The sequence below is a fragment of the Podarcis bocagei genome (genome assembly GCF_964188305.1).
Source record: "Podarcis bocagei genome assembly, chromosome: 6".
Classification (NCBI taxonomy): Eukaryota; Metazoa; Chordata; class Lepidosauria; order Squamata; family Lacertidae; genus Podarcis; species Podarcis bocagei.
Genome location: NC_138130.1, coordinates 83,537,423 through 83,681,601, shown reverse-complemented (window position 1 = coordinate 83,681,601; position 144,179 = coordinate 83,537,423). Strand labels below are relative to the sequence as shown.

Sequence of the window (144,179 nt, the reverse complement as noted above, 5' to 3'; positions counted from 1 at the left end):
AAAACCACATTGTGCTAGCACACTGAGTTAATTGAATTTGGCCCTCTGTTTTTACATTTGTATATGAAATTACTTTTGTTTCCTTAAAAAAAAAAAAGGCTTTGGTTTGGCCCATTGGGGGAAAACGTCAAGGAACAATGAGAGCTCCTTGTTTAATCCATTGTTGAGAAGACATTCTTTCCTCTTTCACTGTTATGACACCAAGCACTACACTTCCTTGTTAAACTTGATTGGATAGTTCCACTTTCAAGACAAGAGTCCTATTCACATGCTATTATGTGTAGACCATTATCATGGTGACTTGAATCAAGCCACACCTATAGCCCTATTGCCTAGGTCACATCTTCTCTTCTAACAACCATGCATTGCTCATGATTGTGTGAAGAGAAAGCCAATGTGCAAACTCCTTCTTTTGTTTAGGGTCTTCGTGTGATACTACAGACATTTTTCTCCTCAGACAGCCATGGACAACATACAGTTGTTTGAGAAAAGGCAGGGCTAAAAGCACAGCCACACTCCAAGCAACACCTTAGATGTGGTTAACACCTGACTAAAGCTAAGATCTTCACTACTTGGGATTGTGAAGCCGCTGTTGTGTGGGTTGTGTTATAGCAGTACAGTCAATTACAACATGCTTTATTTCCTAGAGTGGACAGAGACAGGGGAATATGTAACTTCCTGGTCCTCTTGCAAATGACTCAGCAGATGAGTGACTCTATAAAAGGCAGAGTGACACAGCCATTTTGCCTTCTGTTCGATTTCAGCTCTGTTCGATTCAGTTCAGTTAAGTCTCTGGCTCTCAGCCAGCAGCACAAAGGATGTGAGCCACGTTATATCTTTGTAACCTGAAGCTTAATGCCTGCCTTCTAGGATGTGTACTGTGAACAACTTGTGAGCAAACATTGTTGTTATGTACTGAGTTGAATAGTATCCAAACTGCAGCAGTCTGATTGGTCCTAGAACAATAGGATCCAAATTGCAGCAGTCTGACTGGTCCTAGAACAATAGGATTCAGAATGCAGCAGTCTGATTGGTCCTAGAACAATGCAGCAGTATGATTGGTTGGCAGGAACCACCCAATCATGCTCCAGATATAAGTGAATCCACAACCTGATTGGCTTACAGTAGAATTCCAGAATTAGCCAATCATGTGCAGCCCATCGTGTAAATAATGTATATAAAGCAGATACTTTGAGGGGACATTCATTCATTCCTCCTCACCACTATGAGCTGAATAAAGAGCATGAAATCACTTTGCGACTTTGAGTATATTTCAATTGTTATACTTTTAAAGACAGACTCTTGAGTCTTTATTGTATTTTAAGAGGGAGAAAAGGGGACACCAGGAGTAATCCATCTGGGCAAGCCAGATTGGATTGGTCATCTTGTAAAGATTCAAACGAATCTAATCAACTAGCTTCCGTGAATATAAAGGGGATTTGCTCTGCTACATCACTCACTAAAGTGAGTGAAGGAAGGGTAATACTTAACAAATATTTCCTTGCCTATTATCCTAAACATCCCCACATGTTGCAGTGCTATATAAATTGCAATTAGGTGTTCAGTAAGCCATTACATTCTTATTCTTACCATTGAGAATTACTGAATAGCAACCATCTTGACTGAGGGAAACATTCTGAATATATAGTGGATATTCTGAAGATACTGTGGACGCTCAAAACAAGAGGACTCTTGGTTGAGAGAGAGAAAATGAAATTAATGACTTTAGTTACCGTGGGCATATAAGGGAGGGGTGTGTGTGTTTTGATTTGATGGCAGTTCCTGTAACCCAAACTCTCTGAGTCTTTCCTGTCTATTGGTGCAAATAGTTCAATAACTGCTCAATCGTGGAATGTTTTCTCCTCAAGTTCTTCCCTCACAAAAGCTTCAGGTGTTTTTGCTCAGCACTCAAACCACAATGCTGCATTTGCACATAATGCTAAGCCAGACTTTCTGGCTTATTGTAGTTATATCTGTGAACAGAAAGCATACTTTTGCATGCTGTTTGATCACTCCTGCCTCACTCCTCAAGCAAACCAGAAAGCCTTCCAATGGTGGTTTGTTGCTCCTAACAAGCCATGGTTTGTTGACTAGCCAACCTTAAGTCATGATCTGTTGCCTAGGCAGTCCTAAGGCATAGATTGTTGTTGGCTTACTGATCATGGCTTGTGAAGGAGCAAGAAGCCATGATCCCTGGTTCAGACCTAAAGGGAAGTCAAGGCTTTCTTGTTTTGTTTTGTTTTGTTTTGTTTTGTTTTGTTTTGTTTTGATCCTGTCCACAGCAGAGGTAAAGTGTTGCAGTCACCAGTCAACATGCAGCAGCATGCTGGTCGTTCATTGTAAGCCAGAAAGTCTGACTTATCATTACTTGTGAACATCGTCATTGTTTTTAGGAAAAGTATATCCTAGAGAAGAACTTATTATGAGATATATTTCACTTGAAGAACGCCGGATTCCTTCACACATCCTGGCATTGCTGTCATCTTTAGTAAGAGATGTGAATGCAGAGACAGCAAGAAGACCCATCTGTAGCCATGAAAACAAAACAAATCTCCTCATAGAATGATTTACAGATATATAAATAACCCAGAAAGAGGTGCATTTAAATAAAACGTATTTTCCTTGACTCTGCAGCTGAACTTAAAAAACATATCATTCCTTTTTCCAAACCACATTTTAGTATTTTTCTCTTTCCAAAGTATTTGGAAAAACCCAAATGACATGTTGCTTCTGGATTTGAGATTGCTTTGGTAGGGAATTTTGTGTGTGCACGCGCCTGACATTCAGCGCTCAGAAACTCAAACCTGCTTGCTCCAATCAAAATCATAATGAAAATATAATGTGGTAATAAAAAATAGAATCTGAAAGCTCAGAGCAACGGCTGTCATTTTCAAAATGTAAAGAATGGTGGGGTGGGACGGGGGGCTCCCTTACCCCCAGTTCTGTGTTTTATAAAGGTTCCACCATGCATATGGTAGCAATATACACAATCCCACCCAGTTCAAAAGCCTTAAAGCAGAGACATCAGTGCATTTAGCGAGACGTCAGCTGGTTTCAGGTGCCCTCATATAGTTGCATAGAAAAATGAAACACGAAGAATGCCTTATTATTGATATAACATTTCATTTGCAATGTCATGGGCAGGCAGAAGAACCCTGGTCTCAGCCATCTCACAGTTTTAAGATATAGTATATTTCTATATATATATATTAATAATTACCTAAATTTGCATCTATAAATATACATTTATCAAATGCACATTTTAGGCAAATCTGTATCCTATTGTCTCTGTTTTATTTATTTTTGGTGATGCCTTTCCTTTCTTTTTGAAGGGTAAGCAGACACCATACTGGCATCACAGGAGTTCCATCATGGGACAGTGCTGTGTACCCTGGCTGGCAATGCTCCCCAGGGTTTCAAACAAACCCCATCTGGAGACATCAAGGACTGAATCTGGAACCTTCACTATTCAACACAGATGTTCTACCCCTGAGCCACAGCCTAAGGTGAAAGTGCTCCAACCCTTGGTGAGGTCGCAGTTCTCTAAAAGCAAAAACAAACAAACCTGTGGCTGCCAACAGAAATCTAGAATAGCAGGAAACAGATTCCCCCAGATTCTCTATGCCTGACAGTACTGGTTGTACTGGTTGTTTAGGGAAGTTTTTAATGTTTAGTAGACTATTGTATTTTAATATTTTGTTGGAAGCCGCCCAGAGTGGCTGGGGAAACCCAGCCAGATGGGCAGGGTATAAATAAATTGTTGTTGTTTATTTTGGAGGGCCTTGGGAAAGACCACCTTCTATGGACCTCACTCCATCAGCCAGTCTACTTCCTCACTCCACCTGTGGCCAATCCTCTTCCTCATCATTGATACCTCTTGCTTGCTTATTGGGCAGAGAGCCAATGACCAGACAGGTGCTCCTCCTCTTCACTGCCACTGTTTCCTGGGCCAGAGCAAGAGGTGGATGAACAAGCAAGTTGGTTGCAATGGTGGAGCAGGTCCTCAGGGTTTTTGTCAGTGGGTCCTGTGTCGCCAGCAGCCACGGTTCTTTTTCTGGATTTGAATGCAATGACCAAACCAATGAATGAAGGATGCCAGACAGAATAAGCAATGTTTGTGCCCCTCACTGGGACAAACATTGTAGACCAGGCTTCTTCATCCTCGGCCCTCCAGATGTTTTGTGGCCTACAACTCCCATGATCCCTAGCTAGCAGGACCAGGATGATGGGAATTGTAGTCTCAAAACATCTGGAGGGCCAGGGTTGAGGAAGCCTGTTGTAGACCAAGCATCATTTCCATTGCTAACTACTCCCAGAGCAGAATTTTTGAGCAAGCGAACTCTTGCCTTTCATCCTGTTGTTTTACAGTCCGTGTTCTATTTGGCAAAGCAACTTTTAAAAGGGTTTCAAGTTGTGGGGAGATGCAAAGATTTATTAACTTCTTTCAGCTTTAGATTTATACATTCTAGTGATGTGGGAGAACATATGTTTACAGCCAACAATCTGCACTAGGTGCAAATTTCTTTTTCGGTAGCCTCCAGCAAAATCAAGGTAATAAAAATATATAGCAAGTGGATATGATTTCATGGTATGTTTCCGTAAGTATATATATATATACATTGACATTGGTATTAAAGTAGAAATAATTTAAAATTGTTATCAAAGTTAACTGCAACTCTTAAGCTTGTTGGGGGAGTAATGATCTCATAATTCAACTTATAGGTAGTGGGTCAATAGCTGGCAAGAACTTTGCATGCCAATAGTCTCAGGGTCAACCACCAGCATCTCCAGGTAGGGATGGGAGAAGCTGCTATCTGAAGCCCTCATGCTGACTCAGTATAAGGCAGCTTCCTATGATCTTAAATTCCATTGAAATGAATGGTGCTCCAAACAATTTGAAAGATGTGCAGTGGGAAATAGTGATGCAAATCATAGTGACTCAGCAGATTCCAGCCAAAGAGTAGCAGCTGCAAACTCACTTCCAAAGGATGTTTGATTCCACCAGCATACCTAATCTAACAAAGTGAAAGAGGCAAAGGAGTGGTCCACACAGCCCTTCCTGGCTGCATTGAGAGGAAGGGCAGTGCTAATCGCACACATGAACAGTATCTTATGCAACTAAACAGCACAGGTAATTTATTGAGATAGTTTGCAAGATGCCACTATAGCTGCTGGTGAGGTTTCCTAAAGTCTTTGTCGCTAACCAATCTAGATGGGGTCTAAACTAGCAGCGATTAACTAGGAGAAGTATCTTGCAGAAGTATCTTGAATAGCTCACTGAGAACCTGAGATCAATGTGCAGCAGCTGTGAAAATTTCATGCAAGGGACAGAGGTGTATACAATTAACCATGGTGTGGCTAAAGGTGAGAACTCTGCTTTTAAATATTAAATAACACTTTGTGCTGAGACAGAAAAGTGCATATATGTGTCCTCTGCACTTGCTACTTTGCCTATCTTACACTTTTCTCCTTTTCAAAACAATAGCTTCACAAGTTCCTTTTCATTCTGAAAACCTTTGGAATTCTTCTTCTATATCTGCAAATGCGACTGCATCTATAAATTCCTCACTCCATTTTTCAAAAAATCCCTTTGACGTCTGACAAGGAGCTGGAAATATATCAATGTTAAGTTTTATGTATTTTCCCCCCATGTTACCCACATCTGCAGTTCCATTATAATCCGTCATCGGTGACATAAACAAAGGAAAATTGATCAGAAACATTGAGTCCAAGAAGCGGTTCCTTTTTACATGAACTTAGACTGTCTGGCTCAAAATGCGGATGCTACGAGCCTGTGTGTTGTGGTATTAATCTTGCATTTTATGATGATCAGCTTCAGCCTTAAATCACACTAGTCAGGTAACATCTGAAGTGATGGTGCTTCTAGCCCCTCAGCAGCAGATAAATGTGGGGAGCAGGGTGTTCATAAGAGCATGACTGCCTGTTATGCTCCTCTGATCCAATGCTCAGAGTACGCAGGCACTGCAAAATAATCTATCAATTACTGAGGAGATGAAATGGGGGAGGCAGGATTTAATCCCCTCCCTGCTCCCTCTCCCTTTAAGGCTACAGCTGGTAGAACTAAGGCAGCCAACCGTCTTACTTTAGAGGGGACCCGATTCAGAGTGGACAGTCTTCCAAAGAGCAGACTATAGAGGTCTATCAGAGGACAGCTCTCTGTTTGAAATGCTGAAGAGTCCAAGCTTTTTTAAAGATAAGAAACCCTAAGAAGGGAGCACAGAGGCCTTGAAGTTGCTCATTAACAGTCAGCATCTGAAGTATAGACTGAGCAGGTATACAAGTCACCTGGAGAGTCTTCCACACTGCTGTGAGATGTAGTTCTATTTTTTCAAAAAAAATAATAATAGTAATAATTTCTAAATTTGCTTCGGTTCATATACATTTTCATATGGAAATCTTATGCAAACCTGTGTCCTTTTTTTTATGTGTTGCATTTCCTTTTCATCAACAATGCATAGGTGGCCACCCTCAATGAGATAGACATTCATCTTTCAGATTATCTCAAGCTGCTAATCTGACATCTTCCTCTGCCGGGTCTCCTTTCATGGGGTTGTTCCTGTGAATTTGATATATAGAGGCTGTCTCTGTCCTGGAAGGGAAAAGGGAGGATTAAGAGAGCCCTTTAAACTTCCCAGGATGTCTCTGCCTGTAAGGACAGTTTGTATGACGAAGTCATCCACGTCCTGTAGATGCAGCGACCTTATGCTTGCCACGGAACAAAGCACAAATTCAATCCTATTGTTATATTCTTAAAACAGGCTGTGGCATTTGTACGGAGCCCCTGGTCGTCTCATGGACTATTGACCCGTACACCAGTAATCCGCTGTCACCAACCAGGTCCTCCCCGGTAAAATCACTTCAGGCTCTGTCTTCTTAATAAAGAAGAGTGTATTTTATTTCAGACACAAACAAACTTTTCCGGCATTCCAAACGTTGTTACTCTTTACTTTCTTAGTCTTATTTTCCTCTCTCTATCTCTTCTACCTCCCCTCACTCAAGAACCCACTGCCCTAACTGTCTTTCTATTTCCAACTGGCTGCCAACTTCCTTTCCCAACAAGCCAACCCACTAAAACCAACCAACTACCCACCAGCAACTCTAACAAACCTCGGGCTAAGCCCTTTTATACACATGTAGGCTCCACCTCCAGCTTTCCTATTGGTCTACATTTTTAACCCTTTCTTTTTCCCCTGTACAGACAGGCTCTAAACGAATAGGCAAACACCACACAGGCATGGGAAAAATATAGCCCTCCAGTTGTCACTGAACTAAAATGTCTGTCATGGACTGGTTGGACACAGAGAAGTGGTGGGAGGAACCGGCTGAGGAACCCCCAAAGAAAGAAGGCTCAAAGCTGAGGGAATGGTGGTGGGACATTGATGAGTGCTTAAGAGGAAGAAGGGAGAGAAGACTGAGAGGAGGGGGGGGCAGAAGCAGAACAGGTAACAGGGCTTAGTGAGCTGGGAGAGTCTGTGGCAGAGAGGCCGAATCGGAGGCAGAAGCCAAAGTTGGGGGAGCGAGGCCAAGAGGCAGAGATGAGTCAGGCTGGTGAAGAGTCGTGTCTCCCCCTCCAGCTGCCACAAGTTCCCCTCCCCGCTGGTCTCACTTCTGACAACGCCCACCATCCCTGGCCATTGGTCACCCCTGGTTTAAAGGACGAAACTTTCTCCATGAAAAAAGAACACAAATTACCGTATTTTTCCATGTATAAGACTAGGTTTTTTCCCCTTAAAAAATAACGTCAAAAATTAGGGGACGTCTTATACACAGGGCCATCTCCCCCCATTTTCTTAAATCTGAGTCCCCAAAATAGGGGTGTCTTATACATGGGGGCGTCTTATAGACGGAAAAACACGGTACTCAGTTCTGTGCAATGGTTTAAAGATGTCGCTTGAATGTGGCCGTGGCAGCCCTTTACTGTATACATCCAAAAATGAAATACAACGACATTGTAAAAGGCAGCTCCATTATTGTCTGTGACACAATGCAGAACTGCGGTGGGTAAATTTTACAGCATGCCATAAAATACATCTGACTGAAAACACATGCTGCTTTTTATCATTAAGGTGTATGTTTTTTTGGGGGGGGAGGAATCCCCTGTTGACTGGGCCAAACGCCACAGAATGTACTTTTGATTTCTATAACAAATCACTAATGTAATCCCAGAGGGCATGGACGTAACCAGAGGCGGGGGGGGGTAAAAATCAATAAAAATACATAGCAAACTGAGGATCTGCCCCACCCCCAACAAAAATCCTGGTTACACCCATGCCAGAGGATTCTGTAACGCAATAAAATATTGGGAGGCATGGTGGCTTAATGGCAGAGCAGGTTGCAGGCTCAAGTGACAAGAAGCCAATGTGTGTGATCGGGATTTTGCTGAACTACAATTTCCATCATCTGCAACTATTAGCCATGCTGGCTGCAGCTGATAGTACAGTGGTACCTCGGGTTACATACGCTTCAGGTTACAGACTCCGCTAACCCAGAAATAATACCTCCGGTTAAGAACTTTGCTTCAGGATGAGAACAGAAATCGTGCTCCGGCGGCGGCAGCAGGAGGCCTAATTAGCTAAAGTGGTGCCTCAGGTTAAGAACAGTTTCAGGTTAAGAACGGACCTCCAGAACGAATTAAGTACTTAACCCGAGGTACCACTGTACTCTGAAAACTTTTGGAAGGCACCATGTTGGTTGTCCCTGATCTACGACATGACCAATAGGCTTCACAAGCATAAGTATTCTGCATGAACTCAGCAAACCAGCTGCACACCTTCCCAGGCCATGTGCTAATGCAGCAGGTTGAGAAGCTAATCAAATTCTTCCATCAATGGAAGCTACTGAGAGATGCACTCCTGACAGCTGGGGATTTCACTCTGCCTCAGATTCCTAAGAAGTGTAAGATGCAAAATCATTTCCACACTTTATATATCTGCATCCGCTGAACATGTCATGTGCCCCATATATATCAATGGCATAGTGGTAATCTTTGAAGTGCAGGAGCTCATCATGACAACCTATATAGCCTGTGTGTTCCTTTAACTTCCTAGCTAGATTAAATGCAAAATTTCAAGTTTTACTATTGCTTATAGTGTGACGAAGAGTCAGACACGACTAAACGACTAAACAACAACAACATAGTGTGACTGCAATCCTTTGCATGGTTTCCTGGAAGTAAGCTTCATTAAACTCAATGGTGCTTACTCCTGACTGCATAGATTTACTTGGAAAACACATTGAGCTTTAACAAAAGACCTGCATCCAGCTGAAATGCAACTTGCACCTTTTAATAATAATAATATAAAAATGCAAACCATATTGCTGGGAAGTGTGAGCATTAAACTGGTAGCATGAAGTAGCAAACCCCATCAAGGGAAAGAAGAAGAAGAAGAAGAGTTTGGATTTGATATCCCGCTTTATCACTACCCAAAGGAGTCTCAAAGCGGCTAACACTCTCCTTTCCCTTCCTCCCCCACAACAAACACTCTGTGAGGTGAGTGGGGCTGAGAGACTTCAGAGAAGTGTGACTGGCCCAAGGTCACCCAGCAGCTGCATGTGGAGGAGCGGAGACGCAAACCCGGTTCCCCAGATTACGAGACTACCGCTCTTAACCACTACACCACACTGGCTTTGCTGGATTATTTTCCTCATTCTCTGACTTCATCTATGCTAAACGGCTACAAGCTGCAAAACTCAAAAGCCTCATTATCCCCTCATTCCCTTGCCAGAAGGTCCATCAGTCACTTTGATGGAGGAGGTCATTGCTCCTGCTCTGATGCTGCACTTCCCTGCATTTCTCTTCCACCGCACCACTGGAAAATATAAGAACATGCAACATGGGAACACAGGAAGCTGCCTTATACTGACCGTAGGTCCATCTAGCTCAGTGTTGTCTACACTGGCTGGCAGCAGCTTTCCAAGATTTCAGGAAGGGAGTCTTTCCCAGTCCTACCTGGAGAGGCCCAGGATTGAACCTGGGACCTTCTCCATGGAATGGAGATGCTCAACCACTGAGTTGCAGCCCTTCCCCAGAAGCTCATAAGCAAGGACACATACCTTCATAAATGAGCATTAATGTGAACTCAGCAAATCCTTTTAGATTGTTATTTGTGATCTATCTTGCCAACAAAGGTCCGTATAGTTAAAGCTATGGTTTTCCCAGTAGTGATGTATGGAAGTGAGAGCTGGACCATAAAGAAGGCTGATCGCCGAAGAATTGATGCTTTTGAATTATGGTGCTGGAGGAGACTCTTGAGAGTCCCATGGACTGCAAGAAGATCAAACCTATCCATTCTGAAGGAAATCAGCCCTGAGTGCTCACTGGAAGGACAGATCATGAAGCTGAGACTCCAATACTTTGGCCACCTCATGAGAAGACTCGACTCCCTGGAAAAGACCCTGATGTTGGGAAAGATGGAGGGCGCAAGGAGAAGGGGACGACAGAGGACGAAATGGTTGGACAGTGTTCTCGAAGCTACCAGCATGAGTTTGACCAAACTGTGGGAGGCAGTGGAAGATAGGAGTGCCTGGCGTGCTCTGGTCCATGGGGTCACGAAGAGTCGGACACGACTAAACGTCTAAACAACAACAACATTTGTGATCTCAGAAGTGGCAAGTACATGCATCAAGTATGTCAGAGCAGGATCAAATGCTTGGCACAGAGACCTATGCCAGCATTTCAAGCATATTATCCTATCCAAGGGCTGTGATGGTGCATACAGTTACACACATTAGTCTGCTGAGAATCCAGAAGATTTAAAACTTGCGTAAGTGTCGAGAGCATTTCAGCAAGAGCTTGGAAACATGGGTCTCTCTCTCTCTGAGATTTTAATTCTCTGCAGAATGCTTATAATTTGAATCAAATGACCCTCTCAAGAAGCTGGAAAAAGATAGAATAAGAATGCTATTACCTGGAAGGAATTACAAAGCAAGCTTTCCAAGCTCCTAAACCAAGCAAAACATGAAAAGAAGCCGACTTTCCATTGCCATCTACTACTGAATATTTATCACTACCCCTGGCTCAGTGCACTTGAAACCTGGCAACCCAGAGTTAGCAGAGAGGTCAGAAGAGTCCTTAACCTGAAAGAACCTTATGCTCAGCTGAAATTTCCATTCCATGTACTGGCAGGGGCAAGTATAGAAACACTGTGTTATGGGTGCATGAGATCCCAAGAGCTTTTGGCACTCAACCAGGGTCCATGTTCCATTTGGGAAAATGAGGCATGGCAGAGTCTGCAGTGTCTTTGAAATATGATTTATTTACCCATACTTACACCAGATGCTTTCAATGGAGGGAGATTTCACAGTGTTCACATCTCTGGAGGAGCCCAGCATTGGATTCTCAGACATCTCTGTGTCTCTCTCCCAGCCTGCCAAGATGGTTCTGGCCTTCACAGCAGCTCATGGGCTACTCCTCATTTACCTTTCTCCTTTCCAAGAGCCCCTGCTCAAAGCATCGCCTCCCCATCTGTCTGCTCACCACCACCACCCCTGTTATCCAGACCTCTGTTGTTGTTTTTTAAAAGGACAATGGTTTTCCCTGTGTGACATCATTTCCCTCATCACCTTGGCAACCTCCTCCCCTCACTGGCAGGACCATCCATACCTGTCAATAGAACTTCTCTGAGTATGGCTATCATTGGAGACAACCTGTTGACTTTGCTTACAAAATGGTAACTTGGGATCATGTCCCCTAGAAGCAGCCACTTTGAAGATGTCCCTGTTAGCATAATTAAGATTAAAATTGTGTGTGTGTGGAGGCAGAGGGGTGGGTCGCTAGGATTAGCCACAGTACTAAAATGGGATGTTTCAGTCTGCTGGCTGAAATTTATTAGCTTAGGATCTCTAACCCAGCTGCATTCCTATGCAAAATTCTTGGTAAGCTGCCAGACAGTCTTCGCACAGCAGAAAATATTTATCCTGGTCTATGACCACTGGCTGTGATATGTATCTTTGCTTGCAAACATCTTGCAGGAAGAGGTCATTGGAGGGCAACTATAAGAAAATGTCATTTTGAGTTAATTGTGTGCCTTTTGCTTCAAAATAATGAGGTGTCAGACGAATCTGACCACTTAACATGTGAAAACAAATGTGAGCAGCACCAATATGGCAAGTTAACATTAAACAGGGTGGGATTTCAGTCCTTTAGGGAGGCAGTGGGCAATCCCACCCTGTTACTGTATAAAATCCAAATAAACAGATGCATTAATGTTCATAAAATGTTATTGCAATCATTAAAGCAGTCATACACAAATAGTCTGCAAAATTATCAACTGGAACAGTACGCAAGCGACTTCTCTTGTGTAGCTCTCACAAATTTCAAGAAAGTTTGCATGGAGAAGGTCTCTATGGGTTGTACCTAACTGTTCTAAACAACTCAGTGGTAGAGCATCAGATTTGCATGCAGAAGGTCCCAGATTCAGTCCTTGGGTTCTTCAGGTAGGGCTGGGAATGACTCATTGCCTGAATCCCTGGAGAGCTGCTGCCAGTCAGTGCAGACTGTACTGAACTAGATGGACCATTGGTCTGGCTTGATCTAAGGCGGCTTCCCATGTTCGTAGAGAGGAGCCATGTGAATATATAAGCCGGGTTCTATGTTTGTATCTCTTGCTAGATAAGAGCCTCCAGATGCAAGCATAGAATCATAAGACTTTGAGGTGCTATTGGACGTCCCACCTTTCAATCCCCTACTCAGTGTAGGAGATCAAGACCTGGCATATCCTCAACCGATGCATGTCTGACCTCTGCTTGAAGACCTGGAGAGAGGAAGAGCGCAACACCCCACCATGTAATTGGTTCCATTATCAAACTGTTCTTACCATTGAGATGTTTTTTCTCATGCTCAGCCAAAAACTATCTTCCTGTAACTTAAGTCCATTAGATCTGGGGCAGCAGAGTCCTTGCCCTCTTCTCTGTTACAACCTTGCCTGTAAGCGACAAGGGCCCTCTGTTTTCTCTTCTTCAAGATGAACACTCTTAGTTCCTTCAGCCTTTCCTCATAGCACTTGCTTCCCCTTGACTCTCATCAGTGGCCTCCTCTGAACAAATTTCCCAACAACCTGCAGAAAATGTGGTGCCCAGAACTGGCCTAGTCCAGATGAGTTCTGACTAGTGTAGGATAATGGGGTTGGTTAGTTCTCACAACTTCAAAACTATGGTTCTATTAATCATGCAACCTAAAATCAATTCACATTTTCTGCAGCTGCACCACTTGTGTTCAGCTTAGGTTCAACTAATATTCCAAGATCAGTTTCAAAACCCATACTGTGCAGTTCAGCTCGTTTTCAGCTCATTTTCAATTTGAATAACATTCTGCATTACGGTACTCAAGGTGCTTTACTACTCAAATACACAACAGAAGTCACATTATCATCCTGTAAAACAACTCCAAATATAACAAAATCCAGGAATCCATTTCACATATAGTACTGCAGTACTAGATAATATCAACAACTTAACAGCAAAACAATAACAACGAAATGCAAGTTAAATAACTGCAAACAATTTGCAAATAGCCATGAGATTGTACAGAATACCCAGTGCATTCTTATTTTTAAGAAATTGCCTTCATCCATAACTTTGCATTTGCCTCTGATGAATTTCTTCTTTTTTTTTTTTTAGTTTCAATCAAGGTTACAGTTCTGTCAAGGTTATTTTGAATGTTTTCCTGTGTGTTAGCTATCCCTCCTAGTTTTGTGTCATTCACAGATTTGATAAAGATTCCCTCCCTATGTCCGTCTAAGTCTTTGATAAGAATTTGAAGAGTACCAGACCCAATACCAGAGCCCTGGGACACTCCACTTAAAACCTCCCCTCCAGTCTTATGAGAAGCCATTTATGAGCACTCTTGGAGTATGCTTTTCCACCCAGCTGTGAATCCACTGCCAGTATTATTATCTAGCCCATAATTAACCAGGGTGCTAACTAAAACATCATGGGAAACTCTGTCAGATGCTTTGCTGAAATCAAGATAAATTGTATAGCATTCCTACAGTCTACTAAGCTACTATATACTGTATGGATGAGAATGATTAATCTGGCAAGATTTGTTCGGGACAAATCTATGCCAGTTTGTACCACTCCCTGCATAATCCTGGGGTGTGGTCTGAGGGCACATAATGCAGCCAACTTGCTGAAGCTAAGCAGATCCCAGGGCTGGCCAGTGTCTGGCTGGGAGACCTGATATATTCCCCCTTGGATTGCAAAGATGGAAGAAAGGTGAGGATGAAATGCAGCGAAAAGATTCCTACAAATGGACTTACAATCTGTTCTATCAGTCTGTAAGCAGGTGTTGCATGTATGTTCTTACAAGCCAGCTTTCAGAGCTGTGTAATAGTAATATGATAATAGTAATATTATAATAATAATTGATTATGGGCGGCTTCCAACAGAAAATTAAAAGCACAATAAAACGTCAAACATTTAAAACTTCCCTAAACAAGACTGCCTTCATATGTCTTCTAAAAGTCAGATAGTTGTTTATTTGCTTGACTTCTGATGGGAGGGCATTCCACGGGGCAGGCACCGCTACCAAGAAGGCCCTCTGCCTGGTTCCCTGTAACCTCACTTCTCGCAGGGAGGGAACCGCCAGAAGGCCCTTGGCGCTGGACCTCAGCATCTGGAATGAACAATGGGAGTGGAGATGCTCCTTCAGGTATACTGGGCCGAGGCTGTATACATAGCCATGTGTACATAGCCATCACCATAAAATCTGTGTTTGAGCTAGATGGGGTCTGCACCGTTCCACCTGGAATACCAGTGCTATAACCAGATCAGGCATCTTCTGCTCCCAAACACCACTAATCTGACCCATCCATTCAAGGTTCTCCTAAACTCAAGGACACTAATCACCCTTATTATGTTTAAGTGATCTTGTCGGGCAGGGTGATGGTGAATGAAAGAGCCCCTTTACCTATGCTGATCTTTATTTTCTTGGGTCACTTAAGAGAATCACTTAATACATGTGCAAAATAAAAAAATTCCTTCCTGTAGCACCTTAAAGACCAACTAAGTTAGTTCTTGGTATAAGCTTTCGTGTGCATGCACACTTCTTCAGATGCACACGAAAGCTTATACCAAGAACTAACTTAGTTGGTCTTTAAGGTGCTACAGGAAGGAATTTTTTTATTTTGACTATGGCAGACCAACACGGCTACCTATCTGTAACTTAATACATGTGCTTTACTCCTAAATAGGAATAGGGACGTGTGTGGAATAGGAATGGAACATAGGGTGGGAACAACTTGAAGGGCTGACTCTATGAACAGCAGTAGATAAAACAAAAGGACTATGAATGGAAGGAGAACAGAATAAATAATAAAGGGAGATGGGACAAGCCAACAGAAGATGCAATAGAATGTCAAGGAAAGATAGGTTGGGAAGTTTATACAAAGACCATGATAGGATGAAAAATGTAGGGTATATGAAAAAATGCATAAATGAAATTTTAAAAGGAACGTATAATAGGAAGTTCCCTTATATCAAGTTAATGCCATTGGTCCCATGTAACTAAGCATTATCTACATTGACTCAGCCCTGCTCTCTATGTCTTCAGACATGGGATTTTCCCAGCCTTACCTGAAGATGACAGATATTGAACCTGAGACCTTCTGTAATATACAAAATACGCACTGAGCTACAGTTCTCCCATGATTTGTTGCTATGTCTGAACCAGGTCATTGTGTGACTTGGGACGGTTTTGTACCCTGCAAGAGCAGCAAGATGCAAATGTGTCCTCATGGCTCTGCTTTCCACCACCCAGTGCTTTTTTTCTAGGGGTACGCAGGGGTACGCATACCCCTAAGCATTTTGTGGATCCTTGTATTTTTGTCCATTTACTCTATTTATTTCCCCCGATTTGAAATATAAAATGGTGATTTTCTTGAGTCAAAATGAGAGTACCCCTAAACTTTTTTTTTTAGAAAAAAAGCACTGCCACCACCTGTTGTGTAACATGGAAAGGGAGGGAGGGGGGACTTGCAGAACTCCTTTGGCGTTAATGCACATCAGCTCCACATGAACCTGGAAGCCGTGTATCTTCCTGCTGTGTTGATGGTGAGATCTCTTTTTTTGCATATTACAGGAAGCAATGAAAAGCAGAAATGCAAATACATTTCTTCTCTCCGTACACTTGCTTCTGTGAAAGTGTGTTCCCATATGGCACTGTCCAGGGGCCATGGTGAAGCAAATGCTCTAAATCAGCCTTTCTCAACCTGTGGGTCCCCAGATGTTGTTGAACTACAACTCCCATCACCCCTAGCTAGCAAGGCCAGAGCTCAGGGATGATGGGAGTTGTAGTCCAACAACATCTGGGGACCCATAGGTTGAGAACCACTGCTCTAAATCATACATAGGTGGGAGGTACAATTTTCCCCACCCCATCATCCCCCTTTACACCATAATATTTAGTGAGCCTTTGTAGCATCCCCATCAGACTGTTTATTCAGCATCCAGTCTGGTTTGCTTCCTCAAAGCTTATGGGGTTGTTAGACTATGGGTTGGCGCCATTGAAATCATCCACCTGCACAACTGGACTTCCTCTCCCCTGTGGGCCCTAGGAGCTCCCAAATCTGCTCCAGAGGGTTGGAGAGAACCCAGAACAAATTGGGGGGGGGAGGGGGATGGGAAGAGGAAGCCCCATTGTGCAGGCGGATGTCAATGCGCCAACAGGACAACTTCACTGGACAGAGTCTTTCTGGAGCAGTCATTCCCCTTTTTTTGCAGGGTGGTTCTATGACCATGATCATTCATCCTGATTTGTTCATGGGGTGTTTATACACTTTCCAGTTATTCATCCATTCATCCCACACTTTTCAATGCATATTCCTGTTGATCTTTTTTTAAAAAGTGGACTTGTTGCACTTAGAGGGACAGAGTGCTTGAATCTGCTTTCATTGCACAAACCTGACGTGACGGTATGCACTAGAATCCCTCTCATGAGTACTGTCTGTCTGGAGGCATCCGAGCTGTTGCAACTTTTGGAATGACTTTCCTAATAACAATTAGTATCAACATTAGCATTTTTATATAGCAATAAAGTGGTCAAAGCATTTCGTGTGCACTTGCTTTCTGTAATCTGCACAGCAGCCCTGAAAGATACATCAATATTATTACGCACATATTGCAGCTAAGGCAATACGTATACATTACACACAAGTGTAACCCCTGGGGTGGTCTCCCACTGTCTTTCAGAAAGAAACACTACTTTGAGGGTGGTAAGAGCAAACAAACATTTCTTTTTTAAAAAAAACTACATAGAAACACACAAACATTTAAATACATATTTTTAAATGTGTTTTCTCTCGAAATATGCATTTAAAAATGTATTTTGATACATCTTTCAAGCTGCGAGCTGCATCAGAATATTGGGGAACCCTGAAAACCAACAGATGAACAAGGCCTGATCAGGACATCCAGATCTTGTCAGCTTGTACCATAATTCACGAAGTCTGAATTGCTCAAACCTCTCTCCCTCCCAGCTGAATGCTGTTGAAAGCGATTGGTCAATGGGTCAGAAAATCCAGCCATGCTGCGTGACTTGTAATCGCTGTCTCATATGATGTTGTGCTCGTTGAGCGATGAACACCCATGAATGTCTGGCCCCTCCCTACTTGCACAAGTCTTTGTTCCTGGTGACACAGAAATCCCCTCGCAGAACGCAAAGGAGGGGTGGGGACTCATGTAAAGGAGAGATCACTTTGAGGCTACAGTGAATGACATTCCTCAAAGTAAAGTGCTCTTGAGAGGCTTGCTTGTGCAAATAAATTCTCTTTCTTATTTGAACAAAGGCTAATCCTCCATCCCACTTTGGATGGGGGGGCGGGGTGTTAGGAGCAAGCACCTTGTTTCCTCAAAATTCCTCCAGGTTGCCATGGCCAGGACATCCCTGTCACAGAGGAAACAGCGGCCCTGGTGAAATGGTTAAGCAAACATATAGTTATTGTTGAGCTTTGGGGAAGGATATTAGATTACATACCATGAAAGCAAAACTTGTCTGTCTTCGGCCTTCAAGAACCTTTTGACTCTCTATTTTCCTGTAGTGCAGGGTTTAGTTTTGATTACAAAGCACCAAAACGTTCCGTTTATTTATCCAAGCATTATTCTAATATCAACTCAGCAGACCTACTTATGCCATCAATTACTCAAGCAGCTTCAACGGGAATTTTGCGGCTACAGCAGAGAATGCGGGTTTATTTTTCATCCCTTAAAAAACAAAAACAAAAAAGCAGGCAAGTAGAGTTCTTTACATGTGGAGTTTGGGGCTATTTAAATGCAGCTGATTAATAGATGAAATCATGTCGCGTGTTAGCAAAATCAGCAACAAACAGGCGAATAAAGACGGGTGGTTGTGAAGAACTGAAGGAAACAGAAGGGAAAGGATGTGACAAACATTAAGTGAAAGATTCAAGGCAGATCTGGCTCTATCGTTAGACAGAGTGAAGCAGCTGATTTGAGGCATCATGAACAGTCAAATGGATGGCTTTTTAATTTATTACTATTGGGTTTTGTGAGGCCCCATCTGGTGGCGGGACACCGAGGAGAGGTCAGAGGGAGAAGGGTGGGAGAAGGGGCTGGATGCTGAAGGGGCAACAGGCTTTTGTGAGCAAGAAGAGCTGGTGACAGGGAGCCATTCAGACTCAGAGACTGAGGCAGAGGAGGGGGCAGAGGCTGCAGAAGGGTCCCGGGAACCTGCCTCTCCTTCTGCGACAAGCTCCCTTTCCCCTTGTCTCCAAGGATACAAAGGGTCCATAGAGCGGAACAGAGGTGACAGATGCCCAGGCGAAGTTTGAGGCTGCTTGCAAAACATCTGGCAGAGGAGGAGCCTTAGAGGGGGTGGAAGGTGGAGACCGTCAGTCCTGACAACTGCTCTTCCGGGGCAAGTCCTGCTGGGAGGGTTGCAGAGTTGTACGCTGACCGTCTCTGCTTCTTGTGTGCTGACCAACATCTGAACCCAGCCCTAACACCATTGCTCCATCCTGCTCTCCAGGATTTCAGACCAGGGACTCTCCCAACCCTATTTGGAGGAACTTGGGATCTTCTACGTGCGAAGCAGGTGCTCTACCACTGAACAAGAGCCCTGGGGAAGAAGTTACTTCTTTTTGTCTGTCCTGAAATCTCCCATGATGCAGCTAGGCTTCATGGATCAATCAAGATAAGACAGCTTCACATCAATTCATCAGTGTATTGAAACCCACATGTCAAGGTCCATCCTTTGTTGTCACCAATAGTGTCTGCTCAAAAACCCTCCTGTGGTGAGCTGTTGCCTTCAAACTGCAGAAACAGCTGTGTGTCATAAAGCAATTACATTGCTTAGGTTGTGACCTAACACTTTGCACTTGACATTTAGTAGGGGAAAACACTGTTTATACATTTGTGATTCAGAAATACGATCGGCATTGCATTTGTGCAATCGGCAAAGCAATAAAATTATTATTCCAACATGACTTCTTGACTTGCTTCCTTTACTTATGGGCTATTTATTCAAAGAAATTATTATTATTATTATTATATTTGATATCATAATGTTTTACTTAATGCACTAGCAAATGAAAATGTCTCTCTTCCAGAACAGCCCCTTAGACCTCCAGACACTCAGAGTTCATACAGCTGGTAAGTGAAAGTAAACAAACACGGTTAAACTTTTGCACACTAAAATTTCTGAAGTGTACAGGAGTTTAAAACCAGCATTTAGAGACATAGTTCATATTATGAAGAAAGACAGAGATTTTATGGCAGGAGAAAATCCAAATCTAAGATTTTAGATTCTGTGGATGTATATTCTACATATTTCCTCTTAAAAGTTCTTCAGATGCCCAGCCCATCCTCAGTTAAACCAGGGCCTCATTGGAAAAATGTGTGTTTGGAAACTAATACATTAAATCGTTAATTCCTATGCTCAGTTTCCAGGGTGCAATAAAATACAAAAATCCACAGATTTTATCAGAAACCCATACTCTGCACTTGACCAAAACAAGTCTTATGTTTTCTATAAATTTGTGCTGGATTTTTGTTTTGCTCAATCGTACTTTTGTTAGCTGCCTTGTGCATGCTAATGGAAAGCTGGGGTACACATCTCACAAAACTGGCAGTTGCATAATTAATCAATAATCAATCCATAAACTTATACACATATAGAAAAAAATGTTCAGTATGTATTGACTTCAGGAGCTAATAGTGTTCAGGTAAGTGGAGCACATTGTGACCAGTGGTGACAAGCACAGCAGAATGGCTCACCTGACACACTGAGGATGCAGCTCACAATAGTTTTTAAAGCCCTAAATGACTCATTCCCCCAATGCACGTACTAACAGAAAAAGGAATCAGACCCCCGAGATTTAATTTGGAGAGTGGCAGACAGTTCTGACAAATTTCAGAATGTCACTGTTGTCCACATAGGTTTACTCTGAAGTTCTGTGGTTATAAAACTGGAAGATTTGGGGTTTGCTCAGAAATAGAAGGCATTCTCCAATTTGGGGGTGGAATAGTTGTTTTCCATGCGTTTCTTCTCAAAATTTGCTTTGGACCAGTTTCATACCACTCAGCCAAAATCTCTGACAAGATTTTGCATTCTCCAAATGTTGAGTGTGTGGATAGAGTTGCCATTAATGTAAGACATGAGGAATGTATAAATGAAAAACATTTTAACGGCTTTGCAGCAGAAAAAAAAGTATCAACAGCTGCAACTTTACCCATCTCTGTATCTCAGTGCCAGGAAAAGTTGGCACCTGTTGAATTTCTGTTAAAGTCACAGAGGCCCTGGCAGTGTGTGTGTGTGTGTGTGTGTGTGTGTGTGTGTGTGTGTGTGTGTGTGTGTGATAATCCTAGATTCTATTGCTCCATTTCCAGAAGGCAATCTGTCTGGAAGAATTAGCTCGACTTTGAAATGAAGGTTTGGAATGCAAGTGCCTTCACAGAACTGACAGAACTAAAAACTTCAATTTGTTATAAAAATATAGGGACATAGCCAACTAAACAGTTCCACCAGTACAAGGAGTTATAGCTATGCCCTGGTACTTCCCTAAACCTCTGTGACCCCAAAATCTGTTCCTGGGGTTCTCCCAAATCTCCAGAGCAGATTTACATTAGATGGTTCATGTTGCACTTGCTTAGTAATAATAATCCCTCTGGAATGCAATGGGGCTTACTTGTGGCAGGAGTGGGGACCATCAGACCCGTAGGCCAAATGTGGCCCTCTAGGCTTCCCTTTCTGGCCCTCAGGACTCTCACCAGGCCACACCTCTCACCAATCCCCTTCCACTCTCTCTTTGTGTGGTTTTGCTTGGCCTGAACTGTTATAATGCTTCTTGCTTGCCTGGATGAAGAGAGATATTTTTAAGAAACCTCTCTATGGTGTATGTAGCCTCCTCTCCAAAGGGAAGAGTCACATACACTGCACTTTTTGCCCCTAGACAGGTTCACCACTGGTATTCAGCCCCCATAAGAGAATGTGGCGCTTGTGCTGTCCTGGACTGCTCTCTGAGTCTGGCTATTCCTCTATGATACATAACACATTTCCCCTTTCGATGAATTTCTTTTAGGGCCATCAACAGTGGAACAGGCCCCTAAGGCCCAGCTTCCTATGCAGGCATCCGTGGCTGATTGTGTTTATCTCTACATGCTCAGGAAACCTTCACCCACCGATTTCTGCTCATCAAAGCCACTGCTAAAGGCAGACGGGCAAACTGGGCTGCTTTCCCCACGGTCACTTGGCAACCCTGGTTCCTGTGTCCGTGATGTAACTGGAATGATGACAGCAGGTGCTCAACCGCATATTGGATATGTTAGGCTTTTTCAAGCCCAATTGTTGCACAGGAGGGGGGGTAAATTACAGCAGAGAGGTTGCAACGCATAGGGAGGGAAGGGTTAGCAGTTGCCTCCCCAGTTACACCCCTCCCCTGGAAATATCACATGCCTGCATTAATCAGGCTTTTAAAAAGCTTCCATTGGCAGTAGTGGGAGCTTCTTCTCGTTCCAAGAATTGGCACACTGTTTTTGGTTTTTTCCTTTAAAAAACAAAAACAACAGCACCCAAGTTCCAAAAATCCTTACAATTTGAATTAATTTACAGCTAGTAAAGCATTTTCTGTAATGGTTCTCTCTCTCTCTCTCTCTCTCTCTCTCTCTCTCTCTCTCTCTCTCTCTCTCATTTCATCTTATTGCACATTCCATGCCCATAATTATTGAATATTTCCCTGTTCTGCGGCTGTTAATCATAAAAAGGGGCTTATTAACATTCTCTTTACTGCTTTATGGTTTACGCAGACTCTTACAGGGTTTGGGGGTGGCAAAGTTGGCATTGCTTAAAGGTCTTGCTTTTTTTCCTTTAATGAGCTGCACAGTGAAAGCAGAGGCGTTAAATGAATCAAGGGAGTGGTGATGAGAGTAAACGTCACAACTGAGTGGATAAGCTGAGAATGGGTGCTTGTACTGCCCTTTCCTGGTCTGACGTGAGACACACCCCTCTCTTTTCTCCCCGCCTCCCAAATTGAGTATCCCTAGAATAGAATCAAGATGGTGCTAATGAGGAGAAAAAATCGAGAGGCTGGAATGATGTTCCCTTCAGAAACATTATACCGCCTGGTACTTCAAATTCTCTAAGGACCTGAAGTCTGTTATTGTTCCTCCTGGGAGGTCCATTTATACTTAACACACATCTGGCTTAATTAGGCTGACAGCTGCTGCAGGTCCTTTTGGACAAGCTCCAGGCATCAGGGTGCATTAGCATTTGTCTAATGGTTTAACCTTTCATAATCTGATCTGCATGGCAGAAATGAATTAGAGAGAGAAGATTTATTGCTCGCTAATGTGTTACGCACACCCAACATGCATATTGCAGGGCACATGGACCCTTGAAATGCAAAAGAGGTGTCTTTTTCGACCTTTGCGGAACAATTTAAGACCTCGTCCTACGCAGACTTACTTGGGAGTAAGTCCCACTGATCTCGGCGGGGCTTGCATTTTGCGTAGACGTGTGTAGGATTGTATATACAACAATATAAAAGCTGCAAGCGGAAAAGAAAAGAAAGCTCAGCTACCAATTTCCTTATTATTATTTTTTAAATGTGTAATTTAAGAAATGCTCTTTGGTAAACAGGTTAGTTTTAGTTGCTGCAGTTTAAGCAGGGAGTAGCTAGCACAGAAGGTGGTCCAGTGTAGATTTATGGTAATAGTTCTCATAGATATCGTCCAGATGTGCAAGAGGTTTTCTATTCATTTATACAGCAATCTGCTAACTCCATTGAGAACAATCCTAAACCCACGTATTTTGAAGTAAAATCAACTATCAGCAAAGTCAAGTGTTGTTCTTAGACTATGCCACTTCAGACAGTACAGAGATGGCATGATCCCATCTTTGAATAAGCACCCCAAAAGAGAGAGAGAAGAGAAGAGAAGAAGAAGAAGAAGAAGAAGAAGAAGAAGAAGAAGAAGAAGAAGAAGAAGAAGAAGAAGAATCACAGCCCTCCGCCAATCTGATCCATGGCCCCAGATTGACCCCTACACAATCCAGGTTGACCTGAGAAACACACAACTCTAATCCAGACCCAAATCAATTTGGGGGTGGGGGTGGGGCCAGTGCCCCCTTTTGTACACTTTCTCAAAATAGGTGGCAAATTCCATGGCACTTTCTCAAAATTCCAAATGGTCCTGCCAGTCCAAAAGGTTTGCCAACTCCTGCAGTGGGCGGTAGAATCCAGAGGTAACTGAGTGGACTGTACCACTTCGGCTTGCCCTCCTGAAACCTTCCCCACCTCAAGGCCTCAAACCTCCTCCCCACAGCTGTTTGTCCACATGGTGCAGCACACACATGACCAAAACCTAAACTTGGAATAAAAGCAGCAAGCAGGACATTCCACTCCCACCTTCCGACTGTTGACTCTAACTGATTGACAGCAGCTTTCTGGGATTTCAGGCAGCAATCCTTTCCATCCCTACCTGAAGATGCTGAACCTAGCACCTTTGGCATGCAAAAATATGCGCTCTGCCACTGAGCTATGTCCTTTCACAAAGATCTGCCACTGGCTGTGTAGATCCAGTCTAATAATTCCACCCTAAGCATACTCACTGGAGATAAATCCCACCAAATTCAATGAGATTTGCTTCCAAGGAAGCGTGTCTAGGCTCTAGGTGCACTTGAATGCTAGCTGTAATATTGAGGAAACATAGGATTTAGCTTAATTAGATTGTAGATCAAATTCTACATGATCTAGCAAAGCACTTTTGTGAGGATTTTAATATTATGTGAAAATGCAACAGCACCGCAAAGGCATTTATAAACGTGTTAATGGCAACCACATGCAAGAGCTGGAAATGGGGAGTGCAGAGGCAAAGACAGAGTATATGATCTCTGTAACAATTTAGGCACATTAATCTTAGAAACAAAAGCAACAGGATCAACAACTTTTGAGTTCGCAAACACCGTGAGCTGAAAGCCTCCCAAATTCCTTCTCCAGATTCTGTTATGAAAGTATTTACTAGTTCAAACAAAGGACTAATTGTCAAGACACCTGATAGGTTAAGATTTTTTTTTTATTTTTTTAAAGTTTGGTATGTTGGTGGAGGAGGTTACTCTGGGCTGCATCCGTCATAACTTGTTCTGGTAAAGCACACACAGAAAAACAATCAATTGATTTATTCTATAAAAATGGAGGTGGCCAAGTTCCATATTTAAAAAGGGGGAACTCCCTCAACCACATGGTAGTGTGACACAATTTGGAGATTTTTATTATTTTATTTTATTTGCTGAAAATTGGTATAGGGGAGGGACCAAGGCACCAACCCAAAGAAAAAAATCAGAGGGAGATTCTTTTATTTTACCTTTCCTTTCCTTTCCTTTCCTTTCCTTTCTTTTCCTTTCCTTTCTTTTCTTTTCTTTTCTTTTCTTTTCTGGAGAGGAAGGTTGCATTTTAGACAAGTGTCTAATCACATTTCAGGTTTAAGGCAGCAATCGAATCAACAGGCTTTGAAATGAGCTCGTTCTGGTGCCTTGGTTTATTTTTAGTTCAAAATGGCTTTGATCGCTTACTAAGGATGGAGGAGAAATTCAATCCAGTTCTCATTTGGAGGTGAACCTGCTTCTTTCACACTTTCTGAAACAATACATAAGCTGAAACACACAGCTGCCATTCAAAATTCACACTTCTCTGAATTTTGCAGCTCTCCAACCAAGTAACGTATACCAAAAAAAGACCCTGATGTTGGGAAAGATGGAGGGCTCAAGGAGAAGGGGACGACAGAGGATGAGATGGTTGGACAGTGTTCTTGAAGCTATGAACATGAGTTTGACCAAACTGCGGGAGGCAGTGGAAGACAGGAGTGCCTGGCGTGCTCTGGTCCATGGTGTCACGAAGAGTCGGACACGACTAAATGACTAAACAACAACAACATTATAAAGGGAGATATTTGCACTGAAATGTCACGGATTGTCATGAGAAACAGAGAACTGTCATCCCTAGCTAGACCTATCCTCCATTAATTTGCATTATCCTTTAACAAATCTTTCCAAGCTAGCGGATTCATGAATTTGTACTTTACTTCAGTGATACTGTGAACATTCTCACCATGTAAAGAATGTTGGCATGGGATGTCAGTAAGGGTGGTGGTCTCCCCCCCCCCCCCCGACAGGAGGAAAATGCTGTACTCTGGCCAAGCACATTTTAGGAGTACCTGTAAGATCATCCTGATATGCAAATTGATGGATATCTATTGATGGAATAGAGCCATTATTCCAAATACTAGCAAGTCATAGTCATACCTCTGGAATGACGTTTGATTTGAGGTAGCCAAGCATTGAAATACCAGACAAAGTGTGGCTCTTTTTACCTGGCTGAACCAAAGGAAGACACATTTTTGTAAGCTGTGCTGTGCTGGGGTGACCCTGTCTAAGGTGTTGCTCCTTTGGAAGACAGAAAGTTCAAGCAGGTTCACCTCTTACCTCAAGACGTTCTCTCCTTCTTAACTTTCACATAGTGTTCTGAGCCCCCCCCCCCTCCTCCTTTCCTTTCCTTCCTTCCTTCCTTTGTAATCTCTTACAGAGATTCTTGCAGATACAAAATAGGAGGGAAGTTGTCAGGGCTTCTAAGGGGAATATGAAAAACATTGTGTCCTGGCCCAGGAATCTTGCGCACATAGCCTTCCCAACTGGCACCAGTTTGCTTCTTTAAAAGCATGATATTGGATGGGCGTAATTCAAAATCTCTAGTGTTGTTTTTAAAATGAAATAAAATTGGTGGTTTAACACGACTATCAATCGATCATGCCTTTAAGTGGCATGTCTCTGAGTAAAATTCCCAAGCTGTTTTTGGAACGTAAGTCATGTTCATACATTTAAAGCACTATCATTCTGCTTTAACAGCCATGGAGAATGCTGGGAACTGTAGTTTGCTCATTGTGCTGACCTTACAGAGCTGAAGTCCCCAGCGCCCATAGCAAACTACAATTCCCAGCATGCTCAACGAGAGCTAAAGCAGTATAATAGTGCTTTAAATGTATAGTGTGGCTGTGATGTCAGTTTAGGAGATTTTAATGTTGTCTACACCCCTGCTCCTACCTTTATTTACATTCTAAGCTCCTTGCAGCAGAGAGCTGGGCTTTGCACCTGTCTACACTCTGGTTTTATACAGAGGTTTAATTTTGCTTTGCTGTGCTGGTTTCCCTTTGATCCTTTTCAAACCACCTGCACTTTCTCATTTGAACCTCTTTCATTTTTTTTTAATTGTACATCACTTTGAATATTTTCAGAAGAAAAGTAATTAATATAGCAATTATAATATCCTATCATTGGCATTCACAAAATCCATTCTATGTGAGCAGTTTTTAAATTTCCCAACCGCTCAAATCCGTGTGTGCATCTGAACTGGTAATGAGTTTTGAGAGCCATTCCTGCCTCCAACAAAATGAGAATTCACCTCATCATAGCTTTCTTCTATGTCACCTTTGATTATCAACCCACAACACAATTATGAATTCTTTGCTTTATTGACAGCCTCAGTGCCCAAGCTGGATCTGTTATCTCCAAGTGTAGGCAGGAGATTGTCTTGGCTTCAACAAGACAGACGGTGCCATGACTATCACAGAGCCTTGTAATTACCACCTGCTACAAATTCTTTGCATCTCTTATCTTTGCCACAGATGTCGCACTTTCAATAGTCCATTCATTGAAGCAGGTGGAAAAAGAGATTAAGGTAAAGGATGCAACACGGGGGGGGGGGACGACCCAGTGGCATTATAAATATCACAACAGCTTGCTGTGTGACGCAGGAAAATTGTTGCCTCTGCATGAAAGGTGAGAAAACAACCTGAAATCGGTTTGCCTACAGGTGCTGGAAATTAGAATTCTACGATCATTCCCTCCATTGCAAATGCTTCATTCCCTCTTTTTCCATGCATAAAAGAAAGGCATCAGTTGACTTGGGAAAACTCCTGGTTTTGTATATGCACACCTTTAGTACATCTGTGTTTTTTTTTGTGGGGGAGACTCTAAGGAGGGGCAGAAACCTGCAATGACCCAATGAGGAATGGTAAAGGTAAAAAATGAGGAATGATCATGTTCCATAGTCACAGATTACTGGGAGGTATTACTCTAGCCAGGACTTATTGAAGTGTAGCAAGCATACGAAGACAATATGCAGCCATGTTCAGCATTCTCAGAATTTTCATTTGGTGCTTCCTCTGTCTTTCAACTGTTCACACAATTGGTGGCATGTGAACGACGCGGGTGGCGCTGTGGGTTAAACCAGAGAGCCTAGGGCTTGCCGATCTGAAGGTCGGCGGTTCGAATCCCCGTGACGGAGTGAGCTCCCATTGCTCGGTCCCTGCTCCTGCCAACCTAGCAGTTCGAAAGCACGTCAAAGTGCAAGTAGATAAATAGGTACCGCTCCGGTGGGAAGGTAAACGGCGTTTCCGTGCGCTGCTCTGGTTCGCCAGAAGCGGCTTAGTCATGCTGGCCACATGACCCGGAAGCTGTACGCCGGCTCCCTCGGCCAATAAAGCGAGATGAGCGCCACAACCCCAGAGTCGGCCACGACTGGACCTAATGGTCAGGGGTCCCTTTACTTTTAAGTAAATCTGTGTGTATTACTAAACGAAGTGTGAGATATTGGAACATACATACATATGGGCTATCTTGAATATTCCTTTTATTCCCTGTTACAATATCACACCAGAGTCAAAAAAAAATAACCTCTGAAAACAAACAAGTGTGTGTCCTTAACTTTTCAGGAGGTTTATTGGTTAAAGGAGCAGATGACTAAGCAGCTAATCCAAACTCTTGATTGCACTAGGACAAACATTCCCCAAAAATTTCAGTTATAATCCAGCCAGTCAGGCTGCTAAAAGCATTACAAAAGTTTAAACCAACTCTCTTCCAATTTAGGCACAGTTCCCAAAAGCCAACTCTTGTGCAACATGACCACATTCGGTCTTTGGATGAGTTTCCAAGTGTGGAAATTCCTTTGTTGCATCACCTTACCTTGCGCACTGCCTGGGTTGCTGTTTTCAAAATGTTGTTTTTAAAAGAGCCCTGCCACTTCCTGCTGTGAGTTTGCCTCACTTCCTTCAGTGTTGCCACATATGACAATATTTGAGGAGGGAGAACATGTCGTTTTGCCTCACCTTTTTTGTCCAGAGTAAGCGGAACAGAATAACAGCAGAAGTGAGAATGTGGCTGCTTGTATGTTGGTAGCACTGGTTGTTTCTGTTTTATCTCAGTGTTCTGGATCTGTTAGTAGTTATTACTTTGGGGGGTTTTTTTATAAGATATTTATTACAAGTTTTAAACAAAAAATCACCAAACATATAAAATACCATCACCAAGAAGTAACAAACAAAAGAAAACAGAAGTAAACAAAGAAATAAACATAGAATCAAAAAGATACAACAAAAACAACTATCCGTAAATCATATTTTCATAACTTTTGGACTTCCTCACATCTCCCTTTCCTGCGTTCTCCCTAATAATGTTATAAGCAGCAATTTGTTACCTTGTTTCAATTCTTACTTTGTAATGCTCAAATATTATGCCTCAAACTTTGAATATTTTTATCAAATACTTAACTGCTTGGTTTAAACATAATATCACTTCAAATTTCATCTTTTTCTTAAACATCACTTATTCTCATTTATCCTTCAACTAAATTGCTGATGCCATGTTATTTTCTATCGAGCATTTTCTTAACATTCATACAGCTTATAGCATTTTTGTAAGTAATCTTTAAACTTTTTCCAGTCCTCTTCCACAATCTCTTCTCCCAGGTCTCGAATTCTGCCAGTCATTTCAGCCAACTCCATATAGTCTATCAGTTGCGTCTGCCATTCTTCCAGCGTGGGCAAATCTTGGGTCTTCCTAGTAGTTATTACTTTGGTTGTTCTAAGGCAGGCATAGGCATCTGTCAGGGAACTGCCATTGGCTCAGAGGCGAGAAATAGAAGGGCAGTTGTGTTACAGGGAGCCTCCAAAAATCTTGTGAAGCAGTTCCTCTTCTGGGGAGGAGGAAAGCCCCACCTCCAGTGGGGGAGAGGTGCAAGGACCAGAGGATGCTAGAGAGAGCCTTAACACCACGCCTGAGCAAGCCGGAGAGGAGGGAAGCACGCCTTTGCCATCACCCATCCTGCGCAGTAGTCTGAGGCGCAGGGAGGGGCGGAAACGGTTGGAGGTAACGAAACTTTTATGTTGGGGGAGGTACAAAAATGACCACTCCCGGATTCTGCTAGCGATTGAGCCAGACATGAACTTTGGGGCTCTTCACTGTAAATAGAAAAGGTAAAGGGACACCTGACCATTAGGTCCAGTCGTGGCTGACTCTGGGGTTGCGGCGCTCATCTCGCTTTATTGGCCGAGGGAGCCGGCATACAGCTTCCGGGTCATGTGGCCAGCATGATGAAGCTGCTTCTGGTGAACCAGAGCAGCGCATGGAAACGCCATTTATACCTTCCCGGTACCTATTTATCTACCTGCACTTTGACATGCTTTCGAACTGCTAGGTTGGCAGGAGCTGGGACCGAGCAACGGGAGCTCACCCCGCCACGGGGAATCAAACCGCCGACCTTCTGCTTGGCAAGTCGTAGGCTATGTGGTTTAACCCACAGCGCCACCCGCGTCCCGCTTCACTGTAAATAGTCTGCACCAAAATAGAGCCTGTAAAACATAGGTTGGAGTCCTTCCTGGTTACTCTTGAGCAACCGCAACAACACCTGACAGCATCCTTAGGCCCACCAGATGTTTTGGACTACAATTCCCATCATCCCTGACCACTGGTCCTGTTAGCTAGGGATCATGGGAGTTGTAGGCCAAAACATCTGGAGGGCCGAAGGTTGCCTGTGCCTGTTCTATTCTAAGGGCCCTCCAGAATGGTGTTGGGTTTTTTTGCCAGCAAGTCATTGATGCGATATTAATGTGGGTTTGGATATGGCAGAGAGTTTTTGCAATGTTCCTGCTCTCGGTGGGCAGCTGGGTGACAGAGGATTGCCATCCCATCCCTGCAGACAATTTCCACAGGGTGCCGTGCCCTTATGGAAATACCGCCTGGGTGCAAATTAACCAGTATGCTCCCAGAAACACTTTGCATCAATGCCTTATGAAACTTACTTCATAGTTCTTGCAAGATTGTGAAAGTGTTTAAAATATCAAGCTGTGAAATCCCTGAGATCGAAGCACAGTGCTCTTAGATAAGGTTTGATTAATGTGAACAACAGGTTCATCTTCTAAGTCCCATGGCTTTAGCGAACAATTAGCAGCTTTCACATCCATTTGAACCAGGTCACATTTAATAGCAATGGGCTAGCACATAATCACAGTACACTTAAATAATTTCTCAGTGAGCAAGCTAGATATTTTCACCTTCCAAATGATTAAGAGGAGGGGAGATGAAGGGATAAGTGCAGAGGTTTATTTTTGCAGAGCTGGGTTCCTCTTCCCACATTCTCTGAGTTTCTATCTGTTATGTCAAATTGAAGTTTAATAAATGACCCCCGCTAATTAGCTATGTGTGTATTCTTTTGTGAGTCTATTCGAATTTTTTATATATAGAATGTACAGCCGCGTTTTGAAGAAAAACAGAGCTTGAAATAATTTTAGCTATCAAATGCTGGTAATTGACACAGAGACAGGCTACACTTTACACAAGGTTATAATTAATGCAGTTCAGTGACCTCAAAGACTGTTCTTCTGAGAAATAATCGGTGACTTGCATTCTGATGCTTTGTGAGCTACTTCAGCGGACATAAATTACAAATGAGGTACTAATGAAGTATTTCATCACCAGTTTACCTTTCGAGAAGAGCCTTTCTACTCCAATTTACAGGAGGCTGGCAGATTTTTTATTATTTTGGTTGGGAAAGGGGTTGGAAGCTCCTCTGAGCTGTTATAAATTAGCACATAGATAGCCAGGGGAACTCCTCTTTGAGCTTAACGAGGCTTTAAAATATCTGCATTCCAGAAAAGAATAAGTGCATGCCTCAAAAGCTAACAAGATGTTGCCTTGCTTTGGTCCAACTACTTCCCACTCAATATAAAGTAAACCATAAGCAATATAAGGTTTGGGGTTTTTTTTTTGTTTTTATTATGTGTTTTCTGCTTTTTTATATATATCGTGATGTTATGTTGTGAACCAGCCTGAGATCTACGAGTGTGGGGCAATATACAAATTTAATCAATAATAATACAGTCGTCCCTTGGTTTTCAAACAGCTTAGTTCTCGAACGTTTTGGCTCCCGAACATCGCAAACCTGGAGGTAACTGTTCCAGTTTGCAACCTATTTTTTGAAGCCGAACATCTGACGGAACAGATTCCGTTGTAACTTCCAAGGTACAACTATAATAATAACAATAATAAAGTAAACCATAAACAAATATGTGACAGAACATGATTCACAGAGAAAGTGAGAAGGTTCCTTGATTCAGAGCAGGCAATGTTTAAAATACTGGTTGCAGGATTATTTGAGACTAGCATCCACACTTTTAAACATTTGCTGGCCATGCTATAGAAAGTCAGAGGGGAAGGGCCCTCTCTCAGTGGGAGAACATCTGCTCTGCATGCAGAAAGTCCCAGATAGGACTGAGAAAGACCCTCATATGAAACCCTGGAGGGCTGCTGCCAGTCAGTGTAGACAATGCTAGTGAGATGGACCAGTGGTCTGAGTCACTCTAAGACAGCTCTCTATGTTCCTATCAGCACCCTTGTTCATCCACTTAGAGGGCTAGCAATGCAATTCCCATAATGCAGGAGTAGATGGATGCTCTGGAGACACAAATTATGGCTAAATTTGCATGATTTTCCCCACATTTTAAGACATGGAACATCCTGCAGTTCAGGTGCTCCTACATCCTCTGTGTCCCAATGCTATTTTTCTAGAAAAGGGGGTGCCAGAACTCATCATGAATGCTTCCCTTGTTCTTTTGTATTATTTTATTGTTGTTAGCCGCCCTTTGGCTGGGCAGGGCGGGATATAAATAATTTTTATTATTATTATTATTTTACATTGGCAATGGTGGCCACTTGAGAGGTGCCGGAACTAATTTCCAGTGAGTTCTTGCTGAAACAAAGCCATCTGTGCCCATATCAATCATAATCTCAGATGTGTGGTGACAGCGAGACATGGGCAGTTTTCCTCCATTACACAAATTGGATCAGCAGGCATGTAAGCCTCTCCAAATTACTAATATTCACTCATAGCAGTGATCCACCATCTTTCTTACTGGGAGAGGAAGAGGTTGGAGCTTGTCCATTCTCTGTCCAGAGAGGGAAATCCCACCATGAAGTTGCTGAACAATTAAGCTGAGCACTGAGTTTCTTAGGCCAGCCATCAAGCTAAGGCTCATCCATAGTTTCATGGCTAACGGTCAACCTCAGGAGGCTCATTCCAAGAAGCAGACTTTCCCGCCCAAACCACTCCTCCCATGCACACACCCCAAAAAGTTGGTTTTTATTTTTAAAAGGTTAGTGGCTCTCATAGTGCAGTGCTTCTATGCTTAACCAGGCTTTCAGTTCTGTTGACGTCACACGCTTTGGTCTTGCTCAAAAGACTTCCTTCACAGCTGCCTTGAGGGCAAAACACCTTGAAAGACAAATGCAAACCAGCATTAGGTACGGCAGCCTTAGAGCACGCTGGGTAAACATGCTGCAGTCTCTTAAGGAAACAAGCACATCCCAATTACGTTTCTCCTGTTGTTCTTTTTGAAAGACATGCAGCAGCCTGCATCACTAAATACACACTGAACACATTATTAAAACGATTTAATACCTTCCCACAAATTGATTTGGATTACGTCCCTTGCTTTATTTTACAGCGTTCTTCTCTGCTGAAGATTATACAAATGCTTTTCTGCTTTTTAAAAAAGAAATTAACAGGTGTGTTCTTCACACCAGTGCAATCACAAGATCACAGCTAAGACGTAATCAGGGAAAGAACATATCTCTGTGGTAGAACCCAGGCATCGCAAGCACAATGTCCCAGATTCAGTCCTGACCCCTCCAGCTAAAGTGATTTCCATTAATTGGTATCAGGAACTCCTGGGCTGCTTTTACACCAGAAATCTACAGCTTTACAGATGCCCCTGCTTCTGCCGGAGCCTCCAGAGCTGTGTAAGACCACAGCACCAGACCAAAATACACTCATTTTTTGGTCTTGCACTCTCACATGAATCAGCTGGCTCCCACAGGAACTTGGGACCAAAAAAACAAGCGTCCTGATTTTGATCAGCAGGATGTTGCAGGGTGAAATATACTCGGAGTCGAGAGTGGATTTCATGCTCTTTATTCAGCTCATAGTGGTGAGAAGGAATGGAAGTTCCTCCAGAATGTCTGCTTTATATACATTATTTACACAATGGGCCCCACATGATTAGCTAATTCCGGGATTCACCTGTAGTCCAATCAGGTTGTGGATTCACTTTCACCTGGAGCTGGATTGGGTGGCTCCTGTGGACCAATCAGACTGCTGCATTCTGGATCCTATTGTTCTAGGACCAATCAGACTGCTGCATTCTTAATCCTATTGTTCTAGGACCAATCAGACTGCTGCCTTTTGGACCCTATTCAACTCAGTACATAACAGAGGGTGTATGTATCGTATTGTGATTTCAGTAAGGCTTTTGACAAAGTCACCCAGGATATTCTGCTCATTAATGGCTCATCATCATCCGGGGGGGGGGGGAGTGACAAGTGGAGTGCCTTAGGGTTTTGTCCTGGACCAGTTGTTGTTCAACATCTTTATAAACAACTTGGCTAAAGGTACTGAGGGGATAAGCATCAAATTTGCAGATGATACCAAACTGGGAAGGTATTCAACTGACCTTAACAATGTTCTGAGAAGTGCCTTCCATGGTGGAGTTAATGGCTGAGGAGAGATGTGATTTAGAAATGGATGTTATAGCTATCCAGAAGTTGTGGTACTTAATCATAGACCTAAGTGTTTAGAAAGTGTCAGTCGCTTGAAAAAAAGTTTATTGGGCATGTCAGAGGCAATAGTTGTGAGACATCTCTGTAGGATACCATTTACCATTTCCAGACATGAGATTATGTTAGCTTGCTGTCATGGCAATCTTGGGGTCAGTCTTAAATTTAAAGAGCATTAGGTTAACAAAATCATAGCCAAAGGGGCTTCTCCATCACACTGAGCTGAAAAATTTATCTGTCTTTATAACCTGGGAGAAACAGACTGCATCTCTCATTTCAGATATGCTTGGAAAATTTGAATTGCTTCTACTGCAACATGTTCAGATTAAAACAATTAATATTCAAGTTTACTTCTGTAATGTAATTGTTTTAAATATGTTTTATTGTCCATTGCTTCCTGCCCTGTTGGGAGGAAGGGAAATATAAACAATAAATAAATAAAATAAAATTTGCAGTTTCTCCGAATTTTGCACTGCAAAAATGGCGTACAATAATGCATATACCAAGGGAAATTGTACATACAAATGCCCATGCCCATGAAAACAATATTTAAAAATACATTATATTATGGAAATTTGCTTGCAAAAATGTTTATAAGCTGCTCTTACACATTTGGAAATTGAAATAAGACCAGTGCGTGCAACCCAAAGTGGCCTAGCTGTCATTGAGCCACAAATTTCCATAGACCTACATAACTTCTCCCTAGACAAGGGGGGGCAGGGAGATAATTGTGAGAGGCATGTCCATTAAGCCTGCATGCATATATGCCTTATTCACTCTCTTCCCATCTGCTCCAGAGTCTGAAGACTTCAGGAATAAAAGAGAAACAATAGAAAAGCTCGTAGTTCAATTCTGTGAACTAACGATACAATTAGTATTACTGCACAAGAGTCAGTGCATTTTTGCAAAAGATAACGACTCCCTCACACCCATTTGGCGTGATCCTGCTGACTCTTGCCAGGGTGCCGGTCTGGAAGCTGGGACTGACGTCTGTGGTCCGGGAAGCCCCACTTAAAACAGGGCAGTTGCAGGGTATGCAATTCACGTCTATGTAGAAGTAACCCCATGGACTTCTGTGGGACTTACTTCCTGATAAGTGTTACAGGTCTATAGCCTTTAACTCATGGAAAGACCCCCAGCAGTAAGGTCAGAAAAGTTCCTGGCAATTTGTCATGGCTGGCCATCTGTCATGGATGCTTTAGCTGAGATTCCTGCATTATGGGGGGGGTTGGACTAGATGACCCTCGGGGTCCCTTCCACCTCAACAATTCTATGATTCTATAAATTCAGAGCAGACGGTTACTCAAGCAGATGAACCAATGGTCTGACCCAATATAAGGCTCTTCCCATGGTGGTTGCCAAGAAGGAACTGTGTGTGGTCAGAACATCGCTGTCTCTCACTAATGATCAAAAGACTTTAAAGAAACCAGTATCCGCTTTTGGGATTTATTTTTTATTTTTTTTATTCTGGCTTCTTTCACTAATACCTGGCTAGGCAGACAGCAACAAAGGGCTAGTATCAACCTGCCTGCTTCGCTGCATTTCAATCCATATTCCAGTGCAGATGCTGTCGCTGCAAATTAAAACCTATGTTTTGATGTTTATTAACTGACATGAAGCAGTACTTCAAGACAAGGACATTATCTCTCGGGGTTCAGGATACCATTGTCGAACCAAAGCCCCAGTACTAATCCTCAGCTGAAAGTTTCCACTTCTAAAGTGTTCCCATTGCAGTCTTTCAGATCGATGCACTTTCAGCAATGCAGCACTGTACTCAAAAGTACTCTGAAGTGTGGGGGGACGGCTTCTCTGTTTAATACCTGGCTGAACTGGGGGTGATGCTTTTGAATTATGGTGCTGGAGGAGACTCTTGAGAGTCCCATGGACTGCAAGAAGATCAAACCTTTCCATTCTGAAGGAAATCAGCCCTGAGTGCTCACTGGAAGGACAGATCGTGAAACTGAGGCTCCAATACTTTGGCCACCTCATGAGAAGAGAAGACTCCCTGGAAAAGACCCTGATGCTGGGAAAGATGGAATTAAGTGGGACAAAAATTCCTAGTTTTACATAAATGTTCCTGAACTGGCAGTGACCTTGGGGTTGTAGTGGACAGTGGGATGGAGATGCTGGCCCACTGTGCAGCAGTTCTGAAAATGGCCAATTCTATAGATAGATAGATACTGCTGGAAGACACCATGAGGGTCATCTCGTCCAACCCCCTGCAATGCAGGAATCTTTCACCCTGTTGGGGGTTCGAATCACAACCCTTAGATTAAGAGTCTCATGCTCTAGTGGCTAAGCTATCCCTCCGGATGCTAGAGATTGTTAGGAAAGAGGCTGAAAAACTCCCAATATTGTACTGCCGTTATTCAAATCTGTACAGTTCTGGTAAAGGATAAAGGGACCCCTGACCATTAGGTCCAGTCGTGACCGACTCTGAGGTTGCAGCACTCATCTCGCTTTATTGGCCGAGGGAGCCAGCATACAGCTTCCAGGTCATGTGGCCAGCAGGACTAAGCCGCTTCTGGCGAACCAGAGCAGCACACGGAAACGCCGTTTACCTTCCCGCCAGAGCGGTACCTATTTATCTACTTGCACTTTGAGGTGCTTTCGATCTGCTAGGTTGGCAGGAGCAGGGACTGAGCAACGGGAGTTCACCCCATCACGGGGATTCGAACCGCCGACCTTCTGATCGGCAAGTCCTAGGCTCTGTGGTTTAACCCACAGTGCCACCCGCGTCCCAACTGTTCTGGTTGCCTCACCTCAAAAGGGATATTGCAGAACTGGAAAAGTTTTCAGAAAAGGGCAACCAAGATGATAATAGGGATGGGGCAACTCCCCTATGAGGAAAGCTTACAATTTGGGGGCCTTTTTAATTTAGCTAATAAGTGAATAAGAGGGAGAGTGATAGATGTGTGTAAGATTATGCACGGTCTTTCCGCAAACACCCTCTGCATGCCCCTTGCTGCCCCCAAATTGGCCTGGGGGCAAGGGATGCAGTCAGGATAACTTCCTGAACAGCACACAGGGGGAGGAGAGGGGAGACACCTCTATCTGGCAAGCAGAAAGGCTTGCGCTGACAAAACAAGTGTAATAGCGCAATGTTGAATTCCTCCCTAAGGCTGCTTCCAGACAGTTGCTGTTTTGTGAGTGGAATTCAGTCACGTACCAGCCAATTCTGTTGCTGTTTGGTGCTCTTGAACAACAAAACTGCTCCGCAAATATAGGTACTAAGGATTTTGTTTGTTTGTTTGCAGTAAAGTGATGTGAAAATGCAATGGACCGTGTGGGGCAACATTAAGGTAAGGGAGTAAAGGGACCCCTGACCATTAGATCCAGTCGTGACCGACTCTGGGGTTGCAGCACTCATCTCACTTTACTGGCCGAGGGAGCCGGCGTACAGCTTCCGGGTCATGTGACCAGCATGACTAAGACGCTTCTGGCGAACCAGAGCAGCTCACGGAAACGCCGTTTACTTTCCTGCTGGAGCGGTACCTATTTATCTACTTGCACTTTGACGTGCTTTCAAACTGCTAGGTTGGCAGGAGCAGGGACTGAGCAACGGGAGCTCACCCTGTTGCAGGGATTCGAACCGCTGACCTTCTGATCAGCAAGTCCTAGGCTCTGTGGTATTGGCTTGATGCAATTTTGGGTCCCGTTCAGGAACATTTGGAAGCAAATTTCTGCTTTTGCAGAAACTATATGCAGTTGCCCGGCTCCCAGCTGGCCGTCTCTGTGTCGTCTGTCTTATACTATAGGAAACGACAGAAGAAGAGTCCAGGTGGATCAGGTCAAAGGCCCATCAAGTCTATCATCCTCTTTTCCCAGTGGCCAACTAGATCCCCAGGTCCCTCAAGCAAGAGCAAAGCACTATTTCACTCTCTCCCCTTGTGATTCCCCAAAACGTTGGAGGTGGGAATGCTGCCCTACTGTGCTTGCTGTCCCTCTCCCCACCAGGTCACCTGCCACTACCAACACTGCCACTGCCCGGTCCCACCTCCACCGCTGGCAGAGAAGCGACTCTGTCACTCGCACCAATTTCCAGCGAGAAGTCTCACCAAAAATCAGCACCAATGCTAGAGACACTTATTGCCAGTGGCCGAGGAAGCAGGGCAGGTGAGGTTCCTGTGGGGACACCACCTGAGGCAGCTGCTTCATCCCGCCTCATGGTTGAGCCGGCCTTCACTGCCTGCCTTCACTGCTCTGTGCTGGAGTGAATTCCATAGATTAACTGGATGTAATAAATAATATTAAGGGCAGATTAAGGGCAAGTTCATTTTAAATCACCTCTCATGATCCCGGGGGGGGACGGGGACGTGGGACTTATTATTGAATTCTGAGACCAGCCTTTAAAAAGAAAGAAACACAAGTGGAGAAAATATTCAGAACTGTTAACAAGTCCAAATATAGCATCTCTTTGTGGGTTTTTTGCATCGAAAGCTTTGGGACTCTGTTTCGTCTTGCTGTCACCATTCATAGATATCCAACTATTATTTTTCCCAGGGAATTGTAACTGCTGGCTTTTATTCTGACACATTGCAAATCATCCTTGTAAAAAGACATTTCAGATCAAGCGAGAAACTTGTCCTAGTCAAAGATATGTTGCAAAGTAAATACAAAGAAAAACAAAAAAAAATATGACACCCTCATACCTTTCTGGGTCATTTTGGATTCAAGCCTTTGAGGCAAGTGAGAGAAATCAGCCACTTGTGACTATTTTTCTGTGACAGGAATCTGCCTTGTGGTTTCCTACCATGCAATGGAAATTCCCAGATTGAACCTGAGGCCTCAATTATTTTTTTCGGGACTTTGTGTTACAGTCAAAACCACCTTATATATTTAAAGCCAAAAACTCTACAGTGTTCAAGGAACTCTAACATCTGTTTTTGCCCGGGTTGATTCCCTTTACCAGCATTGCTTCTCCATTATTACTGTGCTTGTGGTGTTTATTCTACAACACATGGTGGTGATTTCAAAATCCAAGTACAGTGGTACCTCGGGTTACAGACGCTTCAGGTTACAGACGCTTCAGGCTATAGACTATGCTAACCCAGAAATAGTACCTCGGGTTAAGAACTTTGCTTCAGGATGAGAACAGAAATTGCACGGCAGTGGCACGGCAGCAGCGGGAGGCCCCATTAGCTAAAGTAGTACCTCAGGTTAAGAACAGTTTCAGGTTAAGAACGGACCTCCAGAATGAATTACCGGTAAGTTCTTAACCCGAGGTACCACAGTATAGAACCATCCCAGGAGCAGATGCTGCCTTCAGATCACTGGTTCATCTCATTCCCTTATGGGCTGGTAGATGCTCTCCAAGATTTCAGGCAGGCAGGCCTGGCCCAACCATGAGGTGAGGTAAAGCAGCCATCTCAGGAGGCAGAAGCCCCTGAGGCAGTGTCCCATGGGTGCCCCTCCACTGGCATAGCAGCCATGTTAGCATCTGCACTGATTTCCAGTGAGATCTCATGATATCTCATTGAAGACCTGTTGAGATATCATGGGGCAAGAGAGATCTTGTGATCGTTCGGTGAGATCTCATCAGATTTCATGGGAAATCGGCACTGATGCCTGTGCTGCTTCTCCACTGGTTGCGGAGGCAGTGGGGCAGCACAGCAGCAGGACAGGGCAAGCTTTCCTGTTTCACCTCAAGCCGAGAAACAGGACACATTGACCCTGCAGACAGAGGTCTCTCTCAGCACTTCCTGGTGATGCTGAAGACTGAACCTGAGGGCTTTTCATGCAAAGCAAACACTCTACCCTTCACCAGGCAGCATCTGTGGAAAAGCCAGTGGATGGAACAACTGTGATGGATTCCTTAACTTGAATGGGATGGGGGAAACAGCTTGCGTACATTATTTCAGGACTGAGAGACTACTACAGCTTGAGGGCTGTAGCAACCCCCTTCCTGGTAACCCAAAAAGATTGACTCCAGAGATCGTATGAGAAGAAGTCCACTCATTAAATCTCCTGCTCACTGAAGGAGAGGAGGCAGTTTTCAGTTATTTTAACCTCCCCATTGTAAAGCCCCTCCCCCTCAATGATCCATTGGGTTGAAGAACTCTAGAATAGCATGGGAGGTTGTGCGGAAAGCTAGAGACTAGATCAGGCATCCCCAAACTTGGCCCTCCAAACATTTTTGGGACTACAACTCCCATCATCCCTGACCACTGGTCCTGTTAGCTAGGGATCATGGGAGTTGTAGTCCCAAAACACCTGGAGGGCCGAGTTTGGGGATACCTGGACTAGATCATCAACATCATCATTACAAAATCAATATACAAACTGAATAAAATAAAATAACAAACTAGCAAACAAGCAAGCAAACAAAATTCACTGATGCAGTTGTTTCTGATAGATTGGTCAGTTTTTTATTATCTCCCATACAAAAAGGACTGCTTACTGCCCAGCAGCAGTCCTTGAAATCTTTTCACAAAGGAAGTTGCATTGCTGCTAGTGATCTGCATATAGATTAGGGGGTCAACTGTGGCAACTTAAACACTCCAAAGAGTGCTTGGCAAAATCCCTAAAAATACGGAAGAAAGTGTTGTACTCCAGCTCCACCACACGGCACTGCTAAAATCTACAGTTCACTTGCTCATTGCTGAAAATGTAGTAATAATCCTAAACTTTCTGCATTCTTGAATTAAGGAAAACTCTTACAAATTTGCCCCCACCCAAAAAAAAAAAATCCCTTGCAAAAGGATAAAATGAGAATAAGGAACATTTTCAGCACTAAGACCAGATATGGAAGCTTTTAGTAAGGGAACTGATTTATCCCATATAAGTGGTGGCATTAGAAATGGAAGAAATCAAACTGGCTAGGAGTGTAAGCAGGGATGAGATTGAATTCAGTTTGCATTTAAAGCTGAACCTAGTTTTACTTTTATTTTTATTTTTTGAAATAAGTTTTATTTGATTTTACAAGCATAGTATTATAACAATACAAAATACATATCCCTATTTAGAGATTTCTCTGAATCTCTGGACTTCCCACCTTCCCCTCCATGGGTCCTACTGTCAACCTTTTCAACTGCATATTATTTAGTAATCCATATTTTGTCCATAGTATTTGCTACATTATAAGTGTTATTGCAATCCTGCTAATGTTTTCATCTGCTCACAGTGGTCTCCCAGGTAAATTATAAATTTTCCTCATTCTTTATTAAAGTTTTGGCCTTCTTGGTTCCTGAGCTTTCCGGTCAGTTTTGCCATTTCAGTATACTCCAACAGCTTAGTTTGCCATTCTTTTCTGGTAGGGACTTTGTCTTCATTCCATCTCTCGGCTAGTAGCATCCGTGTGGCTGTTGTCACATACATAAAAAGTCTTTTCTGCTCCTTTGAAATATTGGTACCTACAATTCCTAATAAAAAGGCTTCTGGGTTGTTGTTTTTATAAAAGTTATTTTAAACATATTTTTTCCCCAATTCATTATATATCATTTCCCAGAATGCTTTTATTAGAACCTAGTTTTATTTTTATTGCTGTTCACTGTACTGCCATTATACACATGCTGTCGGGAAATAAATAAATTGATTTACATTACAAAAGGGCAAACAGGGCCCCAAAACAGTGGGGAAATTGCAAGTGTGTTGCAAAATCACAGCTGTTCCACCCCTCCTGTCATCATTTCCACATTGCCCTCCAGTGATGAAGAAGACCCAGAGCCACCACTGCCACCATTCATGCCAGTCTGGTAAGTGCTGCTGGGTTTTTAAGGGTTTTTTGAGGGTTTCCAGAGGTTTCAGCAGGCTTCCTCAGCCTTGGCCCTCCAGATGTTTTGAGACTACAATTCCCATCATCCCTGGCCACTGGTCCTGCTAGCTAGGGATCATGGGAGTTGTAGGCCAAAAACATCTGGAGGTGTGAGATTGAGGACGCCTGGTTTAGAGGGTGGTTTGCAGGCTTTTAAGATGGTGTGTTCCTTTATATGCAATTTCACTAGAGGCACAGTACCCAAGAGCATAAACCCTGCATAAGTGGGGAGGTGTATGATTAAATTTTAAGAAATTCAAGGTGGAATTCAACCGCAGGCTATGTCATTTTAGCTTGCCACATGGAATCATCCCACTTCTCCTTCCTGGTCCGCCATTCTGGGGGTTCTCTCAATGCCTGCCACCCGCCAACAATTTCAGGGGGTGGGGGCACACAGGGGGAGGAGAGAGGGGAAAGCTCTGTTGCCACAAGTGGAAGCCCTTACACAGGGCTTCGTGGGGTTTATTAGGTGCATCCTGACCTCAATGATTATATAAGTTTGATTAATGCAATTGATGGGGTTTGACTGTGTTTAAAATATTTAGGTCTCTCTGATAGTCCCCTTTGCGATGTTTGTGGGCAGCATGTCAGACTTAGCACGATAACCTGGACCCTTTCATTTTCCTACTGTTTCAAAATCTGAGATCAAACCTGTGAGCTATTTTCCAAATATAATAAACATAACCAATATGTGCTTTGCAGCTGTGAACAGGGAGGGAGGCTTTCTCTTTCTAACTTGAAAAGAGAAGAGGAAGGAAAAGTAATGCTAGTATGCCTGAAAAGTTGTGGATCATGTTCTACATTTGTAGATTTTTATTTTTACAGTGGTACCTCGGGTTACATACGCTTCAGGTTACACACTCCGCTAACCTATAAATAGTGCTTCAGGTTAAGAACTTTGCTTCAGGATAAGAACAGAAATCATGCTCCGGAGGTGCGGCGGCAGCAGGAGGCCCCATTAGCTAAAGTGGTGCTTCAGGTTAAGAACAGTTTCAGGTTAAGAACGGACCTCCGGAACTAATTAAGTACTTAACCCGAGGTACCACTGTATTTTCTGATTTCACTGCTTCAGGACAGAGCTTTATGACTTCAGCTAGAATTGCTTTTTTTCTTGTGCTGGTGCTTCACCACTGCAGGCAAAATGGGATTTACAGTATACACAAATTCTCAGACAGTTCCTTTAAACATACGGAAACTCCAATAATGAGAGTTTTACTGACGTCCTGGCCAAAGTTTTCCTGCTGAATTGGCTGGATCCTAAAGCAAGTCTGGGACTCAGTGTGATTTTCCTACTGTCTCTTGCATGAAAATCTGTCTTATTTCACCCAAGAGCATTGCCTATAAAGCAATCGTAATGAGATGTAGAGAAATCCATCTCTCTCTCTCTCGCTCCTTAATGGATTTAATCAAGATCTGCAGTTGAGTGAGATCAGCTTTGGCAGAAACCTACTCAGGTGCAGACGTCTATTGTTCCCTCAAACTATGTAACAGGAGTTCTCCTGTAGGCTAAGCTCAAATAACTTCGGCCTTTCTTTTCCAGCTCTTTAAAGAGCCAGCCATATACCTTCCTAGTCACAATATTGCACCAAGTGTATACAGAGAGAAGCAACATGAGAATCAGCCTGGCGTTTTCTTTGAGAGAAGTAAGTCTGTAGCCCCAGCCCTATCAGCCTGATCTTTGCACAATAGGTCCTGCAAAGACAAGCAGCTGCTACCCTGTGAAGCGCAGAGTCACACATTCATTGATGAAAGTAACATGCCCAGAAGCACCTGCTTGACTTCAGTCCAACGCTCATGGTCATGTGCCAGAGAGGTATAGTGCAAAAACACTGTGCTAGAGTGCTGTGACACTATATTACAACAATGCTATTTAAAAAAGAAAGAAAAACCAGTCAGTGCCCTGTTTAATAGTGTGGGATCTCCCAAGCAGAGTGAAAGGTACATTATAGTATTATAATGATTGTGTTTCAATCCCGGTGTGTCATCTTGGAATCCCTGAAATACAATTCTGCTGTGTATGTTTTGTGTGTGGTTTTTTTTAAATGCATATGAGTTTCACATTGAATTGTGACCCACTCCAGAATTGCTTTTTTGCAATGAAGAATTAAATAGGTAAAGGTAAAGGGTTAAAGGGACCCCTGACCATTAGGTCCAGTCATGACCGACTCTAGGGTTGCGGCACTCATCTCGCTTTATTGGCCAGGGGAGCCGGCGTACAGCTTCCGAGTCATGTGGCCAGCATGACTAAGCCGCTTCTGGCAAACCAGAGAAGCGCACGGAAACGCCGTTTACTTCCTGCTGGAGTGGTACTTATTTATCTACTTGCACTTTGACATGCTTTCGAACTGCTAGGTTGACAGGAGCAGGGACTTAGCAATGGGAGCTCACCCCATCGTGGGGATTCGAACCGCCGACCTTCTGATCGGCAAGCCCTAGGCTCTGTGGTTTAACCCACAGCGCCACCTGCGTCCCTGAAGAATTGCATAGAAGTGTTTAAAATAAATGAATAAGTTTCGAGTTAAGGATTCCCACTTTAATATTTACAATAACGGTATTGTACATTTCACATACTGTGGTCACTTACAACTTAAGTTCCACATAAGCACACCTTTTCCTTGTATTTAAGTCCCAGTCCTCTTCCTTTTTCAAACTGGGGGCAGCTTCCCCTCCCCACCCTGATTCTGCCTCCACTAATGCCTTGCAATGAGTAAGTAGCTTAACCACAATTCAGACATACATAATGGCCTTGTCATCTAGGCTGAGCCTCCTAGTCCTCTGGGTTGGGATGAAATGTCCTCATCCCTTCCCTTGCCCCATGCTTGGGCCCTGATTTTCTGTTTATTGTGAGGCCGCTGCCCTGGAAGGCCCCATCAGGTCTAGGTGAGGGTGCAAACCAATTACGGACCAGGAAACACACATGTATCAAAAACCAGCCACAACTTTACTGGCTAGCAGAACCAGGTGGGGCTGGCAAGACATTGGGTGAGGATCTGTTGACCAAAGAGCTTCCGATATAAAATGTGCCCTCAGCCTCCCACACCTGCTGGGACTTATCCAGAATCAAGGACGCAGCATGGAGCAAAACCTTGCAAGTGGGACCACTGGTAACTTGAGGTGGCTATTGACTTATCCAGACCACCCAAGCTAGTCATTTCCAGCAAGTTGTAGCAATGAAGATAAGACACCTAACAGTTGCTTGCTACCCACCAACCAAGGGCCAGTTGCGGTTGGGAGTAAAATTCCTTTTCAGCCCTGTAAGCCAGCCACTAATAGCCTCAGTAGGAGCCTCTAACCAGCCTTTCCCAAACTTGGGTCCCCATATGTTCTTGAACTACAACTCTCATCATCCTTCACCACCAGCCCTGCTGGCTAGGAATGATGGGAGTTGTAGTCCAACAGCATCTGGGGACCCAAGGTTGAGAAAACCAAGGGAGGGAAGGCTGGAAAAATTTGCCTAGGGAAGAGGGAGGAAGGAGACTGGGCAGGATGGTGGCCACACCCCTGTTGCATCACACCACAAGTTGGCTGATGGCTTCAACCGGCTGTAAATGTGTGTTTTATAAAATTATTTCTATGCCACCTTCTACAATACGTCTCAAGGCAGTATACATAAAAAAAACAATAAAATCATAATACGAGAACTAAAATGCAGCTGGTGGCACAAATAGAGCCCAGTTAACAAACCCACCAGACCAAACACTGGGGAAAACCTGAGTACAAAAATTCATTTTTATTGAATCACCAAAATGTCAGTGCTGGCACATATCAGAGCTCAGACAGGAAGTAGTTCTACAAATTTCATATATGTCATTTCATAATCATGTTTCATATAATCTGCTAATATTTCATTTAAAGCATTTGGAATTGGGATTTTGATTTGCTGCAACTGGTTATACACAATACAGTGTTTACTGATGCACAAACAGCAGAAAAAATCTACTTTAAAAAAACAAACACAATACCTTTGTTTCTCTGAGCATCTTATGATTTTCAGAAACTGCCTGTGCCCATTTCACTGTTTTTGGTTTTAAGTTCACGGCATGTTGAAAAGGCTTTTTCTTGCCTTTTGAACGTTTACATCCAAAGTGAAATCAAATTGCACATTGACTTACAAGAGAGATGCAGCCACTGACAATTTGAACTTCCTTGTGATCGCTTCTATATAAAAATATGTATCTGCTGCACTTTCACTGCCCCAGACAGACATCTGGTTAGTAACCCTCTCCTGACAATGACCTGCAGCAGCTAACATTTTTTTGGCTCAACATCATCACTCTGTACTTTTGCTGAGGTTCAGGAGCTCACGCATGTCAATTTATTGCTTGTTTTTCTTGGGAATGAAAACCCATAATTACATGAATGACAGCATCTTCTAATTTAAGCTGTCTGTACCCACATCCTGTTGTGCACTGGTTATTTACCAATGTGGACATTTGAAACAGAGGCTTATTTCACCAGTCAATGAATGACCAGAATGGGCCATGTTATCACTCCAGCCTTGCAACACGCTACACTGGGTGGTGCAAGCAGATGAGCTGGAATGAAACCTGAGATACATGGTGCCTGGCTGGGATCCACCACTAATGATATGAGTAGATACTATTGTGCTGATGATCCTTAGACTGACCCTCTGTTGCTTCTGCTGCTGCAGTTTCATGAAGACAAACAGGCACTCATGCTGCCCACTGACGATTTCTCAAAGTCCAAACAACCAGATACTATCCCCTTGGCAAGTTGACTCACCATCTGAAGGTCTGTTGGATCAATCCTGCTTTGTGGCACGAGACTGACCTCCAGTAGGGAGAACCTGTTTATGAAGAAGACGAAGAAGAGTTTGGATTTGATAGCCCGCTTTATCACTACCCGAAGGAGTCTCAAAGCGGCTAACAATCTCCTTTCCCTTCCTCCCCCACAACAAACACTCTGTGAGGTGAGTGAGGCTGAGAGACTTCAGAGAAGTGTGACTAGCCCAAGGTCACCCAGCATGTGGAGGAGCGGGGACGCGAACCCGGTTCCCCAGATTACGAGTCTACCGCTCTTAACCACTACACCACACTGGCTCTCTCAGCATTCATCCTGATTTCCTTGTGCAAAGCTTATGCAGTGGTTAGACCATGTCCAGTCTTTTTCAAGCATTTGTTTTGATTGATTTATGGAGCAGTTATAAGACAACGGGCATTCAACCTGCCTTCATTCTGATTGGTTTGTGGGGTTATTTACATGTTTTCCTGCTGGTCATTCACCTTTCCTAAACTTTCCCCCCATCTCTTTCCAAACTGCAAAAAGTCATAGAATAACAGAACTGCTTATAATTATTTTATTTGTACCCTGGCCGATCTGACTGGGTTGCCTCAGTTACTCTGGACAGCTTCCAGCATAAAATAATAATACTAATAATAATAATAATAATAATAATAATAATAATAATAATAATAATAATAAAACACATTAAACATTAAAAACTTCCCTATACAGGGCTGCCTTCAGATGTCTTCTAAAGGTTGTATGGCATTGCTTTGTAAGCGAAGCTTGCAAAATATTTGTGTGTGGGTTTCCTCTGCCCTTTATGCTCACAAAGTCAGTCCAATTCTCCTATGGGTAACCTTGTGGGAATTAGAATTCTTTGCTTTTTAATTCTTTTTAGTCTGCTTCAAAGTAAGGTCGACATTTGCAGATAAAAAGCAAAGAGATTCCATGTAAGAGCCAGGCTAGGAACTCGCCCCCTCCCCCAACACTCCCACCACCAAGTAAATGATAAATATCCTGGCATGCAAAAACACACATCCATGGGAAGAAACTCAGTCATAATTGAAACCTTTGTTTACACATATATGAACTAAAAGATCTGTCCTCGCATTGAAAATTATTCTGGGTCAACTGACTGGCTACCACCACTTGCTAACATCCTGTGACTGAACAAAGACTTGCTCCGAGTTTTGATCCTACTACAGCTACGTAGCTCAGTGGCAACCAAGTTCAGCCAAGCCATCTATCAGAAAGAGCTGGAATGTTCCCTGAGTGAATGCCCCCACATTCTGCCCGCGAAGAAGAAAAGCTGGGTCATTGACTCTTCACAGAAAGACAAGCATTCTCCCACATCAAAAAGGCACCAGCAGGCATCATCATACAGGTCTGCTCTGCGTAATGAGGCAAATTTTCAGCAAGTGTTCCAAAAGACAAATGGTGCTTTTTATCTTCCTCCAAGTTTCTTGCAAGAGGAGTTTACGTTAAAGCCACTTAAACTGTCCGAAGAATAGCCCTCTGGATTACCTGTTTGGCAAATCAAGTGCACTACCCACTCACATGATCTCTGATGGGATCTCAGTTGATTTCCATACATTTGGTCAAGTGAGGCAGCTAATAATAATAATAATAATAATAATAATAATAATAATAATAATAATAATAATAAATCTTTTAGGTTGGAAACAATTTGGTTTCTGTTTCAGAAAGGCTGCTTCATTTAGCCATGTTTACTTGATTTAGTTCCATATTTGCATGCAGAACAAAATTTTAATAGGACTTAAGGCTGATCACCTTCTTCCTAACCTTTGGGGCAGAGGATGGTATCAAAAATATCTAAAGTAAATCAGACTAAGGGATCTTCCAAAAGCTGAAATTCAGTGACAAAAGGCTATTTTATATAGTATCACCTTGTAGTTTGCAAAATACCAAAAACACATAATTTTGATAAAGCAGTCCCCTTTAATGAAACATTAGAAATAACTTCTACAAAACTATGGGGCTTTTGTTTTTTTTTAAGAAAACGCCTTTTTAAATCACACTTTTTGGACTAAGAGCGCTTAAGTTGTGTATTTTAACCATAGCCTGTGCTTTCTTTCTCTCTAATTATATTATATTAGAATTATATTTATTATATTGGGTAATGTTTCTTATAGAGCACTGCTTCACCTCTATCCTATTCTCAGAGATGCGCAGCTTTGCATCAATTTCATTGGCCTGGCAGCCACACAGGGCCAACCCTCTCATTAGGCAAAGGGATGTAGCTGCCTCATGCAACTGATGTTGGATGTCACGAAAGGGCAGCAAATGGTTAGCTATTTTTGTATATGGGTCTACTCTGGTTAAAGCTTAGTCGACTACCCTCCATAGTCATTAGATCTGCTGTGCGTATGTGAGAATTGCAACTCTCAGCGTTCCGTCTTCCTTCTGGGGCCTCGCTTTACGAAGCTCCTTGACTCTCAGTGTCAACTAAAAGCTAAAAAGAATGTGTGCAGACAAAACATAGATTAGATCTGTAGATATATCCCCTCCTTGCTACAAAGAAAGCCCTGTAGACCCTCGCAGTAAATTTTGTAGCGTTACAATGCTTTCAGCCTCCCACAGTATGTCTGAAAGCTGCCTTCTCTCAGACCACACAAACACATATGTGGCCTCTAGTTGTCATGGGAGAAGTATCCCCTTTAGTCTGGGTGACAGCGTGTCAACATCCTCTTTGAAGGCTTGAATAATGTACAATGGGGTTGAGCAGCAGTGTTCCCTCCCCACCCCCTTAAATGCTGCTTTTGCTCATAAAAAGAAGTGTGTTCCTAATGCAGAACTGGCGTACGCAAACACTTGTCCACTCCTATACGCAGGGTAATCACAGAGCAAGTCAAGCTCAGAGTAGCCACTTTGAAATCATTGGGCATAAACCAATGTTGCTTGAGCAGACGTCCACACACAGTGGGACTTCACCTCTACATCCCTGAAATCTACTCCAGGGGGTCCCCAAAACCTCTGGGGCAGGTCTGATAGTGTATTGAGGGCCCAGGGGAGGTGGGGAGAGGAAGGTAAAGCCCCATTGTGCAAGCAGCAGTCCCGCATTGTTCCTGTGGGTCTTAGGGCAGTTCATAGGAATAGATGATACATGTACACCACATTCCCCCTGTACTCAGAAGGAACTGGCATTATTTTATAGCTGAATATGAACCTAAATGTGTTTAACATGTCCCTTGAGAATTTCTTACGTCACCCTTGATTATACGCGTTTCTTCATTTCAATTCGCATTTTTGAAAATGCAGAGGGATTTGAAAATCCCCAACTGGTGTAAATCCATTTTATGCATTGGACCTAGAGGATTTACACCACTCAGGTTTGGATGCAACCTGACAAGCGTTGGATACAACCCAGTGGATTTATTTGTTATTAACTTCAGTAACGCAACTTACTTAAGTCCATTGCTTTCAATGGGTTGACTCTGAGTACAGTATGCCTTTGCTGGGTACAATCCATGCAATTTACCAATGTGTCACCTGGTGTGTCCTTTGAAAAGGCGATCCATGCATTAGATCAAAGTTTCCCACTCAGGCACCCTTCAGCTACTATAATCCCTGACTATTGACCATGTTGCCTGGGGCTGATATGAGTTGTTGCAGTTCAGAACATCTGAAGGGCACCAGGTTGGGGGAGGCTGGATTGGGAAGTCAGGTATAAATCAATTTTAATGCTTCCAAATTCTCTTCTCCCCCCCCCCCCAGTCTTTGCTGCCTTACAATCCTAGAACTGTAGAGTTGGAAGGGACCATGAAGGTCATTTAGGCCAACCCCCTGCAAGGTAGGATTTTTTGCCCAACTTAGGGCTCAAACTCATAATAAAAACTTGAGCAAATGGGATGTGTGCAAGGCATCTACAACGGTACAAGGCTTCAGCTCCCATCCCACATTCCCCACCCCCCTCACAACAATATTAGAAAAGAGATTTATTTCATTTTCACAAATCTTTCAGGAGAGCTATTGACATTTGGGATATATCCTTTCACACAAACCCAGTGTAAGTGGGGAAAAATAAGTTACTGGAGATCCAGAACAAGAAATATGATTTCTGTTAATGTTTACTGTTGAAAAGTGAGTCGGGTGTGTTCCGTTTTGATCTTGTGAGCTAGAGACTATGCTATTTTGAACTCTGTTTAAAGCATCTTTATTTTAAGATGGAGTGGAACACAGCCTAATATTGTTTGCTTCTCAAATGTCCATATTTATCTAGAAGCAATTGTAGCTTTTAAAAAATAATAACAATTGTACATTTGTGTATGGCTTTCACTATTGAGATGATGACTTTTGGATGCAAAGGAATAATAGACGCACGAGTGGATGGATGAGATTACGGAATGAGGCTCAAATACAAATTAGTGTGGTTATGCAGCCCCCCTGTGGTTTCTTCTGTATTGAAGACACAAAATTTGACTTCATCACCACCAGAGAGCACCAGTGTTCTATTTCAACATCCAAATATTTTCAGCATATTTAAAACATCTAAACTATTCCTCCTATACTGTATCTTTCCTGGGTGGAAGATACTTCAAAAGGCTGGTGATAATGACATTCAGCCCAACAGCTGTGTGTGCTCTTTTTTTCAAGAGAAATGAATACAGAATGGGGGGGGGGAGGACTTATTAAAAGCAAACTCCATTCGCCACTGAATGCTTTCAACAGAGAATGATTTTATCAGCGCCTTCGTCATACTCTTCTAGGCCCCTGCTTAAAAGATTTTGGTTTAGGCAAATCTATCTAGACAGGTGGATGTTGACATATCTTAATCTCTTTTTAGTCTATACTATTAATGTTAATTACCTTTTAAGTTTTAATGACTGTTTGCAGCTTCCAAAGCCTTTCTGACGAATGAGTATAGCTGTGAGGCAGTGGTGGTTTAGGGTCAGAGTTTTCCTTCTCCTAGATGGGCTAAATTCCCAGGTGGACAAGCCCCATCCACCCCTCATCTCCCTCTACAGCAACTGTGCAGTAACCACCTTCTTGACCAGGCATAGGCAAACTCTGCCCTCCAGATGTTTTGGGACTACAACTCCCATCATCCCTAACAGGACCAGTGGTCAGGGATGATGGGAGTTGTAGTCCCAAAACATCTGGAGGGCAGAGTTTGCCTATGCCTATTCTTGACCGTGTGAGCCACTCACCAAGGGTTTAAGACCCATTGGCTACCTTCACCTGGTTCAACCAGCCTGTTGAAGCCAGTCAGAAGTAAACCTCACTGATCTGGTGAGGGAATGGCAGAAGGAGTTGAGGGTGGGGAGGGTTTGCGCATGGCAGAGTTTAAAAGCTCACAGTGCAAACCTAACTTTGAAGCAAATCTCACTGGGTTCGGTGACATTTACTGCCAGGTAAGCACTTTTAGGATTCCGTGGAAACAGAGGAAACAGCTCTTACTTTGAAGTAAATCCCACTGAGTTTAATGGAGCTTGCTCCTGAGTAAGGATGGAATAGTATACCTAAAATACATAAATTGATTCCCTCCCTTTAATGATTAGAAATTTTATCAATAAATACTATGATAACTATAATAAACTTATTAAGTGTTTGATGTGTCATGGGGTGTGTTTTTTCATTGTTGTTTTCTGCTACAGCGTAACAGCACTACCCTCGGGAATAATAAAACGATAGCAGTAATAAGGCTTAAATCCAAGGATGGGTGCTCTGGCTTTTAGCCGTAAATTGCACACTGCAGTAAATCTATAAATCATGGCTGTGATTCTTGCATTGCAGCTTAACAATTCTGTGAGGAGGCAAAACCTAGTTCTTATATCACTTCTTGTAGGATATTCCTTTCAGTTGTTTTTGTTATTTCAGTTGTTGTTCTACAAGAGACTACCGGTCTATCTAACTAATGGAGAATTGGCATGTTTAATATAAGGAAGGTTTTCTGGGGGGGCGTTGTGCGCATACCAGACTATTCTCCAGATCTGAATGCAACTGCTAAATTACTTCTGACAGCAATCATAATAAAAGCTAGTGGGAATGGGTTGATATAGGTAATGGTGGACTGCTGAATTAACTAAAGGCCAGAAAATGTTCAAAATGGAAGGGATAGTGATCACTGCATATTTCTGTAAATGTCAGGGTAACCCATGGCTGTGAAGCAACTAATAGGTTACAACAGAGTTGAGCAGAAATTGGTATTCTCGTCCTTTCTTTCCATTTTAGATATTAAAAAGAGAGGCACATTTTCTTTCCTTCCCTTTTCATTTGTAAGAATACCACATTATGTTAACCTTAAACAGTGTGCCATTAAACTCAAAAGGGCAGCATTAGGCCTCATCTTCACTATACGTTAAAAGCAATAACATACCGCTTTTAACAGCTATGCAAACTGTCATTTGTTAAGGGGTCTGAGAGTTATTAGGAGACCCATTCCCAGAGTTCCCTGAGAAGAGGATTTGACGGTTACACCACACAGGGGACTGTAGCTCTGTGAGGGAAACAGGAGTCTCATAGCAATAACCCACTTGCTTTTTCTGTTCCCATAGTCTTTTTAGCACCATCCATGGCTGGTTTGTTGAACATCAGAAGACTGGTTAAAGATGCTTGATACCTCCTCTTTAACTTGCTTGTGAAAGACTTTGTGGCAAGGGACTGAAAAGAAAGACGCTTGCCTATTTACATCTGCTGTTGTGTCATTTGCCAAGGCATTATCGGCTCCAGAAATCACGGCTGTGAACAAAACCGCTGAAGCTGAAAGGCATTGTTGTTTTTAATTAGTAGCAGCCAATTACATCCAACACCTCTGTCGAAAATAAACATCCATTTGATCCTTCCTTTGCCAGCTACCTTTTTAAAACTGCATGGTGGCCTTTGTTCAGAAAACGGTCTATATTTTTTGATATCAAGTAATAGAGAAACAACCCAGGCTCCCTCATTCGTAGTGATTATTTCAGAGTCCAACCAGGTTTGGATATTGCTCTAGTCAGTGTTCACAGCAGGCTTTGAACTGCTGAGGTAAATATTACTCCATGCTTCTGGCAAGGAAATGGCCCCCTGCCTACAAGATTTTAGAATGTACATGGTCAACAGTGTCCTAGCAATATCCAACTGGGGTGTGTGTGTGTGGGTGTGTGTGGGTGTGTGTGGGTGTGTGTTTAAAGCTTTCCCACTTAACTAAGTTTCAAAACTTTTAATCTTTAAAACTTAGACTTGCCACAAAAATTCAGCCAAGGACAGAGGTGCCAGGTTGCTCCCAAAATTTAGGGGGCCTGGCCCCCTTCCAACAAATCTTGAGGGGGCCAAAGACACCTCAGCCTAATAGAGTTGGCGCACCGGGCCAAGGAGCATTCTAGTAAATCCAAAGGCTGAGATGGAAATTCTAGAGACCATCCGCCATGTTTTTAGCAAATTATCCATGGATTTAAACTAGACCAGGAAGCTTCATTGCTGTTCACCATTTACACTGATGACAATTATGCATTCTTGTGACACGTGCATTCTCACAATAGCTTATCCTTTTCACATCAAGGCATGCACGCCACTGCAAGATGTTAACCATTTCACACCAAGTCCTGTATATCATCCCACCCAGAGTGGCTGGGGATGGGCGGCAGAGCAATCCTATAGTGGTGGTGGGAGATTCTATGGCAGAGCTTACTGCAGCTTCTTAAGCCCTGACAGCCCCCAAAATATACTCCAGAGGGTTTGGGGAGCCACCAGAGGAGATTGGAGGCATGGAGAATACAAGGGGGAGGTGAGGATGGGAAGTAGCATTGCATCTGATGATGTGATGTTGGATCTCACCCTAAATAAATATTATAGAGACAAAAATTGCATGGATATTGTGGATAAAAGCATTAAGACATGGTGGAAAGTCCTTAGGTGCAATAATGATTTCTAGTACTGGAGCAACCAGACAATTCTACCATGACTTTTGATATAATCAGCGAAGGAGGACACTTATAACACAACATTTCCCTGTACTGAGATCCACTGTGTTTCACTGATAGAATATTTTCTCTTCTAATGAGTGAAAATGAACAGATGTGTTTATCTTTCATGGTTAATTATGGCTTTGTTTGCTGTTTTAACCCCCGACTATTAGACTAATCGATTCAAATTACCACAGTGTTCAGGAACCCATTAGGATACTTTATTGGGGAACAGGATACTAATGGAATGTCATTTCAATATATTGGATCCTTTACTGAAATATTTTTCAGCACGAAACACTGGAAGAACTCATATTTCAAAACACAAACATGACAATCTAATCGCCATCCCTGCATCCCAATTATCTATTTCATTAATTCACAGAAATATTATGATTTATGCAAACGTATAATCTCTGTACACTGTCTGCCACAGCAGGCTAACATTCAAACAGAAATTGAGCTAAGACTGGGACCACTGCCCAGTCAATTTCCTAAGATAAAGTGGAGCAAAAACACTGCCTTCATCATAACATATGTTTATTGCCCAAAACTGAGCAGCTTGAAAAACTGGGAGATGACAACCCAACGCTTTGAAGGCAATTACAGCTGTGCAAACCCAGAATAAATCAATTAAGGGCCACTGCACATGGAATTATTTGCCACTGAGAGGCCAGTATTCAAAAAGGTCACAGACAAATTCATTACAGAATGTCATATTATCGTTTGTTTCTTAGTGAAAATAATTAAAGCATTAACCCTCAGATTCCCAGCCTGAACTCCAGAGTGGGACCAGCAGGTTCATTCTTCTTCCTCCTCCATGAATTTTGTGTAGACGCAAATGTTATTTGGAAAAAAGAAAAGAAAAACCTACTTTTGGCTTGGGTAGTTCAGATGCTAGGCAGCCAATGAGGCAACTGCTTCTGTATTGCATAGGTGGGGGAAAACACATGCACACATAAAGACACCTATGAATGTGTCTCCTCTGAAATTAAATAAAAAAAATGTTCTGACATATACAGCAACGGGGGAGGATTAACTTCCAGACTTTTATTTGGAATTGCTGTCTGTTTTTAACTCTTTTCTTTCAATGAAGCATCCAGACAACAGCATTGTCAGCCCACTGCATTGTAATGTTTTATGTACTATCTATGGGTAAGGTCAATGGGGACGGAACATGCTCTCTGCTTCTCACAAACAAGATGAATTTTAACAGGGAGAAATGTAAAGTATTGCACTTGGGCAAAAAAAATGAGAGGCACAAATACAAGATGGGTGACACCTGGCTTGAGAGCAGTACATGTGAAAAGGATCTAGGAGTCTTGGTTGACCATAAACTTGACATGAGCCAACAGTGTGACGCGGCAGCTAAAAAAGCCAATGCAATTCTGGGCTGCATCAATAGGAGTATAGCATCTAGATCAAGGGAAGTAATAGTGCCACTGTATTCTGCTCTGGTCAGACCTCACCTGGAGTACTGTGTCCAGTTCTGGGCACCACAATTCAAGAAGGACACTGACAAACTGGAACGTGTCCAGAGGAGGGCAACCAAAATGGTCAAAGGCCTGGAAACGATGCCTTATGAGGAACGGCTAAGGGAGCTGGGCATGTTTAGCCTGGAGAAGAGGAGGTTAAGGGGTGATATGATAGCCATGTTCAAATATATAAAAGGATGTCACATGGAGGAGGGAGAAAGGTTGTTTTCTGCTGCTCCAGAGAAGCGGACACGGAGCAATGGATCCAAACTACAAGAAAGAAGATTCCACCTAAACATTAGGAAGAACTTCCTGACAGTAAGAGCTGTTCGACAGTGGAATTTGCTGCCAAAGAGTGTGGTGGAGTCTCCTTCTTTGGAGGTCTTTAAGCAGAGGCTTGACAACCATATGTCAGGAGTGCTCTGGTGGTTTTTCCTGCTTGGCAGGGGGTTGGACTCGATGGCCGTTCTGGTCTCTTCCAACTCTATGATTCTATGATTCTATGATTCTATGATTCTATGATTCTATGATTCTATGATTCTATGATTCTATGCTTGGTGGGTATGGGATTCTGACAGAGTCCAAGCTGTTAGATAAATTCAGCTCCGGTCCTCCGAGCTGATACGGCTCATCTTGGCTTGAGCCCAGCAGAGTAACACCCAGAGTCCGCAACGAAAGGATGAGGCAGGTATGGCTACATTGCTAAGCTTTATTACTAAGCTATGCAGAGAGCATACAAATACACATCTTGTCTCTGTGAGAAGCAGAGAGCAATTCCAACAAAGAAACAACAGTACAAAGGAAACAGGAAACCAGTAACGTCACATCCCTTCTCCCTTTCCCATGGGAATCCAACAGTGTCTGGACTGTGGAATGAAAACATAGTCCTGTGACTTGCAGCAGCTGCTCAGTGAGGGAAACAGAAACCAACACAAGCCTCTCCCCACCTCGCTTGGGTGCCTCGCTTTTCTCATTGTCTTTGTGGGTGCTTGTCCCCCACTATTATATTATCGGGGGTGCCCAAGCACCCACATCCCCCTGGAGTTTGCTCATATGCAACCATATGACAAAGAAGAAGGCATTGCCAAAATGGAAATAACCAATGCTGAACTATTCCATTTCACTACAAATATATGTATACCGAAAAGAATCTGGATATAACATTGTATTCCCACTCCTTTTTATTTGAACATCCGTAACTGAAAACATTTGCAATGCTATGGCTCCTCTTTCTTATCTCGTCCCAACAGCGAAAGCAGAATGAATCATTTGTTTATAATATTTGAGAATCATTGCACTGATTTGCTTTCCTGTCCTTTGCCTGATGCATTCTTAAATCGCAATGTCGCTCAAAAGAACCAATTAGAAGGCAACAATCCCACAAATTGAACTCCGTCACTGTAGCTTAGTTTGTGCAGCCGTAGACTGCTAGTGCTGTCAATCAGCATTCCTAAAGGGTTGTTTGGTTCCATATTGCCCATCGTAGCATGTCTTGAGGTGAATTGCTATTTTCAGAATAAGCCCAAGCGGCTAAGTTTAGTCCTTACGTTTTAAGGTGGGCTGGATGGTGCAAATCCTGAAATGAAAAGTACATTTTCAGAACTTTGTTTTTATATATATATATAAATTTTTTATTAAAGTTTCCATAATTTTAATAACAACAAAAACAAAACACGACAATACAATAAACACAACAAACAAAAAAACGGTACAATTTCAAAATCTTATTTTCTTATAATTTACTTCCCCGACTTCCTCATACTTCCCCTTTCTGTATTCCAATTTCTAATCAATTATTCAGCAAATCCTTCCCTTATTTTAACTTGAATTTAGTCTTACTTATTCTCCTTAGCTTATCCGTTACTGCTAGTACCTGCTTATTTTCTGATCCAACATCATTTTAACATTCATTAATTTTGCAATACTTCTTTAAGTAGTCCTTAAATTTTTTCCAATCTTCTTCCGCTGTTTCTCTTCCCTGGTTTCGGATTCTGCTCGTCATTTCTGCCAAACCCATATAGTCGATCACCTTCATCTGCCATTCTTCCAAGGTGGGTAGATCTTGTGTCTTCCAGTACTTTGCGATAAGTATTCTTGCTGCTGTTGTAGCATACATAAAAAAAGTTTTATCCTTATTTAACACCCCCTGGCCGACAATACCCAAGAGAAAGGCCTCTGGTTTCTTCGGGAAGGTATATTTAAATACCTTTTTCAGTCATTATATATCATTTCCCAAAAAGCCTTAATCTTTGGGCATGTCCACCAAAGGTGAAAAAAGTGCCTTCATTTTCTTTACATTTCCAACACTTATTGTCCGGCAAATGATAAATTTTTGCAAGCTTGACTGGGGTCATGTACCACCTGTAAATCATTTTCATAATATTTTCTCTTAAGGCATTACATGCCGCAAATTTCATCCCGGTGGTCCACAACTTTTCCCAGTCAGCAAACATGATATTATGACCAATGTCCTGAGCCCACTTAATCATTGCTGATTTAACCGTTTCATCCTGTGTATTCCATTTCAGCAGCAAGTTATACATTTTTGACAAATTTTTAGTACTGGATTCTAACAACTCACTCTCCAATTTCGATTTTTCCACCTGGAAGCCAATTTTCCTGTCCCATTTTCAGAACTTTGAACCAGTACAATGGAGTAGCCTGACAGAGGGCGTATTGGCTGGCAGGGCTGGTGAACATGGGCACATTGCAACTTTAAACAAACAAACAGGTCTTACTTCTGTGTACTTACAGCAAACAATTCAACATGTCCAAAATGGAATGAACTTCAGTTCACGCCCATCCATTTCCAAAATAAATGAGTTCATTTCATGTTCAACTCAAGTTCACCCAAATGATCTTTGGTAACTGAACATGCGAAAGAGTGGGTGGTTTATGAGGAAGGGGACTGCTGGATTGAGTGGTCTGGGGCTGAGTGCTGAATTCTAAGTTAAAGAATGGCTGAGTCGGCAGGTATCCCCCATGTGACTGTAAATGTGTGAAGTGCACAGATGAGTTCCCAGAGATGTGTGCAACAAGCTGGTAGTCAAAGTCCATTTTAAAGATAAAGACCCATAAGAAGGGAGAGTCGGAAGGGGTCTTGAAGTTGCCTGTCAACAGTTAGCACCTAGACATCAGACTAAGCAGGCACACAGGTTGCTTGGTTACTGCCTGTCCCACTGTGGTATCGTATTTCCATTAAAATTGTGATTATTATGGGATTAAGGATTATGGGAGTTGTAGTCCAGCAGCATCTGCACAGCCACAGCTTCCCCATCCCTGCCATAAATAAATAAATAAATAAATAAATAAATAAATAAATATTAAGTTGCAGTTGTCTCTTATTATTACTACAGCAAAACCCATCCTCCCAGCTTTCTGAAGAGGTGAGGTCAGTTTTTGTCAGAGTTCACATCCCTTAAATTATCATGTTACAGTTGTGTGGCAGTTCCTGTTAACCACGTGCAATCATAGCAACCAATAATAATAATAATAATAATAATAATAATAATAATAATAAACCTCCTTCTTTGCACTATGCTAATCCACAGAAAATGTGTCTTTTTTGTTTCACCTCCCTTGCTATTTTTAATTTTTACTAGTTAAGTTTTCTATCAATGCTAATTGCCACACTTGTCACTGTCACATGCTCTAAGAATTTCCAATATTTAGTTATTACTAGCCTGGCTGCTAATAAGATCTGGGCGATAAAATGCTTAAAACACATGTTCATATATGATTAGGTAAAATTTAGTTTTAAATTGTTGTCATTTCAAAATTTCATCTTGGGCTTTCTATCCAAAACCATTTTATTTCTCACATTTATCCATCCCACCATTTATCCTCAAAGCAACTTGTTGTTTGCAACATGATGTTTAGACAGAGACATGGAGACTGGTCCAAGATCACCCAGTGAGTTGTTGTGGCTGGCTAGGCACAAACTGGAACCCAGATATTTTCCAGTGATGGGTCCAATTTCTGTAGACAGAAAGTGCCTTTTAATAAAGTTCCATTCTCCTCACTCAAATCCCAGGGGGCGTGGAGGGTTTCCTTGCTTTATTTTAACACACAAAAATAATCACAGAGTTCCATTGTTTTCCTTCCCCCTAATATTTTCCCATTCTAGTACATTGAAATCTCTATGCTGTCATTTCGAACAACGCTTTTAAGAGGGACTTTATGTGCCTCTCTGTGTATTTAATATAATTTATCCCCCTAATTCTGTATCCTAACAATCTGTGGTTATTCTCTTGTTTTCCACTTTGCTATGTGAAACAGTTTATTTTACTCACTCACTCTCTGCAGCGGCGTAGCGTGAGTTGTCAGCACCCGGGGCAACGCAAGTAATTTGCGCCCCCTAACCCGGGGCAAGGCACGTAATTTGCGCCCCCCCCAACCCCTAACCTGCGAGTTGCCGCTGGCGCTGCCGCCCAAACGACGCCGCTTGCCCGGAGGAGGAGGGGGGCAGAGAGGCGAGGAAAATGCAACGGCCCAGCAGCTGCGGAGGTGGGGCTGTGAGGAGGGGCTGCCTGGCGGGACCGGACGAGCGCTGAGAGCCGCTGCCTGCCAGACGCCTTCAGCCCGGGCGCGCGCACAGCTCGTCGGTTCCGCGAGACATGCGGCTCTGCTACAGCCTGCGCCCGAGGCTCTTCGGCGACTCAGGAGGCAGCGAGCGCGCCCCCCAGATGTTGTGCCCGGTGCGGCCTGCCCCCCTGGCACCCCCCACGCTACGCCACTGACTCTCTGCTTGTTTTATATGGTTATAAACTATATAAGCACACAATGTTCTATCCAAACCAGGCATCTCTATTTTATCGTTTGCCTGCAAATAGGCTTCTATTATTTTACTTTATGCACACTTAAAGATACAGATCCCCCCCTACTTAATGTTCCACAGTTCTTTTTTTATATCTCTGCATATTCATTTTACATCAGTTACTATACTATATATGTGTCAGTTAATTTTCAAAAGAGGTCTGAAAGCTACAAAGGTAGTTAAAGAACAAATCCATTAACAGATGCAGGATTATTGCATTAACCATGAAAAAGGGGTGATATAAAATTGTTAATGTGAACAGGGTAGGGATATATATATATATATATATATATATATATATATATATCCTGAAATGGAAATGTTACAGGTGCCACAAAATGCCATAATGCAGACACCTTCACCGTCATCTTTTGAGCACCTTCTAATAACTTATTTGTTTGGTCAAGCTGAACCAGAACATTAGCATGTGTTTTAAACAGGTTTTTAGCTTATTGGTGATTTTAATTGTTTGTGAATGTGCTCAGTCAATGGTTCCCAATTAGCTAAGTACCACAGAACCCCTGTTTTTCAAAAGCCATGCTGCCCCCAACTTTTGAAAATGTGGATATCTCTATAGTAGTTTTTGTGATGTGTATGGTGCTGCAGACCACCTGTGGTCAGTGGCGAGGCTGCATGCTCTGGCACCGGGGGGAGAGAGAGAGAGCAGGTAGGGGTGTGGCTGGTGCGCGTCCCGGGGGTGTGGCGTGTCGCCTGTGGGGGTGTGGCACCCAGCATGGTGGGGGATGCGCGGCGTGTGTCCGGGTGGCAGCCATGATGGTATCCCACTCCCCGATGGTGCCGGGGGCGGTGCGCTCCCCCGCCCCCCCCCCGTTCCTCCGCCAGTGCCTGTGGTAGTTGTTTTTACTGATAATTTCATTATTTTATTCTTTACGTAAACCACTTTGTGGTTTGTTTGTTTGTTTGTTTGTTTGTTTATAATCAAGCAGTACATAAATGCTGTAAATAAATCATTGACTCCAGTAGTGGATGAATGGAGGAAATGTATGGACACAATTTAGCTGTTAATATTAGCCATGCGATAACGGTAGTCAATACGACAAGGGTTTTCTCTGCCCAGGCCACACATGTCTCTGTCACTGAACTCAGACCCTCCTGGATGACTTTTGCCTGGTTGTGATGTGTCCACACACTTAAGAGGCCATAGTATGGTGATCAACCTGGGACTGCCTTCCTCAAGCCAGTCACACCCACGCCCAAAAGACCTGTCTCACTAGGGTAGCTTAATGGTTTCAGTATTTTTTTGCAGCTCCTATGGAAGGACAGGAAAAGATCTCCTTGGGAGTAAGGTGGACTGGCTGGAAAGTAAGCCATCTCCTTCCTCCAGTTTCTGCCTCACCAACTTTTTCATGCAGCTGCTGAAGCTATGGGCAACCCAGAGGAAGCAAGGTGGTGGAAAGGTCAGAGAGCTTGGCTGCCTAGAGAATACTGAGATGGGAGATGTGGTAGAGTATCTGTAGAAACAGGGACACGGGTGGTGCTGTGGGTTAAACCACAGAGCCTAGGACTTGTCAATCAGAAGGTCAGCGGTTCGAATCCCCGCAACAGGGTGAGCTCCCATTGCTCGGTCCCTGCTCCTGCCAACCTAGCAGTTCAAAAGCACCTCAAAGTGCAAGTAGATAAATAGGTACCGCTCTGGCGTTTCTGTGTGCTGCTCTGGTTTGTCAGAAGCGGCTTAGTCATCCTGGCCACATGACCCGGAAGCTGTACACCGGCTCCCTCGGCCAATAAAGCGAGATGAGCGCCGCAACCCCAGAGTCGGCCATGACTGGACCTAATGGTCAGGGGTCCCTTTACTTTTACCTTTATCTGTAGAAACGGTCATTTAAGTGGCCCAGGAAAGGTGGAAGAGCTTGTTCATTATGTATTCAGAAGTTGTTGGCTGGGCAGGGCAATGGCACTTCCCTGACCTCCTGTCACTGGCACCACTGCAGTTTGCCAGGAAGAGGAAAGCGGAGTTAATAAACAGGGCTGGTCGGTGAGGAAACAGAGCACACAGATCAAGGATTGTCTTCTCACACTTGTCTCCAACCTTCACAGAGAGAATATTGGTGATGAGCCTGTGGAACTCCTGCCGATGTTCATCCCAGCCCCCCTCTGGAGCCAGCCATGATTCCAAATATATCACACCCAATTCTCAGATCAGTATGCTGCATTTGATGCACGGCTGCCTCTGAAAGCAGCAGCCCAGGTCTCCTCCTCCCATGGGTCGGTTTCTCTGCCCGCTGCTCAAGTGCGGCTAATGAAATGGGGCAGGGGCAGGGAATGCGATGACACACTGAGTGCTCTTAAAGGAAGCAGAAGAGACACACAGCTGCTGTTTTCAATAGCAGACCTGTGTCCAACGTAACATCTAATCCTGGCTCAGAATGATTGCATTGCTCGCTGTGACATTCCTGTTAACCAGTTCTGTTTCCTTTTCTTTTTCTCCCTATTGACAAGTCTTTGTGCACTTTCAAAAGAACCAGCATTTCAGGTCAAGGAAGAAATGTCATTTATCTCACGACCTTGTTCTGCTCTTGCTCCCTCTCCTACAATCATAAGGAAACTGATGTCAAACTGTGAAAGAGCCTTTTCCTTAAATTGTGTTTAGTTCCGCAGAATCCTGCTTCTACTACTGGGGTCACCTACATTTTTGTCACTTAAAAACTGGGTTTTATTTTACTTTTGTCTCCTTGGACATCAGCATGCATAAGATTGCGTGGGTGCGTTTAGCTTTGCAAAGGGCTGTTCATTCTTTTTGTAAATTCTGGGCTGGCTGTTTTATATTATAATGGATTGTTTCCCTATGCAGTGCAAATTTGAGTCATAAATCTGTAAGATGATGTGTATCAGCTTCCTTGTTCTTCTGGTGTGTGGGGGGGAGGAAATGGAGTGCATCTATGAGAGATATCTAGTAGCAACTGTGCTACACAGTCAATCAACTAATGAAGTATTTTCCTGAGAAAGCTATTAAGCGAATGACTGCATGACTGGACACAATACTGTGTCAATCCTAGCATCAAAGACAGATGAGAGTTGAAGCTAAGAGGGAAAGTGTAGGTAATCTTCTGCACTGTATTTTGGGTTTTATAGTGAATGTGTTTAAAGAAATCAGTTGCCGTATTTCACCGCATAATCGTCGCCACCACATTTTTCCAGCCCTAAAATTGGTTCCATAGCTTTCATGGCATAATAGTTGCAGAGTATAATTCAATAGCAGGAGGATCCGCAGAGCCGTGCTAGCAGTAGCCTTGATCCAAACCTATTACACTTCTTAGGTGTGTATATATCTTTGGACGTGGGTCTCTTGGACTTGCCAATCAGAAGGTTGGCGGTAGGTAGGTAAGTAGGTAGATTATAGATAGTTAGTTATTGGTGTGTGTTTTCCTTTTTGTAAATCTACCAAATAATAAAATAAAATTGGGATTAATGGGTTTTCTCAGGACAGTGGAGGGTGTGTGTTCTTTGGACCCTTGGTTAAGTGGTTGTGACACTCACCCTTCTTCTGATAGGAAATGTTTTGCGGGGGAGATGGCAAAAATGGGGGGTTAGTTGGGGAGGGGAGTGAGATCCATCTGAGGAATGTTGGGGGGGGAGTATGGGCTGTATGCCTATGAGTGGCTGAACACAACCACTGCTGGTATGTGGCTCCCAGAGGGTTGGCTAACAGGGAATGCGACCCTTGAACCTAGAGATTAGTCACCCTTGCGCTACACCATGGTTGAAGCAAACAAATGGAGATACGAAATGTCCTGGGCGAGGGAGGATGGAGGGACAGGGATGTGTACTAGAACACTGGGGGGAAATCCCTGTTTCCTAACATGTTCTGCCTGCACTGACTCTGCGGCTATGATGAGCTTGTTGGCATCCGTCTGCCTCGAGAGACAATGAAGTGCACCACGGGGGTCAAACTCTGTTGTTTTTGCTGCATTAGCAGCACCAAAGTGACCTCTCCGGGGACAAAACCTGGGCAGTGTGTGTGGAGGTCCTGGGCTGCCCAGATGACAAGATGCCCCTCCTGGCCTCACTGATGGTGGTCCAAAGGAAAGAAGAGCAATATGTTTGGCACCAGCCTGGCTTCAGGAGTTGCTGAAAGAAGGCAGACAAGGTGCCATAATTGTCTTAGGGACGCCACTCTGGATTTGTGTAGGGTTTCTTTTTTTACTCCTTAGCCGTTTCTTCTCCCAAAGATGTCCCACAAGACAGCAGAGGTTTGGGATCAGATATTTCCTTCTTCTGGGTGGGCTGCCTTCCCATCTGCACCCCACTTTCCTCTACAGCACCTGCAGAAACTGCCATTGAACTCACTGTTGGTCTCACCAGAGCCTCACTGAGGGTTTGTGACCCATTGGCTACCCTCAGCTGGTTTATCCAGCCAGCAAAAGCCGCTTCCCAGCAGTGGTGTCGCAAGGGAGGGTGGGGGGCAGTGCCCCCCCGGTGCCATGTCTGGGGGGTGACAAGAAGGCACCCTGCAGGAACTCGCAATGGCATGAGCAGCCATCGCGTTGCCACAGCTGCATGTGGGGAATCCTTCGCAGCTGCAGCCACGAGCAGAGGATCCCGGAGTTGGCAGTAAACCGCTATGTACAGCGCATGTGTGGCATCGCATGCATGCGCTGTACGTAACGGTGCTGCACGTGCGTTGTACATAGCGGTTTGCCGCCAGCGCTGTATGGATGGCATTGTGATCCCTCTGTTGCTGCTACAGCTGCACGTAGAGGATCCCCTGTTCGCAGCTGTAGTGGCAACAGAGGGATCCTGGAACCGTCCATACGGCACTGGAGTGGCGTCCGCGGCAAACCAGTATGTATAGTGCATGTGCGGCATTGCTATGTACAGTGCATATGTCATACATAGCGACGCCACACATGTACCCTATGTAGCGACTCCCCACCCCTGTGTCAGGAGTTCAGCCTACATTCAAGTAGGACCCTGGCAGAGACACATGCCTGACTGACATGTTCCCTCCCTCTTGGTCGATCGTTCGGGAGCTTCAGCCCGAACATCACAGCGACCGATGCCAACCAACACTGGCACACTTAGGGATCCGCAGAGTTTGCACACCATGCACGTGACAGAACCCCAGCAACTCAGCATTTTGACTAATCTACTTTATTTACATATTAACACAGAGAGAGCACTGCAACATGGCTCCCTCTCTCTCTAGCATCAGACAGCAAAGAGAGAAAGAACAAAGGACAATAGTCCCACTTCACGGAACACAGTAACATAAACATCCCGTCTCCGTCACTTCCCACTTCGTGGAGTCAAAATATATACCATCATGTGATAGACAAAAATCCTATGATTGCAATCATGGATCAGGAATTCTAACACCCTGGTGTCACGAAGCCTTCATTTGCTCCTGCTTCCCAGCATGTGGCTGCTGTTGCATACAGACAGCTTCTAGGAGCCACAGATGAGAGCTGAGTGCAAGTGGGGACAAAGGTGGACAAACTACCCCAGAAGAAGCCCGACATGTCCGCCACCTATCTCTACCCTAACACTCAAACCATAGCTTCTTTTTTTCAGGGGCTTTTTGGCTTAGCATTGAAAGAGAGCAGCAGAGTTATGACCTAGGTAATTCCCCCTTAGAAGTGCTGGCTGCCTTCTGGGCTCTATCTAATTGCTAACGAGCCACCACAGGGAAACTAAGGTAATAAGACTCCGTTGCCAGTCACCTTGGCCAGTGGAGCAATTTGAAGTTATAGCTGTGCGGAGATATAAGGATTTTTTTTCAGTGTGTGCTATGAAGCTATTGGATATTGCAAGGAATGCCCTACAGAGAAGATGTGCTTATTCCACAGTGCCTCCCAAACTTTCGAAAAACATGCCCTCCTTGATTCCTTTGAAGACAATAGTAATGACATGGCAAGTCAGAATATTGCTATGATTTTGTTAGATTTGCCAGTTTGGGGCTAATAGCTTAGCAGGTTGCTTTCTGACAGGTGCTAACAAGAGTATGCAAATCCTTCCATTCCTCACTCGCTTAGCTATTATCAGAGTAAGAGGAAATTGAGCTTCTGAAATACCTATAAACTTTGATTGAACTAAATTATTTAAATACTAGAATTTTATAGGCTATTTTTAGCCTAGGACTTGTTGAATTTTCTGAGCGACCTCCTCATGTCTGTAGCAGCAGCGATCAAGGCACCAGTTTAGCCAAATCCATATGTAACGCAAGTATCTAATGCAGATATGGTTCAAAGAAGCACTTTGCAGAGGGCAAACCCGTCTGCGCATCAAGCTGATCTTAACACAGCCACCCAGGTGCTCTGGTGTGGAATGCAAGACTTGCATTTTGAGTACAGTAGAGCTACTCTAGTACTTCCTGGTTTATACAGAGCAACCCAAAGCAGCAGAGGAGCCAGCTCCTAGGGGCCAAGGAATCTTCAAGAGCCAGTGTGGTGTAGTGGTTAAGAGCGGTAGTCTCGTAATCTGGTGAACCGGGTTCGTGTCTCTGCTCCTCCACTTGCAGCTGCTGGGTGACCTTGGGCTAGTCACACTTCTCTGAAGTCTCTCAGCCTCACTCACCTCACAGAGTGTTTGTTGTGGGGGAGGAAGGGAAAGGAGATTGTTAGCCGCTTTGAGACTTCTTCGGGTAATGATAAAGCGGGATAACAAATCCAAACTACTCTTCTTCTTCTTCTTCTTCTTCTTCTTCTTCTTCTTCTTCTTCTTCTTCTTCTTCTTCCTGTTCCTCTTCCTCTTCTTCTTCTTCTTCTTCAACACATATACCCTAAAGTTGATGGGCTTTGCCATTCAAATGGTGAGCGTGACCATGTCATGTGATCAATTATTATGCAGAGCAGAGCTTATCTGGGCCCCACGGTATTTTATTCAAGTTGGCACCCCTGCAAAGCAGGATGGGTAGGGAAGCGATGGATGAGTGACTACTTCCAAAGCCCTGATGTCTTGCGCCAGCCATGATAGGGGAGGAGCGTTTATTTTTGTAACCAGTGCTCCAGAATTCCATGGGTAAAATGTCTCTAAGGGAAATGGAGTGGTTTTTAATCTGGTGGATCCAAGGCTGCGTATGCCCTGTCCCCAAAATGCCCCATTTGGACAAAATGAACTGGACTTCTTGGCAGGTTTTGAATAAACATTCACAAACTTTGTATTGATAACAGCTAGTTAGATAAATTAAGGATCCGTACAATTTTGTAACATGCAGAGAATAACATTTGTTGATAAACCAGAGAGAGGAGCTGAGGGAAGTCTGGGGGGGAGGGGGTTACATTTTGGGGAGGGGGAGGGGGAATTAAGGATGATATGTATTTTGATAAAATGTTTTGTTGAAATTCCTAATAAAAAAATTAAAAAAAAACACATTTGGGGCCTCACACTGGCTACCAATTGCCTAACCCCCACCAGAAGTAGAACTGCACCCACAGCCCCATCCACAGGCACGGTCAGGGCTTCTACAATGGACATGGCTCCTCTGCCCCAACCTAAATCCCACCACATGCTACAAAGGATGAACGAAGCTGCATCTAGCCCGGGGGCCAGATCTGGCCCAATTGCCTTCTAAATCTGGCCCACGGACGGTCCGGGAATCAGCGTGTTTTTACATGAGTAGAATGTGTGCTTTTATTTAAAATGCATCTCTGGGTTATTTGTGGGGCATAGGAATTCATTCATTTTCCCACCCCCAAAAAATATAGTCCAGCCCCCACAATGTCTGAGGGACAGTGGACCAGCCCCCTGCTGAAAAAGTTTGTTGACCCCTGGCTAGCTACAGCTATACATTATTGTCAAGACCTAGTAGAATGCACAGTAATGGTGGATTAGTAGTGGATTTATTCTGCTTTATTCTCCAATGCTTCCCCAAGTTATTGCCGTCTGGAGGGGTATAGCACAAGAAAAGCGAGACAAAAGAAAAAGAAAAAAAAGACCAGAACATTTGTGGTGTAGAAAGTCGTGGGATTTCATCAGGAAGTTATAGGATGTGCACTGATTGGAAATGAAGCAGTAGGACTGCCCCAAAACCTTTGCTGGTGCAAACAGTATTAAAAGTGGGGTTTGCTTATGACCACCCCAATAGCATCACGAGCACAAATTATCATGCATGCACAATAAAAAAGGATGTATGAAGGATCTCTATATTGAGAAACGCAGTCTGCAAAACAGAGGAATGCAACTATTTGGCTAATACTGAATTCTGTGTTCATATTGGCTAGATATTTGAGGAGAGATGATAGGCAAATCCATTAGCGTCCATGAATCATAATCGAGTGAAGCAGAAGCCCTGCAAGGGAGCACTCAAGAGAAACTTTAATATTGCCTGAAATCAAAATTGAAGCTATTGTGCCCAATCATGGATCATTTATATCAAGGCAAAAAAAATTAAAAATCTGCATTTTTTGTATTCCTGTTCCTTTCTGCTGGTTTCCCCCGTGAAATACTAATTTATTTTGCAGATAACAGAATTTAGCTCACAGTTCTTCAGCTGAATAGCATATACAGTGATCTGAGATTCAGGCACTAGAGAAAGGACTTGCATCTAAGCTTCATGAAAATACTAGTTAGGACAACTGGAGAGAAGGAGTCAGGTTTTGACAGAAAAGAAGCAGAGTGAAACTATTTGACCAACTGTAATGATTTTTAGACAGCAAAAGTTGCTGACTTACACCTCAGGGTGCTGAAGGAACTAGCAGTGAAAATATCCATTAGCATTTGGAAATCTGTGCAAAACAGTACTGTATAAAAATCTCCAGTGAAGGTGAAATAATGAACTTTTTATTTTTTCAAGAAAAAAGATGTGAGGATTTACAAATCAATGCCCACAACTCATTTAGAAAGTAATTTGATTTTTTAAAAGACAAAATCTAATAGCATCTAGAAGAAAAACAGGCAATCACTAGAAACTCAGGGAGGTTTGAAATACAGTTAGGAGATCAGGGCAGAAAGCATTGACTACTCATTTACACATTGATCTTTCTCCAGGACTTATATCTTAAAAGTGTATTGATGACTAGCCCCTGGGCATGGTCTGAAAGTACATGCAACAAGCTGAACTGAAGCTTAAGTCTGGGACAATATTGTTGCATGCCACCCCAATCTCTGAGCAGTGCAAGATTCCAGGGGGCTAACCAGGGTTCGGTTTCCTGGGAATGAGGGACAGCAGTGACTGCGGTGTCTTTAGGATATATGGTTTATTTACATACATGTATACAACCTGAGCCTAAGATGGAGGGGCTCGCAGCATTAATACCCCAGAAGGTATTGCTTCTCCCATAGACCCAGCCTTGGATTCAAGCAGAAATCAAGCATGCCACCCACACTCAGGTTGCTGCCTGCTTCTAGCCCAGCCCAAACACACACTCTGTAGCTATTGTTCTCACTACCAGCCAGGTGAGAGTGGGAGCACAGAGCCACTTCATTTCTTACACTAAGAACCCATAATCAGAGGCCATTAAAAGTGGAACGATCCATTAGGTTTTAACTCTTGCTGGATCCAAGAATTAGAAAGGACTCAGGCACATGGACATAGCCAGGATTTTTTGTTGGGGGGTGGGGAAGAACCTCAGTTTGCTATGTATTTTTATCAAATTTTATTTAGGGGAAGGCAGCTGCCCCCCCCCCTGCCCGGCTACGCCCTTGCTCAGGCATCATTCAGCCTAACTCCCACCCAAACTTACAACACTATGATGTATATAATCAGTAGTGCAGATTCATGCATCCTATTGATTTCAATTACATACATAATAGGAATAAGGGGAGAGCGCTGATTGAAACATTTCTAATACTTACTTTTGTCCATATCTAAATCATGCAAAGCTACATATCAGGTCAGAGACTCTGTTTAAAAACAGTGGGTTCAAATTCCCAATACAGTGGTACCTTGGTTCTCAAATGCCTTGATACTCAGACAACTTGGAACCCAAATCTTATTGGTTTCAGGGGTTATACAGTTTATGTCAACAGTAGACAATAAACAAAGAGCGAGTTATCCAAATATTTTGTTAACTCTTTACCTTGGATGGTGGTCTCCCACAAAGGTCTATTGGAGCTTTATAAAATATCATGAACACTTTGAGTGCAATTTTCAGTTGCATTCTTCTGGAAATCCTGGTATGGCAACAACAGAGTGAATCAATCTTGTAGCCCTGCAGGTTTTGTATGTATTTCACATATGCAAAGTGTTTCTTATCATATATTTGTTATAATATATGTCATAGGTGTATGCATTTTACAAACGTGAAGCATTGTTTATTACATATATGTATATATTAAACTTTCTTCTTCTTCTTTGGCGATCACTCGTAGCCGAGTAAGATTGTCTTCCATAAACATGGTTTTAACAGTGAGTCCATAAGTGACTGTGGAGGCCAATTCTGGATCCACACATCCTTCCACAGTGGGGACATTGGTTCCCTGGTGGGAGTTGATCGCAGTGTGGATTTGCCAAGCTTGCCTTCCTCTTAGCACCTTAACATACCTATTGTGTGTCCATTGTTAATCATCCTCAGGTGGACCAACTGAAATCAGTGGATGAAGTTTCAAGTTTTAAAACACCTGCTGAAAAGGTTTCTATTTCGTCAGGCTGATGCAGTCCATCTTTCCATAACAGTTAGCTGGTTTTAGTTGTTTATTTCGTTCCCTAATAGTTAGTTGATTAGTTCTGATTTAAACGCGTTCATGTGTGTGTGTGTGTTTTTTAACTGTACAATTGCTGTGAACCACTCTGATCGTGCTGCAGTATATAAATCTCTTTTTTAATAATAAAACAAACTTGCATCGATTAATTTTAATGTGTCTGTGCCCATTAGGACTTAGTTGACTTATCACCGTGTAATGTAATATCCATTGAACACACCCACAAACACACCCCTCCTGGTTAAAAATCCCACCCTCGTTATCAACACAGGTTAAGTTTATTGAAACTTGGGTTTTACAGCTCTGCGACCAAAGAATAGGACCCTTCGTCTCCCCCCCCCCCCAACTCCCCTTCGGCTTATGGAACTGGCGGCGAGGGAGCGAGCAAATGCGCGCGCTCCTCCTCGGCGCCCCCACAGGCCGGCGGAGGCTGCGCGGGGTTCGCTCTCCTGAAAAGCAGAGGCGCGCGCGCCGGGGCGCAGCCGGGAGAGGAGCAGCCGCCAGCTCGGTCTCCCAGCCGCCGCGCGAGGGACGCTGCGTGTCTGCCCGGTCGCCTGGCCCTGCTCCGAAGTGGCGGGAAGGCGCCGCGGCGGGCGGAAGAGACGCCGCCTGTGGAGTTGCTGCGTTGTTGTTTTTTGGCGCGCGTTTTGGGAAGGCGCCGCTTCCGACGGGGAGACGGGATAAAAGAAGGAGGCTGGTGTCCCCGTGTCGCCCTTGTGCCAGCCTCCCAGAGAAGGAAGGAAGGGACTCTTTGCAGGAAGGCTTCAGGAGGAGCGGCAGGTAACGACACTCTCCTCTTCTTGCGTCCCCGAGACATATTTCGCTCTCCTTATAACAGGGCAGTCCCAAGCACGGAATACGAGAGAGAAAGCCCCGCTGGGTTAAGAGGACGCCTACTTCTGAGTAAACGTGTTTATAGGGTTGCACCGCACGCGTGTTGCATGCATCCTCACGATGTCTTGTCTTCTCTGCACCCTCCCTCTCTTTCAACCCTTCACACACACATGCATCTCAGCTGCATACACAGCTGTCCCTCGTTATTCAGCAATCCCATAGATGGCTTGTTTTATATTACAGAGCCGTAGCTACGGGGGTGGGGGGCTAGCTGTGTTTTATGCCCCATGTGACGCTTCCAGAGGGGGCGCCATTGAGGCTCCCAGCCTCTGTTTGTGTGTGTGCACAAATGTCAAACTGGCTCTTGGACCTGGGTGAAATAAAGCCTAGTTTCACCCCTGCTGATTATATATATATATATATTATCCCACCTTTCTTCTGGGGAGCTTATTATATTTTACTTTCCCCACCTTCCTATTTTATCCTTCCTGTTGAGGTAGATGGACTATTTCTAAACATTCAGATGATGCTCCTTGGGCATACTATACAGTGGTACCTTGGGTTAAGTACTTAATTCGTTCTGTTCTTAACCTGAAACTGTTCTTAACCTGAAGCACCACTTTAGCTAATGGGGCCTCCCGCTGCCGCTGCGCCGCCAGAGCACAATTTCTGTTCTCATCCTGAAGCAAAGTTCTTAACCTGAAGCACTATTTCTGGGTTAGCAGAGTCTGTAACCTGAAGCGTGTGTAACCCGAGGTACCACTGTATGTCGAGTTCTCCCCACTCCACTTCCCAATATCCCTTGACCATTCACACTAATCGCTGCAGAAGTATCGTTTTCCCCATGGCTTAGACTCTAAACATTCATCTTTGCTTTGGAAGCATCATGACTTAAGTGTGCAGTGTTTCTACACCCTGTCCGTAATATGAGGAGACACAGAATCTGAATGCCTGATTCCGTTGATTGAAATAATTTGACAGAAGAGCATCTTGAGCTTAGCAGATCGCTTGGCACAAGTATTGTGTGGCCCCCATCCTTGTATTTGTTGCACCCAGCAACAAAAACTCAAGCTGATTCCCACAACACACATTCTGCCATTTGTTACATGCATGCAGCTTGTTCCCCTTGACTCATCAACTGAATATGATTTGGGTGTTTTATAACATGCATTTTAGTGAATTTAGTAATTTTCTTTGCTGCTGGTTGTTTTTTTTTAAGTGTCCTCCATTTTGCCCAACAGAGTTAGGTAAAGTGAAATTTGTGCCCATGGTGTTTGAATCATGAATGTAATGGTTAGAAGTAATCACTGGACGTTGCAGCCTTTGAGTAATGACATGTGGGAACTCACCCATACTGCCAGAGCAAGACAAAATCAAATGTCATTGGGGCAATAGCTGAAATCAGCACTGCTATGTCTGTTCTGAGGCAGTGGCAAAGAGCTCTTGCAGAATTTTTGAATTTAGGGAATGCTGTTTTTAAGCACTACTTTTATAAGCATCTGAACATGCCATTTTCATATTCTCACAGCTCTCATATATTAGAATGTTAAGATTTATTGCTATGCAAGCATGTCATAAAGATTTGATCCTATCAGGTGATCTGGATATATTTCAGTGGTGTTGCTTTGAGTGAACTACTTTACATATCCTAATAAACATCTCTTTCATCTTTTTAGGGCTGAGTCTTCAATCAAATATTTGTTTGCCTGGTTCAAGATGTGAACTGTTCACCCATCCACAATGCTCACAGATTACGATTTAATTCCAGCTCTAGCATTTTCTCGGACAGACTAGGTATATTCAGCTGCAAATATCTTGCATTCAAAAATGCTTTTCCAGCTTTGTCTCATATCCATCACTTCTTTCTAAATCATGTTTTCAAACTCACGTTGCCCATGTCTTATGCGTAGGGCTGAATATCGGGCCGCATACCATGAGCAAAGAGATCATGGTGAGACTTGCCTTGGTAAAACTAGCCTAAAATATTCAAGCCATGCCAGAAAATAATGTGGGGTCCTATTGAACTTACATCTGCATTCAAACAGTCATGGAATTAGCATGTGTCCTAAACTTAATTTATTTTTGCCACAAAGTCTTCTACTGAACACGCTTCAAATAGTAATTTAAAGATTATCTACCATAGGTAGGTGGCACAAACTGGCATGGTTTCTCTTCGTAGGTGATATTTAGCCAGAATATAATAACCTCAAGCCATTCAAAACAAAAACAGGAATTACCCAGAAATTCATTTTTTCCTAAACTTACTGTTGCATTTTTCAATGCTTCGTAACAATGTATAATCACTCCATTGTTACCTGAATTGCAGGGGAGCAATTATCCTCATATTTTTAGCAATCTATAATGAAGCATTTAATTGTATCAGAAAAAGCTGGCTATTCTACAGCACGTAGATGCATTGTCATATTAAAGGCCTGAAACACTCACTGAAAGGCAGTTTTAATCAGCAACAGCAAACTGGTGCATTCTTATTAATTTATCTTTCATATCCATTTTTTGTGAGCACTTCATGAAATCATCAAACTAAGGAAATATGGGTGTAAAATTACCGTATTTTTTGCTCTATAAGACTCACTTTTTCCCTCCTATAAAGTAAGGTGAAATGTGTGTGCGTCTTACGGAGCGAATGCAGGCTGCACAGCTATCCCAGAAGCCAGAACAGCAAGAGCGATTGCTGCTTTCACTGCACAGCGATCCCTCTTGATGTTCTGGCTTCTGAGATTCAGAATATTTTTTTTCTTGTTTTCCTCCTCCAAAAACTAGGTGCGTCTTATAGAGCGAAAAATACGGTGACTCTTCTGTTCAAAACAATGGGATTTACAGTGTGCCTATTCAGAAGTTAGCCTTATTGAGTTCAGTGGTGCTTACTCCCAGGTAAGTAGGTCTAGGACTGCAGCTTCCACTGCTCTTAATGGTGGTTTCATTGAACGTTATCATAGAACAGTTGGATTTAGAACTATGCCCAGTGACAATAAAATCATTCCATGTGATTCAAACTTTTAATCCAGTAGAGGTCACTGTAGCTCAAGAGGCAAAACACCCAGCTAATTAAAAAAGCAAACCAACCTGAGACTTTATATCTGTTGTACTTATATTAACCTAATTTTTCACTTCTACAACCTTTTATTTTAATCAGATTATTTAAACTGCAGGGGTGGGGGGGGTGGGATGTGTCTGCTTCAGAGCCACACCTCCCTGTCATTTCACTCTCCCTCCAGGTTAGGCTGCCAGTGCTGCTTCTGCTAAGGAAATCTGGATGCTAAGGGGCCAATTGCAGGTGGGCACAGCTTTCTATAATGTGCCAGAGGACTTCACCCCAGCTGGTGTGTAGCGGGGACTATTTGTGAATCCCCAACATAGTACATCACTTCTGTAAAATGTAATAATATTTTGTTGTTGTTTAGTCGTGTCCGACTCTTCATGACCCCATGGACCAGAGCACGCCAGGCACTCCTCTCTTCCACTGCCTCCCTCAGTTTGATCAAACTCATGCTGGTAGCTTCGAGAACACTGTCCAACCATCTCGTCCTCTGTCGTCCCCTTTTCCTTGTGCCCTCCATCTTTCCCATCATCAGGGTCTTTTCCAGGGCGTCTTCTCTTCTCATGAGGTGGCCAAAGTATTGGAGCCTCAGCTTCACGATTTGTCCTTCCAGTGAGCACTCGGGGCTGATTTCCTTAAGAATGGATACGTTTGATCTTCTTGCAGTCCATAGGACTCTCAAGAGTCTCCTCCAGCACCAGAATTCAAAAGCATGAATTCTTCGGCAATCAGTCTTCTTTATGGTCCAGCTCTCACTTCCAATAATATTTTAAGTACCATATATATGTTAAGTTTAACCACTTAATCCTGTCTCCCTGATTATTTACTGGGTTGTAAAAAAATATTAATTCATATATACCATATGTGTTAAAGTGGATAAAGAATCAGTGGCAGTGAAAGCAAAGAAGTACCTCAGATTTTCATATTTAATTGGGAATTTGCCAGTCCTCAATTTATGATCTAGAACTGTTAGCAAGAAGCCTCATCTCATCCTACTAGTCTTGTAGTTCCAGGCTTCAGCAAAAGAAGCACAGAATTGTTACCGGGAGGGGGGGATTATTAGGGAGAAGTGAGCAATGCTTGGTAGTGTTCGCACACCAAGTTTATGTTGTCGTTCCCCACTTACACACATTTAAACATAAGCAGTTTTCATCATCAAATGTGTAATGTTAATGAAAAACAAAATTTAGGGCTACTGTGGAGTGAGATAATGTGCCCCCGAGCTGTTCAGTGTATGGATGAGTGTACAGTGTGCAGGATGGGGAGCGCATGGCTAGTGTCCACTGTATGTAGAGCATTAACCGTTCCAGCCTCTAGGCATGTTACTTCATGCACAGAGAGCCAGCCTGGTTGGAAGCAGCACTCGGATCTCTATTGTGCTGCGTGTGTTCTGGGCAATGCTATACTCTGAGCAAATTATACTTAGAGTGATGCTGGCGAACCCCATACCAGAGAATTGATACTGCTGATCTCCAAGAGAGGCAGTCCATTTTAGCGCTGTGGATATAAAGCCACTGGAAGCCGTCACCAGGAATAATGGAGTGAAGTGTCACCAATATGCGGAAGACACACAGCTCGTGTATGTGTTCTATCTGAATTGGGAGAGGCAGCCCAGATTCTATACAGGTGTTTGTAGACAGTGAAGGACTGGATGTGCCCCAGCAAACAAATCCTGAATCTTGAAAACAATTGTGAAAAGACAGCGGTGTCATGTGTTCAAAGTTCTGGCATTCAGGAGGTGAGAAGGTGGCCTGTTTTGCCTCCTAAAATCTTCTTTTATTTATCAACAAATAAATATTTGTATAGTTCAGAATGTAGCATAGAATCTGAATCTCCAGCCCTAATACACAATGTGCAAGATATTTAACAACACACCCACCTTCAAATTTGCCTCTTTCTCTGCACCAAATCTTAATTTCTGCAAGTAGCTTATTATGGCTGTCACACGGCATCCCTCCTACTTCCAAGTCTGCATAATGAAACCATGTGCACAGACATTCTCAGAGAGGAATGTTATGCTTGACATAAGGCTGCTGCTAAAAATAATGGCATATCTGTACTGAGTTGTCCTTTTCTTCTATATTTATTTGAGAGATTTTCTGTAACACTCCAGCACTGCCAATCCTGGGTGGGCATTTCCATATGGATTACATCATATAAAAGCTTGGAAATCTAGATAAATTTCAATATGTAAGCTCACTTGCCACATTTTATAATAATAATAATTTATTATTTATACCCCGCCCATCTGGCTGGGCCTCCCCAGCCATTTTTTGATATAATCCCATAGGCTCCTCAAACAGCAGCCAATGACGTGGTGCAAGGGAATTCCTGGTATTATGATGTCATCACACGGGATTACTCATCCTGTATATTACCAGGGGAGAGGCAAGAAATGAACATGGGGGGTCCCATTTTAGGTTGCAGCCATATGTTGTATATAAGGCAGTTCTTTCTGCCTTTGCGGATTCCCAGACTTTGAAACTCTCTCCTCCCAAGGACAGGGAAAAAAGCATGTATATTTTTATCAAAGCAAGCAAGAGATAGACAGGGGGTTCTTAGAGGTTCCTGTACAGTCATACCTCAGGTTGTGAATGTGATCCATGCGGGAGGCACGTTTGCAACCCGCAGCATTTGCAGCCTGAAGCGTCGCATCTGCGCATGTGTGTGACGCAATTCGGCACTTCTGCGCATGCGTGTGGCATCATTTTGCACTTCTGCGCATGTGTGAGCGCCAAAACCCGGAAGTAACCCATTCCAGTACTTCCGGGTTCGGTGCTGTCCGCAACCCGAAAATGAGTAACCCGCAGCGTTCATAACCCGCGGTATGACTGTAGTTAACTGCTAGATTCCCTTCAGTGTAGTGCTAATGGATCTGCTCATGTTCTATCTACATGTCCACATGTATGTTTATGGAAGTACAGTACCACTTTGGGAGTCTTTAATCTGGGCACAGTTCATGCCACAGAGGCTCTTGTGTTATGCTGCTCCTAATTTAATATTGCCAACACAAGTCTTGTTGATATGGGGGAAATAGCAAGTGCCACGCACATTATTCTACTTGAATACTGTATTTACATCAAATTTTGGGCCATAAGTAAAATGGCTTTGTGGCTTAAAGTGCCAAGACAAAAATGCAAAATACCAAGATGATTAGTTTTTACCCAAAATCCACATTGCCTGGACCTTAAGCTTAGTTACTGATGTAGAGATGCAAATAGATGGAGAGGAGAGATTTGCCTTTAAGGGGCTGGGAGGCCACTGGGGAACAGAAAGGGCTGCAGTGGAGGCTTAAATGCAAAAGAGGAATATGCTCCAGTGCAAATAACTGGAATTGGGATAACACAATGGTTGAAAAACAGTGAGGCTGGGAAAATGAGAGATAGAGGTCAGAAAGAGATGGTAATAATAACTTACCTGAAGGAAGAGGGTGCAGAGATAAGTTATTTCCTGGGTTTCAGCATGCAGGTGCACAGTCATGACTTGAGTCTTGATAAAAATTTATCTGGTGATTTGAGTCTTTCAAAGAGTCAGCCAGCTGCCTCTGTTTTCTGAAACTTTTGGTTCAGTTGTGGATGGGGTGGCCAATAAAGGCCAATAAAGCCAGATCTGTCCCCCAGTGTTTCTGGACAAGGACATAGCTATTTTCTTTTATCCACTGGAGGAATTCACCCTGCTTTCTATAAATCCTTCTAACAATGCTCCAAAAACAAAAGAAATTCTGGATTATGCGTCTCACAAGGATCCTGAATAAACCCAAAGAAAGCAGCAAACATGACTAAGAGAAGGAAATGGGAAAGATGGGGAAAGGATCTACCTAAAGCTGAAGAGAAGTTCAGCTCCTTGGGGAAAAGAGAAGCATGGAGAAGCCTAGCAAGCCTTATACTCATGAAACCAAAGAGGTTGGGGATTTGAGGAATGCCCAGTTATAGGCGAGGGAATTCCTGTCAGGCATCTGCTCTAATGCAAAGGGTGATCTTGTTAAGGACAGGGCTAAATAAAGGACACAGGTCTATCTGCTGCATCACAATACAGTGGTACCTCGGGTTACAGACGCTTCAGGTTACAGACTCCGCCAGTGGCGTAGCATGGGGGGTGCAGGGGGGGCCGGCCGCACCGGGCACAACATCTGGGGGTTAGGGTTAGGGGACGCAAATCCACGGGTTAGGGGGCGCAAATTACTTGCCTTGCCCCGGGTGCTGACAACCCACGCTACACCACTGGACTCCGCTAACCAAGGAATAGTACCTCAGGTTAAGAACTTTGCTTCAGGGTGAGAACAGAAATGGCGCGGCGGCGGTGGGAGGCCCCATTAGCTAAAGTGGTACCTCAAGTTAAGAACAGTTTCAGGTTAAGAACGGACCTTCAGAACAAATTTAGTTCTTAACCCGAGGTACCACTGTACAGTTTTCCCACTGCAGAATTTCTGCATGGTCATGAAAAAATTCCTGGGCCACTTGCAGCATCCTTCTCAAGTGATTACTCAGGAAAGAGTGGAATGCAAAAAGGGTGTTTAATCTAATTACCAGCTCGCTGGAGGAAACAATTAGAGAAAACTAATGGCCAAATAAGAGTGTATACTTGCATTAGATATAGCAAAAAATCTGGAGATGCGCCTAGCCACCATATGCTTGATGACACACCTATTTTAACCTAGCATTTGACACCTGGACTTGTCCTGTTCTTCTGAATAATAATAATAATAATAATAATGCTTGCAACTATGTTGTCCGTGTGACTGCTCGCTCCCATGCACCGCTTGCTGCTCTGAGTTGTGATCACACCAATATAGCTTTGTTACTTTGCAATTGCACTGCACTCACTGCTCATAGCAAAGCCAGAATAGACACACAATTTCAGGGCACCTGCAGGGTTCCAGCTGATCTGAGCTGCTCAGTAACAGTGGGATGAACAGAAATCAAAGAAACCCGTGTAAATTCCCCTGCAAATAATAATTATTTTAAGTTTTTCGCCCCTCGTTGAAGCACTAGTGCAGCACTAGCTAGTTTGTCATAGATTAAAATTAGCCTTGCCTGTGTTGCCAGTGAAAGGCAGTGGAATGTGAGATCTGGCCAACCATGTAAACAAGCCCAGCCACGCCTCGAATATCTTCCACTCTAGATTCAAGTGGAGAAAATCATTCTATAAGGCAGAGAGAGTCTGATCCTAGTTAGTTCAGCAAATCGTACTGCTTTAAAATCTTCTAAGGTAAGTCTTTTACGTATGCTTGGATCTATATATGTTATGAACCGTAACTAAATTGTATGTGTCCTTTTCTTGTTACACTGCTTGCACTTCTGTTAATCTTCCCTTTGGGCCTGTTATCTTAACTTCAAGCACCAAATGTTTAATGTTTTGTAGATCATTACTGATTTAAACATTGGTAGAGCTTCAGCTTAGCAAAGCAAGTTTTCTTCATTGCATTCAATTGCATAACAGATTAGCAATATATTATATATATATATATATGTGTGTGTGTGTGTGTATGTGTATATATATATATATATATATATATATATATATATATATATATATATATATATTAATGTTACTCTTTTCTTTTGGGGACAGTCTGATTTACACAGGATGAATGGCCTCTGCACTCTCCAAGAAAACTCTGGCTTATTTTGCCTGATAGTTTTCTGTCTCCCCTGCCCACCTCCTCCCCACCCCTAAAACAAATGGCTGCAACTACATGGAGAATTTTCTTACTGAGAAAAATATTATCATTTTTTATTTAATAACAGAATTTCACTCGTTCTTGTCACATATGGATGTGAATATAAAATCTTGTGCTTCGGTTATATGCTCTTTTAATCCAGTGGTATTATATACACATATATATCAGTAAGGCTCATTCTGTTGTATGTGATGCATCAGCCACAGTTGAGCTCCACTGATCTAAACTGTTTCCACAAATGACATACAAATTCTCCCAGGCATTTAAGCAAGGAGCCTTTTGTATTCATGCGGGATTTTTGTGACTCTGGAGGTGGGGCTAAACATGCTTCTGCAGCCAGACAGGATCATGTTCTCCCCTAGTTCAGTACAGTGGTACCTTGGGTTACATACGCTTCAGGTTACATACGCTTCAGGTTACAGACTCCGCTAACCCAGAAATAGTACCTCGGGTTAAGAACTTTGCATCAGGATGAGAACAGAAATTGTGCTATAGCAGCGCGGTGGCAGCAAGAGGCCCCATTAGCTAAAGTGGTGCTTCAGGTTAGGAACAGTTTCGGGTTAAGAACAGACCTCCCGAACGAATTAAGTACTTAACCCGAGGTACCACTGTAATTCCTGAATAGTATGGTCAAGATTCAGCTTCAGTTTACTTCTCTGCATGTTAGCTTTTGTGCATTGAGCTATTTGCAGGAGATCAGGTGAGCACAGACCCTGGCTCTTTGGTAGGGTTAAGCTTATTACATTATGTCCAGCAGTTGGACAATGGAACGTCTCTCTCCATTTGCTTCCCCCAAATCTGCGCCATAGGGTTCCCCAACCCTGTGGAGCAGATTTTGAGGAGGACAGGAGGGCTGCAAGGGCCTGGAGAGGAGGAGGAGGAAGTTCCATTGCACAAGCAAAAGTTTTGCACCACTGTATCAGTAAGCTAAGTCCTAGAATTGTGCTCTAGAAAATGAAAAAATCCTGACAAATTAAAGTACTTAATCTTTACTTAGGGTGCAATTCTTTATTTTTGGTAATGTTTGTCTTCCCGGCTTTTAAATAATTAAAATAGCCCTATCTTGCTTAAACAGAGAACAGCATGCTCCAGTAATATATTGTAGTTTGTAGCCTCTTATTTCAAAGTAGCCTTTGAGAGGCATTTAATAATCACATCCCACTTTTTTGTGGAACACTGATAAAGGTAGAAATGCATTTCCAATGTAGTGAAACGCCGTGAGACATTATTAATGCAGTGTCACTGCAAAACTGATATTTAGCAAACTCCTCACCCCCGTATGCTTAACTGGAATTTATTGTTGCTTAGTCGGTAACGGTGCAATCATATAATGCCTATTCCTAAGGATGCCTACTCAGAATTAAGTCACATCGAGTTCAATGGGGCCTACTCGCAGATAAACAAGTATAGGATTGCTAACTCGGGTGCGCTCAGTGGCACGGAGTGCCTTCCATCAGCTTCAGCTGGTGGCCCAGCTGTGCCCCATTTGGCCAGGGATAGTGTAAGTACTGTTCATCTATGCTCTGGTAACCTGTAGGTTAGATTTCTGCAATGTGCTGCCTCTGAAGACGGTTTGGAAGCTTCAGCTGGTGGAGAATTCAGCAGCCAGGTTGCTCACCAAGACCAAACAAGATCTGATGTGCATCCCCTGTTGTCTGTCTCTCGCCCCCCCCCCCTTTGCTAAAAGGAGCCACAGGTAGAAAGGGGCTTTGGATTGGGGCAGTGGCACAATGAAATCCTTTGCAAAAGCATCCCTCTGCCAGGATATATGAGCTTTTTTCGGAGAAGGGGCATGTCCCAAGTGCTTATGAATATCTCCACAGTTATGGCTGGGGGTAGACCCTGAAATTGGGCATTCTGTAGGTGGAGCAGGGTTGGGACAGAGGACTTGGCGGATCCATGACCCCTTTATTCCTTGAAGAAGAAGTCTCAGGATCAGACCTTCCCTCTGTGGCAGCCTGAAGCTGGTATAACAGTTCTCCGCATTATTGGAATGGAAGAGAAGAAAAGGAAAAAGAGATGCACGGCAACACGCAAACCCCTGCTATGCCAGCCTCCTGCTCTGACTTGCCAGGAGCCAGCAGAGCTTTGAAAGCGGCTATTTACCGCTTCGTACCCCTCCACATCCCACTTAGGATTGCACTCGTACTCACTTTGTTGTTGAGCCTCATAAATATTTACTAGAAATTCAAATATGGGTTTGGAAGACTCAGCGCTTGTTTGCTGATGAGTTTCTCTCGGGGGAAATTCACACAAGGATTATATCCAGTCCATATTGATTGAGTTCTGTAGTGGTGAAAAGTTGTTTCTTCTTCTTCTGAGTGACACCACAAATAACATTGTGGCGGTGATGTTAACTGATTGCAACACTCCTTGCGCTAAATCCTTAGCTCGGGAGCCTTGGAAAGCCCTTTCATGTCTCGCGCGATCCCTGCGGTGAGCAGTCTGCAGCTGTTTTCAGCTTACGTATATTAACACAAGGAGTTGCTTGTCTGTATTTAGGGCTTCTCAAGGCTCCTACTGTAGATGACAATAGGTTAGTTTGCATGATATGTGCCTGCCTGTCTGACAGCCCTGATGCATGGATGGGAGTGAGCAGACACATCTCTCCACCCACCCACCTAGCGTGTTGTTCCCTTCTTATGCACACTGGGACGGATTGCCCTGCTTCCATCTATACAAACAGGGGGGAAACATCCCCACAATCCATGCACTTTGTACGTGCATAGCTAGAAACTGGACTGGTGCCACAAGTACAGATGGAGATGGTGCACCAGAGGGATCAGAAACAGCTGTGGGCACTTGATCCCCTCCAAAAGGTGGGCCATTGTGCAAAGTGGCTAGGGCTCCAAAGCCTGGCTTTCTTTTAGATGACTGAAAAGAGTAGCATCTCAAAGAGTACTATGAAACAGCATGGTTGTGCGTAAATATTTCACATTAAATTGGCAGTGTTCTGAAAGCAAGTATTCTTCCTCCTTTATTGATGTGCTAGCAGCAGAGGCAGTGCAAACTTACAGTGCTAACTTTTAACAGCAGGTAGTACACAGTAGGAATCATCTTTATGTTGTAAAATTGGTTGGTGATTGTTATTTGAATAGTTGGGCATGAGACTGAGAGCGTGGGGAAAGCTGGGATTTCTGTACCTTCTATGTGGGTGGTTTTTTTTGTAAACTGTTCAGAGGTTCTCTTGCAATCCAGTGGTATACAGTGGTACCTTGGGTTACATACGCTTCAGGTTACAGACTCCGCTAACCCAGAAATAGTACCTCCGGTTAAGAACTTTGCTTCAGGATGAGAACAGCAATCGTGCTCTGGCGGCGCGGCGGCAGCAGGAGGCCCCATTAGCTAAAGTGGTGCTTCAGGTTAAGAACAGTTTCAGGTTAAGATCGGACCTCCGGAACGAATTAAGTACTTAACCTGAGGTAGCACTGTATACATTTTCTTAAAAAAAAAATACAAGGTGTGACCAGAAAATTTGGTGAATGGTCACAGAAATCGGACAGCGAGAAATATTCAAACTTACATACCTTACAGGCCTTCAAAGTAGGCCCCCTCTGATACAACGCACTGTTGACAACGTTCATAGAACTGTTGGAAACTTCTGGAGAAGTCCTCTCTTCATACTGCTTTCAGTTCCCTCATCACAGCAGCTTGGACGTGTGAAAAGTTGGAAAATCTTTGCCTTTTCAGTTCAGATTTCAGTTTTGGAAAAAGAAAGAAATCCGGTGGGGCCAGTTCGGGAGAATATGGAGGATGGGACAACTCAGTAACCTCAGTAACGATTGCACATGGAATATGCAATTCTTCCGCCATCATTCGTACAGACAAATGCCAATCCTGCATCAATAACTCACAAACTCTGTTGACATTTGAAATATATAAAAAAATTGTCCAGTAGCAATTTTTTTATATATTTCGACTGCGTCAGACCAACATGGCTACCTACCTGAATCTGTTGACATTTGCCGCCATTCTGCTCATTGACGGTCTGCCAGACCAAGGGTCATTTTTGATGGTTTGCCGCCCTTCACGGAAATGCTTAAACCACTCATACACTGTCTTATGAGTTACAGCTTCAGCTCCGTACACAATTGTGAGCATTTCGTGGGTTTCCGATGCCGATTGTATGTTCAAATATTTCTCACTGTCCAATTTCTGTGACCATTCACCAAACTTTCCGGTCACACCTTGTAAACAAAGTAAATGTGATGGAATCACTTTGCTGACTTGCTCATCTTTCCCTCTCTCCAGCATCCTATTTGTGATTTTTAGAAAGAAAGAACAATTCAAGCTCTCCTTATTCACTTCTGAAGTGCTGTCAAATGTACATTCAAATGGAGTTTTCATTTAAGCGAGAGAAGAAGTGAGAGGAACATGGGCTGAGATAAGTCAGCACTAGATCTTGTTGGGTGGGTAGTCTCATCATATGGTTGGCACTGGACTTGGTTGCATATGATAGGAGTACTTCTTGTTGCTCTTTTCCTTTTAAAGAGAGAGTGAAGTTCTTGCCTAGATTCCTGACTGCTGGGTCCTTTTATGCTTTCCATGCCGGTTGTGATGGCTGAATGGCTACAGGTTAATGAATGAACAGTAATCTACAGGTTAATGAATGGAAAACGAAAGGGAGAATCTTCTTAATGAGCAATGAAAAGAAGCTGGAAGTAGTGGTTTTCTTTATTAGCCACTAAATTGAATTACCTCTTCCTCCCCCTGCCCCCAAAACTTTTGAACATTTGCTTTAAAAAGCCTATTTCCTTGCTCTCTGGACACACTGTAAGTAGTGAAGTTCTACTCTTGTCAATTCAAACTGTGTAGCAGCTGCTGTGGCTATTATTAACCAGCAATGTGCCTGGCTATTTTCTCAGTGTGTCATTAAATAAACACGTTGTCAAGTCTACTGACTTCGCAGACTCTAGAAATTAATTTTAATCATTAGTTGTTCAATTTCCAAGTTTTAAACTACGCAAACTTAGCTTCCTTGGGGAGTTTTAAGCAGAGGTTGGATGGCCATCTGCCATGCATGATCTAGTTGAGATTCCTGCATTGGACTTGATGACCCTCGATGGGTCCCTTCCAACTCTACAATTCTATGAGTCTCGTTCATTTTGAATATAATCCAAGAAAGCCCATGCTTTCAAAGCATGTGGGTTAAGCAAAATTCATGCTGGAATGTAAATGTCTAAAGATAGTTGTACATGCCTCTAGACTGCCATTAATTTTCAACCCAGTTTTTTATAGCGGCACGGTTGTAAAATAAAGGTTCAGCCATAGGAGTTGTTGAATCTTTGAGCTAACAATAGTTGTTGCAGCTCAATGTTACAAATCATGTTACATTGATTTTGCAGATTCCTTACTCCAGTCGTGGGGTAGAGTTTCTCCATATTCTTCTACCATTCCTATTCACTTTAAATAGGATGTGCATGATAGCATCAATATATCCATAAATAAAACCCAAACCCTATAAATTACATATTCCTTAACGTATAAAGAATCACAGAAGGAATTCATCTTTTATGGATTGCATCCATCCAAGTTCTACTAAGAGTACAGTGGTACCTCAGGTTAAGTACTTAATTCATTCCGGAGGTCCGTTCTTAACCTTTAGCTAATGGGGCCTCCTGCTGCTGCCACACTGCCAGAGCACGATTTCTGTTCTCATCCTGAAGCAAAGTTCTTAACCCTAGGTACTATTTCTGGGTTAGCGGAGTCTGTAACCTGAAGCATATGTAACCTGACGTGTATGTAACCCAAGGTACACTGTAAAGTTAAAGGTAAAGGGACCTCTGACCGTTAGGTCCAGTCCTGGACGACTCTGGGGTTGCAGCGCTCATCTCGCTTTACTGGCCGAGGGAGCAGGCGTACAGCTTCCAGGTCATGTGGCCAGCATGACTAAGCCACTTCTGGCAAACCAGAGCAGCGCATGGAAACTAAGAATAGGCAAATTTATATTAGTGGGTCCAAATCAGTCATAATTGATTAATTTCAATTGGTCTCCTAGTGAACCAGATATGTATCTCTCCCCACCCCACAGGTCAGCTTCTGACAGGGAATGAGGTCACCCACCTGTCAGTCATCTGACATCATGATATCAGGAGACTGAAAGTTGGGCGTTCCCTCCTTCATGTAAACATTGACCTGAGGGGTGGGAACGTGCTGACAAAACAGCACCCAACAGGATTGACCACCACTCTGCTATCCACCCAGCTAATGGGCAGGTATGTGTGGTTTGGCATTCCAGCCCAAATTTGACCTCCTGGTGGGCCAGTATTGGCCCCTGGGTCAGAGGTTCCCACACCTGCCTTCAGCTGTCAGCATTTCGGGCAGGGCCAGCCCACCCATTAGGCAAATTGAGTAAGCAGCAGGGAGAGACTAGAGGACAGAGCTGTGTACCCCATGCAACCTGCTATGTACCCCTAAAAGCTAGCCTGCTTCCCTCAGGTGTGGTGGAGAATGTTGTCCCATTGCCATTGCTGAAGTAAGGTTCAGCTGTCAGCCTGGTCAGCTTCTGTACACAGTATAGGGATGTGTCATCTTGTCCTTTGCCTCAGGTCACAAAATTTATTGGATCAGCCCTGAGTTTGAACAGTACAGAGTTGAGGATATGTGCAATTTAGACCTAGACTCTCTTATTCAAACCATAGGCAATAGCTCATAATCTAGAAAAAAAGACCAAAGGCCGTCATTTCTAAAATTTACAGCCAGCAGTTAAAGCATTTTACCGGGGGACGGGGGACGGGACGGACAAAGCAAGCATAATTTTAGAGCTGTTAAGGAAATCTCAATCATATCATTCTAGATTATTCCATCAATTAACTTTTTGTATTTTTTAATGATGCTTGCATTGTCATAGCAGACATCATCTCAGAAGAGGTATTTTCTCCTAAAAGGCAGAGTGCTTCTTTTAAAAGATGCTTGCCATCTGCAAATAAAGTTGTGGGTTTTTCCTTCTTAATTGCTTTCCAGTTCATTAGGGGCAATTTTTAAAATCAATTAATGTAGCTAAGTAACTGGTTATGCGTTGCAGTCCAAAACATTTTAATGATTTTCTAATGATTATTTTTCTTCTCTAGCAGATGGTACGTGAACAGTATACTACAACAACACCAGGTACTAACCTACAGAGACCAGAAACACAATATGTCTACAACGTTGGCATCTACGGTTGGAGGAAGCGTTGCCTTTATCTCTTCGTCCTCCTCCTAATCATCATCCTAGTTGTGGATCTTGCTCTGACCATTTGGATTCTTAAAGTGATGTGGTTTTCTCCAGTAAGAGTCCTTCATCATCTTTTTTTGCATGTGTAACTATTGTCTGAACAAACTGCACTTTTAAACTGATAATTTCATGGCAAACCAAATTGTACATAATGCAATTGATGTCCCTAAGGTAATAAAGCGACTTCTGATCCGTTAAGGGTGCTAACAAAAGAAGTATTGCAGATTTTCTCATTTCCACAGAAATGTCTGTTTCCTCCCCACAAAAAAGAAATTAGGGGGTCGAACTTATTTTTCATGGCTTCAGAATGTCTGGAAAGTTTACATCTCTACTGAGCACCACTATAAGGAAGTGCCTATTGTGGTTGTTCCCACACCCCCACACCCCTGATGCTGTCTTGTCATAATGTTGTCGTAATCTTTCCCCTCTTTTCTCATCTGGTCAGGGTTCCTCTTGTGCATTTTAATCCACTGTTTGAAGAAGGCGGGCATGATACTCTGGTGAGAATTTTAAAATCACTTGAGTAAGAAATGCAGTGCATCTAAAAGCTTGGAGTCTTTTGTCATTACAGATTGGAATGGGATACCTTTATGTTCAAAGCGAAGGACTTCGGCTAGAACGGGAGTCAGAATTTTTATATCCTTTATATGCCAAAGAAGTTCACTCTAGAAAGGTAAGCAAGTCTGCAATATTCTGCTCGCACACACATTCGGGCTTAACCCCACTAAGTTGAGTGAGGCTTTCTAAGTAAATATGCTTAGATTTGGGCTGTAAGTCAGGTCATCAACGGGTCGTCTGAAAATTAGCAATGGGTACATGTCATAAATTATCATCTACAAGACTTATGTAGGTTAAAGTCAGCAATGCATTGTGGGTCTAGAGAGGGAGCTGTTGTCAGTCTGGATTCATTTTTCAATACACCCAGTCACATCAGAAGGTGCTGAAACCAGAGACAAGGTCAAGAGTGACCCTGTCTTGGACCATAGGATGAAGGAAGTGATAGCTCATTATTGTGTTTGGCTTTTCTAAGAGGCTGTGTACATTTAAAGTGCACCCCCTCAAAGAATCCTGGGATCCGTAGTTTGTTAAGGGCTCTAGGAATTGTTGTTCTGTGAGAAGTAAACTACACTTCCTATGATTCTTGGGGGTGGGGGGTGTCAGAAGTGAAGGACTGGGGAAATGGAGGAAAATAAAAAGAGGCAGGTATCATAGGAGCCAACTCCTAGGGTCTGTGGGAGCATTGACCCCCCCCCCCCACAATAAAATATTTGAGGACGCTGGCCTCCTGCAAAGTTGATGAGCATTCCCATTCAAATGGTGTGTGTTCACTGTCTCATGTGATTGATTATGTGGGGCGGGGCTTACCCGGGCCCCCACAATATTTTATTCAAGTTGGCACCCCTGACAGGTATATTCAGGAATGGTTTGAATGCTTTTGAAGAGGGCTGAGGCAAGCAGGGCCTGCTCAGTTACCCATGAGTAAGAAGTTACTCATTTACCAAGGCTATCATAGGCTACTTGAGAGCCTTGGAGGCATTAAGATGTTTAGCTTTTCCTGTGGTGAATATCTGAAAGATTTCTAAATTTGCATCTCTTTCCCCTCACCCCTTACACTAGGACTCATCTCTGCTTTTGCAATCCACTCATAATGTGACTCTAAATGCACGCAATCCTGATGGGAACGTCACAGGCAGATTAAGTGTGGGTAGGTTTAAGCTACGTTTCTTCAGTTTGCATTTTGAAGGTTTTGAATATGCACATTCATTGTGGTGATCCCATGTCTATCCAGAGGCCATACAAATGGTCTTGGATAGTCAACTCAAGTAGGGCTGCTGTCCAAAAGGAGCAGGAGTGAGAGAGCGCCTAATGCAATTGAATAGCCACATCCAGATATAAGGGGTAGAGCATTAGGTTTCCCACAAAATGGGAGGGGGGATTCATGAACTGACATAAATTCTTTCCTGGTTGGGGTGTCTTGGCATCCAACATCAGGCCTCTGTCTTCCCCCTTGGAAGGAGATCTGACGCTTCCTATCAGGGAACACAAAACTGCAGGACTTGCAAATACTGGAAAAGAAAACCTGAGCTGATTGCTTTAATCTTTGTCTCCTCCTTTGCAGATCTTCCCCAAGCTGTTTAGCCCTAGAGAGGATACCAGTGTCCAATTTGTACAACAATTTACGTGATAAGCATGCTACACTGATGTGGATTAGATATGGACTAGTTAGAAATTAAGCATGCAGTTTTATACACAGGGAATAGGAAAAATTGAACACAGTGGGATTTTCTTCTGAGAAAAGATGCATAGGATCATATGCAACCCGTAATTCTAAGGGGTGATTCAGTTCTACACTATATCCATTCTTCTCCACTTTTCACAGCAGAGTCACATGTGCACATTTTTGCATAGTGTGTTCCATCTAGCTCAACCCCAAAGTATTTTTCCTTTTTATTTGATTAGGAAAATTCTACTTTTTCTCCTAATGAAAGCTGGAAACTGGGACCACAATCTACAGTGCAATCTTATACATCTCTATTCAGACATAAGTCCCACTGTGTTTAGTAGGGCTTATACCCAGGTAAGAAGGAATAGGATTGCAGTCCCAATGCCCTAAACTTTATAAACATATTGTTATAGATCTATGTGTGTTCAATGTTTAGGTTTAATAAATGTTACAATTTAATTAGAATTGTTACGTTAGAACCGGGAAGAGTGGTAGACCCATTTATAAGCCTCTGTTATTAGCATATATGAAAACTAATTAAGTCAGGCAGATATCTTAAATTGTGACCCTTCCTTAATCTTGGGGAATCGACATGAATCAGGTGTTTATTGAAGTCAGCCTAATTTCCTTTGGGGTAATGAGCTGTTAGCAAGTCAGAGGATAAGAGTGCAAATCCCATTCACAAATGGGTTGGCTTCCTCCCTCCCTGAACACAGGATTTCATTTAAAAGACAATACCAGTGTTCTTGGGGTAGGAATGCTGTGGACCCCTGCATTGTAGGCTTCAAGTTATATATGTGTGTAAATGAACTACATATCATAAAGACACTACAGTCTCTGCTGTGCCTTATTGTCCCACAGGAAACAGATCCTGGGTTAAAGTGCTCCTGGTACCCCTGGAATTTATAACACCTGCTCGGAGATAGAGGTGGTGTGTCACAATATATTGTATCATTGGCAGCTCATAAATGCAACTTAAGAAAAAGCAAATGATAATGGTTCTGTTAAAAATACTAATAATGCTTGTGTGCTTCTTAGGTCCGGACATGGTACAATTTGATGGTCAGGAATTTCAGATCAAGTCCATGAATCTGGATGGAAAGCCTCTGTTTACAGTGGATGAAGATGAAGTTGCAATTGGTACAGACAGACTTCGAGTCACAGGTTTGCATGCAAGTGTAAGGAACAGCTCAAAAACATCCTTTAAGAATACATTCTTCTAAAAGCAAAACAAGCTCACAGCTGCTGAAAACAGTCATTCATTAACCATAGGTTTCACTTTCTATCTTATTTTGTTTACTGCTGGCCCCAACTTTAGTTGATGGAGACAAAATATCATCTTCAAAATTTCACCCACACTGTTAAATGAAAGCACTTATTTCAGTTTTATTAATTTGCTGGTAGAATAAAGATGACAGTCTCTTAATTAAATTTCAATAAGCTGACGCTCATAGGAAAATGATGCAAGTTGACTAACAATTGAGGGAAAGTTCCAAGCAATCAGGCCGAGGGAGCCGGCGTTTGTCCACAGATAGTTTTTTGGGTCATGTGGCCAGCATAACTAAACCGCTTCTGGCACACAGAGGACCGTGACTGAAGCCAGAGCGCACAGAAATGCTTTTTACCTGTATACCAAATCTACATAGGACAAAGGATCGTAGGATCATCACAATTTACAACCTGTAAACACTTTGAACAGACACGCCTTATGACATGTGAAGCAAGTATCAGAGGTTTCCAAGACCATATGCAGTCTGAAAATGCCTTCCCTTAAGGCTTGAATTTGTGCACACATTCCACGAAGGTCAGTGAACCTGGTGTTTTGTGAGACCATTATGAGGATCTCCTACCGTAGTTTGTTTTCCCCCTTGTAACGGGAAAGGGGAGCTGTCTCTTCCCTCTGACACCTAACAGCCACAACTGGTTTGTTTCCTCTCTTCCAGGGCCAGAAGGAGCTCTTTGTGAACATTCTATAGAAACACCACTCATTAAAGGTGTTAGAGGTCTTGACAACACTAAAGAGCTGAGGTAAGGATTTGTCTCAAAAGCAAATTATGTATTATGTATTATCAGGCCCTGCATGGCCATATACACAGTATGTTAAAATGACAAATAAAAAGAATTGATCTGTATAGGTGTATTAACTACAGCTTCATGTAACAGAGGGGGAATCTGATGTGATAGCTCTGTCCATGGAATGGAATTAGTTTTATGCGAAAGCCACAAACATGACCATATTAAGCTGCTCTTCCAGAGTTAAAATCGGGATTTCTCTGAAGCTAGCAACCCAAGTACCTAAAGGAGCAATTCCCTGAATATCAGCCATCACTGGCCCTACATTCTTCTTGGAGTCAACTCTGGGTTCTCCCCAGTTAGCGGTGTCCCAAAAGGGCCTTTTCAGTGGCTGTTTCCTATCCATGAGTGATGACAGACACTGGTTTAGAATTGAGACAGTTGCTTTGGATTTAGGTAGGAAAGAGAAATAGTACTGGATGTCATCAGCATCCAAACCCAGAAACTCTGGACAACTCTCCCAGTAAAGGTAAAGGTACCCCTGCCCATACGGGCCAGTCTTGACAGACTCTAGGGTTGTGCGCTCATCTCACTCTAGAGGCCAGGAGCCGGCGCCGTCCGCAGACACTTCCGGGTCACATGGCCAGTGTGACATCGCTGCTCTGGCGAGCCTGTACCAGAGCAGCACACGGAACGCCATTTACCTTCCCGCTATAAAGCGGTACCTATTTATCTACTTGCACTTAAGGGTGCTTTCGAACTGCTAGGTGGGCAGGAGCAGGGACCGAAAGACGGGAGCTCACCCCGCCGCGGGGATTCGAACCGCCGACCATACGATCGGCAAGTCCTAGGCTCTGTGGTTTAACCCACAGCGCCACCCGCGTCCCAGTGGTTTCATGTAAATGTTCATTAGCACAGGAGACAGAACAGAATCCCAAGGGACCCCGCAGGCCAATTACCCAAGTGTCAAGCAGGAGTCGTTCCCCACCTCCAGCACCACTTTCTGGGTTCATCCTTCCAGGAAGGATCAGACCCACTCGGTAAAACAGTGCCTCCAAGTCCTGTCTTAGCAAGATGGCCCAGAAGGATACGATGGTTGATTGCATCAATGTCCAACAGCACCAGCAAGGACACACAATCCAAATCCTGGCGTAAGTCATCCACCAAGGCAAACCAAAGCCATCTTTGTTCCACAACCAGGCCTGAGGGCAGCTTGAAATGGATCTAGATCAGGCATAGGGAAACTCGGCCCTCCAGATGTTTTGAGACTACAATTCCCATCATCCCTGACCATTGGTCCTGTTAGCTAGGGATGATGGGAGTTGTAGTCCCAAAACATCTGGAGGGCCGAGTTTGCCTATGCCTGATCTAGATAATACATCTCCTCCAGAAACCCCTGGAGCTGAGATGCCTGCTTAAAGGTGCATAATGCACTTCTTCAGCAAAAACATGTTGTCTCAAAAAGTAGAAGCTGTAAAACAATTTCAAAGCATGGAAAATAAGCTCATGTAAGAGCTGCCCAGTTTGAAGAGGCCTGAAATGCAAACCAACTTCTTAGACACCCACCCACAGGCTGGTCATGCTAGCCAGAAACACAATGGAATGTGTGTCTCAGAGCTGCAGGCTGCCCACACAATGTCCAGATCCAGATCTGAACTGGGCTGGGCTGTTACATAAATTCCCTATGGCAAGAAGCAGCAGCATGAAGAAGCAAGTTTGCTACTGTCCTTCTCAATTGCCGTGTCTGCCCTGCAGTTTTGTTTGCTGGTGAGGAAATGCGCCCGGTTACATTCCACCACATGTTTAGGCAAATGGCTTTTGGTAGCTACCAGAATCCAACTACTCATCACATCTAGAAAAGGATTTTTCTCTTGTTTAAAGCAGCAGAGATTCTGGGGTTTCCCTCCTCCCCCTTTCTCTTTCCAGGTGTGGCTTGGCTCACTTGCATGAGCCACCTCGAGCTGTTTGCCTTGTAAATTAGGTTCCAGGGCCATGAAGTAGTAGCTGTGCTAAGACTCTCAAAGAAAGGCTCTCAAAGAAATGAACAAGGTGAATGGGGGCACAGGTACAATGATGAAAATTTAGTGCGAAACAAAACAAATACACTGCTTATAATGAAAGAGACAAAAATTAGAGGAAAGGATGTCAAATGTTTTGACTAGATAAGGGGTCAACAAACTTTTTCAGCAGGGGGCCAGTCCACTGTCCCTTGGACCTTGTGGGGGGCTGGACTATATTTTGGAAAAAAAATATGAACAAATTCCTATGCCCTACAAATAACCCAGAGATGCATTTTAAATGAAAGGGCACATTCTACTCATGTAAAAACATGCTGATTCCCGGACCGTCTGCGGGCCGGATTTAGAAGGCCCTAAAAACCAGAAGCAGAGTGCCAAACAAAATAAGTTTATTTCTTGCCTTTCTTCCAGTATGGGGCTCAGTGTGACATATGTAACAGTCTTCCAAACACTCTCCCATCGTGGTACTGACCAAACACATGCATTTTTAGTTTTGCTGCTTCCTTTGCTTTCGGGCTACATTCCAGTACTAGTGGTGCCTATATTTGGCTGTATTGTGAATACTTGTTTGCATTCAGAAGTGATGCACTTCCTATTGATTCCTGCATTGCAGAAAGTTGGGCTACTTGACCCTTTGTGTCCCTTCCAGCTCCACAATTCTATGATTCTAAGTTGATGTCAAAGTGACTGCTGTCCTTTGCTGCCACCTTGTGGCACTACAGTGGTACCTCGGGTTAAGTACTTAATTCATTCCGGAGGTCCATTCTTAAACTGAAACTGTTCTTAACCTGAAGCCCCACTTTAGCTAATGGGGCCTCCTGCTGCCGCTGTGCTGCCAGAGCACAATTTCTGTTCTCATCCTGAAGCAAAGTATTTAACCTGAAGCACTATTTCTGGGTTAGCAGAGTCTGTAACCTGAAGCGTATGTAACCCGAGGTACTACTGTACTGGTTTTCAAGGCTCTTGTGCATCATAATTTGTTTCTTGGCTTCACTTGAGTTTAAGGTTTACAAAGTGAGAATTAATTTTGTGGCTTCTCTTTACAGAAGTTTTAATTCTCAAAGCTTATTCAATCTGTACAATGTGTTTTACAGTGGAACCAGCACTCCCCCTATCCAATTCCTGACATAAGTCATCCACCGGCAACCAAAGCCAAATAGATGCACCTTGAGCACCAGTTTTGGCCCCTAGGCCTGAGGTTTGCTAGCCCTCATTTGAGGGAGTAGCTTCTTTAGTCTGTCTGTCTGTAAGGGAGCTCCCTGAAAGACACTGTGTGCCTCCATCTCTCTCAGCTTCTCCAGGGTTAGCTGCCTTGGCCTTAATGGAACAAGCTCATTGCAGCAAGCCCACACTTTTGCTGCGATACTGCAAAACTTCAGGGGAATCCCACCCACTCATTGCCTTTCCACTTTTCTATCCTTGCATTGCTTCATGTCAAACATAATGTATTGGATTAATGTGGCGTGGGAAATAGGCTTTTGTCTGGAACTTCAGTAAGCTGATTTGAACCTTTTAAAGATGGTTGTATGTTCACTCCCCTAAGCTCTGTTCCTTATCGTCAAACCCTTTTTTACCTTGTGAACATACTCAGTAGTGCGGGGCAATCTGCTCACAGAGGAACAACTTTCTAAATATATCCAGGTAGCTAGCTACTCTACAGAGCCTGTGACCCAGGTCGTTGAGTTATGCTACTCAAGCTTAGCTTCTTAAAAAAGGCATGTCACACACACACACACACACACACACACACACACACACACACACACACACACTGCTACAGTCCTAGGACTATTCAGGCAGTAGAGATGATTCGGCTGCCATAACTACACCAGGAATCTGACACCAGCCACCACCACCACATCATGGGACATTGTCTTGCTGGCTAACAGTAACTTCTAGGAAGAATCAGCTGCCAGCCTAGAATTCTAAACTCTCACTTGGAAGTCAATACCATTAAATCAGTATCACTTGCACTAAAATAGCCGTCATCAACATCTCTTTTTAACTTAGGCTTTTGGGTAATGTGAAGCTATTGTGGCCTGTTGCTGGTTGTTTCATCTGCTGCATTCTGTTTGAAATTTATATTTGAAGTTTATATTTAAAATTGTGTTTGAAGTTTATATTTAAAATTGCCTTATGGTAATTGATTTTACAATACGGTATTGACCTGTTTGGCATCATGTTGTTGTTGTTGTTGTTGTTATATTATGATGGACAGGCTTATAAATTATAAATAAATGCAATAAATAAAACCACAATTTATTACGATGCTAAGATCTTCCTTCTGGTTTCTTTCAGGCTTGAATCGCCAACTCGGTCTCTCACCATGGATGCTCCACGAGGGATTAATATTAAAGCCGAAAGTGGGACTATTACGGCTCTTTCTCATCTGGATATCAAGTTGCAGAGCAGCGATAGCATGGTGAGATTTTAATTATTTCTTAATCTACCATCAACAAACGATCCATTTACAATTGGTATTCAGAGCGACAGCATTGACATTTCAGACATTGGGCTGTCTTCCTACCAGTTTCCTGCTGGTTTTAGTTTCAGCAAAATATGAGAACTATGCTGGCCCTAAGTAGTTGGTGATTTTCACGAAAAGCCAACTAATCCCTTGCAGTGCCTGTGACTCCATTTTATCTAAATGTATAGTCACGATATATTGATGGTGAAATTACCAGTCGACACATTCAGAACTATCTAATATTCCATTCAGCTGTTATCAAGTTCCCATTTTAAAATATGAACATTTTCATTTGTTTCATTTCCCGGCAATCATAGAGCATTTTGCACTCTGTTATCTTGCCCTCCATGAAGGAGCTTGCTGCTGTGGGAATAAAGTCCACTGACACAAAGCCCTATTGAAATTTGCCTTTTGCATTGAGGTCTCAGCCATGTTTCACGTCTGGGCTGTTTGTTAAGGTGCCAGCGACCACAAAAAAATTAAGTGTTTCCCCAACTTTGGGGAATCGCCAATCATAGATTCAAATGTTCTGTTTAAATTTGCAATGTGGCTGTAGTAGAAATTAGTTTTAAAAGGGAAGCTCTGATGTACATTTAATCACCACAATTGAGTCAATGTTTAATTTACTGGGCCCAGCACATGTCAACAGTTCTGTGTAGGGCTGGCTCCAGTGAGCTCTCAGGTCCACAAAACTTGCACCGTAATAAATTAACCTTTAAGGTGCCACCACACTTTTTGTTCCTAAGTTACTGCTACACAAACAAATCCATTCGTGTCTGTCTTTCTTCCATGCAGCTTATGCTTAATGCTGGACTGCGGCTGCCCAAATTGCCTCAAGGAACAAGCGGAGATTCTGAGATATCCTTTGGGCTCTATGAAGTCTGTGTTTGCACAGATGGAAAGTTGTACTTGGCAGTGGCTGATGTCGTTTCCACTTGCCTGTATTATAGTCAGGCTTGCGAGATGAGCAGCTAACACCCCACGCTGCGTGCTCCCAGCCTGCTGCTATTTTCAGGTGCGATTCAGTCACATACAGGCAAGCTCAGGTTTTGCAGTTAAAGTTGATCTGCTGCCCTTCCACACATACCCATTTCCCCAAAACTATCAGACTTCTTGTGACAAGGAAAGCAATGGGAAAATGCATTGGAAAGTGTGAGATAACGCTTGCCGTAGCTTCGTATAATATCCCCGCAAACAAATCAGAATGAATGTCAATAAACAGCTTGTCTGGACTACTTTCTTTGGCTGTTTTTAGTCAGGTTTTGTAGTAGCGTCTAGAGTCACTGGTGCTACTACACAGCACAGAAATGCAACTTAACATTTACATTTAAAATCGAAATGCATCAAATTGAGTTCAGCATAGAACTAAGGAGAACATTCCTCCAACCTTCCAGAGCAGATGTGGGGCAGTGCAGGTCACACAGGAGAGAGTGACAAAGTCCCATTGGAACAGCATTAATGCAATGCAAATGTTTAGCTGAACACCACCCAAAATATATAGAAGCAGGTATACCAAAAGTGTGCAGGGGGAGCTCTACAGCAGAAATAGAGAACCCCAGGCCCAAGAAACAAATACAGTGCCCCAGGCCTTTTTCTGGCCCCACTCCATGTTCTTGAGATCTTTTGCCTGGCTGAAATGTGTCCTTGAACTGTGGTCATGCCTTTTGCTTGTCTGTCTGGATGGAGGGATGTATGGATGGCTGAAATGTAATCTACTATACAAAGGCCTGGACGGAGAGGAGTGGGTGGGTGGATGCAGAGACCACTGTCGCATGCATAGTGGAATGTACTGTAGCTTACTATGCAAAGGATGGGAGTCAGGCTCATTGTTCTGCCCCGTTTCGCCTCTGACCCCATCCACCACTGGCATGCAACCCCTGGAAGACTGCCCACAAAGCAATATGGCTCTCAGATTGAAAAAGGTTCTCTAACCCTGTTGTAAATGCAGAAAGGGAAAGGCAGATGAGCTGGGCAGTTCTTCCCTGCACAATTCCCCTTCTCTGTTATGGTACTCCATATGGTATGGCCATCTGAGGTCCCCTGCTCTGACTTGCTTCATGGACCACAAAGGAAGAGAAGGTTAGCCCTGAGTACTCTTTCTATCCATTAGTCCCCAAAAATAACTTCTACTCATCCTTGTGAGGCAGTGCTCTCCGCAGCATATAAAATGAAACACAGTCAAAATGGATTTATCACAGCACACATGGAATAAGTTTCTTTCATACTTCAGATTTTGCATCGACCCTGGATTTGTGAACTTTAGAGGTTAATAAACATGTGTTTTTAATACTGCTGGTTTTTTATATAAAAAAAAACACAAAGTAAATTTACTATGAACGTCCTATGATGAAATTATTTGTTTTTGTTTTTTTTAAAAAGATGTGGGCAGAAAAATATGAATATACTGGAATAGTTAGTTTGAGATCATGATGGCATTAGAATGAAATAGCCTCTGCGTGAAAAGGTAAATCTGCAATGGTTCGCCAAAAGCAATTGGGGTAGTAAATCAATGAATACACGTTTTATCATCACAAAAAGAGCAGCAGGGATGGGAGAAAGGCCTGGTTGATTCACCAAAGTGAGTTCTCCCCCTCTGCTAAAGGTCCTGGTGAAAGAAGTCTCAAATAAATATACATAAATATTCAACACACCAATTTGAAGAATCTTCAAGTTTATTATTAAAATCATTTTATGGCACTTAACAACAGAAATAATCATACGGCTTTGCAACCAGAAGGTTCAAAGCCTAGATTTTCTTGAGATATTTTCTACACTGAAAGCCCTTTTATTATTTACACATTTTCTTGAAGAGCTTCTGTCAACTATTTTGTCCTTCTGTATTGCAATAATTTTGGTTGTAATTTATCTAACCTCATCTTACCCCTATTTTATTTTACATTCTTTACATAAAATTATAGTTTCAGTGTACTAATCAAGTCAATAATTGTGACAGTTAGGTAATAATGGAACATAAATACTATCCACAGCAGCTTTATTTTACATGTCATGATTTTCTTTACAAATACTGAATAATTTACATGGCATTATCAAAAGTATTACAATTTATAAAAGAAAAATTATGAACTAAAAATCAGACATCTCATGTGCCACAGTGTGAGACAAAATCAAAAAGCGTAACATTGCAGCACCATTTAATATGTAATAAAAAATTATCCCACTGTATACCAAAATATTTTATGACATTATACTATTTCCAAGGATGGCTCATGAGAAAAATATATAAACAAAACAAAAAGCTGAAGTAAGACTACTTTAAAAAAAAAGTTTTGGTGTGCAGTTTCCGTTTCAAAAACCCTAAAGAAAATCAAGTATTTTACTAGGTAATGCACATGCAATTCTCATTCAACAAAAGATGTAACAATGTCAAAAACACATAAAGTAGGTTATAAGAAAATAAGTCTTGTGTTTAAGTGATCAAACATTAAGGAATAAAATACTGTGCTGTGTCAAAGGTCCCTTAGCAACCTCTGATGTAATGTTTGATGTAAAACTGCAGCAAATCTATAAATCAGATCCTGCAGATCGTATTACTGTGAGTGAAATGAATGTCCATAGCAAACAAACGAATACAGAATGCTTCAAAGTGACTTTTCTCCGAACATTTCAATTTCATAAAAGAGAGTAACATACTCAGTCTTATATTAGTACACTGAAAAATGACACCACCTCATACCATAAAACTGAATGGATGCAATCTGGGGATACATACATATATATCTCTGCACATACAAACAGATTTTACCGACATAGTCCTAGGCTTTGGTTACATAAAGTGCAGTTCAGCCCTGTGAATTTTACCGTTGTACTGTGTACATAACTATATTTTACAGCTCAGTCTCCCTGCAAATCTTTAAATACATGTTCTACAGTTTTGCTAATAAGAAGCTGTTGCTTAAAACAAGATTATGTAACATTTAAATCCTGTGTACCTTGGGCTGAACAAGATGTTCACTACCAGATCCAGGGATGTCATCAAACTGTTGCAAAGCAGCAGTGGGAAAGCACAGTTTACAATGGAGAAATGTCCGAGAGCAAGGAGCCAATTAATCCTTCTGCCTATCACTTTCCCTTTGCAACATGCCCTCATGTTCCCCAGTCAGGTCCCAGGCGCTCATTTGCTTTGTTATAGGAGAAAATGGGAGGTCACAAGAAACAAGTATTGGGCCAAGGAAGGATTAAAAACAACTCTCCCATCAAACACTTTTCTACTGTAAATCATGCCATTCTCTGGCTGCTTTTGCAGCAAAGCATGTTCAGTGATAGTCGAGTTTCCAAAAATCCAGGTTTGCCATGGAACATCTAATTTGGCCCTCATTGCCACAGAAATATATGCATTTTATTTATAAGCTGCTAGGAACTTCATAGCTTCCAAAGTACAGTAACTGCATAAGTCACATTTTATTCCATCACATTAGTATATAGCTTTTGCTAGCAAAAGTGAATTCAGATCTTACCGCATCTGTGACCGTGATTTCCTCCCCCCACCCCCACTGCGTAAGAGGATGACTCCCACCCCGTCACACAAAGCTGTATGGTTGGCTGCATGACACATCAAACAGTAGCATGCCACCAAAAAACGATAGCTTGGAGAAAACTGGCTGGAAACATGGCATGTCTATATGAAACCACCATGTCTTTAACCTCATACCTTTTGCTGTATAAAATTTTCAAGTTTTATTATAATACATGCTGTACACTCCATCACTCTCATAGCAACTTCAGAAGTGAACCTGTCATTTGGAATCTGTGGAAAAGGAAGGAGGTCTGGATAGCGAGTTTTTAAGCTATCGACTCCATATGCTTCCAGTGTGTGAACATCGTTTGTAAGGCCTTCAAGCTGTTGGCTATATTCCTCAATCTTTTGTGCCAGTGCAGTGGGTTTCACATCTTTATCAGACTTGCCCCTTACGGCATAATCGGCAGCAATCAAAGCAAGCTTGGTAGACAGGTAACATTTAAAGCAAACCCATTCATTGGCATTTTTATGAAGGTCATTTCTTGCTGCTGAAAAGTTTGCTCTAGCTTGCCGTAACCACCTACGAGCCTCAACGGGATTTCCAACTGACTTGAATGTAGGTGGCATAAAAAACCGCTGGGAATATGAAGGACCTGTAGAAGATGGACATTTTTCTTTAGACTGTTGTCTTTCAGATTTGTGACTTGTTGCTTCCTGGTTCCATGAAGTATAAAACCTTTGAAATGAAAATTTGTCTGATTGAAATCGAGAAGCTGATGATGAAAATGTTCTTCTGGATGCCCTATCTGCATTTTGGTCAATAAAAGCCTGCTTTTCTAATCTGTTGATCTCATTTTGTAAATGCTTGAAAACTTCATTGGCAATATCAAGGTTCTCTGCATTTTTGTCTGGATGCCACTTAAGATACAGCCTTCTTATGATCTTTTTCCTTTCAGATTCTGGAAGCTTCCAAGCTTGTTCCATCACAGATGTAACTTCCCTCAAAATCTCTGATAAAGAATTTGCTTTAGCCTTTTTGGGAGAATGATGTTTAGATGAAGAGGAGGAGGAGGAGGAGGAGGAGGAGGATTTGTGACTCTCTCTTCCGGGAAAATGAGGAGGAATTGTTCTTGGCCCATGCGGTAGAAATTCTGTGGGACTTGTTGGAGTAGATGGTGCACTGCCCCTGCTCTGAGAACTTTCATCAGGCCTTGAGAACTTGTACAAATCAAGAGAGCTCACTATCTTGTACTCGCTGTATCCAATGTCAATCTGATAAATCTTGCCCAGGAAACTGGAATTTTCATCATCTTCCCTTTCTACTTCTTGCACAATGATAGCATATGTATAGGTGGGATGGTACGACCCATAGATATCACCACCTTCAGCATCGACAAGATAGCCAACGTATTCACCAGGATAGAAAACATTCATTGGATCCATAAGAAGAGTATAGTGGATTTCAGTTGGTATAGGAGTGCCAGGCATAGGTAGTTCAAGCTTTGATGGTTCTGAAGAGTCATACTTCACACCTAAACTGTCAAGCTTCTCACTAATTCTATAAATATCATTGCAACCCAACATAGCAATTAAATAGGATGTATCAGAAATCAGATTATCAGTTGCAGATTTCAGGGTCATTGCTAATGCTAGAAGGAAATTGATGTCTTTGCTATCTGAGTGCTGTATATAGAGCAATATTACTGCATTTCCATATCTCTTTAAAAAGGCGAATGTTTCACTTCTGCTGTGAGGAATAGGAGCAAAACCTTTCACTCTCAGTGTTGTTTGCAACTTCTCAAAACAAGAAACTTTCAAGCCTTCTCTCAAGGTTTTGCAAAGTTTTATGGCTTTCTCTTCATTGGCTAAGAATGCATTGTCATTTTCGTGTTTCATAATTCTAATTAGTCCCGTGATGAACTGTTCAGAAGACAGCAGTAACTGGAGCCTGCCTTGGAGAGAACAAAGTGCTCCAAACTGACAAATTTTGGGTGACTCTTCATCCAACTGCTCCTCAAGGATACTGCTGAGGAGACGGGGTCGCAGCTTCTGGGGAAACAGCATTATCAGTTTGGTGTGAAAACCATGGTCTTTTCCTAAGTAACACTGGCTAAGATCAACAAGCATTTGAACACCAATGTTTCCTTGTATTCTACTTTTGTAATGTGGTGCATCATCAAAAACTAAAATGCTTGATTTTACCAATCTACCATCTTGGCTTGGAAGATAAAGAGCCAGATCTCGCACATTTTCAAGCTCATTTCTAACCTTAACAGAATCATTTTGAAGGCTTTTAAACAGGCCAGAAACAACTCGTTTAACAGTACGCATTTCATTAGGATCAAGCTGTTTTCCTTCAGAGTTCTTGAATATGCGACTCAGAACCTCAACATACTGCTTTGTTGAAATAACATCTTCAGTGCCTAAGTGTTTAAATAGTTGGTGGAAGGTGCCAAGTTCTAATGGAAGTTTGTACAAGTAAGGTTTGAAGTCAGATTCATACTCAAGATTTATTACGACTTCCTCAGGCTTCAACAGCTTCCAACCTTCTTCAACCATTACAAAAGCAACCCCTCGAAGCTGAAACCGGAATTCTCTTTTGTCTGTACTAAGAAATTCATAGATGCTCCTTAGGACTTTAACCCTTGTTTTTACCATATCTTCATCCAAAGTTGTTATATTACATATATTTCTGCAGTTATTTATAACTTTGTCTAGAGGTGGATCCAAGTTCACATTAAGCATAGTCAAAACCTGCTCAAGTTGTTCCTGTGGACCAAGACTGCTTCCTTCTTGTTCTTTGATATTTAAAGGCGTAGCTTTTTCTGGAAGGATAGGACACGAAGTCCAAAGGAGCTGCAAAACGTCACTCTGTTTGAATTTTGGGTTTACTTGGGCTCCACTGAACTTTATAAGAGGGAGTGTTCCATTAACCTCTTGATACTGTGGATGGAATCTTACAATTTCTGCCGGAGCACGTTCTGGACACAAGAATGCTATTAAAGACAATTCTTTAAGGAAGTTTCCAGATAGCAAATCAGTTCTTTCTTGAAATATGTGATGAAGGAGGACATCCACTGTATTCTGCAGTGTATCCTTAGTCCAGTTTTCAGTGTTGGCTCTCATACTGATCTCTTTAGCAAACTGCAGTAACTGCTGCTGGGAAATTACGTATTTTAGTCCCATATTTCGGAGAAATGCTACCCATGATGCAAGGAATGCAGCACGGTTTTTTGGTTTTGTGAGCTGCTCCAGTTTCTTAAAGAAGTCTTGGGGTATAAACAGCTTTTCGGGAAGCATAACTTCAAAAACTCTTACGGTCCTATCATAAAAATGCTTTGCAGGTTTTAATCTATTGCACGCATCGTGAATTATCAAAAAGCTCTCTAGCTTCTCAAACAGCTGTTCCTTTATTTCTAAAGATTCTTCAATGCTAGAGAGCCTGTTCTTTAAGTAAATCAGATGTTCTAGTTTTGCGTCATAAGACAGACTTTCAATCTTTGGTAAAAGATGCTTCAAATAAACTTCAAGGTCATCTACTGGAACACACCCAAGTACAGTGTACAGGTCTTTTAAATGGATTTTCTCTTCCAGAAAGGCAGCTGAAGATGACTGTGTCCATCTATCCACTTCAACAGAGGGGATAGTTCTTGTGAGTACATAACATGCTCCACATTTTGAAATGCTGATGTATCGTCCACTGATAGACTTGTAGCACGGAAGGGACCTCAAAATTTTAATGTCGTCCTCAGATGTCAAATGACTTAGGTTGCAGTTGAAGTACATCAGGAGGGCCTCAAAATCATTCTCGGCTAATTTTTCAGTCTTAAATGTTGATGTCTGAACCATGTAATGTATGGCTTTTAAAATGCTTGAAGGGTTGTCTATATTTGCTGTGTGTCCTGACAAAAGGGGCACTAGAGCATTGTCCTTGGAGCAAATTTTGTTCAAAGCAAGTTGAATACAACCAGTTTTCATCAAAGCATGAAAAACTTTATCAGTCTGAGAATTTGGGAACAGAGCTATATGCATAAGACTGAGCGGAAGCAGGACATCGCAATCTGGTACAACAAGCTGATTAGAGGATACGGTAAATTTTGTACCTGGAAGCAATGCCCAGTCCTTCAAAGTATCAACAACAGCATCAAATGTTGGTTTTGCATCTTCCTGGTCATCTTTCACATTTACAGATTCACCAATAAAATGCCACGTGTTCTTCAGCCATGATTCACTTGCAAAATTCTCCTTCCATCTCACACAACCTCTGGTTTTGTATTCTCTTGGCAAGACAGAAGGCAACAAATCAGCAAAGCTGGTAATATCAAAGACTTTTGCTACATTGCATTTCAGTAAAATACTGCTGTACCGCAAGTACAGTGTGTTCATAAACAGATCTTTACGAGACGGAATCAGTTCATGATAGGTAGTTAAGAATTTTGGACGCTTTGAATCAAAAATTTGCAGTACACTATCAAGTGTAATGAGCAGAGGTAATCCTTCAATGAGGATTTCATTTTCTTCTGTGTCTTTAAAACAGTAGTCAACAAGAAGTTTTAAACTGTGGAAAAGCTTTAAATTTGTCTGCTGAAGTCGACAAGGCAGCTTTCCAATGTGGCAATTAGAATCCGGAGAGGAAAATGTCATCAAAAATGATCGGACATCAGCTGAAGTCACATAGCTCACTGGAATATCTGCATCCACAAGACAGTGATAAAGATTTGCAGTTTCATCACAGCTATAGATCAAGTTGAAGCCAATTTCTAAAAGGAGATGTTTGAGTCTATACACATTTTCTGCTACTGTTTTGCGTGTTGTAATGTTGTACTCTACATTTTTGAGGTGTTGCAACTCATCTTGTAACAAATTGTCAAAGAATGGCCTAGCTTTGTTTGAGGTAGACATATTAACCCATGTAATGATAATTGCAGAATGCAAATCAGAGCCATCGACATTTGGAGCTCGCACAACAGGTAGGAGACGTTTGGATTCCTCATGAATGCAGCTGTAAACTGCTTTCACTAAGCAATACCAATCAGGCTGCAGGTCAAGTCTGTTAACGGGGAAGAAGGACAGAAACTTTTTCAAAGTGTCTTTCACTGTATGCATAGATGTGTTGTGTAGCACAGACACTGTTGGATCGGTACCTTGAAAGTAACGTTTCTTCAGCTGAATCAAAAGTTCTACATAGGCCGGTGCAATCAATGCTGTCATTAAACTATTATTCCAGTCACTTCGTACTCCAACTCCGTTATCATCACGCCACAGATTTCGCCTGGCAGAATCCAGGGCAAAGTGTCCATTCACATGAAATGGTAACCCAGTTTCTAAGGACAGGGGTAAGAAACAAAATGCCCTATGAGGTTTTTTGTAGTTGTGAGTAATACATGCAGCAACTCCCCCTCGGGGGAAGAGAGTAATGTCCTCATTCTTATGAGCTGATACAACACTCTTGGATACCTTTTCAATGTTGGAAAAACCTGACCTGTTGCAAATTAACCAGGCTGTGAGGTTACCTTCAGAGTCTTCAGTATCCATAGTGTAAGTGATTTGTTGCACAGGTATCTTGCTAAGCTCTTTCTTCTTAGTGACACTGTCAATTACAGAAGCATGGAATTGCTTTCGTTTCAGTCTATCGCCATCAGTTACTTTTCCTGTTACAGAATACAACACATTAAGTGCTCCTGTTGTTTTCTCTATTTCACAAATAGAAATTTTTTCCATGTGGTTCAAAAACATCAAGAGTTCTGCTCCATCTGTACGCAGCTTATCTAGAAGATTTTGCACCATTCTGTCTGAGCATGGCACTGGGGAGATTTCGGACGTTTTTGCCATTTCTGTATTTCGAAGTGGAAATCTAAACATGGTGCAGTTTTCTAGTTTAAAGTGATCTCCTAAATAGAGATCCAAGACATCTGAGAACTGTGTTCTGAAATCAGCATCTAGGTCCCTAAACATGCGTCCTGGACTAATTGACGTTGCACCTGGTGCATATCTGGCATGAGGATCAAAGATACAAAGAATATCATTACCAGAAATGAAAGAAGGACAGTCAGTTATGTGATACACGGAATTGAAGCCTATACCATACTGGCCAGTTTTACATGGATTGCCTTCTTTAGTGCCTTTTCCAAGATTCTGAATTCCTCTAATGTCATCTTCAGTAAAAGGCTGATTGTTGAAGACGCACAGTGCAGGCCCTTGAAGTGGAGACCATTTTTCATCAAATATTCTATCAACTGGATGTTGTCTAGGATCAAACACAAAGCAAACTTCTGTAGCTTTTGCATCATCTGCATTCTGAAGGAGCTCTTTCAGCATTTCTTTTTCTGATGGATATGCATTAAGAATACTTTTAATTCTGCTTGTCAGTTTTTCTTTCTGCCCAAATTCAGTCCCAAGGGTAGTAAAACAAATGTTTGATGCATACCTTTCTAAGGCTTTATGTCGCTTGGGGACTGCTCCAAGCTTTACTGCTACTTCTCTAGGGATGTCGGCATGACAGTACTTTACAGTTGTATCTTTCACTTTGATCCAAGGGCAGTCATTGTAACACAAAGTATTAGCATGTAGAAGGGCAAGGTGAGTATCCGGTAACAATATCTCGCCATACTGTTTTTCACAAAATTCTTGCTTCTTTTCTCTAATGAGGCCCCATATTCCTTCACTGATGATTCTCCTAGAAAGCTGGAAATTTTCTTCAGTCAGTGGTTTAGTTCCTCTTTCCTCATTGATTAACTCAAGAACCAGAGCAAAATCTTCTACTGTAAAAGCATGACGCACGCCTACGCTTTCAAATAGCTCACGAAAGCTGTTTCTGTATTTATTAGCCAGTTGATGGAGATATGGCGCTGCCTCAAAGTTAAGATGAAAAGACACCTTTGTGGGGTCAACATAGCCATTTTCAACAAGAATGAAACTGCAGTTTTTCAGCTCTTCAATTATGATTGCTTTTGTTGCTCCATTTTGTAGCAGGGCATCATGGAGATATTTATAGCAAGCATTGGTGATGTTTTCTTGGTACAAGGTAATTCCATCAAAGGACTTTGCAACTTCTTTCAGCTGGTTTATAACCATAGTAACAGTTGGTTTCTTAAGCAAGCCTAAAAAATCTTTGACTGCCAGAGAAATGTTCCCACAACCTTTAAAGGAATGGGAATTTTCATTCAGGATTGGTTTTAACAGACAAACTATATCTTGATAATCAGCAGTGAAAAGGTCCATCGCTGAAAACATTGTCTCAGGGCCAAAATCAGTACCCTTCCAGTGCAAAGAGAAGCCTGCTGGTTTTGTGAGAAATGGCAAAAATGGTATTGTTTGGAACTTTGCAGCAAATTCTTTAGCTCTAGGATCTCTGCATTTAATTTTTTCATCTATGAGACTTAACAGAATACTGCTTCTGAGACAAGCTGAAGCATGATCAGTCTTGTTGATTTCTGCTACAGATTCGGCACGTTCAACCAAGTCTTCCCAACAAATATCGTCTTTAGCCATACCTAGCTGAACTAATTTGACCAAAATCACGGGATTAAGGTAATCTTGACTGGTGCCATAGGGAAATCTTCCATCTTCTTTATCGTACAACTTTGCAACTCGACCTTCAGGATGGATCAGTCTTGAAGGTTCCACCAGAGGGTGCTCAGCCAAAGAACAGGGAATACACGGTGTAACACAGAGAATTTCTGAGAACTCGCTAACCTTTTCACTCAGAACATAGTGCATTAAAGGATCACGAAGCTCTGCCTGAATCTCTTGGATATTTGGGAAAAAGACTTCAGAAAAGAATTGCCTCTCTGAAAAAGTATTATCTAGTAACACCTGTTTACACCCTGCTTCTTCAAAGCCTGCTTTGACCCAAGATGGAAGGTCTACAGCACAGAGATTTTTTGAGCCAGTTTTTTTAAGGTACTTTAGAAAAATATTAAAAGCTGCAGGTCCTATGTCTGGACGTTTCAAGAGTGAATCATCTAAGAATCTCACATTCTTCATAGACACCCAAGATGAACCATCAGAGAAGACTCTGATCCCTTCTTTGCCTTTTGTGTGAGCTATTTCTTCATAAAACCCCTGACATATGACCGAAAAATCATCATGCACTAAGTCAGGATCAGGCCATACTGCATAGTAATTGTAGTCATTTAGCTCCCCACAAACTACCATGTTGCGTAGAACCACAAGAGCTTCTAAGTAAGCTTTTACTATAACATGCCGCATAAATACTGTGTTCCACCTTCCTTTTGTGTCAGTTTTCCATATCTCTTTTCTGTTTGATGTAACAGCAAAAGAGCCATTAATGTGAACAGGCAGACCTGTTTTGATTCGAAGAGGTAAATAGCAGAACACTTCTCCTAAGTTGCTACAATTGGGTTTCACAGTCCATTTGTGATCCTGTGCTTCAGATAGCATAACCCCAACTGATCCACATGGGACAAGTCCTAGCCTTCTTCCACTTTCCTGTAATGAGAATTTTAAGGCCTCCCCAGTATCCATGCAAGAACATATAAGCCATGTTGTAGAGTCTACTGTTTTTTGTGGCAGTTCATCAGCAGGCCTTTTTGTCTGTCCAGATTTAGCCATTTCAAAGAAAGAAACTGTGTCATCTTCTGGGCCTCTAAAAACTGGAGAATGCAAGTCAGCAATCCGCCTGAACACATGATGAAATTCTTCCACTGTTATCTGTAATATGCACGATGACTTGGGTGATTCAGTAGGAAGCTTTTTTGTGCTACTGTTGCAAGTTTTCATGAGTTTGGCAGCTTCCTTGAGAACACTTGTAACAGGGGAAGTTATTGCTTTGGACAAACACAGATTTTTTTTAATAGTCACAGTCTCTTGAGCTACACCAGGGTTGGTTTCCTCGGACTTCAAATACTTCAAAACCATGGAGTTTACACACTGAGTAAAAATTATCAGTCTATGTCCACAAATGCTAAACTCATCCACGAGAGAATAGATGTCTGCAGTATTGTAGCAAGTACTGCTGACTTCACTCACTTTAGCCTCCTGTTGTGTTCTAAAAGAAAGCCTGAAAAGTGTCCCTTTGTAACTGTAAGGAGCCTCCACCGTCAACGGGAGCTGACAACCAAACACACCAATAAATGGCTTGAACTGATTAGGAAACTTTCTAAGTCTTTTCTGTTGCTTACTCCAATTAATCTTGATCCCAGGATTAGACTTGTCCCTTATATGTTTACTGAGATGATTGATGTTGGGATCAAACATAATCATAAACTCTCTGCTCATGATGATCGGAATATCCGTGATATGGTACACAGAATTAAACCCCAAGCCAAATTTTCCAACTTTGTCAACTTCTGCTCTTTTAAGAGACTCACCCAATCGAGTTATATTTAGAAAGTCAGAGTCAGAAAATTCAGAATTGTTGAAAGACCAGAGAGCTGGCCCATGACAAGCTGCCATTCCTGGATCCAAAAGATTTTCTCTTATGTCATTATTTCTCCTCATGTCAATCAAAAAATTGCACTCCGTTGCATTAGCATCATCTGCATTTTGAAGCAGCTCTTTGAAGATATCGGATACAGAAGGGTATTCTTCCAAAATGTTTTTAATTCTTACAGTGAGAGGTTCCCTTTGACCCGACTGCTCAAATCCCATGTTTTCTGGATTTATCAACCTGGTACTAAGACATGGCACATTCAACCATTCTGCAGTTTTCATGGGTATATCTTCATGAACCAAAATTATTGGCTCAACAGCATCATCTAGCAAATCATTTAAGTCTTCAACCTTGATATCACAGTAGCAGCATTCATGGATTGGTTTCATTGTAAGCCTGTAAGGTTTTTTGCTACAATATACAGGGACAGGTGTATTTAAACTAGCTGGAATTTGACAGCTGTACAGCCACCTTATAATATTCAACATAATAGAAAGATTTTGCTTGCTCTCTTCTTCTGTAAGAGATTGTTCACTTTTGAGGTATATTTTCTGAATGACCATGGAAACATGGTCTGGTGTCAGCTGCTCAATTGACCCACAGCATTTGAACAACTGGTGGAATTTAGCCATTGTTTTTGGCACATTATGTAGATACGGCTGAAGATCAAGATCATGTGCTGACTTTATCACTGCTTGAGAAAACGAACAAAAGGTTTTACCAGTCCAGACCCAGGGAAATTTCAAGGCTTTAAATGATTCTTTTCCTTCATCTAAGTGATCATTCATGAAGCCATAAATCTCAAGCAAAATGTGCTGAAATTGATAATAATCTTCATCACTAAATTTTTTAGAACTGTGCCAGTCTACGACTACTTTGAAATGTTTTAGCACTGATTTTATGTTAGGTTTGATTGAGATCCCCAGTGCTTTTTCAACATTTGGTCGGACACCTTCCACAAGAGGAACAGAGGAACCTACTAAGGTGGCCTGAGATAAGTCACACATTTCAGGTGGCGAGCACAAATTGCAATGATCACCTTTCCAAATTAAGGAACTTGGGTAATTTGGAGGTCTTTCCTTGCATGCTGGAATCCATTTGATTTTTTTCAACATTGCTTTTGTTTCAGGTGTATGAAGTAATGGATAATTTTTGTTCAAAATCGTTAACAAAGTTCTGGCTTTCCTTCTAAGTGCATCTTGATTTGTACTAGCACAGTCCTTCAAGCTTTCAATTTTTTGGGCTACACTCAAAATGTCTTTCTCTTCCAAGTTGCTTTCACTTTTTAGGCCTATTAATCTCAAAGAATGAAGAGTATCAGCAGATGTTTTAAAAACATTAGGGGGAAAGCAATGTTCCTCCTCCCCATAGAACATATTTTGTAGTACTTCTACTTCGGGATCAAAAAGTTCACTAGCTGACACCATTTTTCCTTCAGAAATTTGAATGAATTTTAGTGGCGTCAGCCAATCCAGCACTTCTGCATTTTCATTTTTTAGGAAAGTTAGATTTTCCAGAATCCATAGCATAACTTTTGTTGCTTCATCGTTACAATAAAAGTCACTCTGAATATCTTTTAAAATAAACTTCATGCAATCTGTGCTCTTTAGCTGGTCTGCTTTTAGTATGTTTACTAAACGAATGGTAGCTTCGTCACTGCTGTCAACTAGTGAAACAGAGAGTTTTATATCAGGTGGAAGTTTGGCAGTGTGATGCAGTACCTTACAGCCTTTCAATGCAGTAAAAGTAATTTCTTCATCAAGTGATTGTTTAATTCTCCTAAATATGATTAGCTCATTAATTATTAATTTTTCTTTTTCCGTAGTATCAGTTAAACTAGCAAGGAAGTTTCTAAGAGCATTTTTGTATGATACAGGGAATGATGCAACCTTATTGGTCAGTTTCTGTATGGAAAGTTTTTCCACTATTTGCAAAACTACACTTGGCAATGGGGCATGTATATATTTTTTTAAAAGTGGATGTTGTATAGATGAGTCTAGTTTCTTAAGCACAATCCCACCAAGTTGTTCAATGATGTCGGGTAAAAATTCTGGAAGCTGAGTTTCAGATCCATCTTCTAGAATAATTGGTGATGGAGTCCTTAACCTAATAAGTTCCATGACTTCTTCATCCCCATCTAGTACTGTTTTTGGGATAAGTGGCATGTCATCAAACATTGACAAATCTTCAGAGAAATGTATATACAGGTTCTTCCATACCATTTTAAGCCACAAAACAGATGGGTGCTTTTTATCTTCAGAAAGTGGAAACCATTGTACCACGGTGTCTTTACCAGGCCATAAAAAATTCGTAACTTCCTTGATGAGCCGTGCAAATCGTTCAGGGTTGAGAAGCTGCAGCTGAGTGCATGCTCTTCCTGAAATAAAAAATAAAAGGTGTTAAACTGAGTGACATTTAGTAAGATTTTTGTTAAAACCATAAATTGCCAGTAAAAAAGAAAAGGGCACCAGTTATTTTAGAGTTGTTCTCTAATAGATCTTCTGCTTGCTAGGAAACCGTCACACTTGGCCTTGCTGAAGGCTTGCTATGATCCACAAAGGGCCATGGGATAGTGTGCAAAGTATTTTAACAACAAGCCATGACTTCTTCTGATCAAAAAGGTTACTTGCCCTTTTGAGGCACACCTTTACTACAGCCATGGAAAGAGGCAGCTGCTGGTTACCCTGACACCCTACCGACTAATTACATTATCTTCGGAAGGCAGACAATAGGACAAGTAGTCTACCACTTCATCATTGTTTCCTTTCTTAGTACACAGCATGTGTGGTACTGTTCTACATTAGTCCTGCACACTGGTGCAGCTCACGTCTAACGTTAAGCCAAACCATGGCTTAGCAGGAATGAGCAAGCATGGACTTCTGAAGTAAGGATTACGGCTGATGCACTCCTAAATCTGTACAGAGCAGCCATTTAACCCAGTGTGTTAAGCCAGAAAAAAGGGTGGTGTTACTTGAACCCTATTTTAAAGGCTTGTTTCCCATCTACCAGGCTCAGGTTGGCTCAGCCAGCAGAAACCCCACTACTATAGTTGGGATCTGGTATAAGTATACTGTAATTTCAATGATCACTATAAGTAAAACTTGTATTTAATATTCCACAACACTCTGTGTTCTTGTGTATAGCAGTGGATCTGCTTCTATTTGTCTCTGAAATACTTCTCTAAGCATTCCCATCACCATTTACCAATATGACTTTGCTTTTTTACACTGCCAGCACATATAATAGAAATCAAATTAATTCCAGACAAATCCAGCATTTTCCCTCTCTTGATTTACTGGTCATTTTACTTTTTGATAAAGTCTAGTACCATTGAGTTGCCATTTTAAAATAGTTTTCTTTATAGATCACAGCAACTGAGAAATTGGAGCCCTTTTGAAACAGAAATTGCCACAGCTCTCTTGGATGTCACTATTTATATATTTATTTTATTTCAGCATACAATTGTTAACTGTGTTCTTATTTTTTTAACAATCATTCAATAGATCTTTGAGAAACACCCTGATTTATTTGATTTTAGCACTGTTTCAAATTTATTCCAATCCATGCTGATTTCCTGGTGAAAATTAAAAAGAAAAAAGACACCAGTGCTATTTGCTCTGTTAGGAAAACCTTACTTGTACACAGACTGTACACAAAAGGTTGTCCTTAATGGGGCAAAAAACAGCTGGGGTGGGGCACTTTTCATTGGGAAAATGCTACAAGGGAAAATGATTTTTAAAAGCGCTTCCCAACACAGTGGTACCAATCCATATTAGATCCCCTGCTATTTGAAAAACCTAAAAAGGTATTTCAATCACAGAACTATTATCATGTATAATATTGCACTCTGTTAACAAGCACCTAAAGTATAGACTGACGGTTGCTCCAGATCAGCACAAGAAACACACACAAAATGCAGACAATACTAGACAAATCCAACATTTCTACCTCTTATATCAAGACTGAAATTAATACTGTATTACAGGTTGCAATTTGAAAAGGTCTCTCAATGTACACCAGAATAATACTACTTTTCCACCTAATGGATCAGTGGAATTTCTTCTCCTGTTTTTACAAAAAAATTCACAGAAGTATAATTGTTTTCAATATCCACCATGCAACTACCATTCCAATCATGCAAAGACAGATATGCAAACAACTCATCTTTGCAGAAAATCATTTGACTCATTTTATCACTACACACCTGCATGCTATTTTGCATTCCTTGTGCAATCTAAAAGGAAGATCTGAAGAGAGGAAATGACTTTTCTACAGAAGATTTGTTTCTTCTACATTTTAACTGTAGAAGTGAACCACCTTTTCAAAGTACTTTTCCACCACTTCCTTTTGTCCTAACCACTATTTTAGTGTCTTTGCATAGATGCATGGAAAAACAATGAAAGGAAAACAAAATGGAAATTGTAAAATATCTACATATTTACTATCTACAACTCTACTTACGGGTGAGTTTTAAATGTAAAAATATTGGAAGTTGCCATAAGATAAATTATGGCAGGGGCAAACAGACTTCAGGCTTATGAGATCTGTTTTACTAGAACCCCAAGATCCACCAAACAGAGGAAGGTGCAAATTAGTCGTGGAGGTGGAGCAGCATACTCAGAATTAAGGAACATACTAAACTCAGGAATTTGTACGCATTACCAGAACTGAGCTCACAATCCTGTCACACACAAAGTATCCCTCCCTCCCCCACATTTCTTAATCTCAACAGCCTAATTTAGAAAGGGGGGGGTAACCTGATTGCCATTTTAAACAACTGCAAGTCAGAATCCTTGTTGATCCACTGCAAATCACTCAGAGATATGTGGGTAGATCCCATTGCGTGCCCAGGCGGAAACCCCCCCGACCCCAGGAGCCACTCAGGTGGAATGAATGACTCGTAACATGTTATGGGATTAAAATTGACCACAACTTTATTTAAACATTCAGGTGTAAGAAGACTTTGGCTTAGGCATTGGGCATTTATCCCTCCCAGTCCCCAGCTGGGGATCTGAGGCACATCAGGGTTATTATATCTGTCTGGGGAGTGGGCTGGCTCTGGAACACGTATGTTTACGCAGACAGCCTGCCCCTTATTTCACTGTAACACGGGGGTGCACTGATAGCCTTTCAATGTATGGCCAGTGACTCCCCTCAACACAACCCCTTTAACGGGGAACCCTGGTAATGGGGGGGGGCCTTTTGCTACAGAGAAGGCGAAACCTGCCAATGCAGGGAAAATTCCTTCTGGGTCCTTTAACAGCAACCATGATAAGACCGTAGCAGCGCCCGCATACCTGTAAAGAAGTGAACCTGCAATAAAGAGTATAAACAAAGGGAAGGTAGGGAAGGTGAAGCTCTTGAGCTGACTGAGTGACCAAATAAGCTTTGCCCACTTACGTACACAAAGAGCAGACTGGAGTGAAGACTACTCCTTCTTGGTTTGCTCTCTCTTGGCTCTGCCTCCGCCCGTCGCAATTGGGATCATTTTGAACTGAGGTTTGGCGGGAACCTCAAAGGGCTGTGACGAGTTGAGGTGGACCAGGAGCGCTCTGTCGGGAGTCTCGGAGGATTGGGGATGCTGGACGTGGGCACGCAAAAAGTGCCCTCCAGTTAAGGGGGAGAGCGGTCACTCTTCTGCTCTCCCCTGTGCTAAGAGTTTGTAATAAAGTAACCCTAGATTTTATAATTTCTTACACTACTGAGACCACCGGAGGGGTTTGAATGGAATCTCCTGCTACAACTTGTTAGGATTATAACATGATTCAGCCATGATAAATTGGCACGTCCTATGCCCTTTTAAAATGGGGGGGGGCAGTGGGTTATTGGGTTGTTTTTATTTTGATTATATATTTTGTGCTTTTGTGCTTTTATATTTTGATTTTGTTTTGTGAACTGCCCTGAGACCTCCGGTTATTGGAGGCATATAAATTCTATTATTCTTATTCTTATTATTAATACCATGATTCCTCTTGAAGTGTTAAACTAGCATAAACTTGCACTGTCACATGTGCCACATTATATTCATTCTACACGCATAAGAAATTGTTATTTTTACCATTGCTAAATTTTGGAGATCTTTGAATCATAGAACTGTAGATCCTAACTTAATGGAATATTGGTATATTTGTTCTGGAAGCTAATTCTCATGAAAAAACCTGATAGACAAGTAACGTGAGCAAAGAACCAACAAAAAGTCAGATTTTCTGCAACTTGGTTCAATTTTATTTAGTATGAACTTCAAAAAAAAAATATGGATACAGACCACCTACTTCTCACAGGGACTTATGAGACTATGTCTTTATTTATTATTTGTATTGTATTTGTATTTGTTTGGCAAGATGTAGCACTCTTGAAGGCAGGAAGGTGTTGATTGTTCATTCTGAAAACAATAAAAATTGTTTAAAAAAATAAATTAATATTGTAGTGTGGCAGCACCTACATTTTGGAACTCCCCGTGTACTGGGATCAGGCAGAAATCTTTGTCGTACTCTTTTCAGCACCCGCTTAAAACATTTTTGTTCAGGTAAGCCTATCAAGACAAATAGAGCACTTCCATGTATTTCAATCTCTTTAGCTTACTGTAATTTTTAATTATCGTTTGAACATTTTAAATACATGTTTCAAATTTTAAGTTTAATTCTTTTTGTAAATAAGAGGTGTGGCATATGACTTTTATGAAATAATTGTCTAGAGAACTTGAAGGGCATAGGAAGCGAGATAGGAACTTTTTTGCTTTTTATTTGGATGTCCTGTTTATTGGTGTCTTTCTCTTTTATGAATAAATTGCAATATAATTTTTAATTAAGATACATGTCCTATTGCATCAGCTCAACTTATACATACAATCTTTACAAAGCTTTTATAAATCTATGTTCCTAGTAGAACACTTTAGTAATTCAAAGTTGCTCATAATGAAAACTGTTGTGTATAAAACTAAGTATGAACCACATATTGGATAGCATTCACAAGTTTCTTCAGCTTCCTGAGAAATATTCTTCTTATAACCTTACAGAAATTATTTTTCAAATATCTCTTTAAGCAGTATTAGTAGAAGTAATTAAAATCTGAAAAAACACAAGGGAACCATGGCTGTAACCATTACCATTCTGGAACATGAGTCAAGCAGAACAACCAGTAATCAAACGCACACAAATGCTAGACTTTTGTTCAGCAGTTACTCAGACAACAGTCCTACCTGAAAATCCCCAGAGAAGCTGTTGGGCTAAAATATAATGAAATGCATTTTAAGGAAGAAATAAAGATGATAATAATAATGACACATGACAACTATGATGTGTGCCAGAGCAAACTGTAACTGCAGTGATTTGTCCATTCTTTTATATAAGGAAATGGCTGCTTTGGTCAGATAAAAGGGATTCTTCCATACGCACATTAACCATTTTCTTTCAAATAACCAGAATGAAAATTTTCCTGTTATACTAAAGGAATGAGTGACCTTTTGTATATAGCAACAACTGTCGAAATCTCTGTTGCAGTTCTACTTTTATTCAGCATGTTGCATCATTATTGTATCAATGCATCTGTTATTTCTTTTGGAAGTTTTTTGTGCAAAGCTAGGCATAAATAAAGACAGTTCTCGTCAGAGTTTGCTAACTTTACTTCTACACAGAACACAAGAAAAATAAGGGTAGCACTCACTAGGATGTGGCTATTTTTCAATATTTTAATCTCAATATTGCATACTGAAGATCCGTACAAGTTGACATAAAGTGAGCCAGTTCTTCCCAGCAAAAGTTTTAAATCTGAAGAATGTCTCACACATGATTTTTTTTGTCTATGTTGATCAACATGAACAACAGCACATACTAACTGTAGTACACAATGGATATATTTTTTCCAAGAAGGATATTTGCTTCTAAATTTTCATTTTTTCTGATTCAGTAATAAACCTGACTCTCATGGATACATAAACTGATTATGGATCATTTAAAAAAAATTTAATTACAGTGGAGCTTCGGGTTACGTTGCCTCCGACTTACATCACCCTCAGCTTGTGACCAGCACAAACCCGGAAGTACTGGAACAGGTTACTTCTGGGTTTGCGCCGTTCGGATACGCGCAGAAGTGCTAAATCGCGCCGCGTGCGTGAGCAGACGCGACTCTTTGGGTTGCATCATTTTCGGGTTGCGGCGAGGGCTCTGGAACAGAGCCCCACCATAACCTGAGGTTCCACTGTATTTCATTCCTTTTGCCACTCTTAAGTGTTTTGTGTCCTGATTAGCTTACAGTATATGCATTTTAGTGGGCTGTACTTGTGTCATGATAAGCCATATAAACATATTTTACCTCTGCTTTTGGCAGCATCTTTCAAAGCAGCCAGAACTTGTGGCTTCAGATCATCAGCAAGTAATCTTCCTTCAAGACCTGGGAAGAGGGACCTAGTATGTCATTAAAAAGAGAGTGTTGATCATCCATATAACTTGTGTCATTTTTCAAAGGCACAAATACTGTAAATGTAGTTGTCAGGGGTTTAGGTGCAGAGGCACGGGCAAGGGAGGAAACAGAGAGCGAAGGGGAGGAGACAGAGGAAAGGATGAGTGATGACGACGACCCGAGATCTCCCAGTCTTTCCAGTGAATCAGAGGATTCACAGAAAGGAGCACCAGTGGCCAGGGCAAGGGGGGAGTCTAGGGAGGCACCCCAGGAAGATAGAGCCAGAGGAGACTCAGGGGGGAGCAGCTGGAAATCGGGACCAGCGTCACCGCCAGGAAGCAGGGAAGAGGAAAGGAGCCAGGAGGGAAGCGCTGGCAGCTCACCACAGGAGGGAGGGCAGGAGTCAGGAGTGGCCACACCTCCATCGGGGAGCGAGGAAACGGTTAAGAGGAAAGTGGAAGGTTGGGCGCGCGCGCCAAGTTCAAATGCAGAGGAAGGCGGCGCAGTGAGCAGCCCCGAAAGGGAACCGGGTCCTAAAGCCCGGCGCAAGGAGGCAGAAGGGTCCGGGTCAGCGTCAGAAGAATCCCGGAAGGAAGAAGCCCCGGGGGGTAGAGGGACCCAGAGGAGGACAGTCAGGAGGAAAAGGTGGAGCAAGGCTAGGATATTAAGTTGGTGCGCACGGGGCGGAGACTCAGACGGAGCCTCGCCGATCTAGCTAGTAGACGTAGAGTTGCAGACAGCAGCGTGAGAATGGAAACTGTAATTCAATAAAGACTTTTACTTAATGACCGCTGGCTAGCGTGATCCTCTGTGAGCTAGGATCTTGAAGCAGCTCTGACAGTAGTAATATTATTCATTAAATTTTTAGTGAATAAGAAGTTCTTATCCTCTCCATGTTCCCTCCCAAGCAAATGATTACAGTATACCTCAGCCAAGATTGTGGAGCAAGACAGCCCCACTGTGGCCACACACTTCACAAAAAACACCATTGTGTCACACCTCTCCTAGGAGGAATAGCAACTCTTGGAGAGGGGAAGCAATTGCTATTGAGACTGCAGTATGGGGATGGGGGGAGAGACAATTAAAACCCTTCCCTCGTATACCACAGTCAATCCCTGGCCACCAGCCATAGACAAGTGGAATGCATTCATGATTTTCTAGTATTGTCTAGTGGGTAGGCAAGTACATTACAAGATGCTTACTAAGCATGCATGGGAATATGGTCATAAAGATGTGCTGCATCTGAGTATGTGGCCAAATGCCAAACCACAGCCTCCATTCCCAGCTCACAAAAGGAAGACATGCACAGTTCTGTGACTCCATTGTACAGAACTGTATATGTTATACTCTGTGAACTATACAGAGTAACATTTAAATAAAAAACTTACACCATTATAAAATATGCTATAAAATGCATGTTATACCTTGGGAAACTTTCTGAAGTTATGTAAATTGCATCCTGATCTGATGTAGATGAAGAGAATGAAATAAAATTCCCATTTTGTAATGGTAAAAGCTCCAGTCCAATAAGCTCACTGTAGTTTCCATCACTAAGCACAAAATCTAAGACATGAAGCTTTTCATCAGCTGGTCCCTTGTGTCCAGATTGCCTTAATACTTGCCGCACTGTACCAGGAGTCACTTTTTTCACAGGTTTTGTACTAGAAACAATCAGGTCAACTGCATTAGCAATATTGTCTGGTACCTTAGCAACCTCTTTCCCCGAGTCCTGGAGGTAGCTTAGCACAGCTTGGGTGTATTCCAAACTCTCATCCATTTCTGAAAAATATACCTCCTCAACCTTTATCCAGTTATCAGTGATGGAGTAAATAACTTCATTCTGGAACAATTCATTCAAAAGAGGTTCTATAATTGGCTGCCAGTGAACTTTTGTTTTGTTTTTTTGTGGCCATAATCTATAAATTCTCTCAGCTGACAGTGGGAAATCTGAATTCTTTTCTGTTTCCATTCGTTTAATTGCTTCCAATACGAGGGTTGCATAGGCTTTGGGGACCACATTGGCCACAAGCAGCTCATTCCACAAGGCTGCTGGATCTCGCCATTGATCCAGCTCTCGCCATTTGATACTTCTTCTGTTATCTGTAAGGCCAAAAAAGCCACTCACGTGAACTGGAAGTCCTGTCTTACTTTCCTCGCCAGGAGGTAATGGAAGAAAACAAAATGCTCTTCCCGAAAACTGCGCTGCAGCTCCTTTTCCCTCTCCATCACTTGATAAAGACATTGCTATGCCAATAGTCGGAATATACTTCAAGTCATCAGCCAAAGAGTCCAATTCATTGCATATTCCTCGTCCTCCAACACTGTTACATACCAACCACGATGTCTTCTGTGCATCTTTAACACACTCATCTTCTAAAACTATGTTTATGTGGTATGTCACACATGTTATACTATTACTCGGAACACCTTTACAATATTGGCTTATTGCATTTCCCAGAATCTTGATAGAGTTGGGTCTTTCGTGCTTCAGAGCTTTATTCTCACTGGCAGTGACTCTAAAAATTAGTCGCTCGGTCCCATCAGCTTCCCTAACGTGTAATGAGACATCTTGCACACTTTTAAGGAAGAGGAGTACTGTATCTGCATCCGCTCTGAAGGATTCAAATAATTCAAGAACCTTTTCCTTGTTGTACAGATTGCTACTTAACTGGGAAGGCTGCTGGCGAAGAGGGAAACGAAAGAATGTACCAGGGAAATGACCAGTATTGAAGGTTTCCTTAGTGCTTCCAAACACACCAACGAAAGGCTTAAACTGGTCTGTCAACTCATTAATTTCTTTGATGTCATCCTTTAGATTCCAACATTGACCTGATTCATGGGGTCCAAAAAGTGTTTGATGAGGGTCCAGCATTCCAATTTGGTCACCACTGAATATACTAGGAACATCTACAAAATAGAAGCAAAAAAGTATGAACAGCTTGTTTACAAGTCTACAACAACAACAACAAAAGCCTTAAAATCCCTTCAATTATTACATATACAACAATCTAACACATACATTAAATTAAGCAGGAAAAGAAGAAACCACTACTAAAAAGAGGAAAATTAAACACCACAGAACCCCCAGTCTTCCTCCAATGCTCAGGAGACAAAAATTCTACAAAGCACCCAATAAATGTTTTAAATGAAACTACTTTTGGCAGACTTTTCTTCCCTTTATACAAGTTCAATCTTAGAATAAACAAATTTTAAACTTGGAGCAAGCCTTAAGTGAATGCACAGATGGTGTTCACCCCCCCATGCAACATTAATTCTGCAGCATAAAAAATGCATTGTAACTACCTGTAATGTGATAAACTGAATTAAAACCAATTCCAAATCTTCCAACTTTAAGAGGATCATCTTTCTTTCTGCTTCTTGCTATCTCCTGAATTCCATGCCAGTCTTCGGGGGTAAAAACTGCATTGTTGAATACATAAAGTGCAGGACCTAAAGGGGGTGGGGGAGACATGGTAAATGTAAAAATATAGGCTGATTTGGAAACAGCATAGATATTTAGATATTTATAATTAAATTACTGAGTACTATAAAGAATACGGATGCAAACGGAAACTGACTTTAACCCCAACTGATTCTATAATTTTGGACTAGTCTTACATATTTTAAAGATCCAAACACTTGTTTCTAACTCATTTTCATGATAAACCTAACTAGCAACAGCACAGATCGATTAAATGGTAGTTTAAGCCTAGAGTCAATTATCTTGAGCCACAAACTGATACAACTGGATTACTAACCAAATAGCTCTTTTTGAAAGCCAAATGTAAAATGTAAGCCTAGCTGCAATGTTCTAAAGTTAGCTATCCTCCTCAGTATATCACTACACCACAAGAAAACTAATAATTCAGGAAGAAAATTAGATATGGAAAAGATAACTTACCCTGATATTGTGCCATGTCTTTAGACCACAGAGACTCTGTCCCATACTGAGTCTCATCATATAGAAACTTAACTTCTGTGGCACCAGCATCTTCTGCATTTTGAATCAATTCCTGAAAACAAAACAAATATCGAGAGCTATGTAATAACATGCAATAATTAACAAATGGGATTAAATAACATCAGCAGATATCCTACTCAACTACTGTATTCACCTCTGCTTGTGCTGGAGTGATTAGATGCAATATAGACTAAGATACAACATAGCGGAAGATGGTGGCGTTAATATCTCATTCAAGTTCCAAATGCTTCAATTACTTTTTGTTAAAGGCATTATTCCCATGCTGGTCAAGCATACTTAAGGGCAATATATAGTTAACATATATTTTTTGTGTAAATTGTCAGCATTTCAAATTCTGAGATTCTTATCTTATGTGGAACCTATATAGTGACACCTCCTTAAACTACCATATACAGTGGTACCTCGGGTTAAGAACTTAATTCATTCCGGAGGTCCGTTCTTAACCTGAAACTGTTCTTAACCTGAGGTACCACTTTAGCTAATGGGGCCTCCCGCTGCTGCTGCCGCATGATTTCTGTTCTCATCCTGAAGCAAAGTTCTTAACCTGAGGTACTATTTCTGGGTTAGCAGAGTCTGTAACCTGAAGCGTCTGTAACCCGAGGTACCACTGTATATACAAATATAAAATTTGTCAAGCACAGTTCAAATACAACAAAAAGCAATGGTTTTTCAATAAGAACCTAAGCAAAAGCAAGCCTCAGGCTTCCAAGTATCCCACTCTTCTTACCCTGTTCTTCACTTAAGAGGGGAAGACATTGCAAGCTCCAGCTTCTGTCAATAAATCATGGTCTAATATCTTGGTTGGCACACATACACAAAACTAACCCCATGGTTTGGACAAACCATAGTTTCCCATGAACAGCTGAATCATGGTGTACTGTAAAATAACAAACGGAAGTTTCTAATTTCCTTCTGTCATTAAACCAGGAGGAAAAACAGAACCAATAATGTTATTCAGTACCCCAATTCCTTATTTAAAAATGTGCAAAGCACTGTTCGTTAACATATTTATAGCAAGGTATTGTTTTTCTTACTTTAAAATGTTTTCCTTACTTTAATTTCCTTGAATTCCTTATTTTAAAATATGTTGTTACACTGTACCTTAAGAATCTGTCCTCCTTCTGGATATCTTCTTAAAATATCTTTAAGGAAATCAACAAGCGGTGGAGTTGTTTGTCCAAAACGACCTAGAAATGCAGAAGAAGCAAAATGTCATGTACTTGTTTTAGGGAGAAAAGAAACATAATTGTTACTCTTCAGGACTGCAATTATTAGTTTCAGGTTTGTATTGCAGATTGTTAATTCATAGATTACAGGCTAGGAATGTAACACTATAAACTGATGAAAAGGATAAAATTGCTGAAAATATTTGAAAGAAAAATGTATGTGTCTTAAATCATTCACACTATAAGATAAATTGACTCATACAGGAATGTACACTGCAATTTTTTCCTTTAGATAGAAATCTGTTTTTGTAATTTGTTTTTAAAATGAATATATGCAGAGATGAAAAATAGTAAAAAAAAGAGGAGAAATGAGAGATGCAAGGGTAAAGGGAAGATTTATTGTAATTTACTATACCTCCTCCTTTTAGGCCCTTTGACAAAAGATTTAGAAATACATGATTCTGAGAAGTCTGAAGGTCCCCAACCTCAACACAGTCTGATAACTGAAAGGGAAAGTTTTTTTTTTAATGTTGTGCATTCTTGAATATGCAATGTATCAAAAGTATATAAACTGCTTCAACCTGTGAAGACAACCAGTCAACAAATGACCACATGTGCCGCCATAAATATTTATCAGGATATATTTATCAGGCATGGGGAATTTCTGGCCTCTGAATCAAATTGGGCCCAGTAAGGGTCCTAATTTGGCCTATGGGGCTATCTTCCCACATATTACATAGAAAAAGAAAAGCTTTCTTCTTCAGCAGTGTAAGTTGTGTCAATAAAATATATAATTGTATCTATTTATATGAAATACAGTTGCATATAATTTGAATCAGAGCAGATCCTCATTATGTAAACATCATCTACAAATTCAAAGACATGCTTTCTTGAAGAACCAGCTCCAAAGCATCAGTTCGAAAAACTGGTCCCTCAATCAATACACCTTAAGATTTGAATAGCTCTCCCCCAGCCATCACAAGTTTTCTGGAGATACCTGGCTATATCTAACACTATGCAAGCAGCATTACACTCACACAAGAAGACATCTTCTTCCTCTTCTCTCCCCATGCCCACCCCCACCCAAGTCTGCTCCAGAAGATACCCCAACCTTCTGGAGCAGATTTTGAGGTTGCACAGAGGGCTACACAGGAGATCAGTTCCATTAGGCACACAGAAGTCTACTGCACACATGAAGCAGCATCACTGGACACCACCCACTCATTTCCCTGCTCATTGTAAAGACCTACTTATTGCACTGGAAGAGCAGGAGACCAGACCCACCAGCACATCACAAACTATCCTAACAAATGACTTGATGTCCAGGTCTCTTAAGACTATGTGAGGAAGGTTCATAGCTCAATGGCACAGCATCTGCTATGTATGCAAATGTTTAATTCTCAGCATGCCCAAGTAGGGCTGGGAATGTCCCCTATCTGAAACCCTGGGGCATTGCTGCTAGTCAGTGTGAACAATATTGAGCAACATGGACCAGTGGTCTGATTCAGTACAAAACAGCTTTTCCTATGTTCCTAGCCAATATGATATATTAATATGAAACACAAGGAGGAAGGTTGGGCTCAAATTTTTAGGAGATTATATGTTGAAATCAGTAACAACCATAATTAAAATATACTCCTTACTAATACAACAATTTATAATTTAGCTAGACTGTCAATTAATGCTTTCCTGTATTTCTCAGAAGGAAAGTAACAATTTCAAAACTACTTCAAAAGGGGTATCTGGAAGCTTTCCAGAAGACTAAGGAAGCTTACCTCTCTTCCCTTGTGGTAGAGACACTGCTCAGCTACAGGAAAACCCGTCTCTGGATAAATTAACTCTTTTATGGATGCCACAGACACTGAAGAAGGCACCTCAAACGTCCTGCAGCCCACATAGTCATGAAGCACAGTCACTGTGGCTGTCCTACACCAAAAAATAAAGGAGAGGGCATCTTATTTGAATGAATGGAGAAAGGAAACAGCAATACAAAGCCAAGCAGAGCTAGACATCCTTTCTTATTAGAACATTATTAGAACCTCTTATGTTCATAGGTTTATCACCTATGAACTACTCAAACCATCCAAGGTAGCGGCCCTCATCACATGCTGTAGTAATTAAAGTACTCTATGCACTGTGTGAATAAGCATCTCTTTCTACCTGTCATAAACCTATTTTCAATCAATTTCCCTGAATGACTCTAATATTATCAGAAAGGGGTTACAAATTCTGCTCCTTAAATTACAGTGGTGCCTTGCAAGACGAAAATAATTCGTTCCGCGAGTCTTTTCGTCTTGCGATGTTTTTCGTCTTGCAAAGCACAGTCCGTCGCAACTGCGCCTCTTCAAGCGGCTTTAAGAAAAAAGCGCAAGACATTTTCGTCTTGCGAAGCAAGCCCATAGGGAAATTCGTCTAGCGAAGCAACGCAAAACCGAAAAACCCTTTCGTCTAGCGAGTTTTTCGTCTTGCGAGGCATTCGTCTTGCGGAGCACCACTGTATGACTGTTCAAAAGCCTACAGCCACTGAACTCCATAGCTGTTTGCCAAAGCACCAAAAGGGTTTGTTTTTATTTGCAGGAAAGATGCCCCAACCCTTGATCACTTTAGCAGCAGTTTTTGTACCTTCTTCAGTTTAATTAATACCTTTTTGAAACAGAGCACAGAGGCTGTATTCTAACAGTGGTACATCATGGTTATATGTTATGGATTGCCTTCAACTAACTTTTCCTACAAGTAGAGTAGAAATTAATGGTCATTATTAACTTAGGTATATTAATTTCAATGGGACTACTCTAAGTAAAAGTCAGTTGATGAAAACCTATATAATTATGATAGCTATCGTCTTTACGTTTCCTTCTTAAGAATTACTTTATCTGGCCCTTACACTACCACAATGCACCAGGGGCAAAATCTGGTCTTTCAAATTTCAGCAGTGCCCTGTGCAAGGCCAAAATTTGGCACCACCCTACTTCTCACCTCTTGTTCTGCTCTATTCACTACATTATACAGTGGTACCTCAGGTTAAGTACTTCATTCGTTCTGGAGGTCCGTTCTTAACCCGAAACTGTTCTTAACCTGAAGCACCACTTTAGCTAATTTAAGCTAACTTTCTGTTCTCATCCTGAAGCAAAGTTCTTAACCCGAGGTACTATTTCTGGGTTAGCGGAGTCTGTAACCTGAAGCGTATGTAACCCGAGGTACCACTGTAGTTGCGATGCCCTGTGATGCCCCTTATGCTCAGCACCCAGTGGGGGGGGGGGGACCTGTCCTGCTGCCCAACCAAGAATGGGATACTCAGCAAGTCCTGCGTCAGGCTAGAAGTTTAACACACTTATAGCAACAGAAGCATTCTTGGTCCACTGCCAATAACGTCAGCTGCACGAAGCAGACACGGAAAGTGAGGGGTGTAAGGTGTGTGTGGATGCTCACACCTCTGCACGGGATAAACAAGACAGAAAGGGAGGCAGGCAGGCACACGATCGACATTCACTATCCATCGTGTCTGCGGCCCGTGAAAGCTCATGACACAAACCAAGATGCAAGACTGCAAGGCACCACGCGGGACCCGTGTGTGTGGTGTGTGCTTCCCGCCCCCATTGCACGACACGTGTAACCCAATCCTAGGTCCCACTCCTTCCTGAGCAAAAAGAGGGTCAGGAAGAGCCTCGACGGGGCGGAGAGGAGCCAGTCGACCCCCGACCCACCCCTTTCTCCCTCGCCCCGAGGCGCACAGCCCGGCCTCGCTCACATGCCCCGCCGCCCGGCCTCCTCCTCCGCGCCAGCCAGGCCCGCTCGGTCCGTGACAGGCAGCTCGAAGCGGCGCCGCTCGCGCCCGCCAGATTAGAAAAAGACCGTTAGCCGCGACGCCTGCCAGGCCTCTCTCTCTCAGCCCGCCTCCTCCTCCTCCTGGCGACGCCGGTTCCGCACATGGGGAAGGGGTGGGGACTTGCCCTGAGGAGGACGGGCAGCAACCGTCGGCGGAGGGAGGCGCGAGGCGAATCTCCGCCGCAGGGGAGGGACGAAGGAAGGGAGGAGGGAAAAGCTGGCGGGTGCTGCCGCCGCTGAGGAGGGTCGAGTGGGAAGCCGGCGTGGAAGGAAGGGGCGGGGAGGGCAAGCGCAGGATGAGAGCGAAAGCCCCGTCCCCGCAGACTGAGCCGCAGACGCTTCGTTCAAAACAATAGTAATCGTGGCGAGAAATCTCCTCACGAAGCGCTCGCCCTGCGGCGCGGCGTGCGCAGAGGACCCACGCCCTCGTCCCCAGTGAACAAAGGCGGGAAATGCGCGCGCAGACGCTGCTAGGAACGTACGGAGCTGCCGCATACAGAGCACAGGCCTTTGGTCCGTGTAGCCCCGTGTTGCCGACCCTGGCTGGCAGTAGCACTCCAGCGTTTCGAGGCAAGGGGTCTCTCCCGACCCCACTAGGGCGATGCCGAGCGAGGGTTGAGCCAGAGACCTGAATGCTAAGGTGATGCTCTTCCCTTCCAGAACCCTCCTTACTGCAGGCACCCCTCTTCTCAGAAAGTGGCTTCCGCCTCTGCTCTGTCAGACAAATGCTCCTCTCGCCACAGGGAGCTCCTTAATTGCAGCAGGAACATTTTTTTAAAGCCTGCTTTTCATGAGGGTGTACAGTACATGGAAATTGCCCTGCTAGCAACTTTCCCCAGGACTACTACCACTGACAAAAGGACAGTATTTCTTTTTTCAGTTCAGTATCTAGACATCTTTGCAGATACAATTTGGTGGTGGGAGTAGTGTGCAAGTTTCAAAACCTTGAGCATGTTTACTCAGAAGTAAATATGAGAAAGGGCCATAACTCAGGGGCAGAGCATCTGCTTTGAATGCAGAAGAGCCCAGGTTCAATCCTGGCCATCTCCAAATAGGGCTGGGAGAGACCCCAGTCTTAAATCCTGGAGAGGTGCCGCCTGTCAGTGTGGACAATACTAAGCTAGATGGCCCAGTCTTTTGACTCGGTATGAGGGCTCAAAGGCAGCTTCCTATGTTCGTGAATAAGCCCCAGTATCAACCTGCATCCTTAGCAAGTGCTGCCCTAGAAAGAGCACAATTCTGAAACAATTCAGACAAGGGGCAGCAATATCTTTGTACATATATGAGCCATTTTAAGTTAACTTTAATGTGCTTTTTTGCACTCTTGTGCATATACCCCCATATAGAAACACATTATCATGAATTATGAACTGTTAATACCACTTTTGAAACTAAAAACATGTCAAAGGGTAGGTAGTAGATAGGTAGCCGTGTTGGTCTGCCATAGTCAAAATAAAAAAATTCCTTCCAGTAGCACCTTAAAGACCAACTTAGTTGGTCTTTAAGGTGCTACTGGAAGGAATTTTTTTATTTTGTCAAAGGGTAGGGGCACTGATCCTTACTGGAGCAAATGGTACGTACAGTACATTAATTTTCACTCTCTTCAAAAATCACATCCTTAGTCAGGCTCTTGACTGCAGCATATCATGCCAAAGTTCACATCACATTAATTAATTCCCACCACTTGATTACATACTTAAAACCACTCTTTCTGAGCAAGCATGCACATTTTTATTCCATTCATATAACTGCAAAATAAATACATAATCCTTTCACTCATGCTTTTGAAAAATGTTAGGCATTCTTAATCCAAAATACAGGATATTATTTTGAAAATACAATTAGGTCTTCCAAAGAACATTTAAAATTTGAAATACTGATACATCATTTCTATGTTTGCAAACTTAAAAACACCTTTTTTACTAACATTCCCTTTTTGACCTAAGAAAGAGTAATTTCAATGGCCAATTTTTTTGTGGGAAAATGATCGCTTGTACATGAGAGCATGAGCAAAGTTCTTATTGTTGCAGGGTGATCTCATAGCTAGAAGCATCCTTGGAGCATGAACAGCGCGTGAACAGCTCGTGCTGTCCTACATGATTGGTCAACTAGCATAGCCTGATCGCTCGCACGGTCTAGTGCGCATGTTCTTATCTGCTGGCTAGAACAAATTGCTTGGCTTGTATTTTGTATCTTTCCTTGGCTTGTATCTTTCTGATTTCACACAATAAAAGCTGTGCTGCATTAGCCCTAGGAGCTGCCATATTAGCCCTAGGAGCAGCCATATTTCGGAACCCCTCATGGTGTGAGACTGATTTTTCCCTGGATGCCGAGCTGCAACTCGACATTTGGTGCCCCGTGTGAGGCCTTCGGACTTCACGTTGTTTTTCATTATTCAGCACTCACCAACACGTCGTTCATCCACGTAGTGGATCCCTGGTGAGTGCTCCCGTGTGATTTCTTTCGGACTTCATGCTGTTTTACAACGTTCAGCTCTCACCTCGCCCCGCAAGGGCTGCAGACGCGTCGTTCATCCACGTAGTGGATCCCTGGTGAGAGCTCCCGTGTGAATGTGATTCTGGACTACGTTACGGACTTATCAGCACTTATCTCCGCCCGGACAGGGCAAAAAGGCGCCTCCCTCATCCTCCTAAGGATCCCTCCGGTAAGTGCTCCCTGCTCTTTTTGCAACTCTCGCAATCATGGGAAAGTCTCTCTCTGCACCACAGAAAAAATTTTTTAAAGACCTTAAATTCCTTTTGGCCAGTAACAACCTTGCTGTTCGGAAAGCTGACCTTAAGTCCCTTATAAAAGCCCTGGACACTCACTGTCCGTGGTTCCCCCAGGACGGAACTTGGGGGTTAGACGATTGGAAAAAAATTGGACACTTCTTTCAAAATCATCCACAAATTGATGTCAAGGTTTTCAGTGTTTTGGGATTTCAGTGTGTTCCAGTTGTTTCATTTTTGTGCTTTGGCATGGTTCCCGGACAGAAAGCAAGTTGCAAGTTGCAATATGGTTCTTTAACATGGCCTGCGTAGACAATGGGCTCTGTTCTCGACCTTGTTGCAATCTTTTTAGTTACAGCAAGTGGAATATGCTTGAAGCAAAAAAAATATGCTTAGCTAGTGCATTTTAGCTGCTGAGAAAAATGATTTTAAAAAGCTTCTCAAAGCTTTGAACCTTTTTTTTTGGTGATGGTATTCTAGCATTCCAGTAAATGCTTCATTTAAGATTAGCAATAATATGAAGGATAATCGCATAAGTTTATTCCCTGTGTTTTTTGTCGCTTGCAGAAATAGTGTCTTATTGTTTTCGTTTCAATCATAATAGAAGTAAATTTTTAGGTCATTATCCATATTGTAATTGGACCTATGAGTATGTTAATGGATCTTCTTGTTTTCTTAATGTTACAACTATGAGTGATAGGTGTAGGGATGAATTACCGTGATTTGCATAAACTGGCAAACTGGATTGAAGCCTTGTTTAATTCTACTATCTTGGCTTTAAAAATGATTAACACAGAAATGTCAGAAATAAGAGAAGTTGTTTTATACACTTTTTATGCTTTAAATGTAATCTTTGCCTCTAAAGGTAGAATTTATGCCTTAATTCATTCTCATTATTGTATGTATATAACTGATCAATCGACCAATATCTCTGCTACTATTGATTATATGGAACAAATGATAGCTCATAATCCTTTGAATCCACCTGAAGGTTTTGATCCATGGGAGTGGTTGTCTTCTTGGTTGCCTAATGGATTATGGTTAAGAAAAATATTATTGATTGTAATTGCATGTATTGTTGGCTTCATTATGGTGTGTTGTTGCATTCAATGCATACCCTCTTTGATTTCCCAATGCACTGCATGGTGGTACCGACCACGGCCCACCACAGGGGTTACAAGAGGAATTTATGTTGCAAAGTGTAGACGCTTAGGCAATGAAGTGTATGATTTGGACTAATGGTCCCTCTTTTCCTCTAATAATATAAACAAGAAAAGGGGACATGTGGGAAAATGATCGCTTGTACATGAGAGCATGAGCAAAGTTCTTATTGTTGCAGGGTGATCTCATAGCTAGAAGCATCCTTGGAGCATGAACAGCGCGTGAACAGCTCGTGCTGTCCTACATGATTGGTCAACTAGCATAGCCTGATCGCTCGCACGGTCTAGTGCGCATGTTCTTATCTGCTGGCTAGAACAAATTGCTTGGCTTGTATTTTGTATCTTTCCTTGGCTTGTATCTTTCTGATTTCACACAATAAAAGCTGTGCTGCATTAGCCCTAGGAGCTGCCATATTAGCCCTAGGAGCAGCCATATTTCGGAACCCCTCATGGTGTGAGACTGATTTTTCCCTGGATGCCGAGCTGCAACTCGACATTTTTTCTAGTGTATCCCCACCCAAAAAAATAGACTGTAATATTAAAAACAAGTTGTGGATGTTTTTACCTTCTCACAAATAATAGTTTAAGCTTTTTTTTTAATCTAAGTGAAACCCCAAGGGAATTAAAGTAAGTAGAATGTGATTTCCTGAGCTGGAATTTGTCCAAGTCACTGAATGGAACAAAGAAACTAATTCATATGAATTGCCATGGGATTTAACATGAACACAAGTGACCAAGCATCTGAGTGTTGTCTTGAATAAAAGCAGTTGTAAAGCTCATGCTTTATAGAAAGCTTTATAAAGTGGTTATCAGTCAAATCAATTAATAGGCAGTCTTTATAAGGGTGTAAAATGGACTAAGAAAACTGCTGAATACAATGCAAGGGGATACATTCTGGGATACTATACTGATGATACTGTTTTATGCACATCAGGCCCAGTTAATGCTGAAAGGTTATTGAGTATAGAATTGGAGACCCTTTTTAATGTCTCTGGACTTAAGGTAAATTTTCAAAAATCAAAAGTAACATTCTTCCATAGTCCCCCACAACTTAAGGAAACCTTATCCAAAATACCTTTTACTTATGGTCACCTAAGCAGTACACATTACTATACATAATATCTGTAAAAATTGTAATAATTTTGGTATACAGGCGGCAACCATTTTGTGAGGATTCTATTCCTGACCACTGTGCATGTCAGTGGAGCACACATAAGCCCATTCCGCTTCCATTCTCTCCTCTTCTGGGTTCAAAAGGAGCCATGCATCAGCAGTCATGTGTCAACATGACACGTGCAAAGTGGTTACCATCTGTGTACACTTCAACACAACTTTGCTAAAGTATTCAGAAACGTTTTTCCAAGTGCTTATTGGTTTTTGGTCTTTGTTTTATGTAATTGTTGCATGTCATATGCTCTAATGTAAACAAAGATAACTCAATGCAACAATGTTAAGCAGTTTAAAGATGCAAATGAATAAAAAATAGGTTACAAAAATCAAACAAACTGCTGAATAGATCAATCAGCTCTACACTGCATTTTATATTTTTAGTATGTTTGTAATGGACAGCATTCTACACTTGGATCCATGTTCAGCAAAGAACAGCAAATCTCTCCAACTACCAAGGTACCCAATCAGAGGAAAATGAGTAAGTAACCATGGGTTCTTTTCTTAGCACACCCACTGATTTCCTGTGCCATACTAAGAATGCCATGATTTTCTGTGCAAAGTCCTTGATTAAAGCAGGAATCATGTGCACAGTGTCTTGTGAATCCCCCGTTCTCCTCTCACCTATTAGCTCTAAGAAGGTTGAGATGGAATTGAGAGGATAGGTGGGGGAGAGGGAGTACTTGAACTGATGGGGGCTTCTGTTCCCGCCTCCCTATCTGGCAGATTTTAGAGCTGACAGCTCAGATTTTCTTTACACAATGCAGGAGTACCACACATGCCCTTCAAGTGGTGGATACAAAGATTTTTCTCCCTGTTGCATTACCGTATTTTGCGCCCCATAAGACGCTCCGGCCCATAAGACGCACCTAGTTTTTTGGGGGGGAAATAAAGGGAAAAAATTATTTCCCCCCCAGGCGCGGGGCTGGGGCAGCCCGAGCTTCCCCCGACCCCAGCCCCCAAACAGGCAGCTCTCTGCAAGCCGTGGGAGCCCAGCGGTGGTTCCCGCTGCTTGAGGAGAGATCCGCGAAGCCTGCACGTGCTGGGATCAGCGCTTGCAGGCTTCGGGATGCCTGCAACTCTCCCCAAGCAGTGGGAACGTTCCCGCTGCTTGGGGAGAGATCCGCGAAGCCTGCGCGTGCTGGGATCAGCGCTTGCAGGCTTCGGGATGCCTGCAACTCTCCCCAAGCAGTGGGAACGTTCCCGCTGCTTGGGGAGAGATCCGCGAAGCCTGCGCGTGCTGGGATCAGCGCGCGCAGGCTTCGGGATGCCTGCAACTCTCCCCAAGCAGTGGGAACGTTCCCGCTGCTTGGGGAGAGATCCGCGAAGCCTGCGCGTGCTGGGATCAGCGCGCGCAGGCTTCGGGATGCCTGCAACTCTCCCCAAGCAGTGGGAACGTTCCCGCTGCTTGGGGAGAGATCCGCGAAGCCTGCACGTGCTGGGATCAGCGCTTGCAGGCTTCGGGATGCCGGCAACTCTCCCCAAGCAGTGGGAACGTTCCCGCTGCTTGGGGAGAGATCCGCGAAGCCTGCACGTGCTGGGATCAGCGCTTGCAGGCTTCGGGATGCCGGCAACTCTCCCCAAGCAGTGGGAACGTTCCCGCTGCTTGGGGAGAGATCCGCGAAGCCTGCACGTGCTGGGATCAGCGCTTGCAGGCTTCGGGATGCCGGCAACTCTCCCCAAGCAGTGGGAACGTTCCCGCTGCTTGGGGAGAGATCCGCGAAGCCTGCACGTGCTGGGATCAGCGCTTGCAGGCTTCGGGATGCCGGCAACTCTCCCCAAGCAGTGGGAACGTTCCCGCTGCTTGGGGAGAGATCCGCGAAGCCTGCACGTGCTGGGATCAGCGCTTGCAGGCTTCGGGATGCCGGCAACTCTCCCCAAGCAGTGGGAACGTTCCCGCTGCTTGAGGAGAGGTCCGCGAAGCCTGGAGAGCGAGAGGGGTCGGTGCGCACCTACCGCTCTCGCTCTCCAGGCTTCAGCGAAAGCCTGCATTCGCCCCATAAGACGCACCCACATTTCCCCTTCATTTTTGGAGGGGAAAAAGTGCGTCTTATAGGGCGAAAAATACGGTATTTTGCAGTGTTAACAGAGTAGGTCCAGAAGAGGCAGCCATAGATCCCTCTTGCTGGGAACTATTTAAAGTCTCAGCAATTCGGAAAACTTGTAAACAGATCAATATTTTAGTTCAAAAGTAAGATACTTGATAGCCCATCATAGGAATTATTGCTTGTATTCAGACATTTTGGAGTACTTAGAAGAGTTTATAAAGAACAGAATATGAAACAAAGTATGTGTGTTCTTGCTGTTGAGAAAATGCCAAGTACAAGAAGTACACATACCCAGGGCTGAAGTAATATACATAAATGCAACAGGGATGGATGAAAGAATTCTCCCACCCCTCCCAATAACTATTTCAAATGCAAAGGTACCCTAATTTATAGATATTCATTTAATGACCTGCTCCTTTAAGACTTAAAGTGTGCTGGCCACTGTTGTGGAAATTAAACATCTTGAATCACTAGCTTGAATCATGACCCAGAACTGTGGGATTGGAGTCCTCTGCAATTTTGTGGGCTTTATCATAAAACCAAGAGCCCAATGACCTTTTGTTGACGTTAGCAAATTCTTAATGACTAGGGGGTTTTGTACTTATTTAGATCAACCATGTACTGCAATAATCTGCAACTGTATCTTAATTATTACTGGACATGTCTGCAAATAAGCATATTGGAAAGATCCGGGGGCTGAATAAATGTGAGCATTAGGAAATAAATTGGGGGTTACTAATGCAACGAAACATCTACTGCAGTAAGAGACCTACAACTGCAGCTGCTTCTGCAGTGCTGGCAGGAAAATGCCAATGACTCAGCAACCACATTTAAATGTGAAACAATGTCCTGCTATTATGGAACTTTTTTGTACTACAATAAACAGTGCATACATTTCAGTCATTTACCGATATATCTAAGTTCTCTAATGGCTTTTAATGCCACTATTTTTAAATTTCATACTCATAGCAGCAGAAGACTTTCATGATGATTTAAGTTACTATTTGAATCACAAAGTACCTACAGGCTGTGATAGAAGTGGCTACATGCATCCTCTAGATTCAGAGGCACCAAATGCCAATAGCCATTGGTAGCAGGAGAGGGGAAGGACCATAGCTCAGTAGAGAGCATCTGCCTGGCATGCTCAAAGCCCCAAATTCAAACTCTGGAAAGCCACTGGAAGCCACTGGAGACAGTACTGAGCTGCATGGGCCAGTGGTTTAACACAGTGTAAGGCAGTTTCTAGCCTTCCCATCCTCTTGCCTATACAGTGGTACCTCGGGTTAAGTACTTAATTCGTTCCGGAAACTGTTCTTAACCTGAAGCACCACTTTAGCTAATGGGGCCTCCTGCTGCTGCCGCGCCGCCAGAGCACGATTTCTGTTCTCATCCTGAAGCAAAGTTTTTAACCCGAGGTACTATTTCTGGGTTAGCACAGTCTGTAACCTGAAGCGTATGTAACCCAAGGTACCACTGTATGTCTTGTTTGTGGGGCTGCTGTATTTGTTATTGACCTCATGTAAGCCACTCTGGGAGCCTTTTCAGCTGAAGAGCACGGTAAAAATACTTTAAATAAATAATCACTCAGAACATTTGCTTTCAATGCAAGCAATCTTGGCAGTCCCTAGATGCATGCTCAACTCACATAGCATGTCAACCCTACCCGGCATATGTAGGTCAGCGTGCACATTCATCATCAACAATAAAACAGCAATATAAACTTCTACTCCTTAGAACATTGTTTGAAAAATAGAATTGCCCTGGAGAAGACAGGATTTGGTTATCCACAATTTGGATCAGAAATCCGGGGGGGGAGGGGATTCATGGAGACCCTTTGGCCTCCAGATCATAGAATCATAGAATTGTAGAGTTGGAAAGGATCCCAAGAGTTATCTAGTCCAATCCCCTGCAATATAGGAATCCCAGCTAAAGCATTAGAGTCACACCTCGGGTTACGAACGCTGCGGGTTGCGCGTTTTCAGGTTGTGGACCACGCCGAACCCAGAAGTGCCGGAACAGGTTACTTCCGGGTTTTGGCACTCGCGCATGCACAGAAGCGCAAAATGACGTCATGCACAGATGTGCCAAATCGCATCACACGCGTGCGCAGACGCAGCGCTTCACGCTGCGAACGCTGCGGGTTGCGACCGTGCCTCCCGCACAGATCACATTCACAACCAGGGGTATGATTGTATATATGTCAGACTACACTCTCATCATTGCTGACCATTGGCCATGCTGGCTGGGGCTGACAGCATTTGGAGTCCAATAACATACAGAGAGGACCACAGGTTCCTCATCTCTGCCCTAGATTCCAGAGAAGGCAGAAGAAATCTGGTGCCCTTCATTTCTAGTACATTCACAGGACACTATAACTTTATTTATTTATTTATTTATTCTGACCTGTAGTTGAAGCTTGTTTACCAGTGTAACTCTTTCAATGCAATTGTCATACCACAATAAAATGTCAAGTTGCAGAAAATAGCCTACACTTAAGCACACACAGCAACGAGCTACTAGAATACAAACAAAATTATGAAAAACATCAAAACAACTACTGCACTACCTCCTAAAACAATTTTAGAGGTTAACAGATTGGCTTGCATTTTGTTCTGGGTAAATAATATATCTCAACAACAGCTTACATTAGAATGCTTAATTTATAAAACATCCCCATGGTTTTGTCTCTGAGATCAAGTGGCATGAAGGTCTTCCGAATGTGAAGTATTAATAGAAGACTTTTCCTTTGCATCGGAGGTTACCCACCTAAGCTGCTCTGACTGGCAACAACTCTCCAGGCTCTCAGGCACAGGTTTCTCACATTACCTGCTAAGTCATTTAACTAGAGGTGCTGCCTGGGCATTGAACTTTAAAACTGCCTGCATGCAGTACTGTATATGTGCTCTACCACTGAGCTACAGTACCTACAGTTTGGGGGTCTTCCAACAGCTTTTGAAATCAGCTTTTTTGAAAGAGCCAATGTCATCAGCTTTGGGGCTACTCTTGTATGTGAAGCCAATGGATATTTTTATTTGACTTACTGCTTACTTAAAATTTGATGTATGTTAATAAACTCTTAATTGCTGATCATTCTTTTGTTGTGATGTTACAGTGATAGTATACTTTTTATTACATTGCATTCTTATACTGTAACAGACTATTTTTTTGTTTTTTAATGTGAACTGCTTTTAGCACAGATGTATTTGTGGAAAATGTGATATATAAATAAATTGACACTGAAATCAAACCCGAGTGCAGAAATGACAGCTGAAGTCTCATTCAGAACTGAAACGCTTTTACATGTTTGACGTGGGATTAGTATAAGAATGCATGGTTTCCCTAGTCAGGTATTCATTCGTGTGGTTTTTTTTTTAAAAAAGGTTGTCTTGGGGCTTGAGTCAATATGTTATTTAATATCTCACAGTGGCTATTAATTTATTATTGCAGCTAGCATTTTCGCAGCTGCCAAAACTTACTACCCCAGTGCAGATTCTTCACAGACGGGTGTCATGGACATGCCTGTGATCTAAGAGAACTATCAATAGATCTGTTGAATCACAAAAATGCAATGCATCAATTCCAGGACTGAACCTCTGAAGATTCAGAAAACAGCATGTGGGCCTGAAGCAGGAGGAGGGCCTTTCATTGGCTGGGAGAAAAGATCTTTCCACAGATCCCAATTCCTCTCCCTTGCTCCAACATCTGTGTCCCATGAATTCCAACCTCTGTGGCCAGCTTCTATTTCAGTCTATGACCAAGGACTAAACCATGTTATGGGGGAGATCCTCAATTAGACCATTTGTTGTTGTTTTTAAATGACAGGCAACCATGCCAGTTTGATCAGAGAAGCTGTGCTGTGCTGGGGGAGGTGTTTGACCCTTTTCCCCATGCACACCCCCTCCTCCCTGCTACTCTTTGCTCCAGGAGGAGAAAAGTAGGTTAAGCACAACAATTCTTTTCAAAGTGGCAGACTACTACACCTCTGTTTTATTAACAAAGAAAATGCTGGGAGATATGCCCACACAAGTCCGGTGCAATTTGCAGTTTGGTCCCAAGAAGAACAAAACATCCAAGGTATACATATCCTTTCTCTGACCTTGTGACAGTAACAAAACATTCACATTGTTTTATGTATTGCAATTTCTACTATTCCTTCTGAATTCCAGATACAGTGGTACCTCGTGTTACATACACTTCAGGTTACATACTCTTCAGGTTACAGACTCCGCTAACAGAAATCGTGCTCCGGCGGTGTGGCAGCAGCGGGAGACCCCATTAGCTAAAGTGGTGCTTCAGGTTAAGAACAGTTTGAGGTTAAGAACAGACCTCCTGAACGAATTAAGTTCTTAACCCGAGGTACCACTGTATACCCTGTTTTCTGGTTGTCAGTTTAGAAGGTGGGTGAGCAGCACATGGATCTAAAGCTTTTATCACTGAAAGCCTTCCAAATAAAACCATAAAACTAGTTAAGTAGTCCCCCACTAAATATTTAAATAAGATAAAACAAGCACTTTAATGTTATATCAATCTTTTATAAAACTAAGGAGCTAGCTAATGCTTTCCAAAGGTTGTGCTCACCCAAGGTCAGCTATTTCCCCCCCGCTGCCCCCCACCCACATATTGATTTATCCATTTTCGTTACATGCATTAAATTCGGGGGGGGGGGGTTACTGCGATCAGCAGTGTGAAAGGGATGGAGCTATTTATGATGCAAAAATAACAGCAGCAGGAATGATATCATTTCTGATGCATGTTATGTGAAAACGAAATGTGTCATCCCATCAGTGGTATGAAAACAATTGAATATTTGGAGTGAAACAGAAACCATGGATTAACATTCAGCTGTCTCCTCAAATTTGAGAATCCTTAAAGACCCTGAATCAGGGGGGATATTTATAATGAATTAAGCTCTTGGGCAAGGCAATTAAATCCTTGCTAGCAGTGGTGGGGGTGGGTGGATTGTGCAGTGGAATTGGGCCAATTTGCACAGCAAAACTGACTAAAGACGGGCTTGAAATCAATGGTGTTTTAAATTGGATTAATGTCATCACAGAAGTGGTTGCCTGGAAATGTTTGCAGGTTCTTTTATTGCCCTCTTTCTGATAGCCAACCTCAAGTGGAAATATTTGCATAGGCAACACACAGGCCTTTTTGATTAAGTTAAAAGAAATGCTGTGCAGCAACACTGGTCAAGGAGCAGTGCTCACACTACACCAGCAAAGCTGGTGTAAACGTAATAAGCATTGGGAGAAATAATAGCACAACCCTAGAGTGAAGTCAAGGAAGGCCATCTCTGTTTGTCAGGCTGCAACAAGTAAAAAGGTAAAGGGACCCCTGACCATTAGGTCCAGTCGTGACTGACTCTGGAGTTGCGGCGCTCATCTTGCTTTATTGGCCGAGGGAGCCGGCGTACAGCTTCCGGGTCATGTGGCCAGCATGACTAAGCTGCTTCTGGCGAACCAGAGCAGTGCACGGAAATGCTATTTACCTTCCCGCCAGAGCAGTACCTATTTATCTATTTGCACTTTGAGGTGCTTTCGAACTGCTAGGTTGGCAGGAGCAGGGACCGAGCAACGGGAGCTCTCCCCGTCGCGGGGATTTGAACCACCAACCTTCTGATTGGCAAGTCCTAGGCTCTGTGGTTTAACCCACAGCGCCACCCGCGTCCCTTTTTGCTGCAACAAGTAGGCAGGGCCTAATTTGAGCACCACAATTGGGACTGAAATGAATCTTGTAGAAATCGAAGCAGTTCTTCCAAAATGGCCATTTGACTTGAAAACATTTGACAAGAAAGCACCCCTTTTGTGAAGAGTTGGTGTCCCAGATTACACAAACTTTCAAAACAACCCTGTCGGGACCAACTAGGAAACCCTGAGAGGCTTGAGTTGCCTGTAGTTCTGCAGTCTCCATACCAACAATCACTTGATTTCTTACCTGCCCTTCATCACTGAGATCTATCCCAGCCTGCACTTGTATTGCAACAGTTTTTAGATGCTTTAATTGCTTTATCACTTGTGTGTTTGTCACCTTGGGCTTCTTTGGCATATCCTTTGGGCAGGATATAATAATAATAATAATAATAATAATAATAATAATAATAATAATAATAATAATAATAGTCCCAGAACAGGATATATAAATATAAAAATACCATATTAAAACCTGTTTAAACAATTTACTGTCAAGAGAATAAGATTAGAACTGCCTCATGATTAGACCTGTTGAAACCAATGAGAAATTATTAATGGATTCAACCCTGCATGCTTAGAACTAATAGCCCAGCTGTGAGTGCTTAGAACAGTTATACCAACTATGCATCAATATGTCAAAAATGTGACATTTATACTAGTTTTTTAGGCTAACGTGCAATGTTTAGGATTGTGATGTAGATTCATTGTCTTTTTAGGGAGGCATACATTCTGATCAATACTCAAGCAAGATATGGAAGCTAAAACCCACTGGATAGCTCAGTTGGCTTGAGCATGGTGCTGATAACACCCAGGTTGCAGGTTCGATCCCCGTATGGGACAGCTGCATATTCCTGCATTGCAGGGGGTTGAACTAGATGATCCTCAGGGTCCCTTCCAACACTACAGTTCTATGATTCTATGATTTCACTGAGGATTGATTACTTGCAAGCTACACAAGAACCTTAAAGAATTGTGGGAAATGTAGTCTGGAGAAGGTGCTGTTGAAGCTTATAAGTTCTCACAAAACTATAGTTCCTAGGATTTGGGGGGGGGGCAGGGAGATGACCAGGAAGGGCCATAGCCCAGTGGTAGAGCATCTGCTTTGCATACAGAAGGCCCAGATTCTGTCCCAGGTGTCTCCAAGTAGGGTTTGAAGTATCTCCTATCTAAAACCCAGAGGAGCCACTTCTAGTCTTGGCCTGACTCAGGTAGCTTCCTATGTTCCTATGCCTCTTAACCCAATCTAGGGGAGCTTCCAGACCTGTTGTTTACTGAGCATTCATCCTGATATGTCAACACAGAGGTTGGATGAAACTGACAGCTAATGGTACACTTTCCATGGCCATTTTTGTCACTTTTCTTATCGGAATTTTTGCAGCTAGAAAAGTGATGGTATAATCACACTGGAAAGTGTGGGATAGCAATCAAATAGCCAAGAAGCAGCCCGTTTGGAAACACTTATTTAGGGCTGCACAATATATCAATAAATTGTCCGAAACCAGTTTGAAGTCCATATCATGATCTTGCTTCATAATTTTTGACCTGGCAATATATCGTAAATCATGATGTGTGTGTGTGTGCTATGCAAAAATCACAATGTGCGCAGCCAGCCAATGCTTTTCTCGATTCCTGCAGCCCCTGTTATCTCTGCTGGCTCATCTCTTCCCTGCCTCATGCAGCAGGCAGCGAATCACAAGAGCGGGCACCAGCAAAACTCACGGAGCAGGAAAAACCGTGATACCAGCCAATGCCTCTACATAGCTCAATTCCTTATTTCAGACATTGTGATATATCAGTATATTGCAATGTTTAGATGATGATATATCACAATGTTGAAAATCAGATATTGCCCAGCCCTACTCATATTGCAGCTGTACCTTGAGAGCAGAGGGTTCATACAGTTACTCACTCACATATACTCCCAAACCACGGATTTGCCCTGGTTTACAATCCTGGGTTGCAGGGCAAGTGCAAAACCATAGTTTGGTGTTTTGAGTGTAATGGGAAATTGTAATTTCTCACAAACAAGGAAGTAACTAACTAAGCAAAGTGCAAAAGGTCGGGAAGAGGGATAAAAGGGGAAAGTGCCAGTGCAGAAGCACAGGCCCAAGGTTTGTCTCCATGGTACCAAACCATAGTTTGACGTTACGTGCAAACCAATCCTGTGTGTTCGTGTGTGTGTGTGTGTGTGTGTGTGTGTGTGTTCACATCTGCCCCATTTTCTTCCCATGGAAAACAAGGAGAAAGATCCGATAATGCTCACAAGTCTACTTTTATCGGGAAGTTTTACATTAGTTATTTACCTGAGGCTGTCATTGTTCTTCATGCTTTCTGTGGCCATGATATCTTCCCACTAGGAATACAAAGCAGACATAGATGCAGCTGTTTCCTTTTTTCCTTCTGTGACTGTACATCAGTCTCTCATCTCAAAAAAAAGAGAGCTTTGACTGATCATGTGGAACATTTCACTAATTTCTTAAGCCTTTCGACCCAAAATCGCACTGTAGTTTCCCCTTGTCGCTCCTTCTTCAGCTTCCTTCAAATCTTTCTCTGTGAGTAACTCTTCAGAGGGCTTGGCTTTCTTGCATTCATCTACAGATTAAGCAGAGTGGTGCTGTGCCAGGAGCATTATATGGATTTGTTCCACAGCTTGAAGGAACGTCACATCATTCTCTCTCTTACAGTAGGTGAACTTTATCTCTTGCTGAAAGTAAGTGAGAATGTGGAAGCTGTTACTTTCTTATTTTCTGGGATCCAAATGTTTGCACTTGAGTATGCCCTGTTTCCTCCTCTGGATTCGCTAATGGCCATGTCTTAACATTAGATCTGTGCTCCTGATGGATAAAAAAGAAAACAAGTATGTCAGAAGATTGGCATGAAATGCAGATTGAAACTACCTCTGAAGGGTATGGAAATGTCATTTCCTCTGAAGACATCACT

The 144,179-nt window shown here is 42.5% G+C and overlaps 2 protein-coding genes and 1 long non-coding RNA gene across 7 annotated transcripts; 1 reads left to right on the top strand and 2 right to left on the bottom strand.

Moving 5' to 3' along the window:
* Nucleotides 1-6,356: 6,356 nt before the first annotated feature.
* On the bottom strand, nucleotides 6,357-12,204 carry LOC308589154. The gene is made up of 2 exons (XR_014009103.1): nucleotides 11,292-12,204; nucleotides 6,357-6,610 (listed from the first exon to the last, which is right to left on the bottom strand). It is a non-coding gene; the product is annotated as an uncharacterized lncRNA (long non-coding RNA).
* Nucleotides 12,205-72,229: 60,025 nt separating this feature from the next.
* On the top strand, nucleotides 72,230-98,439 carry SGCG (sarcoglycan gamma). 3 transcript variants are annotated; one of them, XM_081198017.1, is made up of 9 exons: nucleotides 72,230-72,475; nucleotides 74,206-74,323; nucleotides 88,341-88,535; nucleotides 89,054-89,155; nucleotides 90,100-90,187; nucleotides 91,745-91,870; nucleotides 92,650-92,734; nucleotides 97,036-97,159; nucleotides 98,000-98,439. In XM_081198017.1, the coding sequence occupies exons 3-9, from the start codon at nucleotides 88,341-88,343 to the stop codon at nucleotides 98,177-98,179; spliced, it is 900 nt and encodes a 299-aa protein (XP_081054143.1). In that variant the 5' UTR covers nucleotides 72,230-72,475; nucleotides 74,206-74,323; the 3' UTR covers nucleotides 98,180-98,439. The 3 variants fall into 3 exon arrangements, with proteins under 3 accessions (XP_081054143.1, XP_081054142.1, XP_081054141.1); XM_081198016.1 differs by lacking the exons at nucleotides 72,230-72,475; nucleotides 74,206-74,323 and adding an exon at nucleotides 80,639-80,795; XM_081198015.1 differs by lacking the exons at nucleotides 72,230-72,475; nucleotides 74,206-74,323 and adding an exon at nucleotides 80,648-80,795 and having other exon boundaries at nucleotides 88,338-88,535.
* A 1,073-nt stretch (nucleotides 98,440-99,512) lies between these two features.
* SACS (sacsin molecular chaperone) lies at nucleotides 99,513-143,658 on the bottom strand. Of its 3 annotated transcripts, none has more exons than XM_081197836.1 (10): nucleotides 143,543-143,658; nucleotides 126,396-126,546; nucleotides 125,036-125,123; nucleotides 124,556-124,641; nucleotides 123,374-123,485; nucleotides 122,776-122,922; nucleotides 120,897-122,379; nucleotides 119,386-119,477; nucleotides 118,274-118,300; nucleotides 99,513-113,452 (listed from the first exon to the last, which is right to left on the bottom strand). In XM_081197836.1, the coding sequence occupies exons 1-10, from the start codon at nucleotides 143,578-143,580 to the stop codon at nucleotides 101,868-101,870; spliced, it is 13,809 nt and encodes a 4,602-aa protein (XP_081053962.1). In that variant the 5' UTR covers nucleotides 143,581-143,658; the 3' UTR covers nucleotides 99,513-101,867. The 3 variants fall into 3 exon arrangements, with proteins under 3 accessions (XP_081053962.1, XP_081053964.1, XP_081053963.1); XM_081197838.1 differs by lacking the exon at nucleotides 143,543-143,658 and adding an exon at nucleotides 128,369-128,867; XM_081197837.1 differs by lacking the exon at nucleotides 118,274-118,300.
* Between the last annotated feature and the right edge of the window lie 521 nt (nucleotides 143,659-144,179).

What these genes read in the sequence shown, in the direction of transcription:
- SGCG (XM_081198017.1), top strand. Translation starts at nt 88,341, where the DNA reads ATGGTACGTGAACAGTATACTACAACAACACCAGGTACTAACCTACAG. An exon ending in AAGTGATGTGGTTTTCTCCA is followed by an intron (nt 88,536 to 89,053) that starts GTAAGAGTCCTT and finishes TTGTCATTACAG; the next exon opens with ATTGGAATGGGATACCTTTA. An exon ending in CACAGGCAGATTAAGTGTGG is followed by an intron (nt 90,188 to 91,744) that starts GTAGGTTTAAGC and finishes TGTGCTTCTTAG; the next exon opens with GTCCGGACATGGTACAATTT.
- SACS (XM_081197836.1), bottom strand. Translation starts at nt 143,580, where the DNA reads ATGGCCACAGAAAGCATGAAGAACAATGACAGCCTCAG. An exon ending in TCTACCACAAGGGAAGAGAG is followed by an intron (nt 125,124 to 126,395) that starts GTAAGCTTCCTT and finishes TTTCCCTTTCAG; the next exon opens with TTATCAGACTGTGTTGAGGT. An exon ending in AAAGGGCCTAAAAGGAGGAG is followed by an intron (nt 124,642 to 125,035) that starts GTATAGTAAATT and finishes CTGCATTTCTAG; the next exon opens with GTCGTTTTGGACAAACAACT.